The 121,896-nt window shown below is 39.7% G+C and overlaps 1 protein-coding gene and 1 non-coding gene across 3 annotated transcripts; one reads left to right on the plus strand and one right to left on the minus strand.

Moving 5' to 3' along the window:
* The first annotated feature begins 8,146 nt into the window (after positions 1-8,146).
* Tnfaip8 (TNF alpha induced protein 8) lies at positions 8,147-119,097 on the plus strand. 2 transcript variants are annotated; one of them, XM_027941035.2, is made up of 2 exons: positions 8,147-8,275; positions 117,496-119,097. In XM_027941035.2, coding segments are annotated over exons 1-2 (567 nt in total). In that variant the 5' UTR covers positions 8,147-8,274; the 3' UTR covers positions 118,062-119,097. The 2 variants fall into 2 exon arrangements, with proteins under 2 accessions (XP_027796836.1, XP_027796835.1); XM_027941034.3 differs by lacking the exon at positions 8,147-8,275 and adding an exon at positions 79,846-80,068.
* On the minus strand, positions 99,162-99,233 carry Trnat-agu (transfer RNA threonine (anticodon AGU)). Its single transcript has one exon. It is a non-coding gene; the product is annotated as a tRNA-Thr (tRNA).
* Positions 119,098-121,896: the final 2,799 nt, after the last annotated feature.

Here is a 121,896-nt window from a genome sequence, read left to right on the forward strand (position 1 = left end):
TAGCACAATATAAAATCAATACCCATAAATCAAAGGTATTTCTTTACATCAGTGACAAATCCTCTGAAAGAGAAACTAGAAAAACTACCCCATTTACAATAGCCTCAAAAAAATAAATAAATAAAATACTTGGGAATCAACTTAACAAAAAAGGTGAAAGACCTCTACAATGAAAATTTAAAAACACTAAAGAAAGAAATTAAAAAATACCTTAGAAGATAGAAAGATCTCCCTTGTTTTTGGATAGGCAGAATTAATATTGTCAAAATGATCATACTACCAAAAGCACTATTCAGATTTAATGCAATCCAAATTAAAATCCCAAGACATTCCTCACAGAAATAAAAAAAGCAGTCAGAAAAGTCATCTGGAAAAATAAGAGACTCAGAATAGCTAAAGCATCCTTAGCATGAAGAGTGAAGCAGGTAGCATCACTATACCAGACCTTAAACTATAATACAGAGTAATAGTAACAAAAATGTCATGGTATTGGCACCAAAATAGATGTGTAGATTAATGGTACAGAATAGAGGATACAGAGACAAACACACATAAATACAATTATCTCATTGATATCAAACATATATATATTGGAGAAAGGATAGACTCTTCAACAAATGGTGCTGGGGAAACTGGAAATACATATGCAACAAAATGAAGTTAAGCCCCTATCTCTCACCATGCACAAAACGCAACTCAAAATGGATCAAGGACCTAGGAATTAAACCAGAGACTCTGTGCTTAATATACGAAAAAGTAGGCCCAAATCTTCATTATGTCAGATTAGGCCCCAACTTCCTTAATAAGACACCTATAGCACAAGAAGTAAAATCATTAATCATTAAATGGGATATATTCAAACTAAAAAGCTTCTTCTCAGCAAAAGAAACAATCAGTGAGGTAAATAGAGAGCCTATAGAATGGAAGCAAATTTTTACCACATGCACATCAGATAGAACACTAATCTCTAGAATATATAAAGAACTCAAAAATCTTAACACCAAAAAACCAAATAACCCAATCAATAAATGGGCAAGGAACTGAACAGACACTTCTCAGAAGATGATATCCAATCAATCAACAAATATAAGAAAAAATGTTCATTATCTCTAGCAACTAGAGAATGCAAATTAAAACTGCCCTTTCTTCTCACTCCAGTCAGAATGGCAGCAATTAAGAATACAAACAACAATAAGTGTTGGCAAGTATGTGGGGAGAAAGGTACACACATACATTGCTTGTGGGACTGCAAACGCGTGCAACCAATATGAAAAGTAGTATGGAGATTTCTTGGAAAACTTGGAATGGAACATCATTTGACCCAGCTATCCCACTCCCAGTTTATACCCAAAGGACTTAAAAACAGCATGCTATAGTAATGCAGCTGCACCAATATTTATAGCAGCTCAATTCCCAATAGCTAAATTGTGGAACCAATCTAGATGCCATTCAGTAGATAAATGGATAAAGAAACTGTGGTATATATACACAATGGAATATTTACTCAGCATTAAAAGAGAATAAAATCATGGCATATGCAGGTAAATGGATGGAGCTGAAGAATATTATGCTAAGTGAAGTTAGACAATCCCAAAAAACCAAATGCCAAATGTTTTCTCTGATATGTGGATGCTGATCCATAATGGGGACACGCTGGAGAGCATGAGAGAAATGGAGGGACTTTAGATAGGGGAAAGGAGAGGAAGTGGAAAGGAGGGGACATAGGGATTAGAAGTGGAATGAGATGAACATCATTACCCTAAGTACTTGTATGAAGACACGAATTGTGGGACTCTACTTTGTGTCCAACCAGAGACACGAAAAATTGTGTTCTAATAAAAAATTAAAATACATTTTGTTCTATATGTGTAGTAAAAATTGAAATGCATTCTGCTGTCATGTATAACAAATTAGAATAAATAAATAAATTTTAAAAAAAGAAAAAGAAGACCCAAATCAATAAAATTTGAGGTAAAAAAATAGAAATCATCACAGACATCTTAAAAACCCAGCAGATCATTAGGAACTATTTTGAAAATCTTTACTCCAATAAATTGGAAAACCTAGAAGAAATGGATACATTTCTAGACAAACACAATCTGCCAAAACTTAATTAAGAGAATTTATAATGATATACAGGCAGTAATAAAAAAGCCTTCCAACAGAAAAGCCCCAGGACCAAATGGATTCTCAACTGAATCCTATCAAACCTTTAAAGAAGAACTAATGCCAATATTTCTCAAATTATTTCATATAGTAGAAAGGGATGGAACACTTCTAAATTCAGCTAGTATGACACTCATACCAAAACCAGATAAGGACACATCAAGGAAAGAAAATGATAGAATAATAATGACAGAACCACCATATGTTAGATGGAAAAATACTTAGTAAAATATTATTGAATCATGTTCAACAGCATATCACAAAGATTGTACACCATGACCAAGTTGGTTTTATTTCAGAGATGCAAGGATGGTTTAATATATGCAAATCAATAAATGTATTTATCACATTAACAGAACCGAGTACAAAAATCACTTACTAACCTCAATAGATGCAGAGAAGGCCTCAACAAAATTCAGCACCAATTCATGATTAAAAACACTGAAGAAACTAAGGATAGAAGACACCTCAACATCATAAAGGACATATCTGAAAAACTCAGAGCCAACCTCATAGTAAATGAGGAAAAACTTAAAGCATTTCCTTTAAAAGCTGGAATAAGATAAGGACCTCCACTCTCACTACAATTTAGTGTAGTGTTAGAAATTCTAGCCAGATCAACTGGGAAAGAGAAGGAAATAAAAGGGATTAAAAATAGAAAGGAAAAAGTCAAATTATCACTGTTTGCAGATGATATGATCCTATATCTAGAAGATACAAAAAAACTACACCAAAAGAATGCTAGAGCTAATAATCAAATTTGGCAAAGTAGCAGGTTACAAAATCAACATACAAAAAAAATCTATACCTTTTCTATATACCAACAATTAATTAGCTGATAAAAAAGTTAGGAAAACAATTCCATTCACAATAGCCTCAGAAAAGAAATATACTGAGGAATAAATCTAACCAAGGAGGTGAAAGGCCTCTACAATTAAAAGTGTATAACATTGAAGAGAGACATCAAAGACAGCCTCAGAAGATGGAAAGACCTCCCATGTTCATGGATAGGCAGAATTAATGTTGTTAAAATGGCTATACTACCAAAAACAAGATACAGATTCAATAAAATTTCCATCAAAATACCAATGATATTCCTCACTGAACTAGAAAAACAGTCCTAAAATTCACTTGGAAGAATAAAAGACCAGAATAGCCAAAGTGATTTTAAGCCAAAAAAGCAATGTTGGAGACATCACAATACCTTTTCTCAAGTTATACTACAAAGTTATAGTAACAAAAACTGCATGGCACTGGCATAAAAACAGACACATAGACCAATGGTATAGAATAGAAGACACTAAACAAACCCATATAGATCCAGCCAGCTGATCCTTGACAAAGGGGCCAAAAACATACATGGAAGAAAAGACAGCCTTTTAAACAAATGGTGCTGGCACAACAATGTAGGAGAATGACACTAGACCTTTATCTCTCACCCTGCATAAAAATTAACTCAAAATGTGAGTTCATTTCACACCAGTGAGAATGGCAGTCTTCAAGAATACAAATAATAATAAATGCTGCAGAGAATGCAGAGAAAAAGGAACATTTTTACACTGTTGATTCATTGGACTGTAAATTAGTACAACCACTATGGAAATCAAAATGGAGGCTCCACAAGAGACTAGGCATGGAACCACCATATGATCCAGCTATACCTCTCTTCAGTATTTACCATGAAGAATTAAAGTCATCATACTTCAGTGATAACATGCATAACAATGTTTATAGCAGCACAATTCACAATAACCAAACTATGGAAACAACCTAGGTGTCCATCAATGGATGAACGGATAAATAAAATGTGGTATATGTACACAATGGAGTTTTATTCAGTCATAAAAAAAATGGAAATGTTGTTTTCAGGAAAATAGATGGAAATAGAGACCATTGTGTTAAGTGAAATAAGACCAATTCAAAAGTTTAAGGGGTTGTATGTTTTCTCTCATATGTGGAAGATAGAGAAGAAAAAGGATAACTAAGGAGGGGTGGATCTCCTAAAAATCAAGGCGAGATCCTTACTGAGAGGTAAGGGACAAAAGAGTAGGATATTGATCAAATTATATTGTTATATTGTGTGCATGTGTGAATATGTAATAGTAAATCCCATGAATATGCAGAACTATAATGTATCAATAAAAGAATATGAGAAAAAAGAATACTAGAAATTTTTAAAAACTTCATGACTTTGTCTAGAGTGAGTTCTTTTACATTCAACTGGGCAGAAGCAATAATAGAAGGCACACACAGAGTCATTTTTGGCATGCATCTATAGTAACAGCTATCTCTACTTCATGTGATTTATGGGGCCTGTTCCCCCTCCCCGCCCTGGGTCAAAGGATTCATCAGTCCAGATATAGCTACAATTATTTAAAAAATTTATTTCACCACTGAATATTGAACTCATTGTTAAGAGCTTCTATATTCTAATATTTTTATGGCCCCAAATTGTAAACATGCAAGCGCTAGTTTAAAAACAAAATGGACCAAATATCTATTGATTCAAGTAAGACAGGAAAGTGAGCTATTCTGCTAATTTCTAAACCTATGTGATAATGAAATATCACATACATATGTGATACACACTATGAAATAAAGTCCTATGTTTTTACCCACATAAGGGCACTCTCCATCTGCCACTCTCCATGCCCCTCATAAAGTAGATACTGAGGGACTGGGGTTGTGGCTCAGTGGTAAAGCACTTGCCTGGCATGTGTGAGGCCCTGGGTTTGCTCTTCAGCACCGCATATAAATACATAAATAAAATAAAAGATCCATTTTTACAACTAAAAATGTTTTTGAAAGAGTAGACACTGAGGGATGAATTCTCTTAAAATATACAAATATATTAAACACCTGTGGTTTTGCAGGTCTAAATGGTCCTGCTAAAGTGGGTCTAGCTGAGAAAAGGTATTAGAGTCTATAAAGAATTTTAAGTTTTGTATGTTTAAAATTTTGACATGTTCATGTCCTGCAGGAAAAGTATAGAAACCAAAAGATTAAGGATAAAAGGGAAAGAATAATTAATGAAGTATGGTCCCTGTAGGTAGGAGGGAGAGGGCTTGCTGGAGGGCCCAGAGAAGTCTTGGACTGGTTTATTCTGAGTCATCTAGGTAAAAGGAAGGGAATTCAAGATTAGCATGGAGACAGATGGTATTTTGGGTGGGTGAGGCAGGTCATTGGGAAAATCCTCTATAGATGGTTTCTATATTTTTTATGAACTAGGAGGTGAGATCGTCTCTCAAGGGCCAAAGGATGAGGGGGATGGGAAAGAAGTCTTGAGGACCTGGTAAAAGTTAACCCGCCCCCTTTCCCTCTCACTATGCAAGAAGATATCTAGGGCTGCATCAAAATGTTGATGTAACATCTTGATGTAGATAAGGTATTGACAAATATCCTCACTTTTAGGCATTCAGAGATGGTTTCTAATTATTTGGGGGAGGGGACGCTGGAAATGCACAAATACTTTATTCCTAGTTTAATTGCATCACTGTAGACTCCAGAGATGTTTAGAAAGTATTTGTCTTTGTTCCTGCCTCCTCAGGGTGGCACTACTGGGGAAAAAGGAGACTGAAGTCAAACCATAGTGAAAATTACTAGAACTGAGTTTTCAGACAATCGGACATCCTGGGTGAGTCACAACAATCATGCACATAGGGCTCCTTCTGTCTCACACAGAAGCAGCCAGGTATCTTTAAGTCATTGTGTTTTGTCCACAGTCACTCAGCTTACACTGGGCAGATCCATTGCTATAACTCTCAATTAGTGTTGACAAATATCCTCACGAGAATTCAGAGATGGTTTTAATTATTTGTGCTGGGAATGCACAAACCCTTTCAATCCTGATTTAATTGCATCACTGATAGACTCCAGAGGTGTTTAGAAAGTATCTGTCTTTGTTCCTCCCTCCTCAGGGTGGCACCACTGATGATATCTGCCAATCCAGAAACCTTGAAAAGAACCTAGATGACTCCCCTGGCCCCCACTCCATCAGTAACCGTTGTTACATCTTAAATCCATCTTCTTTCCTTCCACTTAATTTAGCCTCTCAGCATCTGTATTAGTTTCCTATTACTACTATAACAAATCACCACAAATTTAGGTTTTTAAAATAACACAAATTTTATAGTTCCATGGTCATAAGTCCAGTGCTGGTCTCTCTAGGATAAAATTGTCAGGAGAACTGAGTTTCTTCCTGGAGGCTCCCAGGGAAGGTCCATTTCACTTGGGTTATTGGTGGGATTCAATTCTTGTGGTTGAGGAATTCAATTCTTGTAGGATTGAGATTCCTTTTGTTGTTGTTTTTGGCTGTTAGTGGAGGCCCATTCCTAACTTCTAGAGGCCCAGGTTGAGTCCCTGCCACACTTTGAATCTCTCTGTCCCACCAGGCTTCCACTTTAGGGGACAGGGCCCACTTAAATAATCCAAGGTAATATTCCCATCTGAACAGCCTTAACCTTAATCACACCTGCAAAATGCCTTTTGCCATGTTAACAGGGTCACAAGATTTGGGGATTAGGGAATGAACATCTTTCAGGGGGTCTTTATTCTGCCCACCCAAGTAGCTCACCCTGACATATTTCCATAATTTCTAAAATACTTAACTGGCCTTGGGATCTTCTGTGTTGGTTCCAAATTAGCCTTTCTAAAACAACATTTGATACATCTCCCATGCTTATAAGCCTTCTGTTTTCCTCTCAACCAAAGATCAAATTAATGTCCTTAGCTCCTATAAGAAGAAAGCCCTTGGGTTTGGTTCTGTTCTACTGTTTAAGCTTCATTCCAACAAGCACTCCACTTCTCCAATCCTTCTTAGTGCTGGGAAATGTTTACTATGACTTTTCTCTACCTGTAGCTGTTTGTAAGCTCCCAATCCTTCTTCCAAATTCACCCTCTCCAGGAGAATCTCTCTGGCACCTTCTCCCTATATCTATAATCACAGGACATTGTCATCTTTTAAAATATCCCATACTTTGTGTATGGTCCTATCTTTGGTATTAAACCTAGATGTGTTGTGACTTTGTCTATTCCACCTATCCAGGGCTAACTTTCCTGTCTCCCAGACAGGCTCTGCCATTTCCTCAGATTCCTGCATACAGATACCACATAGCAGGTGTGTAATTAATGTTTTTAGTACGATGGATTCAACTTAACTCCCACAAAGTTCCGTCGCCCATGTAAATAGGTGCTAGGGTAAGGGCTCTTGAACGGAAGGAAGCCCAGATTCTGTCTCATCCTTGTGGTCTCTCTGGATCTGGAGAACCCTGGTTCCTTAGGTAAGGATCATCACAGTGAGGTTCGCAGGGTGGTTGACATCTGCTGGCTTTCCAAGAACCCATGAGCCTTTGGCTGCGTGAGGAAGCCTGGCATCCTTCCCTAATGGAATCCATGAATCCGGAGCGCTTTGGCTATCTCTGGGTAGACTTCAGGCCATTAGAGGCCGAAAACAAACAAATATATAAAAGCAGATAGCATTTAGGGACTTTCTCGGATCTTCATCATAATAATAACAATGGCAGCAGACGCTAACATTCAGGTACACTGTTATTTGCCAGGAAAGATGCAAGTAAGTAGAGTCCCACTAAACCATTTCATCGCCACTTGGTTGCTATCTCTCTTTTACAACTGACGCGGAATCCGAGAGGCCTAAGGGATAGCAACTTTCCTGTGTTATCTTCCAACAAGTCCTGACCCCTAGCGCCCAGAAGTCTGTGCCTCCCTGATCCGGTACAGGGAGGGTCCTGGCGGCTGACCCGTGCGCTCTCCCCCGAGGGACCACTTCCAGCCGTCTCTCCCCGCCCCGCGGCAGCCCTCGGCTCCTCCTTCCCGTCCCACCCTCCCGACCAGCTCCGCCCCTCCGCCCCTGCCAGTCGCGCTCCGCCCCCAGCTCCCGGACTCCTCCCCGGCCCGGCCCGCCACGCCCCTGGTCTCCTCCTCCTCGCCCCGCCCCCGGCCCCTGGCTCCTCTTCTCCCGCCCGCTGTGGCCCGCGTTTGGTTGTTAAGGTCCGCAGGCGCGCGCGAGCAGTGCAGCGACTAGGGGAGTCCCCATCGCCAGACCGCCCACCTCGCATCTCAGCGTCCGGCGCCGCCGCGCCCCGTCCTCCGAGTAAGTGCCTCCCGGGAGCGCCCAACCCGCGTGTCCCCCTCCTGGGCTCTCCCGATCGCTGGGGTTAAAATAAATAAACAAATAAAGCAGTCGGCATTTAGGAACTTTAAAAAGTGTTCCTGGGGTCGCGCTTCCAGTCCACTGAGAGTTTCCGGAGAGAGAGTGGGAGAGAGTGGATGCGTAGGAGCGAGTGTGTGTAAGTGGGTGTGCGTAAGAGTGGGTGCAGGAGCGCACAGCCTCGCAACTTCCCCGAGTTTCACCCTGTTTCTGCGTTGTAAGGAGAATTCTAGATCCCGGACTAGGAACCCTTACAGATTGGGCCAGCTTCTTAACTTCCACCTCCAGCGCTGAGCCCCACTCGCCATTCCTTCCTTCCTTCTGTGGAATGGCTCCCGCTATGTGTCACGTCCTCTCGGTAACCAAACGCACATGCTGGGATAGATCGGATTGCAAGGGTTATCAGGATGCCCCAGATTGCAGACTGAGTTGCTGGTCTGAGATTGTAGTCCAATTCTGCATTGTAAAACGGGCAAGGACCAAAGTTTTGCTTTGAGATTTTTCAGTGGAGATTTCCTTTGGAGAATCAAGTTGTGTGCACGTGTCTGTTTGTGTACAAGAGCGTACTTGTGTCATTCCAGCCCTCAGCACCTGCTGCAAGAACACCTGATGAGTTCCCAGGCCCTCTGGGCCCCGGGCTGCTGATATTTAAGACCAATCTGCCTGACCAGGCTTGAGCGCCTAAAAGATGTTCATGGATTCAGCAACATCATGTTTCTAGATCAACTGACACCTAGCACTAAGGAACAGTAGTTCAGTTTCCAGTGTTGAAACAAAAATGTTTAAATTGCTTAAAACTGATCATTCCACTCTCCATAAATTAATTTTATTGGGCAGGGGGCATTTTTCCATATTTTAAAAATTGATAGCTTTGCTATCATAACAGTATTGTACTTCAATCAATCTACAAATTAGTCTTTCATCTATAAAAGGATTGCCTGGTTTCTCAGGTCCCATTTAAGTTCTAGTTGTAATAGTCTTTGAGTTCTTCCACATCTCAGTTTATTCTTGCTGTGTTCTTGCCATGAAAATAGAATACCCATAACATTTTCCCCACTTTATTGACAAGAATTTATTTAAGAGATGCTGCTAGGGAAATGACATTTTTGAGTAGAAAGTGTTCCCTGAGGTATCAGTATAACAAAACTATGTGGCTAAAGGAAATAACCAAGACAGGGTAGTCTTTAAGAAGCCTTTGTGCATTGGCATATGAAAAGTTAAGAGCTGATAAATCACTTTAAGTGCTGCTTATCTTAGAAGATATTTTTATCTGGTTTGAATCCTGTGTTACACAAAAGTATTTCCACACTGTTTTAACTAAGGAAACATTATACTTTGCAATGTAAACATATGACTCCATCTCTCTTTAAGAAAGAAATAATTATCACACTTAATTAAACACCTGGAAACATTTATTGCCACCTTCTAATTAGATCTGTCATGAGTAATTAAGTCAGCAATTTATTGTTAATATTCTAGCTAGTAACATAATTATCTTTTTTGTAGATTTTTTGGATGCATATTTTCCTCCATATACATTAATCATGGCCCACGTTTTGAGTTTTAACCTCTAATTTCAATAAGGAAAGTTTAGGGAAGTGCACCACCTCTTATTTCTCTGTAAAACCTTAGATATTCAATGTTTTGCATTAAGCTCTTTGCATTGACAAATGTAGGCTTTACAAGCTATTAAATTCTTCTGGATTACCTGAAGATCTAAAAATAATAAGTCATCAAATATAAGATGGTTCCACCAAAGTATAATAATCATGCACAAATGGGCATTTTAAACATTTTCTTTAAGAGATTTTTACTCTATGATGCCTTTTGTTCTGATGAGTTTAAATTTAGTGAGAAGTATTGTGTGATTTGGGAATCTTCTCACCTTCATTGTCTTAATATTCCATTTCTGATTACATTGCTAGACTTAGTCTCCAGCTGGGTATAGAGATGTCATGAGGACAGGCTGTTCTGGATCCTAAGCAGAATGGCAGAAACCAGGGTCGACACCCTGCATGGGCCAAGAAGAGAGTATTTTGTGATGCCTTATTTTTTGCAATTTTCATTCTGTTGAAATTGGAGGAAAGGGTGTGTGGTGAGAAGCGATTACATCCAAACAGTACTCATTAGGAAATGCCAAGTTGGGGGAGGAGCAAATTTCTACATGGTTTATGACTTGGAGAACTTCAAATAATTAATCTTTGGAGTTGAGTCACCCCAGTGCCAGGCACTGCAGCAGTCTCAGAGTTAATGGATCCAGTTAATTTACTTCTACTGGAAGTAGCCCTAGTTGAAAATAACACTTTTTTCTTCTTGGAGATTTCATTAGTACTCAGAATCCAGCTTTGCTCCTCACCATGTAGCATGTAGTCCATTCCCCACCCTCCTCATTTTTGCTTGGTACAGTTGAAGGGATTGAACATATGGTAATTTCCAGGAGGTAGGGGAGAAATAACAGTGACCAGAAAGTGCTACCTGTTTCCTTATGGAAGGGAAAGGGAGGAGGACAGGAGTGTTAGTGGAACCCCAGTACCAGGGGCACTGATTTGGGCAATGAGGACGTGAAGGGAAGTGAAGGGAAGACACTGCATGTTGCTAGATTAACTTTTATTGCCTCACCCATCCTCATACTGCCCACATCCTGCACTTAATACCAAATGCACACAGTAAGAATTCAACCAATACCAAAAAGGTGCTCTGAACGCCCCACCTTTTATGTTTCTCTCTAGCTGGGAGTTCACTTCCTGCTCTTACCATCTCTGGTTTTGATGACTGTGGCTTGGAGTCTGAAATGACTGCAGTTTCTTGACTTTTGTCTTTCAGTGGTGCTGCCCAACAGCTGAAAATGAGTGATTTGTGGAGGATCAAAAAAAAAAAAAAAATTAGAGAAACTTGTTGCAAAATATAAATAATGTCCAAAATGTAAATCAGGAAGTCAGTTGCTTTTTAGTTATCTTCTGACCTGACAAGGAGGAAATGAGTTAAAAGTGAAGGGTGGATACTAGTAGAATGTCACGGGCAAGAGGCACCAAAGAAACAATCTGGCCCATGGTCTTAGACCATTACATTTGGGGTCATTTAAGTTTGGAGGCATCCAGTTCCCCAATCCAACTTTCAGGAAGAGAGCACTATTCCTTCCTGCAGTGGGTATTTATTGGGCACCTACCATGTCCCTGGCATTGCACAACTTTCTCATATTTACATGAAGGCCTGGAATCTGAGCGGGCAAGTTATTTATACAAAGAAGAATGATGGTATGAAAGGGTCCCTTGAAGGTAAGCTTATAATGGCAAAAATGCATTTGGCAAAAAAGCTTATAATGGCAAAAATGCATTTGGAATTTCCTTGTGTTTCACAAAGGAAAGGTGCTTACTTAGGATGGTAGAACCATTTTCAAAGTATTTTTATTTTCCATTAATTAAAAACTGAAATAAGCATATTTCTTTTGGTGTCTGTTAAAATTATCAGTGGTGTAGCAGCAATAAACTTTATTCCGTAGGATTTTGTTTTCTTGGACTTTCACATCAGACATGGAAGCTACCTGAGAAATTTATTACACATATCATTGTCCAGAGCAATCAAATAATACTTATCCCATCCTTTCAGAGAACAGTTGCTTTTTCTCTAGAAGCACATTTATGGTACACAAGCAGAGTAGCTAAAGTTCAGAACTAGCTGCAAAACTAGATGGATGTCTCTGCTTGTTTCTCATATGGGATTGAACCCAGAGTTCACATATTACTAGGCAAGCACTCTACCACTAACCTATATCCCCAGATACATCCCCAGGTTGGACACAAACTTGGGATCCTCCTGCCTCAGCTTCCTGAGTAGCTGGGATTACAGGAGTATGCCACCATGCCCAATATTGCCCTTTTTTAATACAGAATAAGGAGGGTTATAGACCAGTCTGATAGTATTTCTGTAGAGGGACTGGAGACTGACTAGACAAATAGCTCTTCTCTACTAAAAAGAAAAATAGAAGTGTGAGGAGGTCACAAGAATGGGTCTCACCCCAAGCTGGCTTGTGAACAAATTTAGGTTAGTTTTCTTTTTTTTTTTTCTTTCTTTCTTTCTTTTATTTATTTTTAGTCATACATGACAGAAGAATAAATTTTGGCATATAATACATACATGGAATGTATATACTAGGTTAGTTTTCTTTAATAGAGAATGGTATTCATTTCAGATTTTCACTTGTAAGTTTTCTTAACATTGAGAATAAAGATGACTTTGATCAAGAAGAGGTGGGTTCAGATGACTTTACTGAAATCAGCTGCTCATGTCTCAGCTACCACTGGCTGGCTGTGACTTTGAACAGTCTACTTCAGCTCTTTGATACTGTTTATTCAAGTTTGAGGAGACTATTTACATTATAGGATTGCTGTGTGGATGAAACCAAAACATTCCTCTCCTGTTGTCAGTGGGTGGAAAGTGCCCAGCCAGTGGTGGACTTTGCTGATTTGGCCAAATAGGTCTCATTACAAGAAGGTGGTGTTAGCACTGAGTATAGTGGAGCAGAGGGAGAGTGGTAACTTGTACCATATGTGCTTTTAGTATGAACTTTTTTTTTTTTTTTTCTCTAATGATGCCAGAGGAGCCCAGAGACTAGGTTGAATATAACACAGTTTTAATGATTCCCAGCTGCAGGGTCACATGATTATATAAGGGAAATGCTGCTGCCACTACTCCTAGAGATAAATGAGCCAGAACAGGGCATTTGGGTTTTAAGTGTCTGAACACAGAGAAGAGCTGTGGTACCCAGTAAGCCTCCCTGTACATGAGGGAAACTTTGAAAGACCTATTCCAATTAAGCTGTGAATAGTTGGTTGAGTCTTCATAGCTCCCATGTTTAAAATAGGTAATGGATGAAACCAGATTATCCAAGACATGCAGCTGCCTTTGGTGTCACAAAGAGACTTGGGCTGGCAAGTCTCACCAGAGGTTGTGTGTTCTGGGAGGTAGGGGTGGGGATGCATCCATAGGGTTGTCCGTAGCCGGTTCTTCTGGAGACATGGTACTCAGCAAGGCACATAGTAATTCTTGAATGTTTGAAAGGAGCCAAAGAAGAGGAGACCAGCCCAGCTGGCCCATCCTGGCTCTTACTGCTTTAAAACAAGTTCATTTGGCTCAAGCTTTTTCACTCCCAATCTTATTTAAACTAACTAAAAAAAAAAAAATGAGATTCTTATAACACACCTGTCAGAAAAAAAAGGTGGGGGCGCGGGATACAGAGGCTGTGGTGTGTGCTGTGGAGACCTGATGGCTCTCATGCTGTTCTGTGTTAGGCTTTTCATTTGACTGTGTTCAGACCCACACAGATGCCAACATACCAGGCATGGCCCTAGGGGGAAATGCAGGTACAGTTCTGGCAACAGATTTCAAAGTTCAGGACAAGTTTTGATGACTCAGATCTTAAAGAGGTAAGCCCAGTACCTGATGCCATCATTCTGCAATCAGGAAATGACTCCTTTATTTTTCCTTCTTTCTTTAAGGAAATGAGAGAGTTTTTTGGGGGAGATGACTAGTGTTTGGTTAAATACTGCTTTTATCTTTTTAGTGAAGAGATAGGTCCCCCAGTGACTCATGGAGTGTACTGGGAGAGGTGAATGAGCTTAAGCCTCCCCAGCTTCCGCTGATGACCTCTGTTTGCACATACGTTGGCCATTTGCTCCTTTGGTTTTATGGCCAGGAATGACTGATAGTATCTGAAGAAATGGCTGTTATTATTTGCCAAAGTAAGAGACCGGTATAAATGGGGATCTTCTAAGGAAGTAGGGAATTCCCTGCCTTGTGTACTTGTAATTCTTATTGCCTCCCCAGAAGGAAGGCTCTGCCCAGGTGGGGCAGTTTGAGAACATGATTACCTGGGCAGCCACAAAGGTGATACACTTTGAATTTGTCCAGTGTGCTGTCTTTTAGGGATCATCTGGGGCTGCAAAGTTCCAGCCTGACTACAATTTATTCACCTGGGGAGCTTGATTTGAAATGTGCAGATTCTTGGGCTCCCACCTACTGTAGTATCACCAAAGGCCTGGCCTGGGAATCTGTATTTCTACACCCAACCTCACCCCCTAAGTGATCAATGCACAGAAATTTAGAATCTGTAGCCTGAGAGACATTTTCATGTCTTGTGATATAAAGAAGTTTTATTCAGGCAGTGGATAACTGTAGGGATTTTTTTTTCTTTTTCTTTAATTTTTTTTTTTTTCAACAGAAAGAGCAAATCTTTTGAAAGTACAGACATACTCACAAAATGCACTCTGATGAACCCATTTGGGACATAACGAATGGTTTTTCTGGGTCTTCAGTGCATTGAAAAATGTTGACAAGCAATCAGGTCAAGAACAACAACAAAAAAATGACTACTGAAACTAATAGTGATATCCCACAAATAGATCCAGGAATCGAAAGCCCATGAAATGGAAACATTGAAGAATCTTAGTTGAGAATCTAGATTTCAGTCACGGGCAGTGCTGACATTATAAAGCTAGGGTTCCAGCTGCCTTGAGGACACCTCAGGTTGCTCTATAGATTACTGATCTGGAATGGCACCCTTTTCTCAAGCATGGCACAGGTTGGGAAGAACCCAGGCTTAGCCCAAGACTTGGCGTTGCCAAGGGGCCTTTTTTCCCTACTCCAGTGCTGCTCTGTTCTCCTGAGGTCCTGGAAACTCCAAGAATAATCTGACTCCTTCTGAGAGTGCCCCTCTCATTTCATAATGGTAGACAACAGGAAAATGGAAAACACATTTTTTTTTTCCTTCTTGCTGTAACTTCCTCCTTCTTCATCTTCTTCTTTTTGCGGGGGTGGGGTGGGGAAGGAGAGGTTGTGCCAGTTCTTGAGGATTTCTTCCTGCTACTGAAATTTTGGTCGGTTTTAAACTTATCATTCTAACAGGAGTTGTGGAAATTATGAATAATAAAGGTCTGCTACCGATGATATATGGTACCAATTTTAGTAGAACTATTGCGTCTCCCCCTGTAGGCTTAAATATTTGATCAGGGACCAAGAAATATGAAAACAGACAAATTTGTGTCTTTGCTTCAACCTTCCTCTATAGCCACCCATATTCTGGGTTTGCTGCCTCAGAGACCAATACATCAGGCCTTCCATTGTCACCCTTTGGAATTGAGGCAGAGGGCAGGGCCAGAGATTTAACCACCTCACTCTTGCTAGTGCAGGCCTTGATTCTGAGTACCCTGCGAGTATATATCCACTCCTAGTTTTACCCTTTTACTAGTCTTTTTTAAAAGTTTGATTCTCTTTTATGGTTGCCATTAGTATTTGTACAGTCATGATAATAGTCTATCAGTATCTTAGTTTGTCAGGACTGTTATAAAAGAAATATCACAGATTCTGTGACTTCAACACAGAACTTATTTTTCAGTTTTGGAGGCTGGAAGTTCAAGATCAGGATGTCAGCAGGTCTGGTTTCTCGGTGGCTTGCAGATGGCCACTTTCCCTCTGTGTTCTCCAAAGGAATTTTTTTTCGGTGTCTGAACTTCCCTGATGCCTTTCCCTCTTCTTAGGCATCAATCGTATTGGATTAGGGTCTCACCCTTGTGACCTCACTTAACCTTAATTATCTCTTTATTAAAGGCTTATTTCCAAACACAGTCGCACTAGAGGCTGAAACTTTCATATGTGAGTCTAGAGGGGACACAATTGAGTCCTTAACAGTCCCTTTTATAAAGGGTATTTAAAATACCCTTTGTATTATGATTGTCTTATGGTTTATATCTTTTCTTTTTTTTTCTATACACTTTTTAAATTGAACATTATAATTGTACATAATGATGAGATTTGTTATGTATTTGTGCATATCACAATATAATGATATAATTTGATCAGTATCACCCCCAAGCACTTCCCCGCTTCCTCTTGCTTCTCACCCCTGGTCACTTTCCTCTACTGATTTCCCTTTAATTTTCAGAAGACACTACTTCCCACAGAGAAACCAGATCTGCTGTGTTTTTTTTTTTTCTCCCCTCTCTAGCTTCCATATATGAGAGAAAATATGACCCTTAAACTTCTGAGTTTGGATTATTTCACTTAACAGAATAGTTTCTGGTTCCATCCCTTTTCCTGCAAACGACATTTCAGTTTTCTTCATGGCTGAATAAAACTCCATTGTGTATCTACACCACATTTTCTTATCCATTCATCCGTTGATGGACACCTAGACTAGTTCCGTAGTTTAGCTATTGTGAATTGTGCTGCTATAAACGTGGATATTCACATATCACGGTAGTATGACAAATACTAAGAAGTGGTAGAGTTGGGTCCTATGGTAGTTTCATGCCTAGTCTTTTGAGGAGCCTCCATACTTATTTGCATAGTGGTTGTCCTAATTTACAGCTTCACCAACAGTGTAAAAGTGTATCTTTTTGTCTATATCCTCTCCAGCTTTTATTATTATTTGTATTCTTAATGACTGCCATCTGAGTAGTGTGAGATGAAATCTCAGTGTAGTTTTGTTTTGCATTTCCCTACGTGTTAATGATGCAGAACATTTTAATATATTTGTTGGCCATTTGTATTTTTTCTTTTGAGAAGCACCTGTTTAATTAATCTGCCCATTTATTAATAGGGTTATTTGTGGGTTTTTTGGTGTTAATTCTACACGTGTAGCCAGCACAGATCACAGTTATTATTTTTTGCCTTAAATAATTACCTTCTGAAGAAAATTAAAACAGGAGTTAAAAAGTTTTTTATATTTGCCTACTTATTAACTAAATTTGGGGCTCATCTTTCCCCTCCACCTCATGTTCTTCAATATAAAACTTGTCTACATGTTCATCATCATTTTTAATGTAGACCCAAGGTTTACATATGGTATTATTTTGTCATTCAGCATGAACTTATTTAATATCTCTTGTAGATCAGATCAGATTCTCTCAACTTCTCTGTTGTCTCTGCATGTCTTAATTTCCTCTTCTTATAAGGTCACCAGACATACTGGAATAGGGCCTACTGGAATGGCCTCATTTTAACTGAATCATATCTTTAAATGTCCTGTTTTCAAATGTATCTACATTCTGAGATACTGAGGGTAAGGCTTCAACATATGAATTTTGGGGAGTGGCTTAGTCTATTCATGCTGCTCTAACAAAATACCTGACACTGGGTAATTTATCAAGAAAAGAAAATTTATTTGTCACAGTTCTGGAAGCTAGAAAATCTAGGATCAAGGTGCCCTATTCAGTGTCTGATGTGAGCTGTTCTTTGCTTCCAATATACCTTTTTTATGTCCTCACATGGCAGAAAGGGACAAAAAGGAATGAACAATATGTCCTCACATAGCAGAAGAGATGGAAGATGGGAGGGCATGGTACTTCTTTCAGCATTATCTATAGGACAGGAATCCAGAGGCAGAGTCTTGTGACTCAATCACTTCTCCAAAGATCCCAGTTTTGTGGGATTTGAATTCTAACATAGGAATTTTGGAGGGATATATACATTCAGACCATAGCTGGGAAGAATCATTTTATTCTGTGACTGTCAGGATGCTTTAGATGCAGGTAAGAGAATGCCCAACTAACAATGGTCTAAATCAAAAAGACATTTAATTATCTTATATGAAGGGTAATCTGGGGTTGGGTCAGTGGCTTGAACTATGTCCTCTGGGATCAGGTTCTTTCTATCCTGTTGCCTTCCCATTCATAGCATGTTACCTTTTATCTGTAGAACTGCCACCCCATGGGCAGGAAATGGCTTCCTCAGCAACGGGTAGCACCCACCAAGCTCATTCAAAGGCAGGAAGTGTGTGTATGTATGTGGAGGGCGGAACACAGAAGGTGGCAGTGATAAATTGGTTTTCTTGCATTTATCTCCTTTCATCAGAGGATCATTCTTTCCTGAAACCTTTGTGGACCTCATTGGTTAGCACCAAGTCACAGCTTTAGGGGAAGCTATGAAAGTGGGAGCGGGCCTTGAGGGAGAACCCTATTGTGGGAACCTCTCCTGGCTGTGCCTCTAACATGAAGGGAGAGGGATGTGGTTATTGGGTAGATAAATAGCATGTGCTTTAGTCCAGGATTCCATGCCTAGAGGCTGCCTGCTAAGGCCACACTATTCCTGATTATAATAATTCCAGGTTTTATGGGAATTAAAACTAAACACCCATGATAGTAATTGGGAGGCGAAAAAACCCCAATGGTTTGGAGGTGTTGAAAGTCACATATACTTAATTACTACTGGCAGTGAATTTTATGTTCAAGATCATGGGTTTATAAAAATAGTACTACTTACTTTGGAAAAAGTATCCCGCGTTCAAACCCAGAAAATGTCTATAAAATAGAGTTCCTTTTGTTTCTGGAAATGTTTATCACCCCAGTGATCAAGGCAAACACTTATCCAGTACTTATGATGGGTCAGGCACCGTGCTAAGTGCTTTGTACACATAATTTTCATCTTCAGAATGGATCTATGAGAAAAGCACTATTGTCAAACCTCATTTACAGATGAGGAATTGAAGTGGAGGAGATTAAACATCCTGCTGCGAGTGCCTGGTCAGCCTGAGATTCACACCCTGGCAGCTCAGCCGCCTCTCATACTTGTGCTGTGAATAGCTACAAGGTGTTGCTCCTCAGTAAAACTGCCACAGACCACCTCATTTTCTGGATTCTCAAAGGCTGTTACTTCTCCAGCCAATCCAGTTGTACTCCATAGGTTGCCTCCATGTTTCAATCTTGACAATTTGTTGATTTCAACAGTAGAAGGATGAACCACATGCTGTGTGGAACTGGTCACCCCACATCTCACTGAGTGTGAGATATGTAATCTTATGTGTGAGAGCACCCAACGCCCAAAAGCTTCTGCAATTCCATAGATGTCCAAGAGGTGGTAATTTTGAATTGAGATTACCCTTGAGATATTATGGATATTATTTGTTATATGCCTCTGAAAATATGTTGAAATGTTGTGTTAAGTTTTAACCCAAACTGCATATGAAATCATTTCCCTTCAACACAAGAAGGACATTGAAACAGAATCCAGAAGATGCTGGCTCCTGGCGGATTCTGCTGGATCCTGAAGCTACTCTATCCAATATATGGCAGTTCTTTCTATCCGTTGCCTATTGTTGTGCTGACAAGCCTAGAATTTAACACCTTTTTAAAACCTTTTTATTATAAAGTAAAACACAAATATAAAAAATCCACATGAATAAATGTGAATTATTACAAGGCAAAACCCACAATGATAGCACTGAGGTCAGGAGATAGAACTTTACTTGCCCCCGCCTCCCCAAGCCCCTTGGCCCCTTCCAATCACATTTCCCTCTGTCCTCACAAAACTGAACACCATCTGACTTTTATAGTAATCAGTCCTTGCATCTGTTTATGATTTTTATGCCCCAAGTGCATAACCTAACCCACTATAGTTTAGTCTTGTTCATTTTAAAAAATAAAACAAAAAACATAATGTGTCTTTTACTCTACATATTCCCTTACCACCTTCTTTTCTTAAAAAAAAGAAAAGAAAAGAAAGAAAGAAAGAAACAATGCAGATTATTTGAGGAATGACCTGGACTCTGATCTGTAGAGTTTCCCACAGTCTTGATGATAAGAGGCATGCTCTTGGCAAAGCTCCACCTGTTCCTTTGCTCTTTGTCTCCTGTATCTGGATCTAGAGGTTGATCAGACTCAGGTCCTATCCCTTTGGCAAGATTTTAGGTACTGGTATGTTTTTTCGCTGGAAGGCATGAGGCCTGGTTTTTCTGCTCTTTTTTGAGGTAAGCAAGCTGTTCATCTTCGGTGTCTAGGTCTGTGAATTCATCCGGGATTGCAGAATGGTGATATTCAAATTCTGTCATTTTAATTTTATTGGTTAGCTGGAATAATTTTACAAGGCTTGACCGTCCTTTTATTTGTTATTTGATGTGGACTTTTTTCCCTTTCCTTATTAGCCTGTTAGGAATTGCCTGATCCCTTTTGACTCTTCTCCTATTAGGTTGAGATTTTTGCTTCAGTCACAGTTCTGCTCACTGGGGCAGGCTCGCCCCCTGAGCAGGTGTGTGGGTGCAGCACCAACGGGTCCCAGGTTGTCCTGTGGACTCACAGAGGTCATGTGGTACAGTTCACACAGGAAAAGCAATATACACGTTTATTTCCTTTGATTTACTTAGCTTACAAAAATTGATTTCCTGTCATTCTCAGAAGGTTGATCATTAGAGTTGTTTTTCTTTGCTTTTTTAAAAAATCATTATGAGTTTATGGAATTGAATATTTTTGGTGGGTTGCAACCCATGGAAATTTTGATTTTTATTAAGATTCAAATTATTCCATCCTTGGCTGATGGACCAGTGGGAGCCTCTTCTACTTGGTTCCTGAGGTCTTGGGACATGACCTTAGTAATCTTGACAACTTCCTGCTATTTGGTTATGTTAAGGTGATCCCGGCTTATCTTGTACATCTCCCGCCCAGACCAGGAACTAGCCATTTCTCCAAGAACCTCTTGTTTCTTTAGTGAGAAATGGTATTTCAGTACCGTAATCTAGGCACTAGGGATGCTCATTCACTGCAATGGCTATTCTTTGCAGTCCTTTTCACCGGTCACAGCTGGGAAAAATAGACACATTTATATACAAACACATACACTCTTGTAAAGATACAGTACTTCTTGAGTTCATATTGATATATCTGATTCAATTTCAAGACTACAGAGTTTTTATTTAATCTCTTATATATACTTTTCCATTTCCTTTCTCCCATGCTTAGAATCCTGGGTTTTTAAGTCATAGAAGAGAGAAAATGGCAGTCATATAATTACCCATTTGGTTGTCCCATGTTACACATACAACAGTTTCTGAATAACAACATAAATACTATAATTACTAGCTGTGACTACTGAAAAACAGTACAAGTAATTGTTTTGGCGTATGCCATACTCATTCTTCCCCAGTTTTTTTTTTTTTTTATGGTTGATCCTATCTACATTGTCAGATCAGACAGCCATTACTTACTGAAGTATCTACCCTTTAATATTCACTTAGTTTTATTTCTACAAATAGCTGTCTGCATCACACTTATCACCAGTCTTCATGTCAGTGACTCTAGAGATTTCAATTAAAGCTCTTTCTCTAGTATATCTAGTAAGTTGGAGTCATGGAAATAATGTTCCCTAATTTCTTTATACAGTGTGTGTGTGTGTGTGTGTATTAGTTGTAGATGGACACAATATCTTTATTTTATTTGCTTTTATTTTTATGTGGTTTCTGGGATGGAACCCAGTGCCTCGTGCATGCCAGGCAAGTGCTCTACCACTGAGCCACAACTCCGGCCCCCCTAATTTCTTGATTATATTTGTGACCTTTATAATTAAAGCCAGGTTTTTTTTTGTTTTGTTTTTTTTTAGATATAAAAACCTTTAGCTCACGTTTCTTTCCTTGAGAATTTTCAATGTTACTCTATTTTCTTTTAAATTTTTTTTTAGTTGTAGATGGACATAATACCTTTGTTTTATTTATTTATTTTTATGTGATGCTGAGGCTCAAACCCAGTGCCTCATACATGCTAGGCAAGTGTTCTACCACTGAGCTACAACCCCAGTCCCTCCATTTTCTTTTGACATAAAGTGTTGTTGTCAAAAGGTCTGATGATGACTATCTCATTTTATTTCCATCTATATGATCTACTCAGCACTTTTGAGAGAATCGACTCTGTATCTGTTATATTCAATCTGCTGTATACCTAGCCTTCCAATACTTGAATTAGCAAGTGACTACGTTATCAATTCTGAGTTTATTATGGTCAGTCCTGGTACTAAATAATCTCTTCTTCCTGTTAACCCGGAATGAGCCACGTACTCTCAGTAACTAGCTTTTTTGTTTTTTTATCTTTGTAAACACAGCTGAACCTTGTAAAGTGTACCTAGCACTAAATATATGCTTATTTTTGTTGTGGGAGGATGAGGGCTTTTTTCCTTTCCTCATTAGCCGGTCAGGAACTGCCCCATCCCTTTTCACTCTTCTTCCATTGGTCAAGGCTTTTGCCTCAGACATAGCTGTGCTCACTGAGGCCATCTCTTCCCTGAGCAGGTGTGTGGGTGCAGCATCCATGGGTCCTGGGTTGTCCTGTGGGCTCACTGTCAGCTTGCCAGAATTTTTAGTGTATTTTCAGGACTTGCACATAGGGAACCCATCACTCCTCCAGAACATTCCATACCATGGTGAATACCAGTGGGGTGCCTGTGCCTATTTGCTGTCCCTTTGTCCGTACTTTTGCCTCTTACCTCCCGGGTTTTAGGGCCCAGAACTTGGTCTTTGTGTGACCTTTCTTTTCTGAACACTGCTGTGTCATTGGATGCCTTCTCAGACAGACCCTTGTTGCCCCTGTCCTCTCCTTTCGTGGCTGATCTTTTTGCTTGTTGCTTGGCTGTCAGAACCTATGGCAAGTATTACAAAATGGGGACCTTTGGCCCAGATGCATTTTGTTCCACTTACACACTGTGTTTAGCTTTTAAAATTTAAATGTCAGTAGGACCTGTGCCAATTTGGCCAGTCTCTGTTCCTCCCTCTTGTATTGCCCTGGTCAGTGGCAAACTTCATTTACCTACTCTGATTCTTTGGACTGATGAGTTGGTGGCCTCTGAATGTCTGTATCTCATTCGCCTCACGGGTGCAACCTTGGGCTGCCAGGTTGCACGCCTGACTTGCACTAGTTCAGTGAGTGTTGTTGACCTGGTTCTGCCTGTTAGGTCCTGGCCTGTGGGCCATGTAGACCTTTTTCTTTCTTCCGTTTGAGTACCCATCACATGTAATAACAGGAAACAAAAACCAGTCTAATGATAAGTAGCTTTTAAAAACATTCAACCTACAGAAGTAACAATGAGAATAATCAAGAAGTGATGGAATCATGGATCTTACCTGATGGATGTGAATGCTGAAGTGATCCCTTAATTCAAGAATCAAGAAAAGGGAACCTCATAATCTTAATTGCACCAGGGAGATCTCACTTATAACAGGGAGGTGGAGATGTGGAAAAGCCACTGTGACTTGAGAACTTGCACTGATGCCCCACTTTCCTGTTCCTGGTTAGTGCACTGAGGAAGGAGCTGTGGAGTGGGGCTCTGTGTGCCCATGGCTGGTGGCTAGGACTGTGGGAGGCAGCTCAGGAGCCTGACCCACCCAGGCGAGTTTTTCCCCAGATCTGATTCAGACCTCAATCTAAACAAACTGTAATCGTTTTTTTTAAATTCTGTTTTTATTAATTCTGCAGAAGTCATACTGAAGATTTTTTCTATTTTTCCTGTTATCAGCTGCCCAGATTTTTGCCTTTTGCCTCTGCTTTGCCTGTGCAAGAACGACATGTGTTCATAGCGACTCAGTATTTATTATGCACTAATATGTGCCAGGCACTGTACTAAGGCCTCTATACACATTGCCAAACTCGTCAATAACAGTTTAAATAGATTTTAGCATTGCTATCCCTATTTTCAAGATGAGGAAACAGACCCTAAGCATTGCTATCCCCATTTTAAAGATGAGGAAACAGACCCTAAGAGCCTTAGTTGTTACCTAAGGTCAGAGGCAAATCTGAAATTCAAATCTATTGGTTCTTCACCATAGTGCTGTACTTCCTCTTGCAGAAACTATCTCTAACTTTATCCAGCCAATGGGCAGGTGCTTTCTATAGGTATGAAACAGATGAGCTCCAGGGGTTAGAGGCAAAGCTGACTTCCTCTGTAAGATTTAGCTCTTGAACAGACTTTCCTCAGAGCTGCACAAAATCCCTGATTTAGACCCTGCAGCATGAATGGGCAGGGAGGGGGAGTAATACAGATGGAGCTGGGAAATCTCACAGCCTCAGTAGCCCCAGGCTTGCAAACTCATTGGCAGGGCTGCAGACAACTTAAGAGTGGCAAATCTTGCTGATAACAAGTCAGCAATGTTACCCATACTTGCTTGTTATCACCTCAACAAAAGGATAGGAAAAGTGGCGTGAAACAAATGTGCCAATTATAAAACTTGTTAGGCATTCTAATTTGGTAGAGAAAGAATTTCAAAGTATCTAAAAATAAGGGTTTTGAATTTCTTACTATCTATACTATTTCTACATATGTTCTCAGAGTTTTTTCCTTTCTTTCTTTTTTTTTTTTTTTCTTCTTTTGGTACTTTGTAATTGGAAAGGCCATGGACAGTTGTGTACAAAATGGCTGTCCAGTGACAAGCTGGGTAATCTTGCTGAGATGTTCAGCCCCTCTGGGCCAGAATTTCTATATCTAAGAAATATGAGATATGAACTAGATAATCTCTAATCCTTTCCAGCTCTGAATTCAATGGTTCTGATATTTATAACCTGTACTTTTCATTATTGTTTTAAGCATAGAAACCATGGGAGGCTAAAGTCACTGGCAGAACCAGAGAGTAGTACCCTGGGTCCCCTTGGAAGGAAAGCTATTCTACCTCAGTGTGACTGACGAATTCTGCACAAGGGGTTGGTGTGGGAAGCCAGAACTCTGGTCCTGAGTCTCCCCAGGAGGCCCCGGGACTACAAAACATCCTGAGATACTCCTGTGAATGATTTATTTTTAGAACTATCTTTGTGTTCCCCTTCATTGCTAAGTGACGGTTAGCTATACTTACATATGAGGAAATCTTGCTAAATTATGTCTTAGCCATCTGTGACAATATCCAAGAAGCAGATACAAGTGACCACAAGTGAATTCATTTTTCAGGATGAGCAATGGCTGGGGGTATATTTCAGTAGTATAGCACTTGCTGTGTATATATGAGGCCCTGAGTTTGAAGGACTGAAGGAAAAAACAAAACAAAACAAAAAAAAAGGAACAAAACCTCTAAATGACTTAAAATATACATCAACTGCTTATATATATATATACAATTATGCTTATATATAGAATGGTGTTTCCTTGAAGTGAAATGCTATGCAACTTTAGAACAAAGTTGGTCTCTGTACACTGATTTGGAATGATCTCCAAGAGAGATTAAGTTGAAAAACTAAATAATGATCTCATTACATTAAAAGGGCATATTATATTTTGATGAGTGCATAAGCATTTTTTTTTTTGAAGAATGAACAATATACTGTTAGTAGTGGTACTATGAGTTGGAAAAGGGGAAAGGAGTTTATATTTTCATTCTATATTATATTATCTGCAGTTCTTAAATTTCATAATAAAAATATATTTGGCAAAGGAGGGAATTTAGATTTCAGTTGCGGTTTTGAGACATTCTAATACTTCCTTGGAAAAATCTGTATAAAAATAGCATGCTGAGAAAAGGCAAAGCATATATAAACACTGCAGGCTCCCAATATTAGAACTCCCCACTTTACACTCCTGGGCTTTATAGTGCCCTCTTTACAGAACACAGCTCTTTGATGAGTACATTCTTCTATCCCAGAATAGTCAGTGGATCGATCCCCAATGTCTATTTAAAAAGCCCTGAGGACAGCTGGGGATGTAGTTCAGTGTAGAGTGCTTGCCTACGTATGTGTGAGGCCCTGGGTTCGATCCCCAACACTAAAGCCTTGAGGAGCAGTATGGCAGGGTGAACAGAGAGTGTGGCATGTCCTATTGGTTTGTTATTCTGCATAGTGGTCATGGAAGTCTGCCATGCACCAGGTACAGTGCTGGTGTAGGGATGCAGAGGTGTACTGTGCATCTATCAGAAACTGCATTTGACTCTCCAAGTCTCAGTCTTCTCACTGGTAGAGCAACCTGTCAGGATCAAATAGAACAACAAACACAAGGCTCCTTGGAGAGGCCCAAAGGACAATATTTGCTCACTTGCCCTCAGCCTTCTGTCCATTTCCAGAGCTGGGTCTGATCCCATCCCTCTTCCTCTGCTTGTTTCCTTTGGTTCCCATTGCTAAACCCATCAAACCAGCCAGGACACACCCATTCTTCTCTGCCTGGGTATATATACCTCACTCAGGTGAGATGTCTCTCTCGCTTACTTGTGCTGGACCTCAGCTGTCCTTCCAGAGCTGGTTCAGATGCTGCATCCTCATTAAACCCTTCCGAGCCCAGATGTGCTCTCTTGCTCTTCAGAGTTTTGAAGAACTCCTTCCAGCTCCCTGTCTTGACGTCCATAACTTTCTGCCTTAGTTGCACTGTGTCCTACCTGAATAACTTCCTGTGGGCAGTAACTAAGGTTGTTTTTGTTTTTCCAGCTTTATTGAGGTATCATTGGCAAATAAGAATTGCATACAATTCTTATATGTATATATACAGTGTAAACGTGATGATTTGGTATATGTATACATTGGGTGGTGGTTGCCGTGTTCAAATTAAGTACACACCCTTCACCACAGATAGTTACTGTTTGTGTAATGTGGTGAGAACACTTAAGACCTGCTGTCCTTTAAATTTGAAGTCAATAATACAGTATTATTAACTATATTCACTCCAGCTGTACATAAAATCCTCAGAACTTTTCATCTTATACCTGAAGGTTTGTGCCCTCTAACCAATCTCTGCCCATTCCCCACACCCTCCAACCAAGCCCTGGCAACCAACCACTGGTCTGATTCTGTGAGGTAAATAATGAAGTTTTGGTTTTCTTTAGAATGCATCTTTTTACTCATGTTCTCAGTAAATATGCATTAATGAGTGACTTCATTTTTATGATTGCTTAAATTTCGTTTTTACTTTAAGGGATTATTTTAGTTTGACACTAATAAAAGTAAGAACTTTCCTTAGAATCTGCGCTGATCAGAAGATTAGGTAGTTTCCTTTCTCTTACAGAGACTAATCTTGAGCATTATGGAATTGCTAACCCTGAAGAATTTTTAGGAGACCAGCAGGTTTCTGTCTGGGGTGGTCATTCTGTGCATGAATGATGGTCTCATTAGTTTCTAAGAGATAAGGTGAGATCTCATTCTGATAATGTGAAAAAGCAAACATGCTGCACCCACTGTTGAGACAGCTCCCAACAAAAGCAAGAGAAATTGAGAAAGAAAAACAATAAAGTTGTAGATGTGTGTGAAAATATCTTGTTTCATTTCTCATATTTCTTTCTGTCGTTATATATAGTTGTGACCATAAAATATACACAGTTGAATGTTCTGTTTTTTTTTTTTTTGTTTTTTTTGAGATTGTTTCCTACAGAGTTTTCCATGTTTTTATGGACATTTTACTCTGTTTCTAAACGAAACTGTCTGAGTTCAGTCGATTATTGCCTTTCTTGAGAAAGAAATAGAGACCTGGAGGGTGGTACAAAGATGCAGCCTGGTACACAGTACATATTTTAAAAAGACATAATCTTATTCAGATTGCTGAGGGGTACTGGAGCTAAAATGTTAACAAATGATTTGAAGCTTGCAGCAAAATCAGTGAGATTAAGATCTTGAAGTGCTTTTAAAAGTTTTCTTTAATTAAATATTCATCTTTAAGAGATTAGAGTTTTTGCTCAAGCAGTGGCTTTTTATTTACAAAGGCTGTTAAAAGCAGCTGGACAGCAGCTTTTCCTTATCAGCAGGTTTCTATTACTAGCCTCTAGTTGTTTGCTAATAAATTTCAGGTCTCTAACACTAATAGGATGGAATAATTTACATAGAAGAATCTCGCTTCCTTTGTCAGAAGAAACTAATCTGGCTGGTGCCTACAGGCAATAAGGTGTGTTTAACATATGGAAAGAATTAGGTTAAATACCAGAATCTCTTTGAGGTCTGTGGATATAGGCTCCAAAGAGAAAGAGAGAGGCATTCAAAATGGAATTGCAGAGAATTTTAACAAGCACTAAATACTCATTCTTGGAACTAATCTTGTTTTGGCCTGAGGCTAAGTTGACTAGATTTATGCTCCATTTCTTGACTTAAAGCCACAATTGCTCCTTCTTTCCAGGAGAACCCACTGTCTTCTGACATGATTTTGTAGTGTTCCTTTATGGAGATTCTCACTTATTTTGCATTTCTTTCATCTCCCAGAGTCATTAATGCAAATGTTGATTCAAAGTAAATTTGCCTTTTGGGCTACTTACCTATTAGGAATTAGTATAATTTTATAATGCTCTCACCTTACCATGTTTATCATGTCTAATCTATAATTTTATGAAGGAATGATTGTCAGATTTCACTGTGTTTCTCAATGGGGATGACTGTGTCTTTGCCCATGTGACATCTGTGGTTTTATTTATGAAAAGACACACAAAATATGGGTCCTTTTTTTTTTAAGGACTTAATAAGGGTATTCAGTCTTACTAGTCATCCAAACCAGCCTCACTGGGTCCCAAGAAGATCCATGAGAAGACTCTGTTAAACTGTAATTTAGCCCCAAGTTTAAGAGAGGATATGCATTGCACTGGACTCAGTTAAAGTATGTTCTAGGATTTAGAAGAAATCTTCTCAAGTAGAAATCTTTGAAATGCCTTCAGTTCCTGGGATTGGGGCCAGGGTACCTGAAATCGGGATTCTGCCAGTTTCATATTTGGACTTTACTGACACAAAACTCAAAGTAGTTGTGGTTCATTATTGCCAGTCTCTTCTGACCATCCTCATCACTAACTCTTGCCCTGCCCTAGTGCTTAGTTACCATCTGTGACATTTTAAAGCTGCTCTTGCCCTTGTATAAGATAGGAATGTCAGGTGGGAGACAAGTCTTGAGGTAGACATGAGGTGAGGTCCTTCTGTATCCTTGGTGTATTTCCTTAAAAAACCAGGTCTAGGATCAGAACCCAAACTTCTAGCTGTTACTATTTTCATACTGCCAAGATGTTAAAGTTTTAAAAAATTGATAGAATCATCCCAAACCCATATGATGGTCAGCCCAAGGTACCACTTTACCAATTATTTCATTTAGTTCTTAATCATTCAGTCAGCTAATGATTATTAAACGTCTTAATAATGTATGCAGAGAATTGAAAAATTAAAGAGAAAGTTCCTCTCCTCTGGGAAATGTTCATTTAGTTCTAAGGATAAGGTTAGGATGGAAATAATTAGAACACTATGCACAATACATAGGAGAGATGAATTAGTTACCTATTGCTACATAACAAGCACCTACAAAAACTTTGGTTAAAAAAATAATAAACATTTATTACTATACACAATTTCTATGGGTCATGGATTTGGGAGTAGAACTGGGCAGTTCTGACTTGAGGTTTCCCATGAAGTTGAAGTCAGGGAGTGAGCCAGGTCTGCAGACATCAGAAGGTTTTTCTAGAGCTGGAGGATCCAGTTCCAACATAGTTCATTTATATACCAGGGTCTAGGCTGGAGGTCTCAATTCCTCACTCTGCAGACCTCTCCACAGGTTTACTGCCTAAACCACGACATGGTGGATGGCTTTCTCAGAGTGGGTGATAAAAAGAGCATGAAGTGGAAGCCTCATACATCTTTTGCCTCAAGCTTTGGAAGTCACACACCATCCCTTCCATTAGACCCTGTTAGTGACATGGGTCATGTGGGAGTGGTTACACAGAGAATGAATACTAAAAGGTGAGAATCACTGGGACTTCTTAGAGACCAGCTATTTCAAGATTTGCATAGTAATGAACAAAAGAGTGTTGAGATGCCACAAAAGAAGGAGTGGAATGTAGAAGGGAAGGCTTTTCAGTAGCTGAGGTTGAGGGGAAGGTATTGAGTAGGATAGGACATCAATGGCAAAGGGGTGGTGGACATCAACAGGAGTCAGTGTGTTCAGGGGCCATTAATGGAGGAGTTTGCTATGAATAAAATCTGGCAAAGTAGAAAGGGGCCAGGACCAGTGAGGTCTGAAGGCCAAGCAAGGGATCTTGGATTTTCCTTGATTGTCAGTCACCAGTCATTGAAGGCTTTGGAGCTGGCCAGTGAAATAAACATTGGCATACTTTAGTTTTATTGGTATCTGAACTTTAGAGATTGGGTGCCTTCTTTTTTGTTCTCAGTATTATCTAGGGAGTCAGGTTCCTAATTTCTAAAACTCTAAAACACTTGTATCCCTTGACCACAAACTTCCTTATACTGTTTAACTTTTCATGTATTTGTCCTCTTATCACAGGTAGATTACAAGGGCCACAGGACCATATCTTTATCTGTTTCTATTTCCTCTGCTGTGCCTAGCACACTGGGTATCCAATGAACACTTGCTAACTGGTTGGATAACAGCAACCTGTTACGGTATGTGTGTACAGCCACCGTTTCCAGCCTGTGGTGCATAATTCACAGTTAATTTTTTTTTTTAAAGAAAGGGCAATTGCAGTAGATTTGATTTATGGAAGTGGAAAAAAAAATGTTCAGAATCAAATTCTGTGCTTGGCGTTTTCCAAAATATTTACAGGAAACTTAAAATGGTAATTTTTATTTTAAAAACTCAAGTATATTATTTTCAGCTCCAAAGAAATTTCTTATTTTGCTTAAATTAGTCTAATAGAGGAATAACCAGCCACAGTATGAAATAAGGGCTGCTTTCATCCTGTATAGTAAAGGGCAGCTTCTTTCAATACACACAGGACATTTCTGAAATAAGACTCCTGTTTAGGAACTGGGGCAGGATTGTGACCCCCTCTTTCCTTTTTTTTTTTTTTTTGAGAGAATTTTTAAAAATATTTATTTTTTTTTAGTTTTCGGCAGACACAACATCTTTGTTTGTATGTGGTACTGAGGATCGAACCTGGGCCGCACGCATGCCAGGCGAGCGTGCTACCGCTTGAGCCACATCCCAGCCCCTTTCCTTTTGTTTTGAATGAAATGATCATTGACCACGTATTTTCATTAACTACATATTTTTCATTAACTACATATTTAACTCAAGAGACAGTTTCAAAAAAGTTGGGTACTTGTGGTCTCAAGTTAGCAAAGACATTTTTGCTTTCTTTTCTCGAAAATTTCCCTCAAACTTGATTAGTAAGAATCAGGAATGCAGACCATATCCTCATAAACCTTGAGGACATCTGAATCTCCTGAACTACTACATAGGACTTAAAGGTAGAGAGCAGATAAAGGAAGATAAATGAGTTCGTTGAGAGATGGGGAAGGGTCAAAAATGAAATGCCTGTGAGCTGGGGGAGGGGACAAGGGGAGAAAACTAGAAGTGATTGATTTGCTCACAGAATCCAAGGAAAGCTCTGAATGAAAGTTCCCAGGTTCCATGGAGGCAGAGGTGAGGCAGATGGCTTTGTCCTGGGAGTGAAGAATGAAAGCCTGCAAGAGGTGAAGAGCCTCCCAGGATGACTAGGGAGGAAAGTTACCCTTTGCAGCCATGACCCAGGAGCAGCCAGTCCAGGATGAGGCTGAGGGAAGAGTGGACCCCTCTTCTGGCAGGGTTTCTGGAAGAAAAAAACAAAATAGATTTTTAAAGAAGAGAAAAGGAAAATGGGAAGTCCTGGGGTTTGAATTCTGTCTCTTGTCACCAATGAACTGTGAATTTGGGCCAATCAATTAATGTGTTTTGATTTTAATTTCTGTATTTGTTAAATGAAATGTTGGATGGGTCATATGATGTTTAAAATCTGTGCAAATTCTTGTGCTTTATGATTCTGTTGGGTAAAAGGCAATCAGAAACCCAGCAATTCTACTTCTAGCTATTTACCTAAGAGCCATGAAAGCATGTGTCCACACTAGTATTTATATGCAAGTGTTCATAGAAGCACTAACCATAAAATCCAAAAGCTGGAAACAGCACCACTACCTATAGTTAGTGAACAGATAGCAAAAGGTGATATGTTTATGCTGTGGAGTGCTATTCAACAATAAAAAAGAACAAAGTACTTTGTGTAATACAACACAATGGATTTCAAAAACATTATGCTAAATGAAAAAAAAAAAAAAAAACGATGGAAAAGACCACATGTGGTATGATAGAAAAGGTGAATCTATGAAGTCAGCAAATAGATTACTGGCTGCCTGAGGTAGTGAGAATGGGGTACATGGGTACTTTGGGGGGTGATGAAATGTTGAAATGATCTCTTTTTTTCTCCTAACACTATGTCTTTCTCTAACTTATTTCACTTAGCATCCTACAGGTTCATCCCTGTTGTTAGAAATGGCAGAATTTCCTTCTTTTTAATTTTATTTTAATTGACAAATAAGCATTGTATGTATTCATGGTGTACAACATGAGGCTTATATATGTATATCTACACATATACTTATAGGCATATACATACAGTTATATACACACACTGATGGTGGAATAGCTAAATCAAGATATTTAACGTTTGTATTATCTTCATACTTTTTGTGTGTGTGTGTGGTGAGAACACTTAAGATTTACTATCTTAGCAATTATACAATATATTGTTACTAAATGTTGCCACCATGATGTATAATAGATGTCTTGAACTTATTCCTCCTTTGTAGCTGCAATTTTGTATCCTTTGGCCAACATCTTTCCAACCCCCTTATCCCCCAGACTCTGGTAACCATTATTTTCCTCTGTGTCTATGAGTTCAACTTTTTAACACTACAGTAATAAGTGAGATCATTCAGTATTTATCTTTCTGTGACTGGCTTATTTCACTTAATTCAAAACTCACCAGGTTCATCTGTATCATTACAAATGAAAGAATTTTTTTAAAGGCTGAATAATATTCATCTGTGGACGTAAACCACATTTTCTTTATTCATTTGGGATAATGAAACATTTTAAAACTTGGATTGTGGTATTGGTTGCACAACTCCCTTAATTTACCAAAAATCATTCGATTAGGCTGTGGCTGTGGCTCAGTGGTACAGCGCTCAACTGGCATGTTTGAGGTACTGGATTCAATCCTCAGCACTACATAAAAATTAAAAAAATAAAGGCATTGTGTCCATCTACAACTACACTTACAGTGGTAAATTATACCTCAACAAAGTTGTGAGTAGAAAAGGTAACAAACAAGGGATGGAGAGAGAGAATTGTAAATGAAACAAAACTGGTAATGTATTGATTATTGTTAAAGGTGGGTGTCAGATGAGAGTTTATCATGCTCTTCTTTCTACTTTCATGTATACTTGAAAATTTGCATGACAAAAAATTTTCATAGGCATTCACAAGCCTATGATGATGATGATGATGATGATGATGATGATGATGATGATGATTTTGTAGATGTCATATATCACTTGCAATGTAAGTTCTACATTTTACAGTGATAGTTGTTCTAGATACTCTTGGACATAATTCAGTCTGTTGAAACCTTGTCCCTAATATATGAAATCACTTTTAATGTGTCAGCTCTTCCTGATGCCTGAGCAGGAACTTGAGAAAGTCATGGTGATCATATTATCAGAAAGAAGGTTAAATTTTGTTATATTATTATTTATATGTTAGAAAGGATAAATTTAACATAAGCTTTATAGGGGAACCCTTGATCTTAGAAAAGTAAACCATCCAAAACAATGCCATTTGGAGTAACTCTGAAAAACTGATTTTTTTTTTTTTTTTTTTTGTACTTGAAACCTAGAAGTAGTATTCCATTCCAGACTCCGGCTATTGTTGAAGTGAGTATAAGAGTGATAGTTACCATTTTTCTTGTTTTCTATATACTTATCTAAGGATCTACTTTCAAACCTTGTAATTAACATTCTAAAGAAGGTAGTTTTTTGGTCCTATTTTACAGTGAAGAGAGTCGAGGCACAGAAAGGCTGAATAACTCGCTGAAGGTTCGGCAGCTAGTTAACTGTGAATGTGGGGCCTGTCCGACTCTGTGCTGTTCCCATTCTACTCTTCTGGTTGCCTAGGAGCATATTTCCCATCAAAGGCCTTTTTCTCATAAACTTCATTTTAACCTATATGATATGATCCCTTCATGGAATCCATATGGGGTAGGTGAGAAAGAGGAGGTGACGTGTTCCTAGGGCGGGGAGTGGGGAAATCACAGGTGTAGATAATAGTCAAGGCAGTGACCATCTCTGAGGCACAGTTTTTGGGCTGCCTTATGCTGAAAACATTTCAGGTGGGCCCCGAGCTTGGATTTAAAGGTAATGGAGACAATTGTTAGGAGAGGAGAATTCAGATCCTCATTTATTGGCAGGATTATTATTTTTTAGTACATATTAATAGTTTGGGTGTGATATTTCAACACATGTATACAGCATACATTGACCAAATATAGCCTCTCTTTATCCACCTTCCCCCACCCCACCCTTCCCAACCTCTAGTTATCACCATTTCATGACCTGTAGCTTCCACTCATGAGAGAGAACATGTAGTGCTTGTCTTTCTGTGTCTGTCTGTCTTTACCTAACAGGATGTCCTCCAGTTCCATCCATTTTGCTACCAAAGGCAGATTTTATTCTTTTTTATGACTGAATAATATTTTGTTCTAAACATACTCCACATTTGCTACATTTTTTATTCATTCACCTATTGATGGGCACCTAGGTTGATTCCATATCTTAGCTATTGTACATAGTGCTGCAAATAATCCTGTTGCAGCTTTCCAATTTATTGTGGATCTATACCTGAAAGTGGGATGGCTGAATTATATGGTAGACTTATTTTTAGTTTTTTTTTTTGAGGAACTTCCATACTGTTTTCCATAACAGATGTACTAATTTACATTCCTAAAAGTGTATGAGTTTCTTTTTGTCCATTAGTATTGCAGCCCTATTTTATAGTTTATTTAGAGACAGGGCCTTACTGAATTGCTTAGCATCTCACTGTTGCCGAGGCTGGCTTTGAACCCCGTGGTCCCCCTGCCTCAGTCTCCCGAGTTGCTGGGATTATAGACATGTACCATTGTGCCTGGCTGACCAGATATTTTGAATCATAGAACCAAATTTAGTTGGCCTATTTAGGGTCAGGCTGGCCAGTGCATTGAACTTGACCTACAGACCACCTGTTGTGGGCAAGTCATTAGGTTCTAAGGCATAGCTTTCCTGCAGCTGCTCACTCATATTTTACAATGAATATGAGTGAGAATTGGAGAATCCCTGTGCTCTTAGGTAATCACCTAGAAAATACTTACATTCCAAGGGAGATAATTCAGAAATCTGGGCATGCTTTTATTAGAGAAGATAATTTCCAGAGAACACTTAATAATCCCCCCACCCCTATTTTTTTTTTTTTTTCCTCTCCTGTGCTTTTTAGTGTGTTTCTTGCTAGTCACTGGGTAAAATGCTGAAAGTAAAAACTGTCCTCTGAATAGTCTAGGTTGAAAGTGACTTATTTTTTTCTTGAGTGTTGGTTCTGCTGAACCGTCAAATTATTTGCTTATAACGTGTGAGACAGCATGTGGTTTTCCATAGTCTTCTCCCGGTCTACCCCACCCCCACGGTAGTCTTTTTGTGGACATTTGATGAGCTCATTTGAAGGGTGTTGCTCACTTGACCATCTTTTCATCAGGGTTAGCTGGATTAGTACATTAATTTCCATTCTTAATTAACACTTAAAGCTTATGATCTAAGATGATTCACCTGCAAAAGCAAACAAACCCCCAAAATAGCAAAGCAAGGCAATTCATGATATGCCACTTGCTATATGCTGAGGAGATAGGGGAAAGGTTTTAAAATACTCTTAGCATTTTTTCTGTCCTGATTTTTGCATCTGTATTGAAGGAGGAATGCTTCCTCTTTGGGAATTCCCACTCCTGGGTGGACACTTGGTATTTCGAATTGTTCTACTTTAAGCCAATGCAAATGTAATTTCTGCCTTTGATCATTGATTTTATTATGTTTTATAACTTTGTTTGGAAAGACCCACCTGTCTTGTGTGTCATTCTGTCCTTAGGTCTTCTTCCCTCTTAGAAAGTCTTCTGTCTTGTGCCCTAGTGCCCACCAGAGCAAAAGCCACACACTGGCAAATTAGGAAACTAGAGCCTGGTTTCCCCATGGATTCCTTTAGGGGAGCAGCTATGCAGCCAGTGTAAACATTCCAATTCAGTTAGAGATAACTTCTTGATTTTCCATTACCCACGCCAGTGAGGTCATGAGGAATATACTCATTTTAATGAGCATTGTGTTTTGTTTCAAGTGTGTGTCGTCTGGTGGAAAATGAGCAGTTTGGAAGCCAGAGGCTTGGGTGCCAGTTAATGTTTTGCCACTGACAACATATTATGCACAAGACATTTGCCTCCTCTGTCCTGTGCCTGAAGTGGGGGCCATGCTGCATGCTCTGGGATGGGCTCAGATGAGTAAATACATTTACATATCTTGATTTGCCTCTCAGAGCCTTCTAAAACTGGGGACAGGGTTTTCTGTCCTCTATTACATGGGTGGAAGTGGGTGGAGTAAATTCAAAGAAACATATAAGGTATAGAAATCAGCAAAGGTGAATTCTTGCTTCAGACCAGTAGAACAGAAAAGAAAAGCAGATTGCAGTCAAGTAGACATTCCTTGAGATAACTACTGGCAGCAATAGAATAATAAGGGAGAAAAAAAGTGGGGGGACTCTTCCCGGCAAGTCCACACTGTTTGAGTGTACCTGATAGTATGAAGTAAACACAAAGCAGCCACCTTTAGTTTCTTGAACCTTGTGCAAGAGTTTCCCACTATTGTTAGGGAGTGGAATATTTCACCTAAGTAAATTTACCAGGTAAGTGGGTTCCAGGTGCCAGCTGTTAGACCAGTTTGAATGGAAATTTTTACAATCTCCCTCTCCCCTCTTCTGAATATTATGGAGATACCACCTCCCTCTGTGTCTTCCTCCCTCCAGCTCCAGTTATCTTTCTAAGAGAGAAATCCTGTTGTTCTTCTGCTTGAACATCTCAAAAGGGCTCCCCCACTTTCAAGATCAATTTCAAACCTCTTTAACTAACATATTAGAATTGGTTTCTGTCCAAGTTTCCAGATTCATTTCCTCCCTCTCTTCTAAAGGGACACTGTTTCAGCCATCCTAAACTGCTTTCTACCTCCTGATTTTTGTACAAATTGTTCCTTCTGCTTAGAGCTCCTCACCTGCTTCATCTGACTAATTCCTCTTTGAGATGCTCCCAAGCTTGACTTCCTCCTATCAGTGCCCTCATATCAGTTAGATACTGCCCTCCTGAATCTCCCCCCCCCCCCAGGTCAGGCCTCCAACAGGTCCTACTGTGGTGTAAACTTTCACACTATTGAGCTGCTTGCTTCACACATCATAATAGCTTGTGTGCATTGATCATTTACTAAATGCCAGGCTCTTTTCTAAGGGTTTTTATTTGTATTATCTTATTTAATCCTTACAGCAACTTTTTACAGTAAATGCTATTATCGTCTCGATTTTAAAGATGAGTATACTGAGTCATGGGCCAATTGTACAGATCTTGCTGTTACTAGTAGGTAGAAGTAGGATTTGATCCACAGCCTTAACCCAACACACACTGTCTTATTGGCAGGGACTGGGTCCCTAGTTTGGGCTCACAGTGGGCGCAGTGGGTTTCAGAGAATGAATGAGTGGTTGAGAACAGTGATGAGGCACAGGAGCTTCCTGAGGCCAGTTGTTCCAAAAACAAGGGACATACCAGAGTGGCCTTTAACAGTCTTCTGTTCAGCTTCACCAGGGCTTCCTCATTGTTAGTTGTCAGTTTTTTATACAATCTTGGCTAATCTCTTCTTGATGAGTAAGAACATTTCTATTGTCATGTTTAAGCAGAGTGAATTGCCTGGGGAAGGAGCAGTGAAGGGCAAGAAGTCTCCTGCAGATGGTGGAGATGGCTTTGTGGACTCTCAATGACCCACAACCTGAGCCCTTTCTTTACTATACAGAAGGGAAGGTGATTAAACAGAATTCTTATCTGAATATGATGCATCATCCTCATGGTTCCTGTCTTGTTGGGATTTTGTGCAATCTGAGACCAAGATTACTGAACTCACTTCTGTCAGATAAAAGGAGCATAATTGTCCCTGTTTTTTTTTTTTTTTTTTTTAAGGGGATAATTTCCTGTCAATGAAACTTGGTAGAATCCTTTTAGAAATTACTTTCAGGTATCTTCTATGCAATTATTGTAGCACAGGTTTCCCCTTTGGATGCATCAGGAAGCAAATCAACGCATCAGTGTATCTCTGCTTGATACACATTGATTTAAGTTATAAAATTTCCTAAATTCTAACTATGCATTTGAGGCAGCACCGTATCAAAACAGAAAATTCCCCAATGAATGATGAGGTGAAATTATCTTTGAAAAATGACATATAATTAAATCATTATAAGTGAGTCAATACAACCAGTGTTATGATATAAGGAAAAAAAAATAATGCCACGTGGCTTGGAGGGAGGAGGGAGGAGGGAGGCAAACTTAAATCTGTAAACTCCAAGCTGAAGCAACAGAGAAAGAGCCATTTGAATCATAAGCTCTAGTGCTGTGAGCTCCCAGTCACAGAGCAGAATCAAAATAAAGTGATTGACAAATGAAAATAGGTTTCAGAAAATATGTAGTTATCTTTAAAAATCTCTTTCATAGGCATTTTAAGGGTTTCTCCCTTCAAAAATGAAATGATATTTCAAATGGCCATTTTCTAAATTGAATATGTTGGGGAAGGTACGTATTTTCTAGTCTCAAGGAGGACGTGGAATTTCCAAGTGTTTGTCTCAGTATCTAATCAATATTAAAAATATAAAGGATTTAGATCTCAGAATTCTCAGAATTTTCCCTCTGAATTCTCAGAAGATCTGAATCCTTCCTGATTGAATAGTAGTTTCAGTTTTAACTTTAAAATAGTCATTAGGAACAAAATTTGTTAAATCCAGTGGCTTCAAATCTAACTTTTTATGTATTATAAAGATTCCCCCAATTCTAGGCTTACCTTATAAGTATAACAAATTATAAATACTGAAATCATATCATAACTCAGACCACTATGAAATATTTGTGGAAATTACTTTGCCTTTAGCCTAGAGAGGCTCGAGGAATCTCCATTTTAACAAGGACCTTTTGGTGGTTGCTGGATGGAGGACCACAGGGTAACCTAAGCCTTGTCAGGGCGCCAGCTTACCTGTGCTTAGGACCTGACTCCTTGTTGCTCTGGTCTCCCTCTGGTGCTGGTCATGGTCAGTCTTGGCAGCGGGACTATCTTCCTTCACCACCCCCCACCCTCCTCCTTGAGAGAAAGAGAATACCTTGCTCTGTTTTGCTGCTCCCTCCTCCCAGAGGACTGGATTTCCTTAGAATTCTCAACCCCTTCTACCCCCAGCCTGAGGCCAGGCTCTATCTAACCTTTGGCAAAAGTTGCCTGAATAACCAGGAAACAGGAAGCTAAACTGGCTAGCTACTTGGAATCTCTCAGCAAATTTTTCCCCTTCTTTGATCCTTGCTTTTCATTTCTATGAAATGATTTTTTTTAATGAATTAAAAAAAAAAAAACGAAAAAAAAAGAAAACAAAAAAAAACTCACTTGGGAGCGATTTTCCCAAAAAGAATAGCCTGGCCCAGAGGTTGTCAAGCCACTCCTTTTTTAGGAGCCTGGAACCACTTATACTTGGTTTGTTATGGAAGTACATATTTCTCAGAAACACCTCAAACCTTAAGAAAGGATATAGGGAAAAGTAAAATAAAACAAAAAAGACATCTTTCTATTTCTCTGCAGTTAGAAATAGCTTTCTGGAAATTTGCTATGCACATTCAGGCATGCATATTTTATACAAGTATTTACAAATACTACTCATACTCCTGTATTTCATGAACTCTTACGATGATGCACCCCAATTTCAAATATGTTAAGATGAGGAAATGTTCATTTGATGATGTATAGGAGAATTATTCTTCTGGTACTCGCTTTTTTTTCCATATTAAATACCTTGAATCAGCTGGGGGTTGTAGTGTGCGCCTGTAATCCCAGCTGTTTGGGATTACAAAAGGATTGCAAGTTCAAGTCCAGCCTTAGCAATTTAGGCCCTAAGCAAGTTAATGAGACACTGTCTCGGAATGAAAAACAGAAAAGGTTGGGGATGTGGCTCAGTGGTAAAGTACCCCTGGGTTAAATGCCTGGTACCAAACCAAATAAACAAACAAACAAACAAACTCCAACAAAACCCAAAAAACTCTTGAATCGGTTCATTATTAAGAAGATTTGCTTTATTTTTTTACTTTATGGTATCGCATATTCCAAATCCATATTCAACTACACATTCTATATTTCAAATCTATGAATCCATCTATTTGTTTAAGAATTCCTTTATTGTTGAATGTTCTTATTGTCTAATAGTTCTTATATTACAAATAATGCTGCAATAAACATGTCCCCATGTCATTTTATATGAATAATTATATTTATAAAGTACATTTGTGGAAGTAGAATAGCTAGGTCAAATGGTGAGGACACAATACTTTTTTTTTCTGGTACAATATTTATAAAAAAATGTTTGCTAAAGTGCTAGCCTAGTGTGCACAAGGTCCTGGGTTTGATCCCCAGCACACACATATAAAATTACTAGCTTCTGTATTTTTCAGTGTCAGAAAGAATACAAACCCAGAGATGCACAGATGATAGCTTCTGCCAGGGAACATTGTAGAGAAAATTTTCTGGAAAGATGTGTGGACACATCCAATTAATCATCTGTATTATAGCCATCTACTCATACTACAGTCTTTCAATTCTAAATGCATATTTCTCTATTTTTCTAACAATTCTCAATTGCAGATACATTGTAGAATGGATGTGTATAGAAAATGTCATTGTTCTTTCCCAAAATAACCTGTTATGGAATTGTGCATCTTACAATTAATGGCATTTTGGAAACGAGGAAATGCAGTGTATTTAGTATGTATAAATATGCCTTTCAAGCTTTTTTTGAAAATTAATTTAATGATGAAAGTATAGTTTTAATTATTTTTCCTTGAAGCAATCTTGGAAATAAGCCTGAGTTTTGAGAACACCCCATGTTTATCAGCAGCTACTACTTTCCTTTGGAGTCAGCACATGTGATTTAAAAGTGCACTTTCAGGTCTAAGGTTGTGACTCAGTGGTAGAGTGCTAGCCTAGCACATGGGAGGCACTGGTTTCCATCCTCAGCACCACATAAAAATACGGAGATAAATAAAAGTATTGTGTCCATCTACAACTTGAAAAAAAAAGTATATTTTCAGTATGGGGATGTAGTATAGTGGTGGATTGTGTATCTAACACATGCAAGGTCCTGGGTTCAATCCCCAGTACTGTAAAAAGCAAAAAAGGAAACTTGCATTTACTAAAAAGTCCCATTTTAAGGAAAAATCAAGTCCAAGATAGCACCTTGGGAAACACTAATGTCATGTTACTTAGAGTTATAGAATTTAGAAGTTGATTCTAACCCCTTGTTACTTAGAGATGAGCACACTTCTTATGGCTCAATACTTGGTACTCATGCATCTTGCCCAATGATGTTAATAACTGATTATTAACATTAAATAATATTGTTCACTGAACTTTGCAAGGCAGTAGGCACACTTGAGTCATGAAATGATAGCTGTGGTGCAAATGACAGTGTTCCCACCTTGGCTGCGGACATTCCAGCAGTCTTCCACCTGTGAACTCCCATAGAGTCTGGCATTGGCAAGTCTGGCCCCTCAAATCTGTTCTGCTTTTCTGTTTAATTAGGTTTGAAATCTGTATTCTTCTCTCCTCCACTCCTCCTCCATTTTTGATTTCCCAGCGGTGCGTACAGCGCATGATGTGTCCATACTTATCCAACTCTTGGTGGGGAGGGACTTCTATAGCATTAGGGATGGCTTTGGAGGAGGTCTTAAACAGCTGGCACTTATGAAGCGTTCTTGGCTGCATAAACTCTTTAGTCTTTCTTAAGACTTCTGATATTGCACTGCAAGAGTTTCAGGGCTGGTGCTCCTCATTGCCCCATTTGACTCATTCTCTTTCCTGGTATCTATCACACGCCTTGTATAAAGGCAAACTCAGTTTGTGCACGTGTGTGATAAAGTTGTTAAACTGTTCCTTGTTAACTGTCAACTGGTATTGAAGGAGACAGTTATTTACATTTTCAGTTGTTTTTTGTGAAATACCAAGATCAAAGATCTTTTCTGCAAGTTTCCTCTACTCAAACCACAGCTTCCTTCCTCTGTATTAAGTGCAGATCGTGTGCCTCAGTATTCTACTCTCTCCCCGAGTGGCAAGAAGCAGTCTCACGGGACCAAGATGAAGTGTGGTCATTTGAGAGCTTATCTGGGTGCCTTGCTAGCTCTGAATGGAGACCTTTGTCAGACATTTAGTGGAAGTTTTTGTTTTTATTTCTTAAAGGAGGAAAAAAAACACTTTATAGAGGTGCTCTGCATTGTATTTCAACCCTTGTTTGGTTCTGGACCCTTTTGGAAATCCAGTGAAAGCTTGAATGGCCAATGAGGCTTGGTAGCCAGGGGCAGCATGTTCTCTGAAAGGGATGGCCTCTCCACAGTTGTTTCAATGTGTCCCAAGGCTACAATGAATGAATAGCAGCAGAGGAAGTAGCATCCGCGGGGGGGGGGGGGGGGGGGGGGGGGGGGGGGGGGGGGGGCCGGGGGCAGTTCTGCCTGTGTTTGAAGCCGGGGTTAGCAAGATGGAGAAGACACAGGGCACACTGAGTGACCTCCATATATAATAGCACTGACCCCATGTCGTGAGGATTCAAATGAGAAAAAAATACATATAAAATACTTGATTCAGCACAGAATAAATACTAAGTACTCAGCGTGTTTGAATTTTCATATAGAACATGTCTTACTCTTTATTAGAAAAAAAGAGAAAGGAAACCTGTTTCAGTGGGGTTTAGGTCAAGAAGCTTAGTGACATTCTCAGGAACTAAAATGCCACTGCCAGAGTGGGTGTATTTGTTTATAGGGAAGTGTGTGAACTTATAAAGTTTGGGAAATAAGAAAATGAAGACAAGTGAAAGAATATCAAAGATCAGGACAACCTGTCAGATCATGCAGAGAAGGCAATGTGGCTATTAGAAATTATGTAGACACTGAATAGGGTTCAGATCTTTAAGAGAGAAAAGGAAGTGAGGACAATCTGTACTTGGAAAAAGGCTATCTAGTAAAAACCAGGACAAATACTTATTCTGATTTCTATACTTCTTATATTGGCTTCAATCTTAAGAGAGGTTAAATCATAGTTAAAGAACCTCGATGAAGATGGGGAAAATTTACCTTGAGCAGATATTATATAAGAATAACTGGGTACACATGGAGAGGTTTGTCTTTGTCATTTTTCTTACAGATGATTAGTTCAATGCTGAGAATTAATACCTGATTGCAGGACTCACTAAAAGTTACAAACAAAATTATTTTTTCTGCTTGTTTGAAAAGCCCACTTTTTAAAATCAATCACGTATTTAAAGGAGTTTTACGGAAGTCTTTAACTGGGAGTCTGAGAGCACTCAGCTCATAAATGATACATGGCTTGGAGTGCTGGCTTTATCTGGCCAGGGCAGGGGTGGATGGAGAGAGGGAAAGTGGGAGGTTTGCTCCCACTGCCTGGAGACCATGGTGGCCAGAGCTGCCAAACCCCAAAGCCCTAATTCTGATACTGTTCCTAAGGGTCTCACAGTAATAAGCATAGGTTTCAACAGTTTCTTTTATTCTAAAGGTGGCCAAAACAGGGAAGGGTGTAACATTAAAGTTTAGAATTTTATAGAACAGCCATTTTATTAACATGTAATGTTAATACATTTCTCTGCACCTTTAATAACTTTTAAATAATACGGATGATGTATGCTTCTTTTAAATTCTGAGATAGGTATATTACTAAGCAGCCTTAAGAAGGAGTGGTTTTAGTTGGCATGTGTAGTAAACACAGGGTGATCCTTATGCTTCAGGAGTTAAACTCTAGTTGGAGATGTGAGGCTCAAGTGCATGGAACATTTTTCATGCATCTAGCCTAGCTTGTAAATTCAGTGTTTAAGTGACTGATTCATTTATTTAGCAAATAGTAAAGTACTTACTATGCACTAGGCATTCATGTGTTAGATTTTGGGGTTAAAGGAATAAACAAACTAAGTTTTCCACACTAGTGAGAGTAATTGTTCAAAACACTGCTAGCATAAAATGTAGTAGAAGCTGCTGAATGTAGTGTTTAAAATGACCTGAATGGTCTGTTGTTTATTCATGAATGCCCAGTACATGGGACAGGATCTGGCCAATAGTAACCTCTCTTTAGTGGTAGCCTGAATAAATGCTGATTGGAATAGTCCGTGGCCTTTTGGAACCCATAATCTAGTGGTCATACCAGGTTTTCCAGATGTGTTCTATGTTTTCCTTTCTCTTTTTCATACACACAAAAACCCATGCACACACATGAAGAGATGAGTATAATGACAGTGCTCTGTGGTCTCACCGGTGGAGTCTAGAGCAAATTCTGGACATCATACATCCTCTCCATGAGTAGGAAATCTTCTCCAAACCTAGTCCAACCCAACAGTGAGATGGAAACATTCAATGGGTGAGAGGGTTTTACATCACTGATTTTATTTTATTTGTTTGAGAACCAAAGAGGCGGTATGGCATGATGATTAAAAGCATGGGCTTTAGAGCCAGGGAAACATAGGACCAAGTCTTGGCTTTGCCTTGGATAAGTTTTTTAAAGCTTCAGTTACTTTGTGAATTGCGGACATCGAGAGCACCTACTCTACAGTGCTCCTTTGCAGTCAGGAGACAGTAGGATAACTCATATGTGGTGCTTGGCAGAGTCCTGTATGCATTGGAAGCACTCAATACATGTTACAGATTATTATTGTTTCTGAAGTGGGACAAGATTCCCTATCGTGTGGATCCAGGTATGTGTGTGCGTGCTTTTTTATTAATGAAACAACAAACAATCTGTTTTAGCACAACCAGTTAGACTGGCACATAATGGACAAGAACATCACCACAGACTAGCTCTGGGGGGAACACTGCCCCCAGAGTCAGGCCACACCATTCTGTAAAAAAATTGGACCCTGGCAGAGGATGCAGAGTGTGCCTGGGAAGAGGGAGGCTTGTGGGCTGTTTGTGGCCATAGAGCTTTCATCCAGGAGTCAAGCTTCACTGTAGGCTCCAGACAGGTCCCTGGTAGTGCCATCTACCAGAGGATGAACCCTCCAGCTGAAGTCTTGATTGTGGTTCTTGTGTATGTCACTGGATGTCTTCCCAGCCCACGGGTTGTTTGTTTATTATTTTTGTGAACTGGGCATTCCTCTAAGGCTGATTTAGTGGTGCCCATAAAAGAGATGGAAGCCCAAAGCTGTCTCCATTGTACAGTTGGCAGTTTCACCCTGGGAAGAAATAGAGCTGTTTCTTCTCCCCGTGAGACTTGGTTTTTAAATCTCCCCAACCATGTTGGAGTGTTTTGGGATGCAGCATTAAAATCCAAATAGATCTTTATTCACTAGGTCTTGCCCAACTGAAAGGTAAAATAAGTTTACAGATCAGAGCTATGGTTGACCCTTTTCCATTTCCTCTACTTTTCCCTATTTCCTCTAGTCATGTTGATTCTGATATCAAGCTAAGGAAGGCCCTCATTTGGAAGGATGTAATGCACCATTGTATTAAATTGATTATGTCACTGATATACTTTGGAGCAGAGATTTTTATACTTGGCTGCATATTAGAATGTGTGACTTTCAAAAATCCAGATGTGTAGAGCCTACTCCAAATGAGTTCAATCAAGTAAGGGAAAGTCAGACCCAGGTATTAGCAGTTTTAAAAACTCCTCAGGTGCTTCCAATGTCTCTAGCCAAGTTTGAAAGCCAGGGCTCTTGAACATGGCTCTCAAGTGGGGGTAGTTTTTTCCTCCCAGGAGACATTTGACAATATCCAATGATGGTTTTGGCTGTCACCACAGAGGGAAGGCATAATACTGGTATCTAGTGGGTGGAAGGCAGAGATGGTACAAAGCTTCCTACAATATGCAGGACATCTCCTTGGGAAAAACAGTTACATGACCTAGAATATCAATACAACCAAAGATTGAGAGACATGTCCTAGAAAAATCAGGTTTAAGAAATGCCAGAGTGGGCTGGGGAAGTGGCTCAAGCGGTAGTGGGCTCGCCTGGCATGCGTGCTGCCTGGGTTCGAGCCTCAGCACCACATACAAAAACAAAGATGTTGTGTCCGCCGAAAACTAAAAAATTAATATTAAAAAATTCTCTCTCTCTCTCTTAAAAAAAAAAGAAATGCCAGAGTAATGTACATGCTTGCTGTGAAAAATATCATGGTGTAGAAATTTCCATTTTTTGTCTTCTCAGCAAGATAATAAAAAGACAGTGACTTTGCTTCTGTCCTTTGTGTCTCTTCTGTACTTGCCATCGATGGCCTGTCTTTGTGGATGGTGTATCTCCTGGTTCTGATTTCTTGAGCAGGATCTCTTTCTGTGGTTCTATAAGTTTATTGAATTGAATGACTTGGAAGAAGACCCAAAGTTAAGGCAACTAAACCCATAGAAATTAGCCAAGAAAAATAATTTTTAAATTCACTTTTGAATTAGTTGGCCTGATAGAAAGCTTTCTAAAATTAGAGAGTGAACTGTTCGAGAGTGATTATATGTGACCTATAAGAAATCTGATTTTAGCCAGGGGTGGTGGCACATGCCTGTAATCCCAGCTGCTTGGAGGCTGAGACAGGAGGATCACAAGTTCAAGGCCAGCCTGAGTAATTTGGTGAGACCTTGTTTCAAAATAAAATTAAAAAGGTCTGAGGATATAGCTCAGTTTACAGAGCACTTGCCAATATGTGTGCGGCCATGGGTTCAATCTCCAATACTGCACAAAGAGAGAGAAAGGAAAATCTGATTTTATGTGCTATAGAATTCATTCTCTTAATTTCATCACAGTTTTTTTTTTTAATGTGAAGTGTGACATTGAGGAATACTTTCATAGCAAGCTAATAATAATTATTCTCCTCCTCCTCCTTGTCCTCCTTCTCTTTTTTTGTGGTGCTGAGGATCAAACCCAGTGCCTCGTGCAAGCACTTTACTACTGGCTCTATCCACAGCCTCATAACAAGTTAATTGTAACCTATATTTATCACATCATATAATCAATATTAAGACCTTCATCTCCTCTGGACACACCCAATTTTTCAGAGTATGCACACGTAAAAGAGCTTTATCAGATGTAAGTTTTCTTGTAAGTTGTCAAGGTTAGAATGTTTAATCAAGATGGTAAATTTAGTTGAAAGCATATATTAAATAAACTCAAAACTGTTTGTTCCCTAAAACTGATAAAAGTAAATGGTCATAGCTCTTGAAGTTGCTCTAAATTAATTGATCTTATGTAGGTGGTTGATTGCCAGTTACTATTTTTTCAATTTGTTCCTTTACAAAGAGATTTCCAGTGGTGCCTTCAATGCTCTACAACAGCCTTTATGAATCTGGGTGTTACACCTGTGGTAGTTTTTCAGCCCCATCCTTCTTCTTGGCCCCTGTTCCAGCCCCTAAGAAGATGGCATTGGCTGTAGCCAGCATTTACTTCCAAGTTCATTCAGAACCTACCCTCTTCCTGCTGCCTCCCATCTGGCCCCCGACTGCTCTGGAAATGTACAGCCAGGGAAAGAAACCGAGCAACGTCCAGCATTTTAGTGATAAGTGGACACCCCTCAGTTTTTCTCTTCCTGACTGCTCAGGGTAAGCCCACATTCCTCCTGTGTGGGACACACAGACTCATCCTGGATCATCCGCTCTCCTGATTTCCCTCCTCCCTCTCTCAGCTCTTCCTTGGTTGGGGATCCCCTATGGACTTCTTCCTCTGTCTTGTCTTTCCCTTAAACAGTGTGACTTCTTAGGCTCTGTCTGGGTTCTCTGACCTTCCTATTCCACTCTGTCCCTTGTAATCCTGTTTGTATCTAAAATTTCACATTCTCTAAATGCCACTGACTTCCTCCTGCATGTATATTTCAAGTCCAGGCTCTTATCTGAGTTTAAATTCATGTTTCCAGAAGGTGTTAACTACCACTTCACGGGCAACTCAAATTCCATGTGAAGAAAATTGAACTCACCTTCTCTTCTGGTTTTCCCCTCAGCAAGTGATCCAGATGACTGTTTGGAAACCTGGAAGACGTCTTCCTCTCCCATTCCCCTGTTCCCAATAATACTGTCTCTCTTGTGAAATAGCTATAGAACCAGCACACCGCTTGCCACTACCACTGCCGCTGGTGAAGACCAGCCACAGCCCTCGTCCCTTATCTACAGCAGGTAACTACTTTTATCTAGAGCAGGTAACTATGATAGCAAGTAGTTACCTGCTGTAGATAAGGGACGAGGGCTGTGGCTGGTCTTCACCAGCGGCAGTGGTAGTGGCAAGCGCGGCGTGCTGGTTCTACAGCTATTTCATGAGAGAGCCCGTAGTCTGCAGCCTGACTTCCTGGGCTGCTTGGTTTTCATAAATGTCCATCTGATTGTGTCATGGCCCTGTTTATGATGCCTCTTTTGGGGTTTTAATTAAGTCCCAACCCTTTTGATAGGCCTTATAAGATCTTGAATCACTTTTTCTCAAATTGGCTGTACTACTTGGAGTTTCTTAGAAGTATTTGCTTCTCTTAACCCACCCCTAGTGTATACATGTACCATCTCTGGCTCTCTTGTTGATCATTTATCCTAAAGTCTAGCACAGGTCACGCCAAAGCCTTAGTAAATATTGGTTGAATGAATGTGGGAAGGCAGTGAGTGGCCCTGGATTGTCGTTATCAGTGTCCTCAAATTCTAATTTAATTTGCCTTAAAATGCAGAGGATCCAGAGTTAAAACTTTGTATTTGGTTTTATAGCTCTGTGTATATGTTTCCCTTGGCTCTGTATTTTCCAGAGGGTTATTCAAAATGGAACTAAAGGAAGTACATGGGATTCTGTCAGCAAATCATTTTCAATGTGTGTCCTTTGGCCATCAGAGATTGAGTTTAGGAAGCTGCTGGGGAAAATGGCATTTAGGAATCAAATCACCTGTGTTTCCCAGTGGAGAGCCAGAGATAACTTGACTGAATGGGCCTCTGGGAAGATTTTTCAACTTGCGCTTGTCCAAGCCAGGATCAGAATACCTAGAACTTGCCGTGACTTGTCTGAACTGTTTACTGAATTTTCAAACCTGTTTGGGAAGAAGGCTTGAAACCAAAGTGTTTGAGTCTTGTGCAGTAAGTCTCATTTCTAAGAAATAAACAAGAACTTAATCATGTTTTACTTGTAACAATGAAGGTGAGAATGCTGGTCTCTGTTGTAATGAGTCTAAAAAGAACAGGGGTAGGCAAGTTTTTTTTCCTTGAAAGGATCCAGGTCTGACATTTCAAGCTTCTCCCTCAGGGCTGTGAGCTTCTGGGTGAGGTTCCAAGTCTCATTCCTCTCAGAACTCCTATCTCTCACAACTAGGATCAGAGGCCTCACCATCAGTGCTGAGTCAGAGGGATCAGAGTAGGGAATGACACACTTCCTGCCCTCCCTAAGTTCTGGGGAGTTTTTATGGTTTGTTTTTCTGTTTTGCTTTGAAGATTCCCTGAAAGGAGAGAAGATTGCCCAGACTGTCTCCTGAACAGCAGCCTCTGATTATTTTTTATGATATCCTAGGATATCCTTCCTTCTATACTTTCTTCTTAACTCACGTTTTTTTTTTTTTTTGAATTTTTTTTCTTATTACAAAAATATCACATTTATTAACTATAGTTTGACAAAAAAAGTACTCCTTATTTTTACTAGCTAGAAAAAACATATTGTAAACATTGTTTTCACTCATCTTTTTTCTTCATGCCCGTAGTTTTGCTTAATATAATTTATTTCCTTTTATATATTGCTTTGTAGCCTTTGTAAAGAGTTCTCATGTTATTAATTATAAGGTAATTTTTAAAGACTGCATTACGTGCCATTATATCCATGTGCCCAAATGCACTTAACTAGTCTTCACTTGGATAGCTGGTCTCTTCTCAGTTCTCACCGATGTCATAATCCTACACAATTTCCTTGCACTACAGCTGCCCACACTTGTCTCTGTTTCATTGGATGTATTCCTGGAAGTGGTTGAAAGGGCCTGTGGAGTTTTAGGGTTTTTTGATCTTTATTGCCACTTTGCCTTCCAGACATTTGTCCTGTTTTACATTCCCATCATCTGATGTAAACTCCTTACCATGTCCTATATGGCCTGCAGATTCTGGCCTGTGCCTAACTCTCAACTGCTTCTCACACTCTTGCTTCTGACACTGTAGTTGTGCCAGCACCCTCTCTTGTCCCCTGGAGTGTGTTATCCTTGTCCTGTCTTAGGCTATAGCCCATCTCTTCCTGTTGCCCACACTGCTATTCAGAGCCCACCTACAATGCCTCTGCCCTTTTAGAGTCTCCAGCCAAACTCCTCACTCATGTCTATCCTAGCACCTCTCACAGTCAGTCCTTTATTTATTTGTTTCCTTATCTGCCACCCCTACCACCCCATGAATGGTAGTTTTGTAAGACAGGTGACCTCTTGTATTTCATTCTCTACTGGGTCCCCAGTATCTAGGCAGAGCCTAGCATTCAGTAGGCGTTGGGTAAATGCAAGTGGATCTTGGTGAGTGAATGAAGGACTGTCCTGTAGTCCAGGAATGTGTAGTGTAATAGGGCTGAAGAGATGTGTATAGTGAGGGCTATCAATTGGAACAGCACATAGTAAATGCTGTAAGAAATTTTGAAGTGGTGCAGGGAAACAGGAGTAGGTTGATGATTGGCCACAGGGGTCATGAAAAGCCTTGTCTGAGCTGAGCCTTGGACTGGCTGCATTTTGCAGCTGATGATGGTGGAAAGGATCTGAGAGGCTGGAACAGATTAGCAGAGGCCCAGAGACAGAGCAGTGCTTAGCCTAGCTGGGGCAGGGTTGGGAACCGTGCTAAGTCCTATGCTGACTTGCATCCTGAGCAGGAGGGAAGCATTGCCTGTTCCTTATCAGAGAGTGGTGTGATTAAGTGAAGAGGGGGAAGCATTTTTTAAACTCAATTCTAGGCACTGTTCCTGAGGTTGTGGTGATATAGCTGTGCTTTGAGAAGATGCACCATAAGGGCAACAGCCATAGAATGAGCCGATAGTAGGATGGGGCAGTGGCACTGGAAACAAAGGGGAAGACAGAAGGGTCACTTTGGAGGTGTGAGGCATCAGAACTTGGTAGCAGTCAGGGAGAGGGGAGATTTCAGATCTGAATGACGGATAGGAAGATGAGATGCAAAGTTCAGAAGAGAAGCTGTTTTAAGGCAAGGTAGATTGTGAGCCTCGTTTTAGCTCGTGCCTTTACTGTGTGAATGAATATTTTCCAGATTTAACTATCCTTTGAACCCTCCTTTTCCTGAGGGCCTTGGGTGATAAGAAAGTAGAGGTGAGGACATAGAAGTATATACTGCTGGACGGGAGACTCAGAGCACCCATGGCCCCTTCCTCATCTGTAAGAGTAGGACTGTATTTGCAGAAGGGGAAATTGGGCTCCTAACATTTTCCAGGGGATGAGGTGTCGTTTGCTGGAAATGTCTGTTCCCAGATCCCATGGGAAACACTATGTTCGAGTCTGTTGATAGGTAAATTTGTTTATGCTGTTAGGTGAAGGAGGGTGGGGGTGGAGGCTCTGGGTACAAAAGGGGGTAGGCCCAGAACTGGGTGACACATCATCCTTCCCCTACAAATGTTCAAGAATGAAGTAGTTTTCATGGGGAGGAAATTCAAAGAGAACCTTAATTCAGGACATGGTGGAATTTCTTATCACTGACTACATTAAGAAGTTTCTGAAAATTATAATATTTTTTTAAATTTACATTTGGAAATGGCCACATGGTTAAAACCACACAATTACAGAGCTCTCTGACATCTAGCAAGGGAATCAAGAACTGCTCTCTCTGAGGTTGTCTTTTCAAGAAATAACCTTCTGCCATCTTAAAAGCAAAGTGTTTAACAGAATTTGAATGGAAATGAAAATGGGTGAGAAGACATTGGAACCACCCAAACAGACAGAGGAATTGGAGTGAGTGAGAAGATGGTGCTGGTACCCAGAGAAGTTGAAACAAGACCAAAAAAAAAAAAAGCAGGTTAACCTGGTTAAGGGGATACATTCCTGCAATCCCCAATATTTACAAGGCTGAGGCAAGAGGATCACAGGTTGGAGGCCAGCCTTAGCAACTTAGTGAGACCCTCTCTCAAAAAACAAAAACAAAAAAAACCTTAGCATGTGCAAGGCTCTAGGTTCAATCTCTAGTACTGTGATAACAGGAATTAAGAATATTATATGTTTGTGATAGAGGGAGTTTGGAAATGGATGGATTTTAGTTTGGGAAATATCTTGTGGTACCTCATTAACCAGAAATTCTAGAAATTTACATTTGGAAGTGGCCACCTGGTCTACAACTGGATAGTTTTTCTTGGCAAATTGAGAGTTGACTAAGTTTAGTATTTTATTACTGGAGATCATATTCAGTTTTACACGAAGGTTTGCAGTGGAAGAATGCTATAAAACCTCAGGGCTCTGTTTATATTCAGTTCAGTGGAGAATAAACCACATTCAAGTGCCAGCGTACTTCTTGCAGCCAGCACTCAGTGTTGCTTTGCTTTCTGAATGCTGAGGCAGTGCTTTCGCTGTGGTGCAGGTGTGAAGAGAGGCTTGAGCATGAATCACAGGAATCTGTGGAGCCCTGCGACCAGCAATGTGATTTTCAGCTTCCTTGTGTGCCCCATTTTTTTCACTTATGAAATGAGGTTAGATGATATCAGAGGTCTATTACCTGATTCTGAGAGAGAAACTAGAAGACAGTTTTATTGAACTTACACTTAAGCCTTGGAAATGCATACTATACAATAGAAAGGCCCACCTTCCCATAGTTATTTTTTTCTGCAGCTCTTTGGGTGGAAGGCCCTGAATGGCAGCGGCCATGATGACAGACTTGGGAACTCTCTGCTGCAGCCAGGTCCGTCATGCTTGCACTGACCACCAGCAGCACCCATTTACACTGTTTCAGGCCGCTCTACTTGGCTGTGGAGGGTGGGTTGCTGAGTGTTCTTTTTTAGTTTTTTAAAGTCAGTTCTCTTTTTTTGTTTGTTTGTTTGTTTTCTGTTTGGTGGACCAAGGACACTTTCAGGGTATGATAAAAAGAAAACAAAAATAATAGATTTGGAGTGAGATAGACCTAGGTTCATATCCCAGCATTCCAACTGAACAGATATGATAATTTTATGGACCCCAGGTGACTCATCTGTAACCTGGGGATAATTATGCATACCTTTCAGGGTTTCGGTCAGGACTGAGTAAACCACAGGGAAAGCACTGTGTGCACTGTGATAGCTCCTGTAGGCACAGACTACGCCTTGCCTGGGCCTCCCTTAGGGGAGAGGAAGAGTCTGACCATCTGCTATCTCTGGTAGAACATCTGGAAAACACTTATGGGCATGATGCTAATCTCAGGCAGTCTCCTGGAATAATTCCCTCTCAGCCTGCCTTCCTCCCCACTTCACCAAGGACTCCTTTCCCCTTGAAAAAGAGGAGAGACAAGAGGAGCAAGTTGAATAGAGGAAAGGGCTCTGATTGTGGCCATGGTTTTTAGGAGGCCATTGACAGAGTTGGCATGAGACTTAAGCATAAGAGGAGGATCCAGAGAGTACCGATGGGAAGAGAGGAGGGTTGAGCAGAAGGACAGAAAAGGAAATTAATCTTGGAAGTCATAGTACTGTGCACTAGGGATTAGAGAGCATCTTGGGAATGCCATACCAAAGGTCAAGGTGTTTTGTGGAAGTTTCCAGTTCTCTATTGGGCTACAAAATCAGGTGAAGTAAATGAAGATATCTTTTTCATGCAGGCACAAATTTAATCACTCCTGTGGTAATTTTGTTGAATGTACTGCTGATAAGGATGTGGGTGGCTATAGAGGAAATACTTTTCTTAGGGTGTGTAATAAGCAGTCAGTGAAATGAGGCCAGCAAAAGAGAATGTGGCTGGAGATTGTTCTGGGAGGGTACGGGTTAGGCCTCATGGCTTCTCTCCTTAGCCCTGCCCCATCTTGCAGGGTCCTTTAGAATGTGCTGCTTAACCTCTTGTTATGACACTCTTTGGAAATTGGATTTGCCACCCACTTTCCCTGGGTGTGGGGAGAATGATTTAAATGCCTTGCTCTGAGATGTTAGATAGCAGGGTATACATGCACACAGAAGAGTATCTGGTTTTCTAAAGGCCACTGCCCTGTGATTGCAGATAGATGGAGAAGAAACACCTGATAAGAAACCTCTGAACTTCCCTAACAATACTTACCTAGTGTCACTGTGAAGCTCTGGAGTACCTCTGCTACTGGCAGTGCCATTTGCCCTCCCTGGGCTGGAGTGACAAGCAGCTCTGTGTTCCCACTGCAGAGCTGTGCTCACCAAGAAAAGGACCAAGACTCACCTGTGTTCCCCAGCACAGATCACCTTAACAAAGCCAAGTCTGGACAGATTCTTTGACCACTAACCTATCTGGCAGAAGTTTTAGGACTAGAGGTCCCAGCTACCTGCTCTCTTCTTGCCACAGAGCATGGCTGGTATATCTGCACTGGGTGGCTATCACAGTTGTTGATCCTTGAGCCTATCCAGGGTGTCTTAATTTGCAAGTCCTAGGGAAGCTTGGAAGTTCTGTATTCCTATCTACTAAGGCAACTAAAGAAGTTAGTTTTTTTTTTTTTTTTTAAATATAACACTGTTCTGTAAGGTTTGACTACTCCACAAATAGTTACTTGAGAGTCTCCCTGCTTAGACTCTGTCTGTGACTCTTCCCAAATGAAATGGGATGAGCAGAATATAATTCCAAATGCAGGGGCTGCTCTATACAATCAACTAATTTGATCTGAGCCTGAAGGACTGAGCATTCTGATCTCAAGTGAGAAAAGAGGTGTGTCTTAAGAGAATGCCCATCCAGAGACCTTGCTTTTTATCCTCCTGCTGTTGGAGATCTCTTTCTGAAGTCAGGAATGTGTTGCTGGACGGGAAGGCGCCCTTGATACCTGAGGCCACAATGCTTGCAGCCTTTTCTGCCCTACCTGCTGCAGACCTTCCTAGGGCCTCCCTGTGTGGGCCTGGAGCCTGTATGAGGCCTCTGCCAATATGCTGTCAGGTGTTTTGATGTGGGGCTGCAGGATTCTTCCTTCAGCCTCCCCTTCCTACAGCTTTACTGTGCTGCTCAGTCTTCCCCCAGCGACAGTTGACAGAGCAGTTGTTGGTAACTACCTAGCTAGGCAGCTCCACCTACATCACATTTTAGGGCAATGCGAGACCTGTTCCTCTGTTTAGATGGAACATTTTTGCCCATGGTAAGTTACCCTTGAAATAACCAATGAATAAAAGTTTGGGCAATCCTTAATTTTAAAATCCTACACTTCCAGGAAGAGATTTCTCTTGACATGATGAAGTTTTCATAAAGGCTAGCCAGAACTTGGGGAGATAACACTTTTGTGAACACACAACAAAATGATTGGTTGCTTGGTTTGTGGTACGGGCAATGGAACACAGGGCCTTGTGCATGCTAGGCAAGCACTCTACCACAAAGCTACATCCAGCCCAGATGGTTTCTAAGGTATAAATTTCAAGCCTCCTCATACATGGATGAGTTTGTCACCTGATAATGTAGGCTAAAGAAAATAAGAAATGTATAGATATGTTTGTTTGTAAGTTGATAGTGATTTGGTATCTCTTTTAGCTTTTAAAAAAATTTTGGTTTTAAATGGATTCAATTCAATACCTTTATTTTATTTATGTATTTATATGTGGTGCTGAAGACTGAACCCAGTGCCTCACACATGCTAGGCAAGCACTCTACCACTGAGCCACAACCACAGCCCCAATAGTAGGCTTTTGATTTTAATTCAGGCCAATAATAATGGTCATTACTAGTTAAAAACTCACAGTGCATAAGCCAATACATTATTTGCATGATTCAGTTTCAGTCTTGATAATAATTCTATGATGTAGATGGTATTATTCTCGTTTTATAGAAGTGCAAAAATTGCTCAGAAGGTTAAATAACTTTCAAGTCTACAAAACTGAAAAGCATCATAAATAGAATTTGAATCAGGTCTTTCAGAATTCAGAGAACCTGTCTGTATATTCCACTTGGTATCTTTTTTGTTGGGTTGCCTTGTAGGCTCAGGAAGAGTGTTATTGCTGCACATGGTAAAAATAAAAACAAGTATCCAATTTTGTGGGGAACAAGATAGATATATAACCAAGGATTATATAGAGACAACTGTGTTAAGTACCAAAAAATGTTACCAATAAAGTTCAAATGAGGTGTTGTGGGGATTGAAAGAAGAGTCTGAGATTGTGTATACTTAATTGGGGTCATCAGGAAAAGGCTTCATAGAGGTGGTGCTCTTGAAGTGGTCTTATAGGGTGGGCAGAATCTGACCTGGGGTGGTGGGATGGATAAGGAAAAGATTTGTGGGTGTTGATGACTGCCAAATGCCCAGGTAAATAAATGAGCTCCTAAAGAGACTCTTAGATTGCCTATGTGGGTATGTGTGTTGTGCACATACGTATATTGTGAGCATCTAAATACTTCACACTTAACATGCTTTGTAATTCTCTTCAAATATAAAAGGCTAATGATTCTAAGTAGCAAAATTGTCCAAACTGTGTTCCCTAGTTCTCCTGAGAACAAGAACACCTCTAAGCAACACTTACTATTAATAGATATTCATGTTTATACTGGCCAGGTAGGAATGAGGTTTTTTTGTTTTTGTTTTTTTTAATTTTATTTTTCCAGGCATCTGTGAATGGAGCTACTCCTATTTTTTTTTCTTTTTTCCTCTTCAAGTATCTTTTTCTAGCATGTTTAAACATTAGACTTCCTGTTCTGCTTGATTTTGAAAGCATTTCCCATTCACCTATCACAGGTAATAGCATTTCTGTGTAGCTGTAGTTTACAGGTAGCAAGTTCAGACAGCCACCAGTTCGCCCCATTGTGAACACGGAGACCTCTCTGGACTCACAATTAAAGGCTACATAATGCATTCCACTACAAGTGACGAAATCCAGCGCCCAGAATAACAAGCAAGACAACTTTTTAAAGTGACTCTTGTTGACCAGTGTCTCCTGTGCATTTGTTTGGTAAGCTTCTGGTGGATTTTTCAAGAGGCTAGTATGAATTCTTCTGAATTATTCTCAAGGAAGAGTGACTCTTCCTGATGGCAAAGCAGATACCCTAGCATACACACGAGCAGGTGACTGCCATGTTCCTCGAATCAGTGTGACTCTGTTAAGGACGTTGAAGTTGTCCTTCTGCTCGAGTCCAGGGAGAGAATGCTGAAGCTAGGTGAGTGAAAACTGCTCTCCGGTGATCTTGGGTGTGATGTCTTTGTCGGAATCTGGCAGAAAGTTCAGATGACTAAGTGACATGGTGTCGCTGTGTACCGGGAAATGATGTTTGTCATGGCTTTAGAAGGGTCGTGTTCAACACATCCTTGCTTTTCTTCTGCTGTGGCTCTGGATGTGGAGAGCCAGTGGTAAGCTGAGGGGAATATGAGTATTGTGGGTGAAGAAAATGGCATTTGAAGTTTGCATACCGTTTCATTTTTAAACAAAATGAACGATTGAAATGTTTCAGAAATGGAACTCTGAAAAACATTGAATAGATTTGTTTTACCTAAAGTTTCTGCATTACATTTCCACTCATGTCTTAACTGTAGGACACCTCTGTTCCTCAGTGGTCTGGCTACAGTGGTAATACTGTGGGTGTACTATAAACACGAGGGAGTTTATTTCTGTTTTCCCCTTGGGCCATTGTCAGAATATTACTGTTGCCATTTTCTCTCATAGTCAGAGAGCAATTTCACCTTATATATAAAGCCTTTCGTACTTTTAAAATAACATCTTGGACTTGGTTTTAGTCATACTAATGCTTCTACAAGTAGACTTAATTTTACTTTCAAAGAAAATGGGAAACCTTACCAAGAATCAAAATAGAGTTTTTAAACAGCATTTGAAATTATATTGGCATTTACACACTTTTGTTCAAGTGAAGGCATAGTATTTGCTTAGGTTTATCTAAACATTTTTTCTGCTCAAAAGGCTTTCTGGAGCTTAAATTGAATACTAGGGAAAATCTACAAACTGGAAGACATAGGTGGGTGTTGGAATATCTAGTCTCTCTGCTCATTAATTAAACCTTTGGCAGCTGGTACTATTTTGTGGAGTCATGACTACTTCTCTTGGATGGAATGTGGTCATCTGCACATCATTTATATAAAATAAACATTTGTCTACCAGACACCCAGAATTGTGCATGTCTGTCTAGTGTGTGTATGTGCGTGTGTTTTCTACCTAATATGTAAACATGGTTATGTGTCTGTGACTGTACATCACGGTGTATATACAGTCAGGACCAGAGCCCGGTTTGCTTGGGAAGGTTTTATGGAAGAAGTGAGTTTGGGGTAGAGTTTCAGAGGGTGGGTTAGTAATGAACTTTGGCAGAAAGAAATATACATAAAATGTCCAAGGTTAGAGTGATTAAGTCATATGTGTTCATGGGTAAGCATGAACTGCTTGAGAGCAGATTGTAAATCAGTGGTTGAAATAGACCAAAGTGAAGAGGGAGCAAGCCGGTGAGAGCCAAGCAGAGAGCCAGAGGGGCAGGGAGGTGGGTGAATTCACTGCTGCTGTGAATTTCCCCCATGGGCAGCACGTCCTGCCCATGTCGCCATCTAGTGGAGCTGGCTGAAATGTACATGGGAGCGCCACCACCTTTTCTCATTTCAGGATAAATTGTGTGATATTTTGGCAGTAAAGAAACGTTTCTCTTTTCTCCAGGGGTTTTAAGTGAAGAATAGAGAGATAAAATGTATGTAGTTATGTCCCCCGCCAAATGATATTCATTTAGACTCTAAAAATATGGAACCAGATGTCAACCAAGAATTTCTCATAGACAAAAGTTTTATGAGAATGCTGGGTGTACATGGCTCCGCAGCCAGGGCATGCATTTAAGCAGTTGTGTAGCAGAGAGAAGCATACCACAGCTGGCCCTGGGCCCTTGGGGTTTTCACTTGGGTCAGCTTGTTTTTTTTTCATGTGGTTAGAGTTCATCCTGGTGGCAGAGAGCACTCTTTCCGTAGGCACCACAGTCCACAGATCTCAGAGCCAAAGACACCATGGAGGTCGGTACTCCTTCTGCCCTCCTTTCACCCATCCATGTGTGTATCCATTCTGCAAATGGTTGCTGAATTTCTGTTAGGTTCTAGGCACTCTTCCAGGCACTGGGGAAGCACCAGTGAAAAAATTGCAACTCTTGGAGAGCTGGCATTCTATTTGAGGGATACTGACAATTAACAAAGTAAATAGTAAAATAAATAGTAAGTAGGATACTACATACTAATGAGAAAAAAATGAAGTTGAATAGAGAAATGGTGTGTGTGTGTGTGTGTGTGTGTTGGGGTGGTGGTGATGGGATGGCAGTGGTTGCAATTGGGAAAAAATCCTCACTGGGAGTGTAATATTAGACACATCTGAAAGGTATGAGGAAGCCAGACAGGGATATCCTGGGGCAGAACATTACAGGCAGAGGACAAGCAGCTGCAAAGGCCCTGAGGCCCGGATGGCCTGAAGTGTTTCAGAAACAGCTCATGGGAGGAGATATGAGTCTGAGAGCTGGTGGAGGCCAGCTTAGAGGGGGCTTTCTTGACAGTTGTAATGAATTTGACTTGTATTGGGCATGAGATGAGAAGACATTTGATCTAGTCTAATCTTCTTTTGTAAATGAAACTTAGGCCAAAGAAACCAAGTCAGGTGTCCGTTGTCATCCAGCTTTGTAGTGTCAGAACTGGGATAGAAACCTGCCTCTCTACTCCAGCATTCTTCCCTCCAGGCTGCCTGCCCAGCTGGGGATGTGTGACTACACACTGGCTCAGACATCCAGGTGCAGTGGTCTGAGAGGAAGCAGAGTTCTGTGGGCTCCTCTAGCAGCTGTGTTTCTGTAAGGTTCTTCTTGGTCATTCCCTCAGTGTGTCCTTTACTACCTGTAGAGGCTCCAAAGCAAACCTGAGCACAGGTGAGACCTTTTCCCCCACAGGAATATTATGCCAGATACTACTTTCCTCAATTTTGACATGGAGATAAATTCTTTGGGTTTTCCCCCATAGTTCTCTCCCAATCAAGTGGTGAGTTCAAGCACCTACAGTCTGATGATGACTACCCTATTCCTTATCTGCATTCATGTTTAAGTTATTTGGATATAGTTAATATGTGACAAGGTTTCCACAATCCTAAAGGGTTCAGTCATAGTTCCCTGGATGACACCATCCTCATCAAAGTGAGGTTGAGCATTAAACACTATTGAAAATTAATCTGAAAACAGAATTACTAGTTGAGGAGGGAGTGTGAACTCATTGTCTCCAAGTACAGCTTAACGGGGACAGTTTGTGTCCATTACTCTGTTGTCTTCTTGCTGTGCATTTGAGTCCTCCTTCTTCACTGCTATGACTAAAAGACCTGACAAGAACAATTTTAGAGGAGGAAAAGTTTATTTGGGGCTCCTGGTTTTAGAGATTCAGTCTGCAGACAGCAGTCTCCATTCCTTGGGGCTTGAGGTGAGGCAGAACACCATGGTGGAAGAGTGTGGCAAAGAGAAGCAGTTCATGTGGTGATCAGGAAGCAGAGAGAGATTTTACTCACCAGATACAAAATATATACCCCAAAGGCATGCCCCCCACATTAACACCTCCTCCAGCCACACCCTACCCACCTTCAGTTACCACTCAGTTAGTCCTGTCAGAGGATTAATTCACTGATTGGGTTAAGACTCTTATAACCCAGTCATTTCTCCTCTAAACCATCTTGCATTGTCTCTTTTGGGGGATGCCTCACATCCAAACTATAACACTGTGCTTTGAACCAGCTCAAGCCTTTTTTCCCTTCTTCTATCTCCTGTATATTTTATGACTGTTTTCCTCTGGACATGGGCCAAATCCTCTAATATCATTCTCTGATAAAGGTCAGACCAGTGCTAAGAATAGAAAATGACTTTGAGCTGTCACCTGCATTGTCTCCTCTTGTTTAATCATCCTCTGCCCTGTATCCAGTAGATGAAGTGATATGAGGAATTTGCACATTCTAAGCTCTCTTGCATTGTTCAGTCCTTTTCTCTTAAAGTAGAGCTCCCACTATAATGTGAGATTTACACAATCACCATATCTTTTTTTTTTGCCAACCAAGGTGATTTCATATGTTCATTCATGTTGTCTATAAATGACCTCTGAAATCCCACTAACTTGAACCATTAAGTTGAGCATTGGTTTGCATCCTTTGGAATCAATTCTTTCAGTAAAGTTTTTTGGCCACCAGTGGAGCCTGAGGACACAGAATTCTGTGGTCTTTTGGTTTATTTGTTTTTAAGAGAGTGATGCTTCCAGGGAGAGCTCTCTGAACTGAACTTGGTAAGAAGGAAAGAATGAGCGCTTGCTGAGGAAATCCCATGATCAAAAACTCAGGGCCAAAAGGACAGCAAAGCACAGTAGAAATCCAGGTATTTATGTGGGGGCTGCTGTGAGCAATAGAAATAAGAAAGTCTGACAAGAAAAATTTCTGCAATTCCATCTTCTCATCTAAGCAGGAACGTCGCAAATATTTTTTGTGTGTGGGAGATGGAGAATGAAAGGGCTTAGTTCAAGGTCACCAAAGACAGTCTAATGAAAACCCTAGATAATTTTCTGCTTTTGGGATTCAGTGTTTTAGCTACAAGACCATAGAGTGAAAGTGCCAAAATATAACTAGCTGTGTGCAATGTGCCCTGTTAAAAGCAGCACCAAGTGGACTTTGAATACTTTCTAAGGCAAAAATCTGGCCTGACTTGAACAGATCAGTGCTTTCCACTGTTGATTTGCCTCTTCTGCTAACTACTTAATGATGTTTCTGTTCTTTGCCATGTGTGCCTCTGAGGTTCTCACTATATCTCAGCTCCTGGGAGAAATCCCAGGCAGATCTGACCTTGCTCCTGGTGATTTACTTCAGATTGGAAGAATATGGAGCTTTCACACATACACACCTTCCTAGCACCTTCTCTCATCTTCTAAGTCTTGCCCTTTCTGTCCCAGCAGGGAGTCAGCCACCCCAATATGACAAGGATATTCCCATGTAGGGTCCATCAGGAAGCCCCTTAGGGTTGGTGGGCACACCAGCCTGTGCATGGAGGAGAAATGCTAGGGATCCAGTGATGTCAGGAACTCATGTCCTCTTCAGTCTACCTTTGGTGGTTGAGCTTCATCCTGAACTGGCTTCTCTCACAGTAATAAGACTCTGCAGGAATTCTAGACTTCACATCACAACACACCATCCAGGAGGAGACAGGGAACTGGCTCCTGGTGGCTGTCAGAGTAGTGAGCAACCTTTTCCAGAAGCCCCATGCAAATTTCTGACATCTCAGTGGCCAGTTCGTTGGTGACAGCATCTGCTGTGGTGATTGGCTTGGGCGTGGATTGCCTACCAGTTGCTCTATAGCAGAGGGGTATGGGATTGCTACAATGGAGTTAAAATGGTCAGGCTGCTATCCAGAGAGGGAGTAATGGAGGTGACATGGAGTCTGCTACACAGGTGTCCTGTCATGGTGTTTCTTTACTGAATTGGCTATGGTATGGTATGATATAGGGGATGGAACCTTGCATATGGGATTATTGGCTCCTGATGACAAATGGCAGATGCTCTTAGGGTGAGCAAGGACACAAGTTTCATGAACCATGGTAATGCTGCAGATCACAAAGGGAAATTCTCAAAGGCCAATAAAGCATCTCCAGGGTACCACAGATCTGGTCAGGTAGGCATCAAACAATTAGAATAAGAAGTAGAGAAAGTTGCTGATAACTCTTCAACCTATGGTAATTAAATGTCACCATAGAACACTGAAGTCCCACAGAATTTTTCTTTAAAAGCCGTATAAGGCAGCTGTATATTCCTGTGGCCTTACATCTTAAAGATAAGACCTTAATCACTATATTTGACTAATTGTTTTATTTATTTAAATTTCAATAACTGGGCTCTGCACACGAAGAAATAAAGCAAGGCAATCAGTCCTGGAGGATTTCATTTAGTTTGTTCTAGATAGTTCCTGCAGGGCAACATTCTGAGGGCTATGAAGGAGGGAAGGGCAGAGTGATACAGGAAAGCATTTTTGTGGTGAGTCAGTTGGAGCAGGAGAGGTGTCAGTGTATCTTTTATATAAACCTATGGCTGCTGTCTAGAATTACAAACTTCAGAGCCTTGTTCCCAGCTAGCCAGCATTCCCTGTCACATCCCTGAGGGAAACAGATGCACAGAGGGCCAACTAGAACAAAGAACCTTTTATCAGGGGGCTTTGATCCAAACACTAATGAGGAACTAGAGTGAGATAGGCCATCCATGTGATTCCTAGAAATCAAATGCAGGAGTACTGGGTTGGACTTCAGGGGACCAAGGGTGTAGAAGGCTTGCTGAGCCCCCAGGAGGCTGAATTCAGGAGGAGCGCTGAGCTCCTGAGGCCACAGTCGATTTAGTTCTAGTTCCTGTTAAGACACTTGTGTGATGAGCCTTTGGAAATGTTGCATCAACTTGCTGGGCCTGTTTTCTCATTTGTAACCATGTTTGAAGAATGAGGAAATTGAATCAGAACCTCAAAACCTTCTTTTGAGCATCAGCTCTCTGATTCTTGGGTTCTCTGCAGCCTGTGGTTGGAAGTATCACAAGGAACAAAGATCAGGGGAGGAATGGGGATGATCTCCATGTCAGGACATACAAACAGACAGATGACAACATCATTTCTACATTTGTGCTACAGATGTCTCAAGTAGCTACCAAGTAAGTGGCTCAACTGGCTGTGTGCCAGGCATGAATTGCTCCAAGTTGAATGTTGTTCGTTGGAGATAACAGATAGTGCCTTTATGGCTACAGTTCACTGAATGGAAGGGTTATTTCCTTTCCATGCCAGAATGGGGTTCTGGCTGCCAGGCTTGTGTTCTTAGACATCCAGATGTCAGGAGTAGAGCCAGAACCCCTGAGTACCTGAGTCTAGATCAGGTGGTGACTCACAGTAGGTGCTTCTGTTAAAAAGTGGTTGCAGAGCCACAGTCACATTCATCCAGAGACTGGTGAGCCTCGCTGTTGTTTTGCATTGCTGTTTTGTTGAGAGTCTTATTATAGTACTAGTGCATGCTGTGGCTTACTGTTAGTGATTCTGTTGCTCAGTGACTCACTCACCTGTGCTAAAAATACTCACTGCTGGAGCTCCACCTCTGTAGGACAGGGTGTTTGTTTTAATGTTAGTCTGTATCAACCAGTGGTCCCCTTAAATCAAATGCCTATAAGAACCAAGCAAGTACTACAAAGGTATACATAGTCCTCTGTGTGAAATGGGGATCTTGCGGCTTGAGGCAAACTTAGAATAGATCGTCTTTAAAGGTGTTGAAGTTCAGATGAAAAATAAAACTTACCTGGCCAAAGAAAAGTCCACCTTGAACTGGATTAGCCCTAAGGCTACCAGTTTGTGATTCTTGGGCTATAAGCCAAGTGACTTCAGCTGTCATGGCTGTTTTCTCAGTGTCAGAGATACCAGATTTTCTAACCCTTTTATGGTTACTTTCTTTTGTGGGTGTGGTGCTAGGGTTTGAACCCAGGGCCTTGTGCATGTGAGGCAAGCACTGTATCAATTGAGCTATATCCTGACTTCAAATTCCTCCTTTGGATTAGAAAACTGGCTGTCTTTGGGAAAGACAGCCATCATAATTTTCACCCACAATTGGAAATACCTCAAAAGAAATCATTCCAGTGAAAGTCATTTTTAGCCCTTGGAGCCTGCATCAGTTTAGAGCAGAGGAGATGGAAATCTCAATCAAAATAGTTCTGAGTCTTTTACAGCATTTAAAAAATTTGCATTACAAAAAATAAGGAGCCCCAAGTTTTTGAGATTCACACTCCTGCTTTGTAAGTTGTTTACTGGTGTAGTCATTCCTCTTTGTTTTTACTTGGGATTAGACAGCAATGGGGTTAGTGATCAGGGCAGAGCTGGGAGTGGGACATGCTTGTATTCATTCTCTTCCCAACCTTCCTCATTTTCTTAATTTTTGCATCTCTACTTCCTACCCACAGTGCCCTGTAGTCACATCACACTTGCTAGGAAAGTATAAAGAAACTAGTGAATTCATTTACTGTGAGATGTTATCACAGGCCTTTCTTCCATGGATACTTGTATTTTTCGAAGAACTCAGTGATGAAACAGAGAACAGGACAGAGAAAATAGAGTGGTACCAAAGTACTGCCTCCCTATTGAGAGTATTTCCTGTATGCTAAGATTATAATTTGGGGATTCAGGAGCCTCTCCAGGTGCCTCAGAGATGACACTGTATTGTACCCTTTGGGTCAGATCTACTGGACCAGCACCTGCAACAGGGAACTTGGAGGGAATTTGGAGTTGCTTTTTTTTTTTTTTAATTTACATTATTCAAACTCCTGTCAGAGTCCATGCAAATTTTAAAGGTATTTTTATAAGAGATGATGGCACTCAACTTGCTTGTGGCTGGTGTTGACGGGTGGCAGAGTTGTGGATACTTAAATATTTCTTTCTCAAAGCCGCTCAAACTTGTGCCAAATTGTGCTCTTTTGATGGTGCTTTCTCTGGAGGGTACTCTCTTCAGGGAAACTTTCTTATTGAATGGTCCACCAAGGCTTTTTCTACTTTCTTAACACAGGTTTATTCTGCAACTCCTTGCAATTTGGCTTCTACCTCTAATCATATTACTAAATCCCCTTTCTCAAAGGATCCCCAGTGGCTGCCTGATTATCCTAGCCATTGATTTTTTCTTCAGCCTTCCTTTCCCACTAGATATTCCTTCACCTGTGGATCTTTTTGCATGCTGTCTTCCTTCTTTTCTCCTCTTCCTTTGCTGGTATTACTTTTTTTTTTTTTTTTTTTTCAAGCTGCTCTTAATGATTCGCTGCCCCAGGTCTGATTTAGGTTCTTCTATGAATTGTCCCAGAACCTCATGCTTTTCTGCTATTGTATTTATCATACTGGATTCTAATTAGTAAGTGGTTAGTGTCCTTTCCAAAACTTTCGTGCTCCGGCCCCCTAACTCAGTCTTCTGCAAGAACAGATAAGAAAGCTGCTGTATTTATGACTTTTGCCAAGTGCCCGCACATGGTAGGTCCTCCACAGATACTTGCGCAATGGAAAAACATCCGAATGCTGACACCTACACCTTGTTCTGGAGCAGACAGTGCGTCTCTGGTTTCCTCCAGAACTTTTACTTCTCCCTTGGTCCCTTGTATATCCAATTATGAGTTGTAGAGGGCACATTAGAGGCTATCAATAAAGTGAAACCTCACCCTGATGAAGAAAGTTGTGAGGAAATCCTGGCCCTTCACATGCAGCTCCTTCATTACCAGGCAGTAACTCTCTGCATTGCTTGTGTTGACCACCTTCTGATGGAAGTTATGGAGTGGATAAGTTTAAGGGTTCAGACCACCAACAGAATGGGAAACACTTTGTTCAGGAGACCAGGCAAATGGGTGTCATGAATTGATCATTATTATGGAGGAAGAACTTGAATATTTGACAAGTGAAGAGAGCCATAGACTAAAAGTTAGAATCGATACAGTATTACGTATACACAAAATCATGTAGACGGTACTGAAATTTCTGGGCTATTTAAGGAATTTTCAAGGTAATTTTAACCATATGTGATTTCACTTTGTGGATATTGGAACCCAGTCTCGCTCCTCTCCTCTGAAAGCATGACTGTAATATATTAAGGGAGTTACATGATTTTGTAGAATCTGTGTATTGGGACAGGCTTTCTAGAGCATTTAAAAAGAATGTGAAATCCTAATCACTTGCATATTCTTGTCTCTTGAAATTGGGCAGAAATTGTTGACTGAGTGTAAATACAATGAAAAATAACTTTATAAGGCTTAGTGAGCAAAAGTAGGTTTCTATCTATATTATAAAACAGTGTGGTTAACAGTGATAATCTACTTCTTAAAAAAAAAACTGTTCTATAGCCTCTGATAAGTAAAGACTAAATATTTTATGTAATCTGTTCTAGAAATAATTTTACTGACTGAGCTGTATAGGAGCCCCCCACTCCTGGAGAGAGCTCTAGTATATGGGAAATCAGTTTGAGAGAAGAGGCTCAAGTTCATACCATGTCAGTTTCCCTACTTAGACCTCAATCAGACTCACTCAGTGTGTGAAGTGGAATTCCTCGTGTCCCTCATGGCCACACCTGTTCCTCCTCTGGGCTACCAACACCCAGCCACTTTTTAAAAAATTATTGTCTGGCTCCCTTTCCCTAGGGTCAGTCAGGTTCTAAGCCTCCAAGTCAGCTTTGCCCTTGACCTTCCTTACTGCCCCGTACCTCTTTTCTCCTGGTGATGTGGCAGATTTGCCTTTTAGTGTTGTAATTTGTGTTTTGCTCAATCAGAGAGACACCATAGTGTAGAGAAAAAATAGCAAGCAATGAGGTCAGAAGACCAACATTCTAGTCTCAGCTTACGCTCAGCCTGAGCTAAGTGGCTATGGGCCAGCCACTTAATATCTCTGAGGTTCTGTATCATCAGAAGCAAATGTTCTCAGTGATACTCAAGATTCCTTCCTTACATGCTTGTTATGGGGATCAGTGGCAAAGTACGCCAAAGTATTTCATGGACTAGAAAGCACTACCACACTGAGATGCATAAGAGAAAAGATATGTTCTATAATGTGTCTAGTATAACACTAGCATGTAGTAGATGCTTGATAAATCATACTTATTATTGCTGATGGTAACATAGCTTAATTTAACACATAAATTATTTTGTTATAAACTGGGTTATTGATTCAGTATTTGGGGCTATGGCCAAGTGACATACTTTTTATTTCTCTAGTCCAAAAATAAGATCTTTTGGATAAAGTCTTACCATTTAAAAAAAAAAATAACTAAAAATTTTTAATTGACACATAATATTTGTATATATTTATTGGGTATAGTGTGATCATTTGATACATGTGTATAATGTATGATGATCTAATCAGGATGGTTCTCATTTCTAGCTCCTTAAACATTTTTTTTGTGTGTGTATGTTGGGAAGCTTTGAATTCCTCTCTTCTATTTCTTCATAAGCATATAATAAATTGTGAACTATGGTCACCCATCTGTGCTATAGAACATTAGAACTTATTCCACCTAATTGTATTTCAGTGTCCTTTCCAATCTTCCTCTCTCACTTCCCTCTCTCCTTCTTAGCCTCTGGTGGAAGGTCCACTTCCACTAGAAAAACTGAGATCCACCTTTTGAAGGTACTACCTTTTTATATTTGCTGATTGATTTCATCCATTGAGAAAAGAGATGGCAAAATTAATTACATGTTGTGCAATTATCCCAAATTGGCTTTAGAAAGCACAGCATCTTGTGAATGGAAGCAGTCTCTGAAAAAGAGTTTGTTCCTTGGAGACTTGCTTAATAGAATGTTTATTGCCAAAAAGAAATGCATGCCTTGAGTAAAGAGGTGTCTGGAATTCCCATCTGGGATTTATTAGTATATATATATTCAGGTGGCCAGTGCCGGATGTTAGTTCTTAACTTAAAGGAAACAAAGTTTCCAATCTGAGGATGGAGAAGTTGCTGCTCTTTAAAAGTGGGCAGCTGCTGCCGGTATCTTGCTGGCCCTGGAAATTCCATTAACTGAAATGGAATTTTGTCCAATCCATCTTATTAATGGTCTCTATGGTAAAATGCAGTCAGTTGGATAGGTGGCTAGTAAGGTTGCTTCTCTAAAGATAAGCACAATCCATTAGTTCAAATCTAGAGTCCAGTGGACATCTACTGGGGAGGCTTGCATCTGCTCAGCCCTCTCTGTTATGAGGATGTTAAAGGAAGTGTGTCCATTCTGTGCATGTTGTAAAACAGAAGGTTTGCAGCTGTCAGAATTATTTTCTTCTTGGCTCCTTTTCTGAAAGAATTTTTGGAAACTTGTTGGATTTATGGATGATTACAGAGTGTTAGCCTCAGTTTTCCAAAGCAATGCGTATGTCCTTTTCATTCTTTCTTTTGAAGGTAACAGATATATATGAACATAGTTCCTCATAATGTACTTTTTGGGCATGGGGAAATTCAATTTATTTTTGTATGTTGTCATAACTCAGTATTATGAAATGATAAAACTATTATTTTGTTAGTTGTATAGAGCCTTCAAAGTATCCAATATGCACTGTGCTTTCTAGAAAGGGGAAAAGGCAAACACACACAAGGTATGATCTTGTATTTTAAATAGCCAAGCTTACAGATCTGCCTCAGAAGACAACTGACATCAAGATGGTCAACTTTAAGTATAATAGATGTTTACTGTAGATGTGTAAGTTCACTTTGGGCTTCAGTAGACTTTGTAGAGGAGTTGGGACCTGAAAGGAGCACTGGAAGGGTGTAACAGCAGGAAAATTAGACAGGCAGCAGCTGCTCCCACGGTGTGGCTGCACAGGGTATCATGATTCATCCTAAGGTTTCTTTTAGGTCATTTCCAGTTAATGAAAGTGAGCATCAAAAGTTTCTGAATGATTACTTACTCTTTAAACCACCCAAATCTACAAGTGTGTGGGCGCACATTCATAACTTTGTCTCTGGTGATGCGTTTCATGCTCACTTGCATTGCACTGGCTTCTTTGGGAGCGAGAGGAATAGTGTCTTACCCACAGCCTGCCTTATCAGTGTGCCTTCATGGGTACAGGGATTTAGGCAGCCTATAGTTGTGATAGGTAGAAAATAGTGTATTCTACCTTTAGTGGGCATTTTAATTTTCAACTCATCGTCTTGTTGATGAGAAAACAGCTTAAAAATCATAGGTAATGCAAACTAGAGATGATGGCCTTTTTGATTGATATAGGAATGGAGACCCATCTAGGAAATATTTTGATTGTGGGACTTAGATTAGAAACAAGGAAAGACAGAAGAATATAAGTAATGATAATCATAAGGTTTCTTGGCACCATTGCTTAAATGGGAAGAAATTTCATAATTTGTATAAAAAAAATCAAGATGCTGTGTTGGGGGTGGAAGTGAGAGGCTGTCTGTGCCTTCAGGGATAAGGATGTTTCTAGGTATAGTAACTCTAAGGAAACTCCAAGCATACAGGTCCTAAGGGCAGTAGGAAATGTGTGGGCTGGAGCAGAGGTTCTCAGGTGATCCTGGCTCATGGCACCCTTAGTGTCTCTGTAATTTTTTTTTCATGGCATTTCTAGGACAAAAGAAATACTTAGTAGTTAACATTTATCAAGTGCTAAGGTCCAAATAACTTAATAACTGTGTAGTCCTGTGAAATAATAATTGAAAGATAAAAAGGATTTTACTTTCTTCTTTATTTACTAATGCACATGTACACCTATTGGGTACTGCATGTATCAGTCAGGGTCCATTCGGGAGACAAACCACACAGCAATTTGAACAAGAAAGTTTAAAATAAAGAAATGTTAACTAGGAAACCACTATGGTAGTTCTTAAAAAAATTAAAAATAGGATTGTCATATGCTGTCACAATTTTACTTCTAGATAGAGTCCCCAAATAATTAAAAAGTATCTTGAAGAGATATTTGTGAATCCACATTCATATTAGCATTATTCACAAGAGCCAAAAGGTGAAGGGAACCCAAGTGTCCATCTGTGGAAGAGTGGATCAACCAAATGTGATGTACAGATGAAATGAAATACCATTGGGCCTTTAAAAGGGAGGAAATTCTAACATATATGACCCTTGAGGACACTATGCTAAGTGAAATGAGCCAATCACAAAAGAGAGATACTTTACAATTCCACCTAGATGAGCTACCTAGAGCAGCAGTCAAATTCTTAAAGACAGAACAGCCCAGTTAACAGTTTTGCAAGATGCAAAAGTTGTGGAGATAGATGTTGGGGATGGTTGTACAAAAATGTGAATATACTCATTGCTGTTGAACTATACACTTAAAAATGCTTAAAATGGTAAATTTTATGTTATGTATATTTTACCACAATTAATAATAATACTATTACAAAAAGAAATATGAACTATAATGGGGGTTGGCTAATAGGAAATAAAGAGAACTCTAAAGAATAGAGAAGTAGCAGGTATCAGGAGCAGCTACCACCCCAGGTGATGTGAACACTCAGGCACAGGCTTCCCTCCACCCCAGATCTTGTAGGAGGGGGATGACTGACTATGGCTCCCTGAGTGGTAGAGAAATTGCTGTAGTGATGTGTTGACAGAACTTGCTGGAATAAGGTTCTGAGGAAAGCTGTTTACAGGAAGGTTTCCACTGGAAGCATTCTGCTGCAAATCACCTCAGAGAGAGGCCAGGGAAGCCACTGGGGGCTGTGTGGTGCTGACCATGGTGCACAGCAAGATCCAGCTGCTGAAGAAGGCGTCCACACTCAGGAACTGGGTGCTGGAGAAGCCATACTTGCTTACAGGAGCTTGCAGAAGAAAGCACCAGAACCAGGAAGAAAACTTCTTCCTGTAAAATCTCTGCAATGCCCTCCACTGATGAAACAGAATCATACCAGCAGGCAAAAGAAAAGATATATAAAGGTCCCTTCTTAATTTTTTCACGGCAAGTAATGAACTTGAATGTGGAATGTGAAATAATAAATTTATCACTAGCCACTCCATGATTTCTCAAACCTTCAGATCTGACTGGAACCTTCTACCCTCATTTCCTGTTCCACATCACTTTTTACATAATACTTGCTTTTTATCACAGCAGCCTACCTTTGGAAAGAAATGATGTCATTGAGAGGAAAATAGCAGAGGCTTATGTTAAACTGTGAACTAGCTGGAATGAGTAGCTTATGCCGTGTCTGGGGTGTTGAATATTGCTCTGTTTCCCTCAAAATTTAAATCATGCTGTAACATCCTCGTGTTGGCTGTGGTGCTCTGAGGTACACTGGCACACAATTGGGAGATCCCAAAGTTAAGATCAGGAGTCTTTTTTCACCACTCTTGGCCACACCACGCTAACTTATGAAGTTCTAAGGTACCAATTTAGTTCAGAGTACAGCAGAATTATGTAAAGTAAAAATTGTGTGGGTTCAATATTATTTTTTGAAAACCTCTTAGAAGGCTAAGAAGTTTTAAAGACTGATATTCCGTCTACCAGTAAGTATAAGACTTACTGTGTATGTGCTTCCTATAGCACTGGAACAGGTTGTTGTTTCTTTGGGACCAAATGATATGGTTGGCTTGTCTTCATAGGCATTTTGCTATGAAAAGGTACCTAACTCAAAAAAGCTGGAAAAGAGAGTTTTGAAAGTTCTTTTTTATGGTGCAGTGGTAGCTGACTTTCCATTGTATTTGTTCTTTATAGTTATACATGACAGTAGAATGTATTTTGGACATATTATACATACATGGAATATAACTTCCCATTCTTGTGGTTGTACATGATGTGGAGTTACAATGGTTGTGTATTCACATATGAACATAGGGAAGTTATTTGAACTTATTATGAGGAAATGATTAATGTTTGAGACAATGGATGATGTAAATATCCCAGGTTGATCAATACACAGTGTATAAATGTTCCAAAGCATTACATGGCATCCCCAAAAGATGTACAATTACTATTTCAGTTTCTTAAAAAGACACATGGCCTTGGACACAGTATTCACTCACCATCACTGTGTGAGCCACTCACAGTATGAGAGGGCATGCATCGATGCAGAGACTAGAGCCAGGAGGGAAACAGCAAATTGTCAGCTCCATGTCATGCTTACTTTGCTGCATAAAATTAGAATGGTGCAATAGTGGCTGACTTTCCATTTCATTGTTATTTCTTCTTGGGCTGACTGTACATGGCTGAAATGGAGAAAATTAAATGACATGTGATGGGACTTTGCTGAATTCATATGAGGGTAAAAAAATATCTTTGGAAATATATATCAGATTGAGAAAGTGATTTTTTGAAGCTTTCTTCTGTTGCTACTAGGAAATGTATGGACAATATATTACCTTGTCTTTAGTAGGCAAGCACAGTGTTCAGATTAGCTGTGTCTTAGAAAATGCATTCATTTGGTGAGATCTACAATTTTATGAATCTTAACTAATACATATTTCTATAGCTCTTCTTTTAAGGACAGGCTGAATAAACCTAAGTTTTGTAACCAGACCTATTCAAGTGGAACAAACTTCTGATCCATGCCTTTCAGTGCTACCTGAAAATACATAAATAAATAAATAACCTCCCTTTCCCAGAACCCTGTTTGGGTAAGTTCTGCTTCAGTGCACATTTCACCAACTGCTGAGTTTGTCTGCTGAGTGTCAGCCTTGGCCACCCACACCTGGCAAGCCTCTTGCAGCCCTGTAGCTTCCCTGCCAGCCTTTTCTGTCTCTTAAACTGTGACTACTTGGCACACTGTTAACTTCCTAGAGTCTGCCCATGTCAGAAACTCAATGTGAAAATCAAAGCATGACAACCGGAAATAGGTTAGACTTCCAAACAGATCTTGGACCAAGAATCTGTGATCCAAATTCCACGTATGGAGTACCACCTCTGTTTTCTTTGTGGATTTCAATTTTCAGAATTTTGTTCAGAAACCTGGAAAAAGCTCTTCACTGCTCAGATACAATCAAATAGGACTCATTGCTTAACCTGCCTTGGCATTGTGTTCTAACCACATAGAGTGAGCACACTGAGGAAAGGAGATTATCACTGGACATCTTAAGCAGAGCTGCTTGCTTCCGAATGTTTCACAATAATCGATAGCAGATGTGTAGCTGACACTAGAAGGTTGCATAACTGTCTCATATTGCATGCAGCTACATCAGCCAGTCATTGTGATGGGGTCTCCACTACGTTGTTGAAAAAGAAAATCCAGTTAAAAACCTGTTTATCTCATCACAAAATTATTTCCTTACTCTAAAGTGTAAAGACAGTGGTTAGAGTGAAAATGACTTGACAATTACTGCCCTTAGACTTGAATTTCAGATCACAGTAAAGAGGAAACTTCTAACAGAAATGAAATGGGACTGTCTCTTGTAGGAGGTTGCCTCTGCTATGTAGGTAATAGAGGAGATTCCAGAAGACAGAGTGCATGTTGACATTGATGTGTCTAGGAGGTTGCTTCACCAGACAAGTAGAGGATTAGAGATGACCACTCAGTTTGCTTCCAGGCCTGAGTTTCTATAGATGTGATTGATCATTGAAAATTTTTGTGAAGGAAAACCCAGAATGTGTTGGTTGGTTGTGACTGATGTATCTCTGTTGAATTCTTTCTGTGGCCCCTCTTGTGCCATCCCCATGTTGACCCCATGAACCTGAGCATGGTAAAGAATTTCACTTTCTATCATTTTGCATACCTATAAGGAGGATCTGGAGGATCAACATTTAGGGCCTCTGAATAAATACTCTCTTTTTTTTTTTTTTCTTCTGGTGGTTCTGGGGATTGAACCCAGGGCCTTATTCATGTGAGGCAAGCACTCTATCAACTGAGCTATATCCCAACCCTCTGAATAGACACCCTTAAACAACCTAAAACAGCCTGGTCTTATTCACAAAAATTAAGCCTGACATCATCACATTTTACAAAACTGCAAACAGATACTCAGAGAGGTTTAATGACTTGCCCATGTTTAAAGAACAAAGGACTGAAGAACAAGTAGGAGAAAACCCTTCTCATGCAAATGAGGCACCATCTGGGCTGGCTGTGCTTGTGGTAGTGTCAGTCGTCATGCGCCCCTGGTCTCCCAGATTTTCTGTCTCCAGTCTCCCCACTTGTGTTCCTGGTACCCTTATATCCAAGGAAGCTTAGTTAGGGTCCTGACTGAATTTTTAATTTAAAAGAATATAGTCTCATGTTACTAAATAAATAGAAGTGGCTAAATTTATAGCTTATTTAAAGCATTAAATATCAAGAATGGAATGACCTTAGTTTGAGGCTGCGATCTAAGCATTTTAACAGAGCAGTTTGAGCAGTGTGTGCTAGAATCATGTCCAGCCTTAAACTCTTAGCTAAGCTCACAATACAGCAAGCTTTGAGGCATTCCTCTGCAAAATAAAGAGCATGAATCTTAGATGAATACTTGAGTAGAGAAAAACATTTGAATATACAAGACAGGAGGCCTAGCCTGCTTTCATTGTGACCTAAGAACATAATTACTTAGTTTGGTGACCTTGAGCAAATAATCTTTTCTTTAATTGCATGTCTTTAAAATGGGTATGATGACCCAAAGAAGCTTATTTAGGAGACTAAGTCAAACCTTTAAAAAATGCAAGGCATCATTGCTAAGTATTATAAAAGAAGGAACATGGGTCATAAATTCTTCAAGTGAGAGTTTCAGACCTGATGCATTTATGTGTGTGTGTGTGTGTGTGTGTTGTGTGTGTGTGTTGTGTGTGTGTGTGTGTTGTGTGTTTACAAGTTCTTTAATGAGGACTATTTCTTAGGAGAGAAATAAAAGCAAACAATGAAATCTTAGGAAACAAATGTACCCCAGGTGAATTGCTGTCTCCCTGTGTGTGCTCCCCTCTGAGGTCAGCACTCTTTTATTGTCTCAGAAGTATTCACTCACATTCAGAGTGTTACTGATTACAAGGAATTTCCTGAATATGTCATGGGATTCTGAGGAAACAGTTTTCCCTTAACTGAAAACTCCCAGAATCTGGTCACCAGTAACTTTTCCCCTTCCCCATCTCCACATTCTTCCTCAGTTTTCTTCCTTGATTCTGGTAGTTCTGCCCCATCTCACCTCAACTCCCCAGCCTTGCCCCATTTCTCAACAACACATAAACTAAGGCCACTTGGAGCACAGAGTTTGACTCCCTAGAAGGTACATAAGTGACCTCTGTCATTTGAGCACCCTTTTCTCAATTTCTGATAGATAAAATGTTCTTAAGGCAAGGAGAGCCAGATCACCTAGATCAGGTAGGGGCTGTACAGAGAGATATCCATTTAGGGGCCTCACTAAATTGCTGAGGCTAGCTTTGAACTTTCCATCCTCCTGCCTCAGCCTCTTGAGCTACTTGGATTATAGGCATGTGCCATTCTGCTTGGCCCTAGGCTTACCTGTTTTAGAAGGTTAAAATGTATGTGAAACCTGCAGCCCCAGCCAAGTGAGACCAAAAGCAAAGATCTTTCCCACATATGAGGAGAGAAAGGGAAATTCAATTTTATATATAGATCATAGAAATCCTTAAAGGCATAAATAATAGAAAAAAACTGAGGAAAGCCTCAAAGTTGAACAGAGGAAAGCTGTTTTTTTATATTAAATAAACTATTTTGTGACCTAAAATTTTGTATGTTCAGATTTAGCATTGTGTCAGGAGGATAGAATGAAAAATACTGATGAAATGACCTGAAGTTCTTATGACTTAGAAGCTGTAGGCACATAATTTCCAGAGAATACTTAGAATACTTTTGCATGTGAACAAAGTATATGACACTCCTGAATATCTCTATTCCCTCTACCTAGTTCTGCTAGTTTTCTCATCTCTGCCTCTCTCAACTTGCTGATCTCCCCTATTTTTAAGAGGTATCTAGGCAGCTATAAGCAAAAAACCCCAAAGCCTTGACCTTTTATTTTATTTTTTTAAACATCTTTTCTTTTTTATCTATGTATGGTTTAGGAGAAGACTTTTCTGTTGCTCTGTGATAAAAGTTCAGTTGACCACTTTCTTAGAACCAAGGTGACTTGTAAGCTTGACTTCATTTGATCTGTGCGCAAAATTATACTTGGAAGTTCCAGGGAGGTCGGACCCATATATAGGTGACATATGTAAATATTTGATAATGAAGGATATACCATCATAATCTTAGCCAGGATTTTAATTCTTCTATGTTGACAGAGAAGATGAAAGATCCATTATTGGACATGTGTTGGAATTCACCATAATATTTAAATGCACTTTGTTACTAAATGAGAAGTGTTGCTAACTTAGTTGCTATTTTATATCAGATTGTCTGTAATAGATTGTTGATGGAACTTCCCGATTTCCAACCTAAGGATGTTGGAGTGTTTCTTATACATATATACAAAAGTAAACAAGTCCCATGTACAGGAGGTAATAAATCATTATGCTGAACTGGAGTATTAGTCACTGAGGCTAAAAAAGTGCTAATCCTCTTTTGAATAAAAGCCTGGGAAAATCAAGAGTACTTAGTATATATTTGGAAGCAGCAGAAGACCAAGGGATCCCTAGAGAGTCTGCTGTCCTTTGTCACCAATTTTGCAAGATATGGGCATGGGGCAGGCAGTAAGTTACCCAGGGCAGATGGCTTTGAGGTCATATAGGCGACAGAGGAAGGTCCTTATCACATACAATCTTTTTGTTGTTGTTGTTGTTATTCTTCTAATTAGTTGTACATGACAGTAGAATGCATTTTGACACATGGTACACAAATTGAGTACAACTTTTCATTCCTCTGGCTGTACATGATGCAGAGTCATACCAGTAGTGTAATCATAAATGTATATAGAGTAATAATGTAATAATGACTGTCTCATTCTACCTTCCGTCCTTCCCATCCCCACCACTCCACCCCTCCCTCACTCCCTGCTCTGCACAATCCAAAGTTCCTTGGTTCTTTCCTACCCCACTCCACCACTATGGATCAGCATCCGCTTATCTGAGAAGACATTTGGCCTTTGGTTTTGGGGGATTGGCTTATTTCACTTAGCATCACATACAGTCTAAAAGCTGAGCATCAATTGCTCTTGAGCTAGATCAGGACATTCTTCCCCAAGGTGACTGCTTCACTGCATTTAAATACAAAAGAAGTTTCTCTCAAGGTTTCCGAGGATCTTGGTGAATGTTCAGAGATCAGCAGAGCTGTTAACATGACTAAATTGAATTACAAGGCTGCCTTGGCAAGCCCGAACTGTTCGTTCAGCAGTTGTTCTCCTTGGCTAACCTGAGCTGGGCAGAAAACCTTTTCCTGAACCAGTGTAAAAAACAAGCAGGACATTAAGGACATGTGCTTTAACATACCTAATGTGGTTAAAGGACATTTACCTACTATTTCTTATGGGACCACTTTCTAAAAGAAGAGTGAAAGTAATTCTGCTGGGGATAGACTGGGCTTGGCGTTTGAATTGTCTGAATTTACATAATCATCACCTTGAAAAGGTATTGCTTTACCCCAATTATAGATCAGTGGAAACTCTCTCATTTGTGTAGCACATAGCCTTGGCGGGAGTCTTCAGAACCCCTGGTGGACATCTGTGGACATCTGGGCTGCAGTGGGGCAAAGACGGATGGTATAGGAGGAGAGAGGGGACTGAATGATTCCTTGGGCAGGACAGAAAAGGCCACTTGTGATTGCTGAGGGAGCATTTCTTTGGTTTGGAATTGTCTTCATCTCAGGTTGTTTCTCCCAAAAGTCTAGGGTACTGAGTATAAGGTACATATTTCAGCAACTTCTGATGCAGAATGTGTGGCACAAGGGACCATGAGGTTAACTAACTTTCAGAATGGTGCAGCCTTTTACCCTTTGCGGGGCAAGGCCAGTTTCTGAGTCTCCACAACTGATATTTTCCAGGTGTTTCACTTCTCTCCTCTCCAACTGGCTTTTATATCTTTCTTTCTTCATCTTGTCCTTTCAGTGAGATTGTGATAAAATTCTGCCAGGGTCCTAGGTATGTTAAAATTATTTAGCAGTAGGAAGTAATTTAACACCTAAGCCTCATATTAATATTTAGCAACGTCTCCCTCCTTGCTTGTGAAGAACACACTCTTTCTGTTTGAACCCAATACTAAAATAAAACCCAAGAGTATGTTTTACAAAAATTTACTTTTAATTAGTTACAATATGTAGTACTTATGGTTTTCAAATCACTTTTTACTATCATTACCTATGTAATACTAGACATAAATACTATTTTTATACTCACTTAATCAATTAGGAAATGGAGGCTCCAAGAGGTTAAATAATTTGCTTAAGGTCATACAAAAAATAAATAGCAGAATTAATTTAAACTCAGACTTCTTAAATCCAGATCTTTTATATATTCTTTTCATTAAATTTAAATTTACCACAGTGCCTCTATTTTCCCCTGTATAAAATGGAAAATGAAATAAAGGAAAGCAGCTGGAAAGTAAATTTATTAAAGAATATAACTTTTCTCACAATTTCCAAATGGATCTTTCAGATATGTTATTCTCTGAGGACTTTTTTTTTTGGCCAAAAGTTGGTGATAAAACAAGTGCTCTGTAATCTACCCCAGTAAGACAGGTATATGGGTGGCAGCTCATGTCCCCACTTCTCATAAGGGAAAAGCAAGACTCTATAGAGATAAGGTGACTTACTCTGCCAACTTTAGGAACCTGTGGGTCAGATCTGGGGTCAGAACTGAGCAAAAGCAGTTAGTGAACCAGCCATTCTGGGGTTTGAATAAGAACCTCCTTGCCCAGATGAGTAAGTGGTGAAGGCCACCTCCAATTTCTTCCAGAGGCGCTGCTCTGGGGTTTGTGATTTCATACCTGAGGATGACATGGACAGTATCTGTATTTTTTTTTCCTGAAAAAAAATGTACAGAACCCAGCAGCTTTATAATTCATAATTTTGGACATATAAAACCACAAGACATGGAAAGTAAAGTGGGTGTCGAAAAATGTAACTCTTAAGTGTAGGTTTGCTTATATGCATTTGTTATTTATGTAAAACTGCAGCGCTCCCTGAGATGACTTTTTTCTTTATTGCACATTTATTTTATGTTCCCAGCTTCTTTGAGTGGGTTTGCCCTGGGCACCCCTAACCCTGCCTCCGCCTGGTCCTCCGCCCCACCTGCGGTGAGCCAGCGGGGCCAAGTCGCCTGGCCTCCGCCCCACAGCCTGGCCTGCGGGCCTGGGCGCTCGCCGCTCGGGGGCGGACTCCTGCCGCCCAGCTGAGATGCAATTCGTCACTCTTGCAGAAGTTTCCCCCTGAAAATCCCTGCACCAGAACCAGCCCTCCCGCCCCGGGGAGGTTTGGATTTTAGTGGTTTTCGTTCCTTTTTATGTTCCGTTGTGTGCAGATCTTTCTGCTGAGCGAACTTGCAGCTCGACAGAGTACATGTCAGCTGCGATCGTGCCTGCAGCCGGTTACCCTGACACTATGCACTCGGAAACAGAAGAATCTAAGGAAGGTATGATTTTGATTTCTCTGGGGACTGGCTAACTTCTGCTGAGGAATGTGGAGGAAGACAGTAGTCTGCGCTAATGGGAGTTTTTACGTGAGCCTTGGGTACTTTGTCTACTTTCTGAGCCCAGTGGGAGCAGAATATGCGGAGCCGGGTACCCATCTCTGACTCCCTTCTCACCGGACAGAGAGGGAGGGGAACTAGGGGACCTAGCTCAGACTGCCCTCTAAGTGGAGACTTCTCTAGAAATGAAACCCCACTATGATTTCAAGAATGCAAAATGTGCTTGAGAAAGGGCTGCCTGCATCAGGACAGCCCAAAGCCAAATCCCTGGGACAAGCCTAGAAGTGGAGAGGGCCCAGGGTCCCTTGAAAAGAGGTTTTAGAAATTGAAAACGACGTGCATTTCCGGCTAAAAGGGGAAGCTGAATGAGGGGAAGAAGTGAAAGATCTTTATTTGAGGAATAGGTTGGTGTATTTAAAAAAATTAAACTGGCTTTTCAGCAGTGAGTTAATTTTGTTGGGGGTCTGAAAGATATGAGGGGGGCCTTGTTCAGCTTGAAACTGAGGAGAGTTTGTTTCTAACTTTGCAAAAGCAAAGAGTTTCATTTACTTCTAACAGAGAACGGGTGACAGAGCTGGAAAAACTCCAACCAAAACACAATTATGCACTGGTGTTAGTTTGGGGAGTTTATTTGTGTGTGAGCGTTTGTATGCTTTGTTTCTGAAACTTTGTATATATAAAAGTCTTCTTGTAAGTGGGAGTGGTTGGGGAAAAGTAGAAAGTAAGAGGGGAGAGTGTTCAAGATTGTGAAATTCCCTTTTCTTTTCAAGTAGCTCTTGGGAAACTGGTAAATTTGAAGTCAGTCACAGCAGCCCTGGCAGCCTGAGGAGCAGGCAAAGGCTCCATTTGGTAGACATCAGTTAGAGAGAGCCCTTGAAACTTGTCCTCTTCTGCCTTTTCCTGATTCCTTTCCCAAAGTAAAGCTCTCTGTGGGCTGACATTTGTCTTATTATGCTCTGAGAGGGAAAAGGTCAATAAAAAAATAAAAAGTCTTGTTTATTAGAAATACAGGGCTGGCCTAAATGAAAAATGACAGCCAGGAGCATTGTTTTTGAGCTTGATGTGGAACTTGGGGGATTAATGTTTCCTTGCGGTGGCCTCTATTCTAATGGAGCCATGTGTTGATGGATGCTTTTCTTTTTTTATGTCTTGTTATTATTATAATAGCAGTTTATTTTAACTCAAAAGTAGTCAAAAGCAAGTAGGAATTGGGCTGAAAAAACCATTGGTGAATTTTTGTATGAATTACATAGCATTTAAATTGGCATTTTCCCCTAGGCCTCTTTTCCCTCTCTTTTGGAAAAAGAGTGAGGAGAAAGTGGAAAACCAGTCTTCTGAAGAATGTATTGTACATTCCTCTAGCAACATCCATGCCTCCTTTCTGAGTTCTCTGGTTGTGTTTGGAAGCAGCATGCAAACTGGAGTGTTAGTGAGCTCCCTTGAACTTGCTTCTCACCTGCCTTCTACTTGCAGTCCTGGACTTTGTGCAAATGTGCTACAATCACTCAGAATGTTTCTTTTAAAATAATCTGAGATGCTAGAATTTTAAATCAATGGCCCTTAGGGTGAGAATTTTGAATAAGACTTTAGGGAAATTGATCAAATACTTTGTTAACCAGATAGAATCATTGTAGCTTCTGCCAGGAAATAAAAGATGAGTATCTGTGTGGTTTTCATGTAGTGTCCTGGGTATTTCCTGTAAGGGCGATTATTGACTGTGATCTAGAACTTTCCCTCTGCTACCATCACTCCGACGTCTACCAAAGCTAAATTGGAAATAACTCAGTTATTTTCTCTGTTCTCACTAATCCTAATTCCCCTTATAGATACTTGTTTTTTTTTTTTTTCTACCAGCTGCTGGCAGACTTATGTATCCCACTTAGTGTGAGGTCACTACTAGCTCTTCACAATGTCTGCACTGCAAGAAAATTGCCTTTGGATGCTTCATGCCTGATTTGTTGTAATGGGAGATACTTTTAAGTCATTATTCTGAGCTGCAGTCAGAGACTAATATAATTTCTTGGGAGTGGACTCCAAAAAAAAAAAAAAAAAAAAATCAAGTCGGATTCAGAAATCCTTGGAGGCCAACATATTTCTGTATGTGCATGAATGTAGAAACAAATGACTGGGGATATTGTTAAGCCATCATGGCTTAGAATGTATTTGACTCCATGCCAGGGGTGCTGAACCTTCAGCCTCAGCCTATAGCCACCTTCTAAAGAAATGGTTTAACTTTGCCTGCTTGTAAATGAATAGATGATTGTGCCTAAGTATTAAACTGAGAAAAAGAATGGAGGACTTGCTTTATTAAAAGCTGAATGAGTTTAAGACATCTAGACATAAAATGAATAGGAAAGCAAGGGAAATGAAGGAAGAAACCCACTTTATTAAAAAGGGGAGTGCTGTTGAAAAGAGCATGTCAAGTTTCCAGTGGATGAGTGTTTCATGAGCTGATGGCTTCTTATTTGGCTACAGTTGCTTCCTGTTACGTAAATTAGGTATTATGAAGTAGTAACAGTGAATGGTAGCTGAGATTTCTGAGGATCATTTTAGACCTAAGTATCAAGGAATCCAAGAATCCTTTGCCCTAGTTATCAGTTTTGGTACCAGAAATTGAGAAAACCATTTCTAAGGGGGGTTACTTTGTAAGGACTTGAAGAAGAATAATGGTTGAGTGGTGAGCAAGCTGAGCTCCCTCTTCCATTGACCAGATTCCCATTTGCTACCACCTTACCCAGTTCTCATGTGCCTCATTAGTCTTGCTATTTCACAAAGAAAACAGTAGCCATCAGACAACTCCCTTAACTTCCTGCTCCCAGACTGACAGACTCACCTCACCCACACCTTCCCTCCCAGTGACGGTGGAATGGGTGTTGCTCCTACTCCAGAATATCATTCCTTCATCTTGGGCTGCTACACCAGTCAGCTCCAGGTCTTTCCTGACTCCTTCCCTTCTCAAGCTCCCCTGAGGACATTGGCGCTTGGCTGGTCTTTCTGACCAAAATATCCTTGTCTTCACCCAACCCCCTTTTCTTGGCCAGCTTCTTGGAGAGGCTTTTTCTGAACCTCAGCCAAAACTAGGGTCCTCTGTTGCCTTCTCTCAAAGCCACCTGTTGCTTTCCTTGCTGGCACTTACCAGACTGGTTAGCATTCCTTCTTTTCTAGTCCACAAGTTCTTGAAGACCGTGTCTGTTTTCTCTGTTTTATTCCCAGGACCTACACAGCAAGCGGTATGTATTAAATATTGTAGAATGAATGAATGACCTCTATTGAAAGTTAATCTTCAGCATCACAGGGTACAGTGGCATATGCCTGCAGTCCCAGCTACTTGGGAGGCCAAGGCAGAAGAATCAGAAGTTTGAGGCCAGCTTACCAAGACCGTGTCTCAAAAAGAGGGAGGGGTGCTGGAGATGTAGCACTATGGTAGGGTAGAGTATCCCTGGGTTCAATCCCCAGTCCTGGGAGGTGGGGAGTTAATTCTTAACACTTTTTCCAGTTTTAAGCACTGCTTTTTTTCTCCTTTAAAATAAACTTAAAATTTTTTTTCATAGTTCCTCATTTCTCACTTTTTGTCATCCTTCATCCTACTGAAGTCTGTCTTTTTCTCCTCCACTCCAGAAAAATTATATTTGCCAAAATCACCAGTGACTTCCCAGGTGCTAAAGTTACCACTTACCCTGCATTCATATGTTTTTGCTCTGATGACTTTTAAAATTCTTTAACTGCATTTGACACCAGGAGATAAACATCCTTGTTTCCTATGACAGTACCATCTCCTGGTTTTCCTTTCTTCCTTTATTTTTCTAGCTATTTATTCTAATCTCCTAGTCCTCCTTCCTGGGCTATTCTAAGATCCACCTGTCCAGTCAGCTTCCTGGTAGAAATCATGTTTGACTGTCAGGCAGGCACCTTAAATCCAGTAGGCCTAAACTGAGCTCATTCTCTTTAGCTACCCACAAATATGACCTTCACTGAATATCATTGCCCCCCACCCCGCCTTTTTTTTGTTTGTTTGTTTGCTTGTTTTCAATACAGACCTGGAAGTTGTCCTTAACTTTGCCCTCTTCTTTATCTTCTGCTTCCAGCTGGTCCCAAGAACTGGTGCTTTATCTCCCTCATTATCTGCTAAAAGCATCTCCTTCCCTTTATCTCCCCTGTTCCTGTCCCTGACTTGATTCAGACCCTTAGTATTTATACCTTCAATTATTACAATAATCACTTCTGTTATCAGGTTTTTAGTTTCAAGAAATGGAACTGATTCCCACTATCATAAGCAGGAAAAAAATTTTGGAAAGACTTTGGGAAGTTTACATATCTCCTGTGTTAGTCAATTTCCACCTCTATAACAAATTACTTGAGATAATTGACTTATAAGAGAAGAGGTTTATTTTGGCTCACACATTTGGAGGTTTCATTCCATGGTGCATTGGCCTTGTTGCTTTGTGACTGTGGTGAGGGCAGCACATCATTGTGAGAACATGTGGTAGAGTAAAACCTCTAACTTCATGGCCAGGAAATAAAAGAGAGCAGGGAGGGGGCCAGGGTCTCTCATCCCCAGTGACTGAAAACCTCCTATTTGGTTGAACCTCTCAAGGATTCCACCATCTCCCAGTTGCACCACTCTGGAGACCAGCCTTTCAACACTGGACCTTTGGGGGACATTTAAGATCTAAACTATAGCATCCACTGCAAAGCTGTAAAACTAGCCTCTGAAAATGCAGCAAGATGTACAGGCAGGGACATTCCCGAGAAACGTCTGTTAGGACATCACCACTGCTTTCACTGACTTGTTTTTTTTTTTTTTTAAATTCTGCCACTCCTGGGACTCAGATGTGGCTACATGTTCCACCATCCTCAATGTTAAAAATCTGAGATAGTGGTCATCTGACTGGTCAAGGCTGGGCGGTGTGCCTGCCCTTTTGCTGCTGTGGGAGAGAGGACTTCTGGTTCCAGGGACTTCTGGTCCCACAACCAATTGCAAAATGAGGTCTTCTGCACAATATGAAGAGAGTTCTTATGTGTATCTGCAAAATAGCAACAATCTACCACCCTACATAATTGGCCTAAACATTTCCCACACCCCTTACTAGTGTTGCCCTGTTTATTTACTTCCTCATTCCTCCAACAAATGCTATTTCCTTTGGTGGGCTTACTCTCTTACCCTTCCTCCAGAGGTGAATATCTCCAACGAGACCCAGTCCTGGGTAGATGCTCTTCCAGGATCTTGCCCTAGCACCCTGTACTTCCTTACAGTGTACCATGTTTTCATCTGTATTATGATTATTTATTTTTGTTGGCCTTCACTTCACTATGAACTTTTTGACAGAAACGTTTGTGCCCCCATCCATCCCCTAGCATTCCTAGTACTAGATCAAAGCCCTCATGTGTAGGAAATTCTAATAAAGTTTTATTGAAGTAATTAGTTAATTTTAAATGAGCTTTGGTGATAGGGTGTAACCTTTTAGAGCATTGCTAAGAAATTGTCTAGCTTCTTTGTAGAAATTGGAATAGAGCCTTCTAAACCTAGACAACAAACCTATTTTGGGTTTCTTAAATTTTCCACTAACATACTCTTAATAGCAGAGACAGAATAAGCATGTGTCTTTGATCACTGGGGTCAGGGCCCTAAGTAGCTTGCCAGCATCTCAGATTTCCTTGAAGACCGAAGAAACAATATTGAAACTAAAAATATTGAGCTGAAAAAAAAAATTTATTGCGCTGTTTCACATACTAGACATGGTGCTGTGTATCTTTGTATGTATATCATTTAATACGTGTATAAATGATACAGTTGATAGCTAAGAAAACTGAGTGTCAGAGAAGTTAAAAATTGTACCTAAAACCACAAAGCTAGAAAAGGCAGATCAGAATTTAAACTGAGGCAGACTAACAATAATCGAGCCTGTTCTTTCAATCTTTATACATAGTACTTACAGGAATGCCCTCCCTATCCTCAAATAAGCTTGGCACCCAGGAAGATGCTCTGCAGACCCTGTGTCTGCAGGTACCCCAGAGAAACAAGGAGTGGACAGACCAGGTGTCTTAGAGGAGAAAGAGAAGAGGCCAGGTGTTAATGTTCTCTGCTGTCTCTAGGCAGCCAAGAACACAGGCAGGGATTCTCAAATGCATCCTTTCAACTTCTGATACAGGAGATCTAGAAGATACCTGGGCAGGAAGGAGATATCTGGAGCTTACTGAAGTGAGAAGGACCCAAATTCAGGGAACATTCAAAATCCTTTCTTCTAGCTATTTTGAAATATTAAATAAATCACTATTAATTGTGGTCACCCTATTGTGCCATAGAATACTAGAACTGACCTCTCCTAACTGTATTTTTGTACTCAGTCACTAATCTCTTTCTATCTCCTCCTCCCCTTCCCCTTGCCAGCCTGGGGCAACCACTAATCTACTCTATGGCTATGAGATGAACTTACTTAGCTTCTGCATATGAGTAAGAACATGTGCTAGGATTGAGGTTGTGGCTCAGTGGTAGAACGCTTGCCTTATATGTGTGAGGCACGGGGTTCGATCCTCAGCACCACATTAAATAAATAAATAGATAGATAGATAGATAAATAAATAAATAAATGTATTGTGTGTGTGTGTGTGTATATATATATATAAAGAACATGTGCTACTTATCTGTGCCTGCCTTATTTCACTTAACACAATATCCTCCAAATTCTTCCATGTTGCTGCAAATGACAGGATTTAATTCTTTTTTAAGGATTAATAGTATTCCATTCTGTATTTTGCAGTACTGACAATTGAATCCACGGGTGCTTTACAACCAACTGAGGTATATCTCCAGACCTTTTTTCTTTTTAATTTTTTGAGATAGGGTTTCACTAAGTTGCCAGCTTTGGCCTTGAACTTGACATTGTCCTTTCTCAGGCTCCCTAAATTGCTGGGATTACAGGCATGCATCACTACCTGGCTATCCTTTCTTTGTCACAATTTCTTTACCCATTCATCCATCAATTAACACCTAGGTCAATTTCAAAACTTGGTTAATGTGAATAGCACTGTAGTAAACATGGGAGTGTAGGTATCTCTTTGATATATTGATTTTATTTCCTTTGGATATATACCTAGTAGTGGGATTGCTGAATCATGATAAATCTATTTTTAATTTTTTGAGGAACCTTTATCCTGTTTTCCATGATGGCTGTACTAATATTAATTTACATTACCACCAATCATGTATAAGTTCCTCTTTTTCCACATAATGTCAGAATGTCTTTGTCTTTTTGATAACATTCTAAAAGGTTTGAGATGCCATTTCATTGTAATTTTGAATAGCGTTTCCATACTGACTAGTGTTGAGCATTCTTTCATATACCTGTTGACTATTTGTATGTCTTCTTTTGTGAGATATCTATTCAGATCACTTCCCCAATTTTTAAGTAGGTTACTTTTGTGTTTGCAGTTGAGTTCCTTATTAATTCTGGATATTAATCTTTTATCAGATGAATAGTTTGCAGATATTTTCTCCTACTAAGGTTAAGTCTGTATTGATTGTTTCCATTGCTGTGCAGAATTTGTTTATTTTGATATAAACCATTTGTCTGTTTTTGCATTTGTTTCCTGTGCTTTACCCCCCAACTCCCCCCCCCCCTTTTTTTTTTTTTTTTTTTTTGCTCAAACCAGTTTCCTGAACTGTTTCTCCATATTTTCTTCTGGTAGTTTCTTCTGGTAGTTTCAAAGTTTTACTGGCCAAGTAGTTATAGAGAAGAAAAGTTCATTTGTTTTATGGTGGTGCTTTGTTAATATCCTCTTCTAGTATTCTGCATTAGAATCCTAGTGATATTGTATAAGCTGTCACATCATGTGCTGTTCTCACTGTTTTAATTTTGTGTGGTGTGGCAGCTTGTGTAATCACTAAGCACTGCATTACAGTTTTCTCCTCTGTGCCTTCCCTTTCCCAGCCCTTGCTTTTCAGGGTTAAACAAGAAGGTTAGGCAGTGATTCGGCTCTGATGGTTGGTTCACCTGACTTTGTTGTCATATCATGTAAAATATACAGCAGAAACTGTTAAACACTGTGCTTTGACATGGTTATCTTCTTCCTTTTATGTAGTCATTAGCCTTGGAGTGCAGTATGCTGATAAGGACTTAAAGTGGAAAGTCCATTTAGAGATATGATACATATTCTCCTCTACAGTGGACATCCCTTGATAACTTCGCATTGCCTGGCACCCCCCAGATCTATAAACTTACATTTTCTTTCTCACTTCTGAAATTTTTATCATCCTGAACATTAGTCATACCTTTCTTGCCTTTGAATTTTGATGCCACTGAACAGTCAGGATAACATGGATGATTAAATTCTATACTCCTGGATGTTGGTAATCCAGGAAGTTCCAAAAAGTGAGTGAGTGAAAGAGAATTCAGTTGGGTCACAAAATCTCAGGATGCAGTGATTTCATCTCAGAATAATTCAGTCACTAAAATTTCCACAACCATTTATTTGTCAACTTTTCCATCTCAAGGAGAATGATGCTAAGAACTTGGAAATCAGGGAGACGAGTGTGGTTGTAGGGGATTGTTCTTAAAAATATAGTGTAAGCTGAATTAAAACAGACTGAAATCATATGCATATCAGTAATGTTTAAGAAAGGTCTGCAGCCTACGTAATTAAAATTGTACCTAAACAAATACCTATAGAATCATCATGATTTTGGAGTTAAAAGCAACTTTGCAGAGCCTTTTCTCTAACTTCTTAAATCTTAGAGATGGAACACTGAGGCCCAGAGAGGTGATCACCAGTTTTTTCCTACCCACTTGCCTATGTTGCAAGAAGGATTTTTGCAAATATTAAGTTTTAAAATTCTGGATTTTTTGCATGAGATCTCCTTGAAGCAGGACAAACCAAATCTGTGTCTATAGATGCCATTTACTATCTTTTGGGGGGAACTTAAAAAACTTAAATGGAATGTTTGATCAAGTAGAGATTTCCTGTTTTGTTTCTTTGTATAACTCAGAAGAATAAAAGATGAGGCATTGAAATAAAATATCACTCTGCAAGTAGATCCTATTAGATCCCTGGTTTGAAAGTGACAGACTAAGCAGTAGGTAATTGGGCTGGGGATATGGCTTAAGCAGTAGCACACTCGCCTAGCATGCGTGAGGCACTGGGTTCGATCCTCAGCACCACATATAAATACAATAAAGATATTGTGTCCACCTAAAGCTAAAAAATAATTTTTTTTTAAAAAAAGCAATAGGCAGTCTTAACAGTGAACTCACTTGTTTTCATTCCTCTGAGAATATCAATCAAGACAAATTAACTATTGAGAGTGCTGATTGAGTAGGGATCTCTTTTTTGGGGGGAGAAGGTTGTTTTTTGTTTTTTGTTTTGTGTGTGTGTGTGTGTGTGTGTGTGCGTGTGTGGAGAGAGAGAGAGAGAGGAGAGAGGAGGGCTGACACCCAACACAGGACATGCCATGCCATTGTGGGAGCAGATGGGCATCCCACAGCTTCGCTTTCCCTGGAGCACGCTATAGGTCAGGTGCATTCTGGGAGATGTCACAAGACGCCTGAGAGAGTAATTGCTTAAATCTTGTTCTAAGGACTTACCAACCTTGGAGAAGAATTGGAGGTAGGGCTAATTGCTTGTGGCTAATTACTGAGCGGGGAGTAAATTGCTGGGACAGTGCTGCTCTGAGAATCAGTAAGATGGTGCAGAACCCATGTTATTAGGCTGGTACCTTATGGTATTTATGGTTTTGAAGATGTGTGTTAGGGACTTGTTTGTATATATAGTGTCATCTGTGGACTTAAGTGGGAATTCATTCTGCAGCTATGCAGCAACAAACGAGATTTAGTTTTATAAATAACTAGGAGACTAGGAGCAAAGTTTCTTCCTAGGAGTTGGTGAAGCACCGAGGCTGATGGCTAAGCCTTGTGCCCTAAGTGATGATGACAGCTTTAGGCTCCTGAAGCCTTAAGATCTCATTTGTCCCAGTCAGGTTGCCAAGAAGAGAATAAGTGATGCATGAATTTTTTTTCTTCCAGTTTTACATGCCATCTGTGCTTTATGCTGGCTGGCCTGGCATATTGAGTTTTCAGATGGCCTATTCAGTTTGGTTGAGAATCTGGGGACCCTAGGTGTCCCCAGAAATACAAATTCTTCTGCCTGCCATGGAGAGTTTAGTAGACCCTTGCTTCCAGGGTGCAGCCTCTCTCCCTGGCCCACTGCTGCCTTCCCTAGGCCTCAGTTACTCATAGCAACAAATATTGATGGAGCCAGTACCAGCTCTGCGGGGCCTGCAGGAGCAGAACTGTGTGCGCAGATGGCCCTGTCCTCAGTCGATTTTTGGTTTGGGCGGTATCACATGCAACACATGTACATCCATAGGACAAAAGTACACATGATGGGGAGCTTAGAATGATTAGAGATCTGAAAATCAGACAGTAGACCCTATGAGAATCCAGAAGAGGTCGTATGTACCAAAAGTCATAAAGGGTGACAGTGACTTCACAGAGGGATCACTTGTACTTCGTATGGGTCCTTTAAGCAAGTGGAGAGGAGAGGAAAACCTGTACCTTCTGTCTGCTGGAATCGGGAAGTAAGTTTCCACAAATGTGGAGGGTACAGAGAAATGTTGTAGCAGTACATGGGGCCAGACTGAAAGCCAGGCAAGGCACTGGAATCGGGAGACTAGTTCTGCTTTTGACCTTGTCCCTGGATGTAATGTACAGTGCTCAACAACTACTTAATCTCTCTGAACTTCAGTTTTCTCATCTGAATAATTAGACTAAAGCATATCCAAGATACCTTCTGGGAGGAAAATAATCATTTTAAAGAACTGGAGGGTTTTGAATTGTGCATGAGATGCTGGATGCAAATTAATGTGTCAGGAATATCAAACTGGGCTGTGACTTGATCTGGAAGCCAAGTCTGAGCCTGGGTGTTAGGAAAGTGTGTGAATATCCAGTCCGAAAGAGAGAGATGACTTTCCTTCTGTGATCTGTGTGATCACCTGTAGGGTCATGTGTTTAACTTCAGAAAACAGTCATTTTTACAGGAGAAAGAGATACATGGAAATGATAAAGGAAACAGAATTGTAGTAGCTCAAGAAGTAGGGGAAGAGCAAAATGAGAATGGGGCCTTAGAAGGCAGAAGTTCAGAGCCCCATGGAGGAAGTGTCAGCCAAGTCTGAAGAGAGTTGTTATAGAGAGTCCTTTGCCTTCTTTTGGGGCCTCTGTTGAGGCTGGGCTCAGGTAGAGCAGGGAGCCTGCAGAGCTCATCTGCTAAGGGATCAGAAGACATTATGTGTATTCAGTCAGTATTTAATGAGTGAAAGAAGGAATGAAGAAGGCACTGTGACCCAGGGAGGTGACTGTACCTGTGGTGAGCAAGCACCCAGTCTCCCAGGGACATGGCCTGTCATCTCCATTTTTGCACTTTCCAGGCCTCTTTGCCCCCAGATTGCTTCCCTTATCTCTAGCTAATCCCCTCCCGTGGGTGTATGGAAGAGCATGCCTTCAGGCCTCTCCTGTGGCACCACACAGCATCAGCACCTGAGCATGAGGCTAACAAGTGACTATAGGTAGGAAACTGAATCAGCTTAAAAAGGTAAAACACCCCGCCCCGCTGCCAAAAAAAAAAAAAAAAAATGACTGTTTTCCACACACTTTCAACATCTCTGACACCACAAGTGGGAGTTTCTCAATGCCAACCAGTTCTCCATCTCTTACCAGATGTCGCATGCTTTATTATATCACAGTATCACTCAGCTCTTCCTACTAGACAGACACGTTGGCTGCCCTATGAATTAGAGAATTTCCCCCTTATCCCTTTCTCTTTTACTGTTCTCCTCATGTTTTTCTTCCTGTGACATGAGTGCAAACCACTGATGGTTCTTACCCCAGCTGGGACATATGATCTGAATCTCTGAGGACTCTAGTTTTATATACATGATAAGTAGGATTTGCGTCACTCTAGTAAACTGAGCCATTCTGGGAATTTTTAACTTTCTACTGTGATTATGTAGAAAATGGCTGTCACACCAACAGAAATATGCTACCTGGCTGGTCCCTTGTGAGAACCAATGAGGTGATGTTTGTGTAAAGCTCAATGGTCAGACAGCTTCACTCGGGAGGTGCTATGTAAATCAGGAGGCTTATGATGGCACCCAAAGACAGAATCCTGCCCAGACCTGCAAACGGTGTTCCCCCAATTAAGTCCTCACTTCACATCCCATAAAAAGCAGAGAACGATGGGCTCACCCCAAGGAATCTTTTTCTTCTATAAAGTTATTTGATAAAAGTGTAAAACATTAGTGCACATACTGTTTTCCTTATTGTAAAACACTTCTAAAACTGTTTCACCTTTCAAGGGTTAAAATGGGAACTGAGTTGATTATGAAATAGCTCTAATGAAATACACCCCTTCTGAATATCACAAGTCTAAACATTGGACTCAGATTCTTCCCAGAAGGGTGATAATTAAAGCAGCAGTCTCTCAGATCTGAGTTTTCAAGGAGGTGGGATTGGGGACATGTAACACCGATTAAAGGGGAAGGAAAAAAAAATGACTGAGAAACCAGAATAGCAAAACAAATAAAGAGAGTGGCCATTTGGCAGATTTCAGAGTTTCAAGTGAACAATGAGGGAGAAATAGTGGAAATTGTGGGAAGGTAGAGAGGGTGGGATCCAGGACCTATGGAAGGCCTTCCAAGGAAGGAGTAGTAGTCCAAAGGGAGAGGAAGGGAGGGGTAAGGAAATAACTGTGAGATTTAAAAAAAAAAAAAAAAGAAAAGAAAAGAAAGAAAGAAATAGCTGCAAAATTCAACAAGTGAGCAGCGATACCACTAGGCAAGAAACCATTGTGAATGGGGTAAGTTTGGGCAGTTGCTTATTTTGTTGGATTTAGCAGGAGTTGGGATGGAGTGGTGGTCTCCAAAGTACCGTGCCGACTTGGAGCCAATGAAGTGGTGTTTGCAGGTCAGAGAAGCACTCCAGTTCCCAGGCGGGGTTAATGCAGCAGCCCATAAACAAGGCCATGACATAGAGGAATGTTGCTGCTCTTCCAGCTGCTAAATTGGGGTCAGTCAGAAGCCAGGGTTGTGTTGTGTTGGCTGGGATGTCTAGTAACTTTCTTACTAGGTTATAAAAGTGATTTTGTCCAAAGCTTGCAAATGGCACACGATGAATCAGAGAAGCAGCAGTGCCCACCTGTGGGGATCATTTCAAAGCTGTCCACTGCACGATGCCATCCATTTTCGGACAGGGAGGCAGTGAATGGCTTTTGGAAGGATAGAGAGCCAAATCCCATTTCCACTGACACTATACCTAACTTCTGGGGGTTTCCCTCATTAACAAGTCTGATGGTAAGCAGACTCCCTAAAGAATTTCAGACTGAAGGTTTTTATGGGTAGAACTGGTTTAAATTATTTGACCACTTAACCATAGCTCTGACTTGATGATCAGGCTGATAACCCTAGAAGTACAGGAGCAATTACTGGACATTCCTACCCTTGCCACCTATCCCAGCATGCTTTCGGATCGCCTCCTTTGTACATCCGGTTAAAGATATGGGGGAGGAGAATGGTTCCTTGTGTTTCTCAGCAGTGGAATTTTAGCTGGCTTGTTTCAACATGTGGAAGGGTTAATTAGGCAAATTATAATTGCTGCTGGGAGAGGCATTCTAGCTGAAGTCTGACAGCTCTCAGGGCTGCTGCGAAAAGAATCACTCTTACAATCTTTAATTGTGTTCCCCTCTTTCCCAAAGATGGGTTCTTAACATAACATTAAGACCAATAGGGGCTGGAGTTGTGGCTCAGTGGTGGAGCACTTGCCTAGCATGTGTGAGGCACTGGATTCCATTCTCAGCACCTCATAAATATAAATAAATAAAGTCCATTGACAACTAAGAAAAAAAAAAAAAACAATAGGATGATACATTGTACATTCCTGATTTGTGTGTGTTCTCTTTGTTCCTGTTTCTTAAAAATTCTCAGGCAACCTTTCCTTGAAAACATAATTGCACTGAATTTTTTTTTTTTCATAAAGGACTAAATTGGTTTTTGTCATTGTTTAGTTCATGGAATCATTCTGTCGTCTTAGGTGTTTTTGTAAATGAAGATGTGGACTGCGTCAGCTGTACTATAGTTCATCTTGGAGGAGGGACGGAGGAGAACTGTTGTGTTTGGTGGAGGTGCTAGAACATCACAGAACCTACCTCTTTTTGACTAGTACTGTCTTTAGTCTTCCTTCCGTTGTTCTTTTTCATGGTATCATCTATCCCTATTTTGTGAAACAGTCAAATCTGCTTTCACTATATATCTTCTAGCATTTAGTTAGCCAGATTTTTTGAAGTGTTGGATACTGTTTTGTATTCCATGAATGAGTCAATTGACCAAGTGTAGGCAGCTACTAAACTGGCAGCTGGTTGCCATCAGCATGCCCTTGCACAGGAAGTGCTCAGTATAGATATGACTAACCAGTTTCCAGGCTTAAAAATAAAGTGGGGGATTTCTGGATAGAATCGGTCTTTGTCAGTCATTTTAACAGAGCTGATGAGTGTTGAAGTTCACAGCCAACCACATGCTTTTTTCTTATTTCCCAGGCCATCATTTCACCAGACTTTGTGTATTAATGCTGATTTAAACTTATTTCATGGTTTTGGCGTTTGGTTGGTCTTTTAAAATGAAATAAGAGGATATTTGAAGAGTTGTGAGAATTAGCTAGAGTCAGTATTCTCTCCTTGTTTCCTCTTTTGTTTTTAGCTCCTTTTAAGTCATCACCTCCTAAATTAGGTAATAAAAAATTAAGCTTGCTGGGAATGGTGGCGCATGCCTGTAATCCCAGCAGCTCAGGAGGCTGAGGCAGAAGGATTGAAAGTAAGAGACCAGCCTCAGCAGTTAAGTAAAGCCTTAAGCAACTTAATGAGGCCTTGTCTCAAAATAAAAAATAAAAAAGGGCTGGGATATAGCGCAGTAGTTAAGCACCCCTGGGTTTAATCTCCAGTAGCAGAAAAGAAAAAAAAAAAAAGAAAGAATCTTTACTTCTTTATGGAGCAGTTTATACAGAGAAGAGAGCATGTACCTGGGCAGCTATGTACACACTATGATTTGTCTTTTTGAATCTAAGGCCCACCCACAGTAGCATTTTTTTCCCTAAAACATTTTCTCTTGTCAGCAGCAGCTCAGGAAGAAATCATACTATTTTGGCAGAAACTAAAAGGTTTTTTGTTTTGTTTGTTTTTTATTACCTTGTAACCTTCAGTTATTGTTTCTGAACTTTAAAAGTAACTTCATATTTTATTTTTTTTATTGCTGTCTCCCTCAATAATGTAATTTTCCCTCCAATTTAAAAAAAGTCTGTCCTTGTTAATATATTTTCTAAGCTTTTTTTTTTTTTTTTGTAGGATATAAGAAGTGTTGACTCCACATGTTGTGGAAATGCTTAATTAGATGCAGCACTTATTACAGGCTGTCTTTAACAAGTATTTCTCTTTTTTGAATTCTTAACTCTGGGCAAGTATTAGGCTCTGAGCTTCTATTTGCTTTTCAAATAAGAAATTACTGGGGAAAGATTATTTGAAATACAAAATACATATGCAAATGTTTTTATTTTGGATTAGGGGGAAGTCAGTAATGATTCTTTGAGACATTTTTAGGGTCCCAACTAGGCTTCATTTACCAAATTTAGAAGTAGATTTCAAGTATATAAAGAATGAGGCAAAGGGCAGGACATGGCTGGAATTGAAATGCTTATCCCTGAGCCCTTACTTTTGACTTTTCTTTTTTCTTGACTGAGGCAGGATAGAGTAGCCCTGCTTTGCTTTGGATAAAGCTTCATTAAAAAGCCAGCTTCTAAGGGCTGGGTTGTGGCTCAGCAGTACAGCTCTTGCCTAGCATGAGTGAGCACCACATAAAAGTAAATAAATAAAAATAAAGGTATTAAAAAAAAGCTGGCCTTTAAAAAATATAGGAGGAACCTGAAAAGAATAGAACCCTTTCAGTGGAAAAGGGAATTATTTACACAAGCCAAAATTTCATTGAATAGAATGATTGCTTGCTCTGAAATATCAATTTCCTTTAGTTGTGTAGTGATCAAGACTCTTGAACCTTGAATGGCTGACAAGACTTTTCTAACTTATGATGAAAGGCATATTGTAGGTAGAAAAATGTTTGATAACTGATGAAGTGTGAGGGTAGGCATATGGTCCAGAATGTAACATATTTTGCAGAATCCAAACCTCTGCAGTTTTCATGTGATTCGTGGATCATCCAAACATTGATACTTATTTTGCCTGTGGTCTTATTGTCTGGTTTTTAGTTACAGAAGGGTATTGTACTCAATAGGTAGTTGTACCATCCACTGTGCCAGAGGTAAGTTGAAATTACAATGGATATTCTGAATACATTGTGCATATAGCTCTTCTTCCTGACTTCCTTTGAGTGACATTCCATCTGCTAGTCTGGGTGGTGTGTCGTAGAGTTCAGGCCTTAGCAGGTCTTAACCAGACCTGGTGGTCTAGGCTGATGGAGGGCTGTGACTGAGTAACTTCTTACTCCATTAAAAAGTGGTGGAAAGTGAAAAATGAAATGAGTTGCCTTTCATATTAGAGTCAGACACACCTTCTTATTGAAAAACTTCTAGTACATCTTGTGGCAGCACTGGAAAAAGGAGTGTTTTAGACAACTCGTTAGTTGGAAGTTTCTGCTTTTTTTTTTTTTTTTTTTTGGTACCAGGGATTGAACCGAGGGTGCTAAACTACTGAGCCACATCGTATTTTTCATATATATATATATACATACACACACACACACACACACACACATATATATATGTATAATTTTGAGTTAGGGTCTCACTGAATTGCTCAGGACCTTGCCTTCCCCCCTCCTCCTCCTTCTCCTCCTCCTCCTCCTTCTCTTCTTCTGCCTTTTTTTAAAAATATTTTTTTGTTTGTTTTGCCACAATAGCTAGCATCTCTCTGTTTCAATTTATTGGGATTGCATAACTCCGAAGTATTACTGTGTTAAATTAGTCCAGAAAAGCTTATTACTAGTTAAGTCTAATTTCAAATAAGTTTTAGTAAGTTTTAGGAGAAAGATTGGATAAGAGCAAGGTGTTACTTGACAGGAAAGCACAGAAACAATGCATGAATCTAGTCATAAAACTCTGAGCCAAGTACCGGAGGTTTTCAAACCCTATTTTAGTACTTTTAGTAACTAAAATCCTGGCTTTTCTTTCAAGTTTGCATACAGAAGATGAAAAGTGGCCTTTATCAGACTTTGCCAGTAAATTAAAGGACTCACCCTTTCTAACCATGTACATGCATACCTTGAAGTTCTGTCAGATAAAAAGCTCCTGGTTAAAATGATCTGAATTATGCCTGGAAAGAAGAACTTGCCAGAGCTCTGGCCCTCCCTAGGCTTGGGCTCAGAGACAAAGGAATAGCTGTCACTAAGACCTGTACTGACCCAGCCAACCCCAGCCTGCAGTCACAGAGCCAAGCATCTTCTCAGCTACCCGTAATGATTTTTAAAAAATATATAAAAATGTTACAGCTTCTCTACCATTCATCAGAATTCAGTGAGCTATAAATCAGCAAGAAAGGCCTACCCAGAGCCCGACCCTTTTTTGCTTTATTAGATGCCATTAAAACCTAGGAAAGGGGAGATTATTAAAGCCTGAACTTAGAACCCAGAATTTTAGTCTAAGGATTCTGTAGTTTCCTTTTTTGCCTATATCTAAAATTGCTCTATTTTGTGATAATGTAAGCTTAATGAAAGAAAAGTAGTTTATTTCATAGATGCTAGACACTTGCTCTTCAAGGATTAAATTCCTTTTTGATATTAGCCAAAGTCTGTAGACATCTGTTTAAACACGGGTTTCTAAATTTTGGAGAGGCAATGAGATGTATGGTTTTATTTTATTTGGTAGTGAAAAGAAGATTTTGTTTTGATTGATTAACAAGAATAATGTGGCATAATTCATTTTGTGTGTTGGCTGTAGAATGTGCCCTGCGATGGAATGTGGGTGCAGTTCTGGCATTTTTGTTTTTGTATATTTCAAGGAAATAAAGGTACAGAGAGGCACTTGTTCATTGCCTATATAAAGACTAACTGTACAGCTGACAGTTTAAAAATACTGTACAAGACCACATTCCATGCCCAACAGTAGCATCTGTCTCCTTCATTCCAAGATCAACAAAAGGCGTTAAAGACAGATGCCGAAACGTGAGCAGAAAAGCCCCTCTGATCGGCAAATCACCGACCCCCTCACCATCCTTCTCCAAACAGGGGTTGAGTGAATGGTGCAAACTGAAAATTAACTGGACAATAACTCACAGGGAAATGGTTCAGGTAGGATAGATTTACTTTTCAGTTTTAGAAACGGACTCAAATTATATATTCAAAAGGTTTGATTTTCCCCAAGCATGTATGTACTCTTTATAATATACATAGCCTCACATCTTGGAGATAAGTTCAATGTCTTTTTTCTAAGATATTGCTATGGTTTGAATATGCTTTACCTTCCAAAAGTTCTTGCACTCAACAACGCTTGGTCCCTAATGTATTAGGATTGAGAGGAGATAAAACCTTTAAGAGGGGGTTCCTGGTGCGAGGAAATTGGGTTATGGGGACACTACCCTCAGAGGATTTGCCCATCTCCTGGTAGTGGTTAGGTCTCCTGGGACTGGACTGGTTATCAGAAGAGCAGGTCGTGATAAAGCAAGGCACATGTGTCGTGCCTCCCTTGCCATTCTCTTTTGTGCTCCTGCCATGTGTCACCATCCATTGTGATGCAGTATGAAGTCCTTAGCAGATACAGTTGCTTGACCTAGCCTCTGGAACTGTAAGACAAAATAAGCCTTATTTCTTTATAAGAGTACCAACCTCAGGCATTTTTATAGCAACACAAAATAGAAAAAGATATTTTCTGCCTTTTGCAGCAATGAGGATATTAGGAATAACATGAAGAAAATTTCAACCAAGCATGTTTTCTTTCTCTATAGAAACAATGTTTTTTTTTAGTTGTAGATGAACACGATACCTTTATTTCTTTATTTATTTAGGTGGTGCTGGGGATCGAACCCAGTGTCTCATGCATACTAGGCACGCACTCTACCACTGAGCCACAACCCCAGCCCTAGAAAAAATGTTTTAATTAGAGATTCTGTTATTTTTCAAGAACTTACTGTCAAATAATTGTTAGATGTGATAAAAATATTTCCCAAGTATGAAGATATGATCATAAACCTTGTGAATCATTTAATTCAGTAAAAAGTATATTTCTTGCTTTTTAAAGTGGGTATCAGCACACCATGTACGCAGATTTTATAAAGGTTGTCTTCTGTGAGAAAATTAATCCAGATACCTTAAAAATAGAAGTTGACCATCACAAATTGTATCTTAATACCTTTTTAAAAAGTTTATTGGTACAGCTTTTCTTTATGGAGATCTTTGTCTTGTATCTTTGCCATATTGACTCTGATAATGTGATCAGAGTCTTCTTGGGCATGCGTGACACCTGCAGTCACTACAGAAGGTGTTCAATTTCTCTGTCCATCCCAGAAACAAAGCCTAGAAACCATGTCCACCACTCCTGCTTCCCAGCCTACCACCCACACTTACTTGACTTGAAAACAAAAACTGCCCTAAATAGGATAGCTCTTAGCTTATCAAGAATGAGTTCCCAGGACTGGGGTTGTGGCTCAGCCGTAGAGTCCTTGCCTAGCATGTGTGAGGCACTGGGTTTGATCCTCAGCACCACATAAAAATAAATAAATATAATAAATGTATTGTGTCCAACTATAACTAAAAATAAAATATTTTTAAAAAAGAACGAGTTACCCTTAATAATTGTGTCAGTACTCTGTAAAACCCCAAATGTAAGAAAACGCAGAGAAATATGGGCATTTATCCCTGTGCCTTTCACTGTTTGAGGCACTTCATCTACTAGGTCTTATTTTGTTTATTCTGTTTGGAATTTTTAAAAGTCATTTCCAAACTCTCTTCACCAGGGATGTCAAAGCAGGCATATGACAGGAATATGGCCAGGCATAAGTAATCTGGCCAGGCATTAAGAGAAGGAATCTGGTGTGTGAAAGACCTGTGGCTGACCTTGAGTTTTCAGCCTGGAGAAATGATCAGGCATGTTCATAGGTAAGTACACGCAAGCAGAAGGCCACCTCTGGTGAGACAGCCTTAAGGACTATCTGCAGCTGAGAGAGTTGAGGCAAAGCTATTGAGAAGGCATGAAGCTCTGGAAGAGGGCTTTGTTTCCCAAAGCACGGTATACATGCCACTTGTGGTACAGGAAATGATTTTATGCAAACCCAGACATAGTGTTGAATAATCTTCACAACGTCGTGAGAGATTAGTCCTTTTTCAGTTACCTTGGAATCCTTTGCCTCTTTCACAGAGAATGCTCATGTTGGGAGCTATGAGACCTTTGCTACCTTACACTAACTTACCTTCTTTTGTACCACTTTTGTAGATATGGGGCTCATGGCCTTTGGTGACAGTACCTGGTAGCAACTAATTATGTGGGTGTTTTTCCAAATTGACTTAATTTGTCATGATTTTTGAAAAAATTTAATAATGTTTATGATTATGATAGATTTCGAGGAGGAGTTCCTGTTTCCAAGCACATAGAATGTTTTCCTTTCTATGTAAATTAATTAATTAACAAATTAATTTATATTTTGCACTTATGGGCATTGAACCAGGACCTCACACATGCTAAGCAAGCACTCTACCACTCACCTATATCCCCAGCCCTTTTTATTTTATTTTGAGACAGGATCTCACTAAATTGTTCAGGCTGGCCTCAAACATGTGATCCTTTTGCCTCAGCCCTTTGAGTAGCTGGAATTACAGGTATGTGCCACCACACCCTTCCACGTAATTTAATTTTTTAATAAAAGTATATTAAGTAACCATAGGAAAATTAAATACAAATAGTAGAAAATAAGGGAAGTTGTGATGATGGTACTCAAGGGATTGGGGCTCAGGACATGACTCAGGTAGACGGAGGATGCCTTTCAGAAGAGAGATTTTAACAAAGATCCTGAGGTGGAAAATGCACAACATTTGAGAAGAGATGAGTAAGGAAGTTGGCAGAAACCTTGGGATCTCCTAGGAGAGTCAGAGTGATAAAACCTCACTCAGCTTGATTGCCAGCCCCAGGAGCCCAGGGGTGTCAGCTCTTGAGTCACCAAGAGTCTCATTCCCAAGGCTCTCCATAAAGTGATTCAGAATGGTTTGAGCCCCTGGTCATTTCAATCAGGGGTGGCTACTCATATGCCTGTAGGGGCCAGGAAATTACCCAACTGCCCAAGTGACCAGGTAGGAAATTAGAGAGGACCTGTGTTGCCCAACCTCTTCTCTCAGTGTTGCCAAAAGATCAGATATTTCCTGAGAAGTTAGAAATGTGAATTTTTATTTATTTATTTATTTATTGAAATGTGAATTTTTATAGGAAAGCTCCAAATTCTTGCATGTTTTTCCTCCTAACAAAAAAATTAAAACATTACAGGGGCCCATTTTGGGGGTGATGTGAACATTCTAGAATTAAATAGAGATAATGGTTGTACAATATTGTGAATGTGATTTAAAATCACTGAATTGTTGACTTTTTCTGTGTGTGTTTGAGTGATGCTGGGGATTGAACCAGGGCCTTGTGCATGTGAGACAAACAAATCTGAGCTATATCCCCAGCCCCAATTGTTGACTTTAAAAGGTCATAGTGGTGAATTTTATGTTGTATGATTTTTTAAAAATATTTATTTTTTTAGGTGTAGATGGACACAACACAATGCCTTTATTTTTATGTGGTGCTGAGGCTCGAACCCGGGTCCGACCCGTGCTAGGCAAGCACTCTACCGCTGAGCCACAATCCCAGCCCCATGTTGTATGAATTCTATCTCAAAGAAAAACTATGGGCCCAATCAAACAGTGCCAGTTAAAAGTCTGTAAGCTTTTTGTTGTTTGTTTTTATGGTGCTGGGGACTGAACCCAGGGGTGCTGTACCCCTGAGCCACATCCCAACCTCCCCCCTTTATTTTATTGAGACAGGGTCTCTCTAAGTTGTTGAGGCTGGCCTTGAATTTGCAATCCTACTATGTCAGTATCCTCAATTGGTGGGATTACAGGTATCTGGCATTGTTCACAACTAAGCTTTGTTTAAAAAGAAGGAATTGCAAAGTCCCTTTTTTTTTTTTTTTTTTTGAAGCAGCATCTTGCTATGATCCCCAGGCTGGCTGGCCTTGAACTTGTGATCCTCCTGTCTCAGCTCCTGAGCTGTGTGTGGGATTACACTTGACTATTTGCTGCTTTTGACACAAAGTAACTTTCCATAGGCAGGGAGTTTTCAGGAGTTAATGGGGGTCACATTGTGACCCTGGGTGGACCTCTGGGCCTCTGTTGTTTCTCTTTTGGTCTCCATGGCCTCTTCTGTTTCTAGAAACAGGGTTGGTGATTAAGATGGTGAGAGGTGGGACGGTGGGCTGGCTTCCAGAGCAGTGAATGGTGGGTGAAAGATGAAACTACAAAAGGTGGGTACCTCCAAGGTATTTTAGAGAAGATATTTATTTTGTTGTTATTTGGCAACTTGTCATAAAATTGGTTGGTTATGTTATTTGCCAAAGTTTATTCTACCCAAATACCTGCTATTAGGAAAGTAATCCATCTTCAAGACAGCAAGTTAATATATTTAGGAAAATGTTTTTCAATTCTTAAAAGAGAATGGCTATAATAGTCCTCTTAGTTATTTTCTTTAACTGAAAAATGATTTTAATGTACCAAGTATGTCATTGGCATAAGAGGATTATAATTATTTTAGCAAAACTATTTTTCTTTCAAGCTTTTGTGGACTTTGTTACTTTAAATTCTAAGTAATTTTAAGTTATCCAGTTTCAATAGAAATAAAAAATTGTATCTGAAGAATCTTTGACTTTTTCTTCCTTAAAAAAACAAAAACAAAAACAAAGAAAGGTAGAGTTTGTGTCCTTTTAGATTTTTAGTTTCTTCTGAATTATTCCTAAAAAGGCCACACATTTAAATTAAAAACAGAATTATCTATGTAGAGTATGAATTAGTATTTCCTACCAGTTGCAAATGTTATCAGTAGATGATTTTTGAATGCTTATCTTTAATTATATAATGATTCATTTACAATAAACTTTCCCCAAAGTTTACATTGAAATACTTGTTTCTTATGTAAGAGTATTTGAAATATGGCATATAATTAATAGTAATAGGATTTATTTATAGCCTTATTTAGATTGTGTTTTATAAAAACAGTATTCACTTCTACACCTCCTCTGACCTTCTGCCCACTCCCCTCAAACAACCTGGGAATTTGTTTAATCTAGTAAATACATATTAAAAATTAACTGTGCATTTATTGTAGGAAGGAATAAGTAAAAAATTGGAACCAATCACAAAGACTTTACTTTTAGGGAAAATGACAGCAAATAAACATAACATAAAGCAGTTTCTAGTCAGAGCTAAAGACAGAATAGAGAATTTCTGACTGGAGTAGACAAAGTCTTCATGGAAGAAGTATATTTGGGGAGAACCTCAGGGATTTCACCACTGAAGTCAATTGCCTGAGCTGCCTTCCCATCTCTGTGCAAATGTCAAATTTTCTGAAAGGCCTCCTCTGACCTCCCTGCCATAACCTCCTTCTTCCTGTAGCCTCTCTGGCTTCTTGACATTTATATATGTGCTTGTCTGACTGTATTACAGGTCTCCTTCTAGAATCTGAGCTTCCTGAGGGCAGGTGCTTTGCCTGGCATACAATAATTGCTCTATAAGAATTTGATAAGTGAATGGAGACCTTTTTTCTCTGAGATTTTTATAGATTTGGCAAATTTATCACCTCAATGTGACCCCACTGACACATTCTTTAGAAATAAGGGGGAGATTTTCTTGCCCAAATGTAGCTTCCTGAAGTCTGCTACTAAATAACAAGTGTTATGAAAACAAATCATTATCTCTCCTAATCTCCCCACCACTTCACCCTGCAGATCCTCCTTAGGAACTCACTGACTACACATAATTTTGGGTGAAATTATTTCTCAATTGTGTGAAACCTGCATGTGTGCTCTGGTTTCTGATATACAAGTACACTGCTGGGCAGGCTGCTTAATTTATGATTCCCCAGTAGGAGTTCCACAGATTGGCTCTGAAATCCATCATATTTCTGCCTGTAAGCCAGAGGTCACCCATGCTGATGCCTACAGCACCCAGGAAGTGAACCTAAATGGTGTGGAGAGCCAGGAAGACATGGGGTAAACTGGAAGGTTGAGTCTCCTGAAGGAGGCAGCCACAGTTTAACTCAGAACCATTTTTCTCATGTGGGAATGTGGATCCATTTTTGTCAGATCTTATGATGTTCAAATGAAATCAGAAACACAGATTTTGAGATTAATTTCCCCAATTTTTTAACATGGACCACTAATCCTAAGAGCCGTACAGCACTGTACAGTCCAAATAATGGTGTATACAGGTTACAACCTCTGCACTTCATCCTGATCCCCCCCCCCAAAAAAAAGGGGGAATGTCTGAGTGTTAAGAGGAGAGAGAAAAAGATAGAAAGAGGGGTAAAAGCCATTTCATAGAGAACTCCCATGCTTCCCTGGAAGTACCCAATGGTGAACCACACTGTTTCTGTAAACCTGTGGGTTTTTTCAGGATTTTATCCTAGAATTTCAGAGCTTACTAGTCTTGATATTTGAAATGAAATAGTGTACTTTTAGGCCCAGCAAATCCCATCTTATCATTTATGTACCTTTAGTAGAATTTAGACATCAGGCACAGGCATGGCTGTAAAATGCTTGACTGACTTAAAATTTTAGTACAGTTACTGGAAAGACTGTGACAAAAATGTTGAGAGGTTGTGCCAAGATGCATATTTGAGAGATGCCCAAGCCGAGGCCAAGAGGTTGCTGCTCCTAAAATACCCAGACAAATGGGTGTGAGGCATTTGCATGGAAGATTTCAGACCGTTTGCTGTAAGGACTGAATTAACTAAATATGGTCAGTTCTCCAAAGTAGCTAGTTATTCAGTATGTTTTGGTCAAGGGCAGGGGAGAAAAGCAGATTAAAAAAGAAAATACACAGCATGCATGAGGCTGTTAGCATCTCTCTCTCTCTCTCTCTCTCTCTCTCTCTCTCTCTCTCACACACACACACACACACACACACACACACACACATTTACATCCCATATGTACGGTTATGTTTTTAGCCAGACAGTGCAAGTAAATTCATTTGTTAAGCTCTGGATAAAAGGAATTGAATTGAATTGATTTCCTGACTTAACTTCATGAATTGCTGTAGAAGGTATTGATGGGCTCCATGGAGGCAGATTAAAGCATTGCTAGCTGGAGGGCATGTGTTAAGTACTTGGAGGAGAACAGAAATGAATAGTTGTGGTACCTTACTTGTCAAGGATCATAAGTGGTTAAGGTTAGATAGGAGTTTAACTCTCCCACCAGGTAGAAGAGCAGGTTAGGTGGAGTAATTTATTCTGGCCATCACACTTGAACAAACTTCTTGGAAGAAATGGTGTTTAAACTGAGGCTGACAGGACCAGAAGCACTTTTCAGGCAGGGATAGAGGGAGAGGGTAAAGGATAGACATACAGCTTTTCCTTATTTTCTAGTCTCTGATGTGTAACACCTGTGCTTCTTACTTTGGATTCAAGGAGTCACTGACCTGGGAGAACAGACAAGCTCTAAGAAGTAGGATTCTGCAGCTAGCTCAGCAACATGTGGCATTTGATAGAAAATTCATAAGCAATGGACATTATTTAATTTTGCTTTTCTTGTCGAGCATGTATGGTATGGTAGGAAGTAATATGTCTCAGTTTTCCACTAACAATAACTATGCACCCCTGATAAGTCCCTTGACTTTTGACCCTTGATTCTTTTATCTGGCTCCCCCTTAGGATTAAGTAATTACAGGACCAAACTAGAAATGCATATGAAAATGTTATGATGAAAATACTTTGCAAACTATGGAATGTTACACACATGTCAGCTGTAATTTTGTTATTTGCTTATCTTTGTTATGTGTAATCTGATCAGACCAGAAAGCTCTGTGACTATTGATGATAGTTTGAGGGCTGGTTCAGTAACTAAACATCACTCTAGTGTGATAGATTCTAAGATCTGTTACTGGTTTTCTGAGTGAATGAATATAGATATTAGGAGTCAGGGCCTCTGGCAGGGTGGGAGAACATGAGTTGGAAAAGTGTAGAAAATCGTGGAGCTGTTTAAAGGATTTTTTTCCACATTTCTAGTTGAAAGATTGGATCATATCAACAGTGGAAAGACTTTATATCCTTAAGAAAATATATAAATAAGTCCAGCCTAATTGAAATATCTTTAAGAAAAACTAGCATGTCCTAATTCAACATAGTAAATAAATAAGGATTCATTTAATTTGAAAAGAAAAAGTTCCCTAAAGTTAGTTTTGTATAAAAGATTGTGGGATATTTTCATTCAATTTCAAACCATCTGCAGCCTAGAGATAGAGTTAGGCCCTGTTCAAATTCTGGTTTGAAGCATCATCTAAAAGAGGCTAACTTTTGTATTCTCCTGAATATGTTATCAAAATTCCTTGAGGTTTTGAAGCTCTATTCTGAAAACATTTTCTCTGAATTCCTTGTTCAAGCTGACATCTCTATTTTATGAAAAATTTTTGAGATAGAATTAAATCTGCTCAAAGTCTTCTTTCACCATGCTTCTGTGGCTATAGTATGTCTATTTGAAATTTTAAGTACAGTGTTCTAGGAGTACATCTTAGACAATGGGTCCCCAGCTTTACGTAATCAGAATCATGTGGGGTGTTTCATAAGTGGAGACTGTTAGACTATACCGCTGGAAGTTTTTTTTTTTTTTTTTTTCCTCTTTTCTTTTTTACCCCTCCCTGGAGGTTCTGAAAAGCAGGTATAATAATTACTTAGACTCTTCCAGGCATTCTGATGCTGTTGGCCAATGACACAGAATTATGCCCTGGACACCTGCTATACGTTTCCTCTCCCTGCCAAAACCCTCCCCAAAACTGAGCACCTTTGTAGTAAGCATTTCCAGGGCCTTGAAAATAAGTTATACATAGTTACTGTTCAAGTTTTTTTAAAAAAAATATTTGTTTTTTAGTTTTAGGTGGACACAATATCTTTATTTTACATTTATGTGGTGCTGAGTATTGAACCCAGTGCCTCGTGCCTGCTAGGCAAGCACTCTACCACTGAGCCACAACTCCAACCCTTGTTTAAGCTTTTAAAAAAATCTATAGGACACACACATTCCTTTTTTTTTTTTCTTTTTTTAAAGTTGTAGTTGAGCACAATACCTTTATTTTATTTTTATGTGGTGCTTGAGGATCGAACCCAGGGCCTCGTACGTGCTCGACAAGTACTCTACTGATGAGCCACAACTCCAGCCCCACATCCTTTGGTTTTTGAAATATGAATTGATGAACAGAATTTTTAATACCTATCTAGCTATAGGAAGTCTATAGGTCAGCTCTGGAATAAAGACACATTTATGTCTAAGTAAAGTAGAAGCATATTTTCTTTTGAGGCTTATCTCCTTTTGTGAAACCTCCCTCATGCCTAGCCTCGCTCCATCTCCCTGTCCAGGAATATTAATGTTCCGCGTCTTGGCTACCTGTACATTATGCGCATTGTCACATTTCTACTGTAGAATTTGCCATGGTGTGTTCTGCCTCGCTGGGCTCATCTGCTCCCTCCCTCCTGTGTGAATCTGCATGCCAGGAAGGAAGGGATCCTGTTATTTATCTTTGAAACCACAGTGTCTGATACATTATAAGTACTCTACAGAACTTTTTCTTAAACGTGCTGATGATGTTCTCTGTTTTCCCCTCACTCCACAGGCATCCCATCCCAGCAGAATTTCAACACTATCTTTTTTTCTTTCTTTTAAATTAATTAATTTATTTTAATTAGGTATATATGACAGCAGAATGCATTTTGATTAACACTATCTTTCTTAATGATAAGGACAGCAGTAATAATGACAATAATAATAGTTGTTTACATAACTAGTGCTGTTCTAAGTGGATTCTTTTTACTTAAACCCCTTTTACCAATAAGAAAACTGAGGTGTAGAGAGGGTAGGTAATTTGGACCAGGGGCTCTGGCACTCTGTGGCGGAGTCCAGCTGCTGACCCAGACAGTCCGACTCTAGAGCTGTGTTCATAATCACCACATTGCCTGACTCTGCCTGGAATTGCCCCACTGCCTGTCTTGCACTCCCCTGTTTGCCCAAGATCATTATGAATCCATTCCAGAGAAATAGCAAGACCCCTAGTCAATCTGTTAACCACTTATTTTCACTGACCTTATCCCACAAATTCATTACTGGTTCCTATGTGAAATTAGTTTGGAAATTTTAGGTAAGCAAAGTTACAATGTTTCTTTATTGCAAAAAATCAAGACCTTGCCCACCAGTGGTGCATGCCTGTAATCCCAGCAGTTTGAGAGGCTGAGGCAGGAGAATCTAGAGTTCAAAGCCAGCCTCAGCAATATTGCAAGGCACTTAGCAACTCAGTGAGACCCTATCTCTAAATAAAATATAAAAATGGGCTAGGGATGTAGCTCAGTGGTTAAATGCCCTTGGGTTCAATCCCTAATACAAAAAAAAAAAAAAAAAAGGACCTTTAATATAAAGGTCTTTTGTACATCTCCAAAGGGGATCTTGGTATATTGCTCTTTCCCAAACATGCTGAACTAAATGAAAAATTACCCCATGAGATTCCTCTTAACTTTAAGAACTTCTTTTTTTTCTCTTCTTTTTTTAAATTTTTTTAGTTGTGGATGGACACACTATCTTTATGTATTCATTTATTTTTATGTGGTGCTGAGGAGCAAACCCAGTGCCTCACATGTGTGAGGCAAGCGCTCTACCACTGAGCTACAGCCCCAGCCCTTTTGTTTACTGTTTAACATAGTTTGGAAGAAAATCTGGCTAATGCTCTTGTGGAATTCCCAAGAAATTTCTCAGATCATAAATATTTGGGTAAATCCCTACTTTTGATCCCTTCTTAATTAATATAGGGTAACTACTCATATTTACCTGGGAGAGTCACAGATCTGTCAGTATTTACAGTAAATAATGACAGCACCTTTTAAAAAGCCTCCCATTTGGACGATAAACTGTATGATCACCGTAATCACAGTACTGACTTGCCACAGTCTCCCACCCCCAAGAAATAAAAGCTCCACATCACATACTTGTTACCTTCTCACTATTCGCTGAAGGAGTCTTACTGCTATGGTGTGGGTAGTAACAGGTGAATATCCTGCATTCCTCCAGCACCTTGCCTTTTTATGTCAGTTATGCATGGGATTTTGGACACCTACATTCTATATTCTCTCATCACTCAAAAGTTGCAGGTCTTGGGCTGGGGTTGTGGCTCTGTGTAAGTGCACTCACCTAGCACAGGTGAGGCCCTGGGTTCAATCCTCAGCACCACATAAAAAAATAAGTAAATAAAATAAAGGTATCGTGTCCATCTACAACTAAAAAATATTTTTAAAAAAAGTTGCAGGACTTAAGAATTGCAAGCTTTCAAGTCTTCTTTGCACTGCTCAGTATCTATTGATGTATTTGCTTATCTATTCAGGGGGCTATGGGACTCTTGAAAGGATGCCAAAAATCTAAACAGTTGTTGCCTCTTGGAATCAAGGGTTGGGTCAGAGCTGTGCAGTGAGTGTCAAAGCTGAGGAGACTTTTGTGTTCTGGCTTTGGAACAGTTTAAGTAATCTGTGTGTGTGTGTGTGTGTGTGTGTGTGTGTTTCCAGATTAAATTCTAAAATGTCTTAAAACTCCTGAGGTTCTCTGAAAACACAGACCATTTAAAGCCCAGCTGGGTTGAGCTATTATGATTTATTTCCTCATTGAGGGTGACCCAGTCTTTTTTCTTTTATTTTATTTCACTTCCCTCACCCAGACCTTCTTAGGTCTTCCCATGTCTTCAAGAGGAAGCCTCTTCTCTAAAGCTCGTGCATTAAAATATAGTTGTTCAGAGAATTGCTTGGAGCTAGATATATCTGAGTTCAAGTTCATCTCTACTGTTTAACTGACTATATGGCCTTGAAAAAATGACATTTTGAATCTCTGCTCCTCTGTTTCAAGTGATATTAAATCAGGTAGCACCTCTCAGAGTTCCTTTGAGCCTAGCACACTTCTTGGGCATTATCACATCTGTAACTCATTCAACCTCATTTAAGCCACACCAACTTGAAATGACTCCCACTTAACAGATGAGAAAACTGAGTTTTGAAGAAATTAAATTGCACCCGAGTTTATAAGCCAGGACTCTTGACTTGGCACAATTTTCCCCCATCCATGCTGTTCTTCCTTGGCTTCCTTCTGAGTCTCTGGTCTCTGGTCTCTGGGACACTTTGGAAGCCCCACATAAGAATGCTGCCTAAGTGAGCTTGTCAGCTGCTGTGGCTTTAACTGTGGGTTTTCACTCTGGCTTTATTTTTGGTCCATTTCGTTTGCATCTTGCCTCTGTCCCACATATTTGCAAGGATGTGGAAACTGTTTTTCCTCTTATCTTTTTGTGGTAGGCTTTAATTCCGTTCTCAATGGGTCAATTTTCTCTAGGCAAAATATTTTTATGCTACCTGGCAGAATCCTTTGCAGTCAAATCTGTTGCTAGCAAGAGATTCAACACTTTAAAAAGAGAGAATTTTTCTTCTAAAGAACTTTAATATATTATATTTTTTAAATGTCACTGTGGAAAAGGAAATATGACTTCTTATTAGCTAAAGTACATGAGGTCTCTTTTCACACAGCCATCTGGTATTTTGCATATCTCGGTTCCATAATACTTCCGGAGGAGTTAATTAATTTGACCAAATGTGATTCACTACTAAGGAGCATCAGAATGTATTTGAAGTTTAATTTGTTGTGTTTTTTAAACAAATCCGTGAAGAAGGCTGTTCTGGGACAGGCATTATTTGAGACTTTTATGTGGCTCCTGTTCATTGGTCTTTGGAACGACTCCAAGAGAGGTGGATCACTATTCTCAGATTGTAGATGAGGAAACCGAGTCTCCATAATATCCCTGAGCAGTATGGTAGTTCAAGAACCATTAGCTACAGAGTATTTGGACTTATATAAGGACACTCCACTTTTCTAGAACATTAGGAGAATAAGTTGCCACAGGAAAAGAATACCAGTACACTAAAGATTCATACTTCAGACCTCTTACTTTAAATATTTTTGATGGAAAAAATTCTAATATGTGAAGGAAATGTTTTTTAAGAAGATAAACTCATGACTGTCATATACATACAAATTAGTTGTATCAAAGATTTTTCTTAAGTCCATTAGTAAGGGAAATAGTAAGCTCTTCCAGTTGGTTCAAAGGAGAATCCTAAGAGCAATGCATAGGCAAAGAAAATCAGGAGTTGATTACAGCTAAATAGACAAATTTTATTTGTATCTCTACAGAAAAGAGCCACTTGTAATACTATCAGCTTTTTACAATAAAATGGCTAAAGGAAAGACAATAAGAGAACTCTGGAAGGGTTTGTTAGACAATTCCTCATATTTTACAAAGAAGATCCAGTGAGAGGGGACATTTCAAAGCCACCATTTTCTCTGAGATGTATGTTCTTTACTATGTTGTCTTTTTAAATGAGCATGTATTTTTTCTGGAGTCGGTACGAGACGTGGAGTAAATAAATGACTTAGCTTGTCACTGTGCTTGTTACTGGTCCTTATTGGGGTCAGGAAAATGCATATACATCAAAATGTTCATTCAGCCAGGTGTGATGGCAAACACCTATAATCCCAGCTGTGGGAGAAAGAAGAAAGAGGATCACAAGTTAAAGGCCAGCCCTGGGGACTTAGTGAAACCCTGTCTCAAAATACAAAATTAAAGGGCTGGAGATGTAGCTCAGTGGTAGAGAACCTCTGGGTTCAATCTCTAGTACTGGGAAAAAAAAGGGGGTGGGGTGGGGATTTATTCAGTGTCAGGTAAAAATATCCATGATATAGTGATTCTCCCAGGACCACTCTCTGGTGTGACAATGACCATCTGTGTGACCTAAGTACAATTTTTGGATTAAGATGGTTGCCACTTATCTTCTCTCTCTGAAGGATAATATTGCTTCCTACTTGTAACTATGGTTGTTGCTTTGACCCTTCCAGAGCCAACCCTCCTTAAAGTTCCTATCTCTGTTGCTCTACTAGCTGTGGCCCTTACCCACCTCTGTCTTCTCTTTTCCTTCTCCCTTCTTCCTTCCTGCCTGTTTGTTTGGTTCTTCTCCATCCTGTTGAATTTCCTACTTTAGGCTTTTCAGCAGGGAGGCTGCCAACACAGATGCATTGCCAGCCATTCCCAGTGCTCCTTACTTTTAACCCCAGTGTAGGGAGGTTTGCATCTTAGCCTGCTGAGCTCTTGTGAGGGTGCTTATCTTCAGTTTCACCACTTTCTTATCACCAACGCTGCCTTTATTTACTAAGTCCCTTTTAAGTTTGGAGTTATTCAGTTATAAAGAGAACTATGATTTTGCATATTTATTTAAAGAATTCTAATTCAGCCACGTTCTCCAAGTTGTTTTCTTTTCCATCCTTCCAAATAATGGCCATGCTGAATCAAATTTTAAGTAGGCAAGGATTTGCAAAGACATGTGCATCTGTGGTTACCTAAAAGTTCCAAGTATAACAAATCTGTTGGTTGAAAAAAATATGTACTTGCTGGTGAAGTTGTAAAGAAAGTTACTTAGAATACTTACCATACAATATTGGCAGATTCTTAGTGGGGATAGTTATGAAACATTTTGTTGATTTTCAGAAAACTCTAGTTTTTCATTTGTTAATATTATTACAAGGCTTCCCCCCCCCCCCCCGGCCCTTTATTCCCTTCCTTGCACATTTTTTTTTCTTGTATCCATGGGTCAGTACATTTTTATCATCAATACTGATCTCTAACTTTATAATTGTTGCTACTAAAACCAGGACTTCCAATAGTAGTTTTCTTTTGGGAGTTATTGCTGAAATGGACGATTTGATTAAGTCAAAGAAAGAGGGCAGTAAGGTAACCAGGTGTCTATAAAACGATCTTTTTAAAATTTTGTTTACTTATTTATTTATTTAGTTGTAGTTGACACAATACCTTTATTTTATTTATTTATTTTTATGTGGTGCTGAGGATCAAACCCAGGGCTTCACACTCACTAGGCGAGCGTTCTACCACTGAGCCACAACCCCAGCCCTATAAAATGATCTTAAAAAGCTTTAACACAGTATTATTCTTTGTATTTTTTTAATATATGGCCTCGTTTTCATTAGTCAACAATTTATGCCTCTACTTCCAAAGGCAAGTGGATTCATCTTAATAGGTAAAAGATTGAACCAGTGCTTTCACCACTTGCCCCATGGGGAACATCTCTGTACATCCTAGTTTCTTCCCAAAACACCCTTTGGTCCCTCCATCAAATGTCTAAAGATAATCCAGCCAGAAGCTAGAGGAGACTGTGCTTGATCTTCTACTGCCTTGCACTGTGCTCTTACTCAAAACATTTGTGTTGTTGTCTTGGGATGTTTTCTCTTTGTGTACAACAAAGCTTTCTGCTTCAAAAAAGCTGATTGACGATGGGAAAAGCAGACATACTCTAAATTGCATTTCTAAATGCATATTCTAAATGTAAACTAAACAACTTTCTTTAACTTGTAAAACAGAAACACCTGTGTATTTAAAACTCCCATGTTGGAGGCCAACACGTTTTCATTGGGAAGTATTTAAGTACAGTAATAGAGCCTCTGTGTCCTTAGACAACTCGGATAGCAGTAGGGAGAGTCAGACAACAAAAATTTAGGCAAATGATGATTTCAGCAATAAAGAGGTGTGGTGGTTTGAAAAGAACTTAAATGGAGTGTCATTTTCTAATTTACATTTTAAAAATATCTGGTTGCTGTGTGAAGAGATTGAAAAGGGGCTTTTACTAGATGGTATCTATGAAGTTGGAGGGAAATATATAGAATTTAGAGAAGTGAGAAGAAGATAAAATGGAAAGAACCTGGTAATGGGCTGAGTAAAGGTGAGGATGATATGGTGGACAGTTTCCCAGGTTTTGACTTAAGCAAATGGCTGGAAGAGAAACTATTCATTGAGATAGTAAAGAATGGAGGAGTGCAGGTAAATGGATAGAGTTGGAGAATATTATGCTAAGTGAAATAAGCCAATCCCAAAAAACCAAATGCTGAATGTTCTTTCTGATATGAGGATGATGATCTGTAATGGGGTTAGGGGTGGGGCATGGGAGGAATGGAGGAACTTGAGATAGGACAAAGGGGATGGAGGGAAGGGAGGGGGGATGGTGGTAAGAAAGATGGTGGAATGAGATGGACATCTTATCCTAAGTACATGTATGAAGACATGAATGGTGTAACTCCACTTTGTATACAACCAGAGAAATGAAAAATTGTGTTTTATATGTGTAATATGAATTGAAGTGCATTCTGCTGTCATATATAACAAATTGGAATTTTGAAAAATGGAGGAGGACTTCTTTAGGGGACAGGAAAGAATCAAAGATTCAGTCTAGTATTTGTTTTGTGATGCCTACAAAATCACAAAGGAAAAGAAAAATCTTAAATACTTTAGCAAAGCAAGTCTGGAAAAGAGGTCAAGGCTGAGTTATAGCTGTGGGAGTCATGGCACATGGGTGGTATCTGAAGCCATGGGAGTGGATGAGATCACACGGGGGTGAGAAGAGACTGAAGGAGAAAAACTTGGTCCAGGACTAGCTGTGAGATACACCAGGTCTGGAAGGGATCTGGGAGAGCATGTGGAACTGACAAATGAGCCTGAGCAGGAGTGGCTAGTGGCAGTTAATTTACAAGGAAGAAAAAAGTCATGTTTTATGATCACAGACCACACATTGCTGGCCAGAAGCTCTCAGCCACAAAACCTAGTTGGCTCAGAAAAAGCTCTTCTAATGCTGGAAAATAAATTCACTGCATGCATGTCTTCCTGGTAGATGGGGAGAAAATGCTCCATCTTCATTTTAAAAGGCGACTATGCTGGAACAATCCAAAGAATAAAATGAAAGTGTGATGTAGTTGCTGTGTTTCCAAACAGGGTTTGAAGTTCCTCTGGAATGAATATGAAAGCCTCAGAGATCAGCTTCCCTGTTCTGGTTCTGACTTGGTTGCCAGTAAACCGGGGAATAATCTTGCTTAGCAGGCACTAGATTTGCCTTTACATCCTTGTGCAGGAGGTTGAAGTACTGCCCCAAAGTTTTTGTTTCTTTTTGTGTTTGAAAATAAATGGAACATTGAGATTCAATAAGAAAAGTAGCTGAGAAGAGATGCAAACTTGCAAGTCCAGCCTAGGATGAAGAGTAGCACAAAGGAATCTTTTGAATATCTCTCCCTCTAGTACAACACATAAAGTGTGTCCATCTGAGAGACATTGCAGAAAACCCCAAATGGGATAGTGCCAAGTTCTAAAAGATTAAAAACAGAATAACTTTTCAACTTTAGGCAGAATACATTGTTGAAATCCTAGAATTATTTGCTGTGTATCTGAAAATGTTTGGGTATCTATTCCTGCATAAGTCAGATTTATTTATTTGTTGAGGTCCATATCAAGAGTTTTAAGGTAAGAGATGGTCCTTGGTCTTCACATAGTAATATTAACTATGTGGGTGCCATTCTGATTTAAGTTCTTTACTGTGAATTAACATTCTTTTGTAAATCACTGAAGAAATAGGAATAGAAATAGACTACTGCTTAACTGACAACATTTAAAAGCTTGGAAACCGCCATGAAATTGACTGTTTCTCATTCTTTTTCACTTTCCTTTTCTTTCTCAAAATAAATTTTAGTTCTTCTTCTGCAGTTTCAGTTCATGTTTCAGAAGTTTAAATATCAGCATTTGTGAGGGCGGCACTTCTAGTTCAATCATGAGATTCTTTTTGTAAATAAACAAGATTGTGTATTTATGAATGATCATTAGGAACCACTTTGTAGCTTCTTGTATAGTACTGTATACCTAACATGAGGCCACGTTGCCAATAGAATGTGACTCTTCTTTGTCCCAATTTCACACCTAACATGACAGTTCCAGATTGAGGGAGTCACCCTTCTTCTGCATCCTCCCGGCTTGGGTTGGAAGGCGTTGCCTTCTTGCTTCCTAATAATGCTAGCCTGTGCAAACGAGAAATAATTTTATTTCATCGATGCCCTGACTCATTCCTATCTGCCTGTATTTTTAAGCTTTTTATCTTTTTTCACCAAGCTTTCCAGCAGCTGGCCTAAGCTCATACACTGGCATGTGCAGTGAGAACAGCTACCTCTGGACCCAAAGATGGGGGATACACCCTTAGAACAAAAGTTCTGAAGCCTTAGGAGACGAGGGATAAAGCATAGTTACAAAGAAATGGCTTTCAGATTGCAACATGGACAGAGCAAGGGAAATTGTGGTAAAGGAAAATAAATCTTGATTTGGGGAATAAACATTTTTTGAGCATTTCCACTGACTTTCTCTAAGCTAGAAGCATTATACATACAACTATTATTTTGTGTATCTTAAACATTTGTCAGATTAAAAATTATGATCATTTCAAGTAAACTCTAAGCATCAGCTTTTTCAAAGTGTGTTTTTCATGTAGCACGTTCTGGTAGCTCATGAAATATGGCTATTTCAAAATGTATAAAAATGTAAAAGAAACAATGAGTCATTTATCAGAAATGGCAAATGACATTGGGCTCTCTGAGGAGTATTTCCTTCCAAAGCCTGACTTCTGGGAGTTGAAATTCAAGGTGTTCAGGATGGCTGAGCTAGAGATGGCCAGCCAGTGTCTTATGAAAGTAGGCTTTTTTGCAAATGTATTATCAAACAGGGCCCTCCCTTTCATCTGCTTCTAAGAATTTCCCATTTTACCCAATCTCAAGGCTTTGCCATTTATCCTCCTTTCATTTAAATTAATTTCTTTAAATTGCTCTGGGTTGCTGTTGCCCAGAGGACAGAAATAGAGTTGACTTTATATTTTAAATCAGGTAAAAACTACATAAAAACTTACTACCTCATGAGATGTACTGTTTTGAAATCAGAAAGTTATTTTCAAGAAAGTCACCAACTTTATAAAAGAAAGTATTGACTACATAGCAGAAGTTACAAAATATTTGAGTTACACATCATGCTGTTAATTCCATAAAAGAGAATCTAATGGCCAGAAATGTAGAAAAAAATTAAACTGATTTTCTTGACAGAGATTTTATCAGTAGATGGGAGGCAAAGTACAAGTGGGAAAATGAGGGAAAATACTCCCTAATATTTGGTTTTTGATTTGATTCTTTTGTTGATATTTCCTGATCTTTTATTCTCTCTCTCTCTTCTTTAGTGGCCACAGATGTCTTTAACTCCAAAAACCTGGCCGTTCAGGCACAAAAGAAGATCTTGGGTAAAATGGTGTCCAAATCCATCGCCACCACATTGATCGATGACACGAGCAGCGAGGTGCTGGACGAGCTCTACAGAGTGACCAAGGAATACACCCAGAACAAGAAGGAGGCTGAGAAAATCATCAAAAACCTCATCAAGACAGTCATCAAGTTGGCCATCCTTTACAGGAATAATCAGTTTAATCAAGATGAGCTGGCACTGATGGAGAAGTTCAAGAAGAAAGTCCACCAGCTTGCTATGACGGTGGTCAGTTTCCATCAGGTGGATTACACCTTTGACCGGAACGTGTTATCCAGGCTGCTGAATGAGTGCAGAGACCTGCTCCACCAGATCATCCAGCGCCACCTCACTGCCAAGTCACACGGACGGGTTAATAATGTCTTTGATCATTTTTCAAATTGTGAATTTTTGGCTGCCTTATATAATCCCTTTGGAAATTTTAAACCTCACTTACAAAAACTTTGTGATGGAATCAACAAAATGTTGGATGAAGAGAACATATGAGTATGTGAGTTAAGATTGTGACTGATTGTGATTTATTTGAAGTTGGAGCACTGCTGATTCATGAAGGAACAAAAGAATTTTTTTTAAAGGTTATACATATTTCAGAAAGACTTTGCCCAATTCAACTGTCAGACATTAATGGTAGTGCTTTCATGAGGTTTTATTTGAAGAAAACTTTGCCAAAAGTTCTGGCTAAAAGCTTGTTAATGGGTGAGAGATCATGAGAAAAATGCATGGCTGGTAATGCACATGTAGAGTTATATAAAAGAGAAACAAGTACGGCTCCGAACTTTAAGATGTTTTTAGGGCAGTTATTGGTGGCACATTGGATGTTTCTGATATGTACAAAATTACATATTTTGTTTCACTTTTATTCCTTACTATGTATATGCTCTTTTATGAAGCCAAGAACTTTTTCTTGCTGTCATTGCTCCTTTTGAATCAGTTCTATTTTCAGGCCTACTCTTGATTCTTGTGTAATAGATTATGTCATTGACATTCTAGAATTAATTCTGAGGCAGTCATGTTAAACCCTCAGAAAAACAACAAAAAAAAAAAACTCCATATATGAAATCAGTACTGTGGTAGTGAATTAAGTAGACATTATGAATTATGTCCAATGTATGGAATATGCTTCTGAAAAAAAGTACTTCTTCTTTTGTTCCAACAATGACACTCAAATTCTCAAAAATGTAATGGCATGTTATTGCTTTGAAATGCTTGCTTCAAGTTTCTCTTTGATGTTGTCTTTGAAAGTGTGCTGATAAAAATCTCCATTATTAATGTCCATTTCATGTGTTAGAGACCAAGAGAAAATATATCTATCAATTAGTTTTGATATTGAGGCAATAAAAAATGGATAACTTTAATAAAGTAAAAAAAAATATTCATTTTAGAGATGAACCCAACAAAATAACTTAGGAGCATGTGGGACAAAAGGGAAGAAAGGATGTTGCTAAAGAACATGAGCAGAAAGATGAATGCGTTTCGTTGTTTAAGAAGGTTTGATAAATAAACAATGTCACTTTTTTATTTACCTATGAGATTTTGGTATTTTGTTATTGGCTATTTTAATGAGTAAACTAAAGAATATTTGCATTCTAAGCAGTTTGTCTTGGTTTCTATGTAATTTTTTAAAAATACTTTTTTAAGTTGTAGATGGACACAATACCTTTATTTATTTTTATGTGGTACTGAGGATTGAACCCAGTGTCTCACATGTGCTAGGCAAGTGCTCTACCACTGAGCCACAACCCCAGCTCCATTTCTATATAATTTTAAGTGTGTGAATGATAAAGTAGTATAGCAAATGAGAGTATTTTAAAAAAAGAAATGGAAACCTGCTAGCTGACTGTATCATCTGGGAAATAACAGGCTCAACCACCAGCACTAAATATTTATTTGCATTGTCATTCTGTGATTTAGTGTACTCTTTGGCCTTGACTTTGCCTTCCTCCCAGAATAATGACATTAAAATAACAGTTCACTAAGAAGGGTCCCACAAATGAAAATTCCAGAAGTTGAGATCTGCTTTAACCCATCACCACCTAGAGGGGAATAGACAGTTTCTCCGGGACCATCTTTTGCTTGGCTAAGTAAGACTAGTAGCAAAGGCAGAGTATCTTCCTGCTTGATATTAAATCCTGAGACTAAGGTTTGAACTAAAAGTAATATTCTCACTTCCTGGACCCAGTAGGTGATCACTAGATGTTATAACAATAGCATGATGACTACAGAATTGGTCCTTGAGCTTTATAACCTGCTAAATGGCTCAGCAATGGAGTTCAACAGCCTTATTCAATCAGCTCTCTCTTTCTTACCTGGGAAAGCTGAGGGTGAGCTACCGATTTGTTGCCTTCTGTTCTCTACCAGACCTCATAGTAGGACTATGGATGATGGAGTGCCTGGAGAGATGGTGAATGAGCTTCTTGCTCATTTCTAGCTAGGGACAAGACCTAGAGAGAAAAGACCTTGGGCGGTGGGCGGGGGGAGGGAGGATAGTTAGATATGTCTGGGCACATTTGGATCATATTGTTGCCCCTGCAGGATAGCAATCAAATATGCATGGAAGTAGCAGGAGCAACCCTTGATCTCACACAGAGGAAAGGCAGTGAGGAGTACAGTCATCCCTCCGTGTCTATAGGGGATTGGTCCCAGGATCCCTGCAGACACCAAAATCTCTGGATGCTCAAGTCTCTCGTATAAAATGATGTAATATTTGCGTATAGCCTAACTATAACCTCTTTTAAAAAATTTTTTAAAATTTATTTATTTTATTGTTTTATTCTGATTTGTTATATATGACAATGGAATGTATTACAATTCATATTACATATATAAAGAATTTTTCATATCTCTGGTTGTATACAAAGAATATTCACACCATTTGTGTCTTCATACATGTACTTTGAATAATGACGTCCATCACATTCTACCATCTTTTCTAACCCCATGCCCCGTCTCTTCCCCTCCCACCCCTTTGCCCTATCTAGAGTTTGTCTGTTCCTCCCATGCTCCCCCTCCCTACCACACTATGAAACAGCTTGATGCTGATTATTTTAATGAATCAAAATAATAGCCATTATTTATCAGGTGATAACCATAACCTCTTACATTATTTAAATCATCTCTAGATTACTTACAGAACACAATGTAAGTGCTATGTAAACAATTGTTACACTGTATTGTTTAGGGAATAATGACAAGAAAAAGTACATCTGCTGGGCACAGCCATGCACACCTGTAATCCCAGTGACTCAGAGGCAGGAGAATCACAAGTTCCAGGCCAGCCTCAGCAATTTAGGGAGGCCTTTGGCACTTAGTAGACCCTGTCTCAATTTAAAAACCAACAAGGGGGATGGGGATGTAGCTCAAGTGGTAGCGTGCTCGCCTGGCATGCGCGGGGCGCTGGGTTCAATCCTCAGCACCACATAAAAATAAAATAAAAAGATGCTGTGTCCACTGAAAACTAAAAAATAAATATTAAAAAAATTCTCTCTCTCTTTCTCTCTCTCGCTCTTAAAAAAAAAAAATAAAATAAAAAAAAAACAAGGGCTGGGAATATAGCTCAGTGGTAAAGCGCCCCTGGGTTCATTCCCTAGTAGACATAAAGAAAGGAAGGAAGGAGAAAGGAAGGAAGGAAAAAAGGGAGAGAAAAGTACATGAACTATATGTGTTCAGAGCACACGTTTAAAATATATTTTTAATCCACGGTTAAATCTATGTGGAGGGCCAACTGTATACTACTGAAGGGAGGGATCCTACTTGCTACCATTTCTTTTTTTAATTTTTAAATTTTTTTTTGAACTTTTTGATACTGGTTGATTGAACTCAGAGATGTTTAATCATTGGGCCAACATCTCTAGTCTTTTTTTTTTCTGTCTTTCTTTCTTTTTTTTTTTTTTTTGGTAACAGGGATTGAACCCAGGTGTGCTTAACCACTGAGCCATATCCCCAGGATCTCACTGAGTTGCTTAGGGTTTCTCTTAGTTACTGAGGATGGCCTGAAACTTGGAATCCTCCTGCCTCAACCTCCCAAGTTGCTGGGATTGCAGTCCTGTGCCACTATACCTGCCCAGCTGCTACCATTTCTTTTTGAGGGGACCCATTATCAGTCTTGTGTCTGGAAAGGATGACTTAGAAGAGCCAGTTACAAAGTCAGGATTGGCAGGTTAATTTCTCATACAATTGGACTTCCATGAAATTAGAGTAGCTGTGAGGGTGGGTAGGGTAGAGAACTAGAAAGGATTTGAATGGGCTTGCAGTAGGTAATTCAGAATGTAATAGTAATTTGTGTGTCTTAGGAAAGTTTTTAGATGATGTCTTTTTAGCTTTG

This window comes from Marmota flaviventris, chromosome 5, assembly GCF_047511675.1.
Source record: "Marmota flaviventris isolate mMarFla1 chromosome 5, mMarFla1.hap1, whole genome shotgun sequence".
Taxonomy (NCBI): domain Eukaryota; kingdom Metazoa; phylum Chordata; class Mammalia; order Rodentia; family Sciuridae; genus Marmota; species Marmota flaviventris.

Coding starts and splice junctions, on each gene's coding strand:
- Tnfaip8 (XM_027941034.3), top strand. CDS start 79,996: ATGTCAGCTGCGATCGTGCCTGCAGCCGGTTACCCTGACACTATGCAC. Junction 80,069..117,495: donor AACAGAAGAATCTAAGGAAG/GTATGATTTTGA, acceptor TCTCTTCTTTAG/TGGCCACAGATGTCTTTAAC.